Raw genomic sequence first — 128,455 nt, forward strand, 5'->3', positions numbered from 1 at the left:
CGTAATGTTCCTTCGTTATTAATGAGTTGTGCTTTCAAGAAACAAGAAACACAAAGAACAAGTTCTTTGTTCACTATAAAACTGGTTGAAGTGCTGGCGATTGACCGTAAGACGCGTTTTTTATTAGACATTTCAACCCCGAACGTATTTTGCCTTACTTTAAGGCGAGGTTAAGGAAAGGTATGGTTAAATAATAAACCTAAGTTCTAGTGTTTTTTGGGTGAAATATTAATTTGATAGTAGTTTAAAACTGTATGACTGGATCTATATAAACTTAATTTAAAAATAAATTGATATTTTATTGCTTCTTGATTTTTTTATTCTATTAATGATTTACAGTATATAAGGCAAATATTAAGTATGTTTATTTTTATACTTCTAAAGAAGCACATATTATTAAATAAATAAAAAAGTCAACTTTGAAAGGTGGTATAGGCTTGTTAATATTGTGATAACTGTTTGATGATGATTTTCAAAACCTTTATATATATTAACGAATTAAAAAAATTAGAAATTAACTTAATACTCACTATAACTACACTGTATGAAATTAATGTCAAAATGTCTCTAGAAGTTTCACAGTAGGTTAATCTATTAGCTCGAACAATTGGTCCTCCCATAGACCGTATAAAGCTTACTTTAGAAATTTTAATAGACACTAAAATTGGATACAAAATAACTGTTTATTCAAAATTTGTGTAGATAAAATACAATTTAAAAGTCAAAAATTATACACGTATGTGTTTAAGTAAGTATGTACATAATATTTTTTTTTAATAGCCTTGACATAAAGAAATACTAATTTATTTAAATTCTTATTAGCAGTTGATTCTTATAAAATAATATATTAGTTTATTCTGTTTCTATATAAAATACTAAAGTAGGAAAAATACCCCAAAGTTCACGTGGTATATGATAGCATATTATAAGTGAAGCGATAAATGAAGATGTTTCTAAGGCATCAATAATAATAATTAAAGTTGCTTTGTGAACAAAATAACATGCTCAAGGAAATAAAAACACATCCACATAAACAGAAAGTTTTTGTCAACTTTCTCAAGAATATAAGAGCAAACCAGGTTTTTTATGAGACATCAAGCACCAATTTCACTAATTTTATATATAGATCCTCTGACGACATCGGAGGTAAAACGAAAAGCAAACAGAAATACAGAAAAAATATACATTAGCGACGTACTAAATTTTACTTACGCTTTACCCTGTAATATCCCACTGCTGGGCATAGGCCTCTTTCCCCATGTCAGAGAAGGACCAGAGTTAATCCACCACGCTGCTCCAATGCGGGTTGACGGATATTATAAATATTATATAATAATAATATTATAATATTATATATAAAAAAATATACAATAATAGAGTCTTTAATTAGTCTTATTATAGAAAATAATGTGTGAACTAAACAGCTTTAAACCGATATTGTATATTTATACCTATATATATAAATCGCCTTAGGATAAGTCGATATATAAAAAAGCCACTGGCAACTTTCTATTTAATGTAACCTGTAAAAGTATTTTTATTAACTATATTTTCATTAAATCATTGTATGTTTACAGCATGGAACAAAATACCAGACGATGTTATTATATAACACTGGCGGGCAAAACAAAACATTCTTGAGTCGTTGTAATCAACAAAGGCCATTGTTGAGTTTGTCACTAACTTTCATTCTGATCCCCTTTTTAACAGAACTTAAGACGTTTCTCTCAATTTCAAGACGGATAAAACGTATTTTTCACGTAAATAAGAAAATTACGAGTGCAAAATTTCAAATTTTGTGTTTTACCTCTTCACTCGTGGAACTTCGTTCCAAAAATTCTTACTTTAGAATTTGTATTAATTAACGTTTAATTATTAAAAGTAAAACTTATTTCATTAAACGCGTGAGCTAATTGTAGCTAAATCACGTAGATAAACTGTTAAAAGTTGCTTAATTACATTTTGTTGAATTCCCTTTTAACTTTACAACATCAAAGGGAAAACTAAGTAGGTATAATTGTAACTTTGATCGCAGGAAACAGTGTGTATATAACAATTAACGTAATGTGCTGTATCTCCGTTATAAAACTACTCAGTTCGTACTTTTCGGTTGTTTTCGCTGTATTGTTTTGTTGTAAACAACACACACACGCACACACTCACACACACACACACACACACACACACACAAACGTAATACGCTTATTCTTTTGCTGTTGATACAACAAAACACATTGATATTCAGATAATTTGATACAGAAACATATACGCACACAAACGTATTGCTACTTGTATAAAATACATCAGTATACAAAAGGTAAGATGATACAACTTGTACAAAGAGTTGGTAATGCTATTTATGGTTTTATTAAAAATATACTAATTTCAATTTACCTCGATCAGAAACTCGATGTGCGATGTGCAAATGATTGTATGTGGTATATATAATCCTACTAATCCTTCTCAATTTCGTCCTATTTCTATTCTTCCTCTACTCTCCAAAGTCCTAGAATCCGTCGTGCATAGTCAAATTTACAGCCATCTTTCCTCTCACAACCTCATATGTCCTTTTCAATCCGGTTTCCGTCCATCCCACAGCACTGTGGGAGCGCTGCTGAATGTTTCGGAGGATGTGCGGTGTGCGATGGATCAAACCAAGCTCACTGCCATGATTCTGCTGGACTTCAGCAGTGCCTTTAACTCTGTTGACTATGACATTCTTCTTGGTACCTTGCGAGCTGTTAATATTTCACCCACAGCTATTGATTGGTTTCACTCTTATCTTTCTGGACGCCAGCAGTGTGTGACTCTCGATGATAGCTCGTCGTATTGGATGGACCTCACTACTGGCGTTCCACAAGTTGGCGTATTATCTCCTTTACTGTTTTCTGTCTTTATTAATAATGTTTCCCGTGTTATCACTTCTCACTTCCATCTGTATGCAGATGATCTACAAATATACCGACACTTCAGCTTGACGGAGTTGGATGAGGCTGTTGGAATTTTAAATAATGATCTTGCTGCTGTTCAGGTCTGGGCTGAGTCTTTTGGTCTGCTAGTAAATCCTGCAAAATCACAAGCCATCATTATTGGTAGCAGTCGGTTAAGAGGCAGACTTTACTGGGAGTTGGTACCTAAAATCTGTTACTCTGGGGTCCCAATCCCTTACTCTGATAAGGTTAAAAATTTGGGCCTTATTATGGACTGCAACCTGTCTTGGAAAGCTCATATTAACGAAATCAGCAAGAGAATACATTACTCGATTCACTCTCTCAAGCGTCTCCAGTATTTTCTTCCCTTCAAAACCAAATATATGCTCGCGCAATCCCTTCTACTACCTATCCTTGACTATGCCGATGTATGCTATCTGGATGTGACAGAGGAGCTGCTTAGAAAGTTGGAGCGACTTCAGAATCTCGCAGTACGCTTCATTTTTGGCTTGCGAAAGTTTGATCGTATTTCTCACTTCCGTGCTCAGATCAAATGGCTCCCTATTCGCCTTCGCCGTGATATGCATATCCTATCTACTCTCTTTAATATCCTACGTGATCCAAACTCTCCTTCTTATCTTCGATCCCGTTTTCACTTCCTACCCTCTCCTAATCGTTCCAGGCGCCCTGGCATTACAACAAAGCTGGATGTACCAAAGTGCAATACAAAATTCAAACTTAATTCATTTACGGTACGCGCCTCTATACTGTGGAACAAACTCCCAGAAAGTATCCAAAAAAGTCCTTCCCTTGTCTCCTTCAAACGAAAATTAAAGGAGCACTTTATTTCTCAAGTCAATTTACAATCATAAGTATATAATTACCTTTCTATTATGTTATGTATTTGTATGTATTTATGTGTGTATGTATGTATGTGTGTATGTATATATATGTATATGTATGTATGTATAAATGTAAGGTATGTATATATATGTATGATATGTCTGTGTGTATGTATTTATACTTATAAGTTTGTAATATATTACAGTTATTCAACTATTTTCTCAATATTGTTATTTCTTGCACTGTGTCCCCCGCTATATGACACTCTCTCTCATGACCATTGGTTGACTGGAAGAGATCTCTTCTAGGGATAAGTCCACCTTTGCCATCAACTATATATGTAATTTTCTGTACTTTCTGTTCTTAAGTGCAATAAAGTATATAATTATATTATTTTTTATACATAATATATTCTTTTGTAATGATATTATTTGTAATAAAAAAAAATCTGTAGACAACGATCACTATAAGGATATACGTCGAACACTGATTCATAATTCCGACTCCATTGTAATAGCATTATCGTATTAATTTAAGATGTCATCACCACTGACGTAATACACCTATAATGCTAAAAACTATTTCTTTTATAATTCCACCGAATATAACCCATATATTTTATTTATTTTATTAATATATCTATTCATATCCCAATGCTGAGTCCCGGAGCACTACCTTTCATCGATATATGGATGTTTAAATGGAGTTTTTATTAAGCCTAATGGAGCCTTTGAAGCTTTTATTATTATATCTGTTATCGTATTTAACATTACTTAGCTTAACATAGAAAATAGCGATATAAAAAAATAAAGCATTGGAAATAACAAAACCATATTAATTATTATTTGTATATATTTTTGTAATAATAAATAATACATCCAAGTCGTAGCATCTATATTTACTCTATGTTCGTATTTTGATGCCTTTAAATAAATAAGACAGTACAAAATAAATATTGGTCATTTGATATATAAATCAGAGGTTGTATTTGTTTTCGTTTTTTGCTTCATATTTTATAGAAAATAAGCGGTAACGCTTAGTAGAAAACAGAGTAACCTACCTTCCGTTGACAACGGGGAATAACATTTTAAGTTATTTTTAGTTCAGAGAATTCAATGGATAGCGGGTTGTATTGAAAGCCTTAGGATCGCTCTAATGTTCCCTTTATTCTTTTGAATCAACTTCATATCAAACGATTTTAGATTTTGGCATCGTGCCAGAATAATGTCATTCTTTAGGTTTCATGTGACAGGTGACAATTTTATAGTTTCTAATCAGTTATTTAGTGACTTTTATTAACAAGCCCATCCTAGAAAGTTTGTCCAAAAATTGTTTAAAAAAATGCCTTAAATTTATAGCAAATATATGAAACTACGTAGTCACATGACAATGAATTATAAAAATAAAAATATTTATATATATATTGAATGAAATTGAAGGATAAGTCAAATCATTCTCTCTTTGTGCATGTCTCCGACTGCATGTTATGTACGACGTTGCATAAAGTTTCGAAGGACTACCGTATTAATATATTTTAAATGTACAGCACAAAATATTTGATATTGTTTCTATTTATTTCGCTGACTTTGTGTGTATATTGAATTTTTATCTTGTTCCAGCTTTTTTAGTTGATTTTCTATTAGTTGTTCTTCACGCAGGCGGGTTTTTTGTTTTTTTTTTTAATTATTATTTTATTTTATTATTTCGTCGTATCAACTCAGAAACCTTTGTGGGCTCATGCACAACACTTTGTTAAAGATCATGACATTATCAAATGCATAGCTTATAATTCTATAAGGACATACAGACAAACATTCATTTTTATATACATAGAAGAACACTAAATTTATACGCTATATTTTGTTCTATCAAGATTATGACATCTAATATACTAATAATACTCGTGTCGCGGTGTTTGTAGTTAAAATCCTCAGAAACGGCTTAACCGATTCTCATGGAATTTTGTGTGCATATTGGGTAAGTCTAAAAATCGAACAACATCTATTTTTCATTCCCCTAAATGTTAAGGGTAATCCACCCTTATTTTTTTTTAATTTTTAGGTAAATTATTTTTTATTTTATTATGATTTGGCGTTGAAAAATACATACAACCCTAAATTTTCACCCTTCTACCACCAACCCCTATTTTTAAATAGCGTTTAGCGGCAATACAACGTTTGCCGAGTCAGCTAGTTTTATTATATTATGTCTCTCTAGAAGCATTTTTTAATTTTAAAATCGTTCTATAATTGTTGTTCTTGAATTTATCGTTTACAAAAAATGAAATCTTATCTGTTTTTAATATTAGTACAGAAGTATAAATACTGATATAGATATTTTACGTTTAAATATATATTCTTAAGGCACGCTTAGCGTTTAAGGTAAAATATTACACAGAGACATCTGACAGCCCGTCTCCTTTGATATTCCTACAATGATAAACAACAAGAATTATACCTATATTTTCTTGTGTCAGAATTAATTTAAAAAGTAAATAAGAGACTAAAATAATAATTTACACGTATAAAGATTTAATAAGCGGTAATCATGTTACTCTTGTTTTCACTCGTGTATAAATGCCATATAGGTAGGTATATATGCCATAAACCTTACTATTATTTTATGTTTCTATATGTATTTTTGAGTGTAATAACGTATATAATAAGTTGGTGGCTTAGCTACTGTCATCGATTGTATGATGTCTTATAACCTATATTTCGTCTGGATAATGTAGGTTTATTTATTGAATTAGTATCTCAGTCTGTAGGTTTTCTCACTTGCTATTTACTTGTACAACAATGATAAATAAAATAGCTACATGAGACAAAATAAATGTGTTTTTGTTATGTTTAATAAATAAATAAATATTTTTTTTCACTTGTTTTGAATTCAATTAAGTCTAGGAGTAATGCGGTTTGAATTAAGTTGTTTGATTTCTGCAACAGGAAAAAGAGTGAAACAAAATGAAAACACCAAATGCAGAAAAATGGAGTGGGTAAAAGAAATGATGAATAAATAATCAAAATTTAAAAATCTACTAAGGATATAGAAATGAAATAAACGAACAAAAATATTTTAAATATATAATTAATATACTTTGAAAAAAATCAAAATAAAAAATTTCTTTATCCAAGTACACTTCTGTAGCACTTCTCGTTATTTATTTATTTTTTATTTTTTTATTTATACTTTATTGTACACCACAATATATATACATATATATAACATTAAACATATTTAAAGACATTTACAGACTGTAAAGTAAAATGGGCGGACTTATGACTATTTAGCCATTTCTTCCAGACAATTAAAGGAAGGATAAATCTCGAGACAGGGTAGGTGGTGCAGTTATATGATAAACTTATACGCTAATATATGTATACGTACTAATACTTATACATTCATTCTGTAATGCATACTAAAATTTTTCAATAATTTTATTATTAAACTTCCGATACCGATACCCGATAGCGATATGAAACTCAAGAATATACATACACAATCATAATAAATTCATCTGACAGTACCATTAAACCGTCAAATTTTAGATTTTTATATAATCTAGTGTGGAGTGATATGCTTAAGTTATAAAAAAATACTACGGCAAACTTCGTACTGTAATTTTTTTTCTCGTTAATAATAATGGTTAATTTTTTAATTAAATTTAAAAATGAACACACAAAAAAGAGCTATTGATTTTGATGCAATCGCTCTAAAGCTATGCGCGTATTCGGCGATAATTTTTTATACAGATACGTGTATTAACTATAATAAGAATGTAGCTATTGTCTGTACCAGATATGGACGTGGGTGGCGTAAGCACATCTGTCTCAAACAATAAATATTGATATGTAAATTGAATACAAAAAATAACGTCGCATTAGTGTTTATGACCACCATCAACGTTGTACATTAATGTATGCCGTACACCGTAGTTCTATTATCTTCACAGATTAACTTAAGATAGAACTGTTTAAATGAATCGAATTTTAAAAGCTTTCAAGCGAGAAGTCCTTATGAATGAATTACGGTGGGTTTTGTTATGAGATACTGTTTAATTTGATACCTGAGAAAACGTTGTTTTCGTAAATCGTTATCGGATAGTCAAATAAAATTTTACATATTGTTTATTTTTGGAGTTTATTCGTTAAGAAACGATATAAGGCTCGTGAGATAAAAAAAAAAAATTGAGGACGAAAATTTATTATTTACCGTACAACTTCTCTTGCGGGAAAGAGATAAAAAATATTTATAAATGTCATTGGAATCGTTCTTAAAGAGTAATTTTAAGAACGATTAATCCGAATAATCCAATCATGAGTTGGAACTGAATACACACTTTTTAACCGACTTCAAAAAAGGAGGAGGTTACTCAATTTGACCGGGGATCCCGGAGAAATCGAGTGAAACTCGAAAATCCGCATAACTTTTTACTGGGTGCACCGATTTTGATCATTTTTAATTTAATCGAAAGCCGATGTTTATCATGTGGTCACATTTAAATTTCATCAAGATCTGATTACAACTTTTGGAGTAATCTTTGATAATTCGTATTTACTTGACTAATTTTTCGTCTACCTACGTTGTCGATATAATTGAAGTCGAATTTTTTTCGTTTGCCTGCAAACACAATTATTTTCTTTCACTTATACCGCGATTGTCATTTTGTATTACCGATATTACGGTTTCGGTTTTCGATATATATTTTAATAAATTAGTGATGTGGATACACACTCAAACTATTTTGCAGAGATAAGACGCTCTTTCTCAAGAGATTCGTCTTCGATCGAGACGGTAGAATGTGTACCTATGTACTTACTTGTTACTGTACGGTATGGGCACGTGTAAAAGCGTCTGCACTATTTACAAAACAATGAGAAGTTGCAAGTAATGTTTGTGTGTGCAATCTTGACGAATTTCTCTTTTAACTTTGTGTAAATACTTCTACCGAATTACTGCCTTGAGCAAAATCTTCACTAAACCAATGCTACAATAAAGTTTTAAAGAGTGATATTTCTTTAATCTCTTAACAACGTCAAATTTAGAACTTTGAATAAAGACAAGGATGTTAAATTTTAAATTGTACAGATTTAAAAGCTAAAGATTAATTAAAATTTTACAAACTTTCACGTTAAATACAAAAAACTAAAGTATACATTGTAATTTTAATGAAATGTATATCGAAATTAATATACAAAAACTCAATAAAGTCGTTTATAATTCAATTTATATCTATAAATTGGTTTTTATAAATTATTTTTCAATTAATGTAATTGCGCTGATCGATATCTAGAATGAACGCTTATTAGTTTTTCCCAAAGCTAACGAAACTGGGTCGAGTTATCTCAAATTATATTCTCAAGCACAATTCAATTTAAATTCTGATTTATGGATCTGATTTATAAAATCAAAAACTATGAATAGTTAGCGTGATAAAAACCTGGTTGCGGTCTGGTCTCGGTCTGATCTTTGTCTGGTTAAGTGTTACCAGACTGAGGTCTGGAAAAGTAGTTCACACTAAAAGGTCTATAATGGATCTCGGTCTGGTAGTGTGAAATCTTTAATAAAACGGCCTGCACCGGTTTCGAGAGAGAGTGAGAGTGTGTCACCGAATATAATAGACACGTTCTTATTGTTACTGATTTATACGAACCTTGATCGGCTTTGTAATGCTTATCAGTCTTAAGTCGTGTTGTCATTATAAAAAGGTAACGTCAGTGCAAAGGATTACAACAGATTAGGCGTACCTATAAGAATTGGATTCATTTAGATTATTCAATTTTGTATTCTCTATTATTTATTTATTTATGAAGAAATGAATATTATTATTGTTTTTATTGTACACCACATTTAAGAGATTTACGTATCAATAATTTAAAATACAAATATTAATGTACAAACGCGGTTTAATTGATAAGTAGCTCTTTCGGCAATCTTTGGATAGAGGAGATATATTATTATTCGTATTGTATTAAAATTAACGTCAATCAGTACCTACAAAGGGTAACATACAAAAAAATAAGACGGCTTGCAGTTTTTGTAGTAAGGTTCAACCTATAATCTACATGACAGCGCACTCAGCAGATTTCTAATACACTCATATTTAATTGTGTTTGTTAAACTTGATAGTGGATGATTCAATCTTTGTTTAATATTCAGGTGTATTACCTGTTTACCAATCTTTTTATGTGTAAATATATTGAAAGTTCTGAAGATCATAGATATGATGGAAACCTCCATAGAATTAAAATAAAGAAATCATACAATTGCTAATAAAAACAAAAATAATTGAAAGGAATTGTTGTGATCTATACTATTTTATAGTTTTTTAATAAATTCGAAAATTAAATATTTTAAAAACATTTCAGTGCTACAAATTACAAGCTAATAAATATATTTCTATTTATGAATCGTAGAAATGCTATTAATAACCCAACATCAAAGCAACCTTAGCTAAAAGAGACCATTTGCCAAGACAAATCCACACTGGATTTGTCATGAAAAGCCCATTTAATCACCAAATACTCCGAAGGTACGGTGTACCTCGGAGAAATAGCTTAATGAACCTTAAGTTTTAAGTCACAAAGATCAAATTGCAGTGTAAATATAAATATTCAATTGACTAACCGTACAATGGTTTGCAGAATATAGCTTTGATAAATTGCGGTGTGGGTTGAAACGACGTACGATTCAGTTAAAATTTAGAGTTCAGGATTATGTTACTGATAATTTTATATAATATAATAGTATGAACTTATATCAAACTTAAATAAATTATTAAGCGGAAAATACATTAAACCAAAAACAAAGAAAAAATCATCGAAAAATTATTTTAAGTTGAAAATAAAATAACATAATGTACATGTATTAAAATACAAAATATATAACCTAGGTAAATAAGAACACTATTACGTGTGAGTATACAGAAGATTTAAACCCTAAGAATACACAACCTATTTTACTTACTCTTCTGCTGAATGTAATATGGTACTAAATAATACAGAATAATAGTTTACTGTACAAAAAAACTAATACTTATACTTCAGTAAAAACTGGGATGGGATTTATCGATATTTTCATTTTGAAAGTTGTAAGTTCCGTGTAAGTAGTGCGTTGACATTGAGTTTAAAAACTTATAAACATATTAAACAAATACTGTTTTACTACAATAACACATACATATGAAATCTAATTAATCATCATTGTTAAAGACAGTGTGGGTAAGTTAATAATGAGGAATAAATACGGAAGAGAATAACTCGACCATACAAATCGTATTCTGATTCCCATGCTTGACTACTTTCTATTCATTCAATGGGGTCTTTGTCAATGTATGATATCATTGAATTGTTCTCGAAAGGGCTTTGTCACCTTCGTTCTTAAATACCATTTTGGTTTTTAATCCCATACTAATTTCTATATGTTAAAATATTATAAGGTGAAAGCGAGTTAAGGTGAAGGAGAGAGAGTTGATATTTGTATTTACATACTATTAAAATGTTTTGTATGCTTAAAATTTGTATGTAAATTTTTTTCGAAAAAAATTCGCGTCTCTTGCAACTGTTGCCTATAATACGGCCATTCAGCTTACCTTAAAACAATAGATTGTGTGTCTACGTTAAACATGTTCATTTAATTATATGTTTGTTACTTTGTCTTATCGTTAGCTTTTCTCTATATTATTATAAAATCTTGCTCATGGTGTAACTAAATTGTGATGATGAATGAATATAGGTATACCTACTATATGGGTGTGGATGAATGTTAGGTATATTTAATGTAATGTAATCTATATAATTCTTTGTTTGTGTTTGAAATTATTATTATTTTTTTTTGTTGTATTTTCTTTCTTTCATGTAAACTGATTTGTATGCTTTTCTTTGTATGGAACTTTGTCCGAAATAAACTTATATTTCTTTTATTATTATTAGTATTATTATAATTATAAAAACGTTTAACTAAAACAATATGGAATTATTTTAAATATATAATGGCATTGGTAAAATTATTTATGTAATTAAATTTCTAGGTAAGAAAACGTAAATAACAGTAATGGCGGTCTATAAAGAACGGAATGACCGACAAATTGAATTAGTAAAATTGGTGGTCGCGTGATTCCATACTGTCGAAGACTAATAAAGTTGGATAGGAAACTCAACGTTCTAAATCTAGTTTGCGTCTAGGTGGAAAACTTTAGTACCTACGGTCCTGTGTAAAAAAAAAGTATCTATGTATATTATTTTTTTATGTTTATACTTTGTTTTTCATTAAGGAAGATGGTGTAAATATCAATCATATCATGACATTGGATATTTTTAAAATTAATAATATATTTTTTTTTACATATTTGTGGACAATATTAAACTGTTTTTTTTTTGTTATTATTAATAGTTGATAGACTAAAATAAAAGATTTTTTAAACAAAGGTTTTAAGTTCATTGAATATAATGTATCTGGAGATGAGTAGGTACTTCGTTACATTATTAAATAACATTTCACTCACTACGTATTATTTATTGAATTGTTTTTGCTTTGGAAATCAAATGAATAGGTACGGCGAAGAAATGGTTGCATCATAACAACAACTCTGGCAGTGTTTGCACTCTCTTTTGGATTATATCTTTACTAATACACTGATACAGTGGGTTAGGTTAGGCTACTAAAGGTCAAAATTATACAAATTAAGAATGATATTTTGCGAAATATTTAATTTATATTAATTTTGTGTTAGGTTTTTTAATGTATGTGAAAACAAAAAAGAATGAATAAAATAATTTATTAAACAATTACAAAAATAGTTTATATTATCGCAAAATAAAAATAGTAAAAAAAGTGCGTGCCTACAAAGTACACATGTCAGAAGTGAAACTTCTTTGAAAAACTAATTTTTAAGTCTCGCTTATAATTAAACAAAAGCTTTAGATTTCCGTTCCAGCGCCATCTAGTTAGTTTGCAATGTAATACATCGATATTAATGTAACAACCTTTGTAGTTTCAATACTACAGGTGGCTTTGTTGTTCGACAAAGACGTTGCGCATCTTCGTGACGCTAATATTATTATTATTGCGTTTCACCCGTAAAAAATACCCTTCGATTTTTGTTGGTAGATACGTAAATAGCTTTTAAGAAAGTATATATTGTTATTCTTAATAAATTTGATGCTTCTCGCTTGTATCATTCATAATGATACCTCTTTTAGCTTCATCTTATATAAAAATAAATCATATTAAAACACAGAACAACAGGGTAGACAGTACTGTAATTTTTTTATGCACGAATATCTAATAATTTTACAAAATACCCATTGCCTTTATAGCTATTATTAATTTTGGAACATTTCAGTGCGCAATTAATTAACGCAAAATATATAAAGGCCAATATCGCACACAAAGTTTATACCGTCAATTATTATACTTCGAATAGCTTTACACTTATCGTTATTTAATTACTGAAAATTTATTTGTTTACAATAGATGTACGTTTTGCTGTTTCAATTGTTTTCTAATAATTTATTTGTGACTTGATGATAATAAAATTACGCGAGAATATTGATAACTTTTTTTATTGGTACATCATTGAGTAATCTGTATTGATCTTGCAGCCGTACAAATTCTAGTTGATATATAGGTTATAAGAATTTGTTTATTGTAATCGAATGTGTTCTTTATTCTCTTACAACTACCTATATAATTTAAATATGTACCTAATACGTATAAGCAGATACTATGTGATTCTGGAAAACACTATTGATAAAACAAATCAAATTAAATTAAATATTGTTATGCCTAATTTTACTTCGGACATGGTTAAGTACTTTTTTAAACCTGGTTATTAATCTTAGGCTATTTTCTAATCGACACACCACCACACACACATGACACATACACACTAACACACACATACACACAAACAAATACACACGCACACACACACACACACACACACACACACAGCTTTTTAGACGTATAAGAGGAGTAACAACTTGCAACACACTTTTATCAAATGCGAAGCCATGCTCTAAAAGTGTATATAAAATTATTACATTGTAATTTACAGCATCCATAAAATAATAATCCATAGATAAAAGAGATGCTACCTGAAACGACGGACATAAACCCAGGGTATGTTTCAAGGTTTAATATTTTTCCCGTTTTCTCAACTAGACACATGTGTACGTAGGCAGCACACATTTTAACGATTGTAACGAAATTGTGTGTGGGCGTTATTACGTATAGTAGCGCATTTTTTATAGAAAAAAATTGTGTACAGAATTTTATTTATTCCAACGTTGAATTTTTCTTAAAAAACTTACATATAAAAATTTATACGGATTGATTGATACATTATGTAACATCCCACTGCTTGGCAAAGGTCTCTTTCCTAATATAGTAAACTAACTGTGTTCGGCGGTTTTAAACGCGTTAATATGAGGAAAAAATAGCCTATACCCTTCTTCAATAAATGGACTGTCCAACATAAAAAAAATTCGATTCAAACCAGCTGTTCCTGAGATAAGCGCGTTTAAACAAACAAATAATCTGTTCAGCTTTATAATGTTAGTATAGATAGATAAGAGCTTAGTCAATTACATTTAGAAGAAATGATAAAATACAGTCTTAAATAATATTTTTATAATATTAAAGAAAAATGAAAATGTTTGAACACGAACGCTTACGAAGTTTCTTTTTACTTACTAACAAAATGGACTTTAACTTCTCGGAACACCTGCACTTGTTATAGTTTTATTTCAATAGAACTTGTGAGAATTCTAAACAAAGGAAATTCTAATTAAGTACTTACTTCTAACGGCGGTTTAAGTGGTGTTTTTAACGATGACTTTTTTAATTACAGTTGCACCTTCTGAAATTTTCATTCTTTATACGTTTTAATGAAAATCCTTTATAATAAAGACATATTGCTTATCACCAAAATCTTTGACACCTTCAAATACAATTCAGTCGTTCGTGTGCACACACATATTTACCATTTTTGTAAAATCGTTTAATATTAAAATTAATCTATATAAATAAAAATGAATGTTGCTAAGCGCATAACTCGAGTACGGCTCGACCAATTTGGCTAATAATTTTTTTGTATATTCCTTAAGGCCCACGGAAGGATTTAATATAAAAAAATAACCACAGAAAAATTACTATGAACTTTTGACAGAACGAAGTCTGTCCGGGCAGCTAGTATATATATATATATATTGCTTTTTGGCTACGCTTTTCCGTTTTTCACGTTTTTGGAACTGTAAAATAGATGGTCCCATAAAATAATTTTAAAATAATAGAATATTCTATCGTGATGATATTATTATGATCACACAATAAAATAGAAATAAAAATTTATAAAAGAAAGGGAAATATTTACACTAAAAGCTTAATAAGTAAATTCTCTGTTTCTTTCTGAAGGTCGCAATAAATTTATATAAGCATTAATTCGTTCACTATCGCGTGATACTTAAACATGAATCCATGATGTGTACTCGTCGTAAAGTAACCATGATTTTTTTCATGGTTTGTAAGGCAATTTTTTTTTTGTTAAATATTCAGATATAAATATATTTTTTAATCTGAATTTTTATAATAAACTAGTTTTTATTTGAGGGAAGCTATTATATAACAATTTTATAAGCTGCAAAGTCAGTGTATAAATTGTTTCCGAACGACTCTTTACATAAAACAAGCAGGTATATAGACGTCAATGCGTGTGAAACTATTTATTATACATATACCGCATATCACAGATTAAAATTAAATGTCGAATGAAACGTTGACTTACTTCGAGAACGAAGTAAAAAATTAATTTGATAATTTCTTTGTCTGGAATAATTGTGAACTAAAAAAAAAATAATTAATTTATTTATTATTTTTATATATTATTTTGAGGTTCCCAATATGTTTGATGCCGGTAGAGCAAGCAGTTATCTATAAAATGATATATAATTTATGTGGAGTAATTGTGAGGTTTTTTCTAAAAAGAGAGGCAAATATCTTAAATCTTAGCATATTAATATATATATACTTATGATAACTTTCTTTAGTAATATAACAGGTACACGTACAAAGAGAGGTACATATACGTACACATACATATTATTATTACGTGAACACATTTTGCATACATTGTTGTTTTGGGTCGCTTGTAAATAATAAAATAGATATTTTATTTTAACTGCCACTTAAAATGTTCTCTTGTTACGGTGTTTTGTGTGTGGCTTCAGATAGCTTCCCTTTGGAAGCCATTCAAGTACTAACAAACATGTAAAACCTTTTATATTTTATTGGTCGTGAAAATTATTATTTATTTTTTTGTCTAAGAATATGCCAGTTTATTTACCATCATGCTTATATTAAACGGATGGCACAAGTTGAAAAGGATGCTGGTAAAATCGTATTTTATAAATCACTTTTAAAATGTTAAAATATCAATTCAACTTTCGTTATAGCGTTCGAATTTTAATGTGGAATAATTTTTACCACAATTGATTCATTGCACCGCTAGTATATTAAGTGAAAGATTTTTTCGATAAAAATTACGAGAATTGAAAGAAATAATTACTTTCATAGTAATTGCATCGCATCGCATTCATCCTGTAACATCCACTGCTGGACATGGGTCTTTTCTCCGTGTAGGAGAAGGATTGGAGCGTAATCCACTAATGTTTTACGCATATTTTTCCCTTGCCTCCCCTTACAATTGATAAAAAGTAATGTTACTCAAAACTAATGGACATTTTATTTAAATACAAAGCACATTATCTGATAAACATATAAAGGCAATAATATTTAAAATCTATTTATAATCAATGCGTAACTGTAAGCAGTAATGGAAGTTAATTAATTAGCGCCTATTGGAAGTTATCGAAGCACTAAAAATACGCATCATTGATTATCGATTGGATCTCAACCCCGACTCAAAACCACCTAGAAGTTGTAGTCGCTCGATTTAACAAGCAAGATGGTATTAAATGGGAAAAATTCACGTTTCATTTACGCTTTCCATTTATACGCCATTTTGTACGAAATTTTTCCTTTGTAGTAATGATATTTATTGAACTCGCTATGATGTTTCATGTTATAGCGTAATAAAGGCATAAAACAAAAACTGATTATATAAGTATAAAGACATTTTAGAATTTTATTTAATTCATGTCCTTTTGAGGGAATTTATTGATGTACTTAATAAATTTACATACAAAAAAAGGTAATGAACAAAAGAGGTCTTATCGCTAAATACTTGTAGCATTTGTCTTCCAGGCAGCTTTATATACATTTTTTTATACAACTCTGTCGACAAACAAGCGTACGACTCACCTGAGGTAAGCGGTTACCGTAGCTAATATACGCCTGCAAAACTAGAAGCGCTTTGCCGACCCTATTCGCAATTCACCCCAGGAGCTCTGGTCAACTCTCAACAGGAAAACAATACTGCTTGAAAGCAGTGTTATTTAACTGTGATCTTCTGTAAGATCGAGGTACTTACCGAGGTACTGCTCCAGATTATAAGTAGAAAATTTGCTGCTGTGCCCTACTATATTTCGATAAAAATAAGACAAATACGAAAATACAAATGTCAAATATAAAGCATCGTAATAATCTTTACGAGATTTATTGAGTTTAGTTTCTCGTTATTTTGGTATCGTACGAAGACAATAATTTAAAAAAATACCATGACGCGTTGGTTACTGTTAAAAAAAAGCTAATTAAAACTTATACTGAAAATAGAATGCTAAACTATTGTTTAGTAATTTTTAAGCAATTACAAGCTGAAACTTTTTACTATGTATGACAACTCAGAGATGACACCGTTAAGTAACGATTATTAGATGAATGGTAAAAGATGAAAAAAAGCAATGAATCAGAAAAATGGGTCGCATTGCCTATAAGCCTTTCAAACCAGCGCCTATTCATACGCGATGTTTTAGCTTACCGGTTGATTTACCAAGTAAAATTATCAGAAACGTTCGTGTCTTGTTTACTGTACATTTAAATTTCTCTAACATTTGCTGTGAGTTTTTTTTTCACATTCCTTTAATGATATAATTATGTATGTATATCACTTTCGTTTTAATCACGGTGAATGGATTATGACTTTTAACATTTTCATTGCGAGATGTAACTCTGTGGATTTACAAATGTCCCGCTGCCAAGGCAAATAGTCAATAAATAATAAATTTCTCGTTCATCAACTTTTATATTTGTATGAGTAATGAAGCAAATTGGAAGTATAAAATATATCAATAAAAAGAGACTTGTCGGCTTGTTCGTGATAATTTTGAAATTACTATCGCTCTGATTTTTGACTATATTTTTATATTGCTACTGCCAGATAAGTTATATATATTGATGCCTAAAACATATTATAAAGATTGATTGTTGAATTGAAAAACAAACTAAAATTCGTACACTTAACTTAGACAAATAATCGTATTTTCAATAGGCACATAACAATTTAAATCACCTTAATCGTTTTCTAAAATTAATTTATGAGTTCTAATTATAATATGTACATTATACTCCTAAAATGAATTGAACCAGTCTGTATACATCCCACAGCTGGGCGGAGCCTCCTACAAAGCTAAATCAATTGCGCTACTTCTCTAGGAGCTAACTGACAACTTTGCTATCTAGAGCAATTAAGGAGCAAGTTTTACAGTAAGAGTAATAACGATCGTTATGTCTTAGTAAAGTTTCAAATAGATATCCGGTATTAATGATACATAATGTTTTAAATGAACACAATATTCTGATTTTCTTTATTTTATGTAACCTCCTTATTCGTTTTTAAGAACTAAGATGTCGTAAGTTGTCGAGTATCGACACGTAAAGTGTACAATTTTCTAACCTGCGAAACAAAAGGCAAAATGACTTAAAGGTTTTTAGTAATTCCCAAAGTGCACAGGTAATTTCGTAAATGTAACTCACAAGAATACATACACGAAGGAGATTGGCTGTTAAATGAAAAAATAAAATCAGAACAATTTGTAATTAACTTTAATACTTCTTACAACACAGTATTGTATTTTTATAAATTACGTCAACTGTATCTGGCAGGGAATTACCGCAATAAATTTAATCGTTTTCACACTTTTCATTGTTTAAAACCAACGCCAAAGCGATACAACCGAAATGGCGTCATCACATTTCTGCTTCAATGCATTTCAGTCAAGCATGATTTATATAAGACATTGGTTAAATAATTATATGCAATTATGTAGATATCGTTTTGAAACATTCAAACTTATTTTTTTGTACATTATTGTACACATTTCGATATATATATATTTGTTTGGACAGCTAACAGCTTATAATAGTTATTAACTCCATTTAATACTAAATAGAATACTTAAAAACTAATAACAAGCTATCGTATATTGGATTTAGGAATGTATCAGATGTATGACTTAATTAAAATAGTCAAACATGGCGCCTACAACTTTCAAAATATTAATCGCGGAGAGTACTGTAGAACTCAAAGTGTTAAAATACTAAAACATAATAACTAAAACATTAAATTAACATATTTATTAAATTTGCTCAACTATTGTGTATATAAGAAGTAATGATGCGTATTACAGTAAAGAGTTAAGGCGGGTTACACCGTAAGAACAAGTTTATCTATCACGCAACCAATTCGACGTTGATGAATGCGTTAAAAACGATAAATCCCTAATAATACATTAAATGTGAATGTGTCTTTGTTACGTTTTCACATGAAAACTACTTAACCGATCATCATAAAACTTTGTACACATATTCTTTTCGAGGTATTAGAAGTAACATACGATACTTTAAAAATAATTCAATTCGAGCGAAGCCGCGGGTAAAAGCTAGTGAAAATATACATTACATTGTCTAATCTAAAACCTTAGACATTTCATTTATCTTATTTTCATTATAAGTATTCTATAGATTTATTTCGTAACATTTGACTAGACATCGCTCTGGTGTAGTTGTGCGTGTACTGTGTCATATACCGGCGATTAGGGGTTCGTTTCCCGCTATGGTTAGATATTTGTTTTTGTATATATCATTCCAGTTTAGATGTCTGTCCTTGTGTGTCTCCCTACCATGCCTCGGAGAGCATGATTAGCTGTCAGTTCCGGTTGTTATCATATATATCTTATAACGATCGTTACTCATAGTAGAGAATATATCCGCCAACTTGCAGTGGAGCAGCGTGGCGGTTTAAGCTCAGATCCTTCTCCTACACGGAGACAGAGGCCTATGTCCAGCAGTGGAATGTTACCGGCTGAATCGAATCGTCATATCTTTTGTATACAAATAGCCGTACATACATTTGACGATTCGTGTTTATTTATGAAGATTAAATATTTAACTAACTAAATCAGTATGTGTTACTCGTTAATGAACGAATTTGGATTTATATATATATATATATATATATATATATATATATATATATATATATATATTTTAATTTAGGCCTTTTGTAAAATGTTATAGTATATTGTTACTATTACTTCGAAACTCAAAATATTAATTCTATTAATATTTTCGAAAACAGTTTTATCGTTACCTACAAGCTCGTGTAATTAATTAACAATATGCTCTGGGCGTATCAAAGGGAAATTAATTTGAAAGTACAAAATTAAGTACAAATAATGTTAGTAGGTACATATTACTTACCCAAAGGTATTTATATAATTATTTATATTTTTCAGTACAAGATGTATAGTATAAAAAAATATGTTTTTTTAAAAGTTCGACTAATAACTCGTGATGTTTAGTAAATTTAACTGAATAAATTCTTCAGTTAAATTCACCGATATGTCTGTTTAATTAGTGCGTACTCTTTTTATATATAACTAGATAGGCAAACAAGCCTAAGTCTCACCCTGATGGTAAGCGATTACTAGCTTTTAGACGTCTACACACCAGAAAACGCTTACTTGGATCACGGAATTCCTTCTAAACTACTTAAACGTTTTTGATATTACATGATTGTTGTGACTGCCAGAAAAGTAAATCTTTTACGATTACGCATCTGAAGAGTCTCCTTCTATTTATTTAAGTTGATTGGTTACGCCTGCTTATTATTGTAGATTATTTTAACATTAAGCTGTGTAACTTATATCTGCATATTTACTCAAAATATACAAATAAAGTATAGGAGATATTGGAAACTCAAAATAACCGACAAAAATATGGTAAATTCCTCGTTTTTTAAGTATAAATTTCAATCTATACTTGTTTATACACGAATGCTCATTCAGTAGGTAGGTTTCGGTGAAAGGCTCGAGTCAGGAGAAACTCCGGTGGTTTCTAAGGCACAATCATAAGTTAGTATTAGCGGACTGATTTCCTCGTATCCGCCTGCCCCACTGACCTCAACCAAACGAGCTTGCATATCAGATTATTGGTATCCAGTTTATTGGTATCCAGTTTATAGAAACATAAAATGCTATTTATATTACACTTAAGACAATTTTATTTATAGGTTTCTTATCATTTTGAGCTTTCTGCAAATTAATATTGAGATAAATAAAATTAGAATAGCTTTGTCTTACTGTCCACAGGTACGCTATATTACTTGAAGGCAGTAATATTTATTCCTATCTTAATAGATCAGGCTTTCCCACGGGTTTTCTTCAAAGCTGAACACGAAATTAATTTTAAACAATTTAGTAATTGGAAATTCAGCAAGTAGCTAGAAATAAATTAACTCAGCCTGTAACATCCTAATGCTGCGTATAATCCTATTTCTCCATGTAGGAGAAAAGTTAGAGCTTAATCCAATATGCAGCTTGACTGCGGACTGGCGAATATATTCCTTATTACGAGTAAGTAGTAAAAATATTAATATTTAAGTGTACAAAAGTTAAAAGTTCTCAATAAAAAGAGACAAACAAACCTGAGTAAAAATTTCAATAGTTTCGTATACGGATAATGTATTCACTGGCCGACGTCCAAGGATTTCTTTGTCTGGATGCCGGCAGTGGGGTTATGGTAAAGAGATTTTTATAATAATTTTAAAATTAAATATATGTATAAATATATTTATGTGCGTTTTATATTTCTTTAGTTTATTTTTTATTTCTGAGACTGAAAACAAGAAAAGAAAATTTAAACATGTCGGAAAACATATTTACGTTCTTCCTTTAAAAAAGTTGGGCTGCTATTTCATTTTTTTATTGGTTTTCCAAAACGCAAGCCTACTAGAACAAAAAGTAAAAAACCTAAACTGTCTAATCATACTGTGATGATGATACATACAACTTTACCTAATGTGTTATAGTTACTAAAACCAGCAAGTAAACGTGTTTCCCTATTTTCATTAAAATAATAATTTAATACATTGGTGTCATATGGACACGAATAAAATGTTACATATTCAAGGCAAGCACTTTTACCACACCTCCCATATAATGCGTATAGTTAAATGAACTCATTACCTTGACCTTGAACTACCGCCACTCATCTAAGTACAGTCGTCACGAGATTTCTTCGACCGTAGACATAATGATGTCAAACAAGTTTTTACTTCTCTTTGTAGTAACGCAAAAAGTGGTTAGGATTCTCAAAGACTTTCAATTGTTGTGATGATCATACCTATAATCCTTTTTAGTTCAAAAAGTTAGTCACCACTGTCCCTTAGCTTAACCTTTTTAAGCACCTTGATTCATTAAATCGTAGTAAATCAGAATACCATATTAAAAATGAAAAAAAGTAAGCTTAATAAAAATATTAAACACTATGTAAAAATTGTACAAACATTCAAGCTAAATACGGAAATTTTGGTATGAATGGAGGAATCACGCTTCGCAATGGAAAAAGCTTGCGATATCATAAAAATAGTTTCGACTAGCTGTAGTCGAAACTATTATTACGTCAAGTCGTATACAAGAACAAACACCTTGCGATATTCGACACTAGAAAGAAGTTTGATAGGTAATTGAAAATTCTATAAACAATACAGTCCCTTGAGAGCAAAGTTCTGAAATAGTAAAACCAATTTGCACAGCGCAGCATTAATATAGTCACTAAGTTAAGTCAACTAGTTGTAAGTTAGTAAGTTGTAAGTGCATCGGAGAGCATCTTATGGTGTCGGTCCCGGTTACTGTCATAGACACCTGATAGCAATCGTTACTCATAGTACGGAATATATACACCAACCCGCAGTGGAGCAGCGTTGTGGATTAAGCTCCAGTTCTTCTCCTAAACTCCTAAAGGCCTATGCTCAGCAGTGGGATGTTACAGACTGAATCGTGAAGATAGTGAAGTAAGTTGAGAAAAAAAAGTTGGGAAGCATTTGTAGACCTATATTCATAATTTTCTATTGGCGCTTCAGCCTATCGCAGTCCAGTGCCGAACGTAGGCCTATAAGTTTGCGCCAAGCATCCCGGTAGCATCCGCAGTTCTCATCCAGCCTCCACCACTGGCGATTTTATGTAGATCATAGGTCCAGCGGGCCGGAGTGCGTCCCACACTGTTTGGCAACACACGGTCCGCTCCAGGCAACGTCTGCTCCAACTGCCATCGGTCCTCCGACAAAAGTGAACAGCCCATTGCCATTTTAATTTGCTTATTCTACAGGCTTCTTTCTATGGGCAGCCTATGACAAAATGTACAAATAATTTTTAAGAAGCTATTATCATGGATAATTTACTCTTCAATAATAACAGTAAATAAATTAAGTTGACATTAAATTTTACACGATTTACAGAGGATTTATAAAATACCCATGTAACTGTAATAATAAAAACAAGATCAAAAAATCAAAGAAAAAGATAATTTAAAATAACGGTTTATTCAGAATAAACAAAAACAAAATTCTGTTTTAATTAATTTAATTTACGTTTAAGCTTTTTATTTTGTAAAACAACGGCAATTTTAGTATTTTCAAGAATTTGCTTTCACCTACAGAGATTGGCGTTTTAAACCTCTCGTAATTTTACATACAAATATTTTAAATAAAATAGCGGAATTAAATACTCCAGTTTTATATCTATCATGAAACTTGGAATTTATATTCAAAATACAAGTAACGTTTTAATTTTAACGGCTTGTGTTACACTGAAAGGCATAATTAAAAATTTATACCTCAAAATATCGCATTGTTTTTTAAATCTAATATATAAAATTCTCGTGTCGCGGTGTTTGTAGTTAAATTCCTCCGAAACGGCTTGACGATTCTTATGAAATTTTGTTTGCATATTGGGTAGGTCTGAGAATCGAACAACATCTATTTTTCATCCCCCTAAATGTTAAGGGATTTTTAGATTAATTAGTTATTTATTATTTTATTATGATTTGGCGTTGGAAAGTACATACAACTCTAAATTTTCACCCTTCTAACACCAACCCCTGTTTTTAAATAGCGTTTAGCGACAACACAACGTTTGCCGACTCAGTTAGCAAAGTATAATTTTCCCATAAATGTGTCGTAGGCATTATGAAATTTCAAATTTTTTTTAATGAAAATAGTAAACGAACATAATATCAAAATAAACTTGAGCATATACTATATTGACTATATTGAGAATATATATATATACTTGCGACTTTGTTCGCGATTGGTATATTTTGTGATGAATTTCGGATTAAAAAGCATCCTGTGTCCTAATACGTTTGCTGTGTGGTTACGTCAGCTAAGAATATAGTCACCCGGTCGTAAGAGGCGGCTATATAAGGGATAACACAGTTCCACTACCACTTTGGAACTTAAAAAGCCGACCGATGGCGGGATAACCATCCAACTGCTGGCTTTCAAGTATACAGGCTGAAGATGGGCAGCAGCGTTTTCGGTGCAACAAAACCAGCCCTGCGGTCACCAACCTGCCTGCCTAGCGTGATGACTATGGGCAAAACACACGAGTTTGCGCCATTTTTGGCCTTTGTCCAGTAGTGGACTGTGATAGGCTGAAGTGATGATCCTAATACGTAGTATAAACTTATATTATTTATAATTTTATTTGAATTTATTTATTAAATTTTACGATATATGTCCAAGACTACATTTAGGATTACGGTATCGGTAAGTGTAGTTAAGGTAGTACATTAATGAAGTTTAACCATAAGTATCCTCACAATTGAAAGATGATCTAACATCTTTTTATTTACTTTAACAAAAAGGGAGTTAGTGATAAAATTTCTAGCATATATTAGTGTTAAAAAACTTCGACATTCATTTTAGAACGACTTTAAGTATGCTTAATGACTACATAGTATAAAACAAAGTCACTTCCCGCTGTATGTATGCTTAGATCTTTAAAACTACGCAACGGACATTGATGCGGTTTTCTTTAGTAAATAAAGTGATTCCAGGTGAAGGTTTATATGTATAATACATGCATAATATAGTTGAGGAAACCTGATAGTTTTTGCAACCATGCGAAGCCAGGGCGAGTCGCTAGTCTTTTATAAAATAACAATAACTAGTAGGTACTGGAATTGTAAATATACATATGTGTAATATATATATATATATATATATGTGTGTGTGTGTGTGTGTGTGTGTGTGTGTGTGTGTGTGTGTGTGTGTGTGTGTGTGCGAAACGTAAACGTGCGAAACCTAATCAAAAAAAAAAAACTCGACTGCAACGCTATGTTTATGCGGTCTAGATGAGTCATAGGTAATTTATTTCTGTTAATTTATTTATTTCGAAATTGTTTTTTTTTATGAAGAAAGAAACAAAAAACAAACGTACATACGATTGTGGTATCTTGTATCATAGTGCAGACAAGAGACATTAGACAGTGGTGTATTTTGATATTTATAATTGTAATTTTGTACAAATTGTATTTATTTGATAATAAAATAATGAAATAAACATATTCGGTTACGTTTCTTTGTGTTCAGTATTTTACGTGGAGTACTGCAATGTTTTGCAGTTATATAGAATTTATCATTCATGGTTTATTTTTTTACTGTAAAAGTAGCACTTTCAATCAGACTACACATTGTTGTTTACATTTTCTTACGAAAATACTGTCCTATGCTTTGAATTTTCCGGTGGATTCTTAAAAATTGTTTGCAAAAAAATAATAAAATAAAAGTTAGCCAAATCGGTGAAGGCGTTCTTAGTTTTAATTATATTATTTTGAGCAAGCAACATATTACCGCACACGTGCATTTATTGTTAAGGCTTTGCATATTTACATATTTTATAGGTAAATCAAGGCTCTATTGTAATAAAAGTCTTTAACTGGTAACAGACAAAACAACATTATTAACGCGATGATATTGTGTTAAATTAATACCCGTCCATACGTTTCCCACATTTATTCCAATTGCATTACAAATGACGTCACTGCAGGACTGCCATTGCTTTGATAAATAAATTTGCACAACTAATACGATAGCCCCACAGAGCTGCACCAGTTTATTTACATGTGATTTATGCACATCCGCAACATGTTTTATATTTATGTGCTTTATTTACTATATTCATAAAATACAAAGAACCATTATACAATATTAGAGAACCGCAAGGCTCTGTTACTGTCCTCTAATAAGTAATAATGTGATTTCATATATCCTTTATAGCTTTTTTCATTTAGAACATAATGTTTTTTTTTTTATACAACTAGATTATAAACGTACGGCTCCTAGCTTATACACGCCTGCAACACCAGAAGCATCGCAAATGCGGTGCAGACCTTAAACCTAGCCAGCATACCAACCAGAACTGGACACCTTACTCACCGCAGAGACACAACACTGCTTGAAAGAAGTATTATTTTCCCTGTGGATTAGCGCAAGCAAAAGTGATCATCACTATCTAGCATATATGGCAACAAACACGCTCCCCGTAACACGGTAGGAAATTGCACGAAAATAGATATTCACTTTGAAAACAATCTTAAAATACAAATTTTGCAGTGCAGTGTTGTGCTCCTGTTGTAAGATGAACAGAGGTCCTGGGGGGATTGGAAGTGGGATAGGCAAAGCGTTTGGGATATTTCTGGTGTTGTTGGCGTCTATAAGCTACGGTAATATCGCTTACAATCAGGTGAGTCGTACGCTTATTCGTCGACCTAGTTATATAAAAAAAGACAATCATTTGTAGGATAATAACACAACACAGTTGTTTCGTTATATTCGAAAATGACATAAACGAGATTGCGTAATGTCAGACAAAAAGGGACACAACAAATTAGATCGTAAAACTGACAAGACATTCGAAATATTACGCTCGGCTGTTCTCCCATTTGCTTTCAATTAATTAAAGTAAATAAACGCATATTTTCCTTAACGCTTATTTTTCTAATATTTGAAATATAAGTGATTGTATAATATTTAAAAACAAACGGTAAAGTTTTTAATAAAATTAATTGTCTATAAAGTAAATATTTTTAAATAAAATCACTTCTTACTTAGTTATAAAGAATACATTTTAGATTTATTTATTTATTTATTTATTTATAAGTACATACAAGTTTACGAGCTTTGCTCCATACACAAGTAAGTCATACAAAAAACATATTTATTTATTTATTTTATTTATTAAACTTTATTGCACACACAAAAAAGAAGATACATTTTAGAACATATTATGTCAAAATAAATACAACTTAATAATATATGTATATTGTATTAATAATAATATATGGATATTTGTTACTCAATCACTCCGATAAAACTTAGTACGTTGATAGCTGAAGATCCAAAATAACATATTAGGTTAGTTTCATCTCAAATATTCCTGAAGGATGGTAAGTTCCAAAGCTAAAAGCATGAGACGAGACAACTTAAAAATTGTAATATAAAGATATGTATTACATTCGTCATCATTTAAAGCAAATATTGTGAAAGTAAATGAGCAATGTTTTAAAAACGATGCAATAAGTCTTGTTGTTACAAAACCGTTATAGTAAGCATGTACTACGTAAAAAAATGGTAAATATTTGTGTTTGATGTTGTAGAAGGTTGTTTTTAATTAATTTCATTTCTAATTGCTTCATTACATTTCAATCTTGTTAGAACAATACATTGTAAATGTCTTACAAGTTGTAATTATTCCCTAAATTATTTAATAAAGAACGTTTCTTGCTTTTAATACTAGCCATTACTTGCGGTTTCGTACGATTTTTCAAAACCGAGTGGCACTGCTAGTGCTACAACACTATATATATAACCTCACTTTATCTTTTCTTTATTGCCTTTCTTAATAAACTTGTAACCCAAATATGTAAGCCAACATTTTTTTGTTATTATTGTTAATTAAAATAAAACCTACTCACTTTTACTCACTATAACTCACAATTCACACTTAATATATACGTATACAAATGCACATTGTCTTCCCCGCTCTTATATTTAATGTTCCGATTTTATGGGTCGTATTTTACAATCGTTTTTGTATAGGCTAATGCGAAAATTAAGTCATCCAGAAAATCCTCTCTGTTTAAATTATTAAAATTTATAATATCAGTATACATAACTATTGAAGTAATTATATATCTATATATTTATCTTGGCTAAGTTGTATGTGTATAAGACAATGACGATGAGTACATATCAATTTAAAACAATATCATAAATGGAATTTCACTTTTCCGAAATGTATTCAAACGCCGCTTTCACAATCATACGTGCGACTGTATTGTCGAAATTGAGTTAATTTTTAACCTGAATTAAATAAACAACTGGAACTATTACGATAAAAAAAATCATGGTTAACAAACATAAAATGACGTATCCAGTTATTGGTTTTAATTAAATATAAAAGTTATTTATTTTTATACATCAATCGACTCATTTTTTTGAGCGACTGTCTGTGCGTAAAAAAATGAGAAAAAAAAAAATGATGTGCGTGTGTGTGGTAAATGTTTAATGTCAATTAATATATGATCACAGTAGGATATCCGAACCAGAAACAACAAGGTCGTCGGCTGTGTAATTCATGACCATGCTATAATTCATTAAAAATTGATTTTTTTTTACATTTGTAACGTGCATGAGCATATTATTATCACGTCCGGAGAGCGAGAACAAGAATCGAAGTATGTCACCCGCGATTGTACCCGCCGGCCGAAAAGTCCGCGAAGGACGTGAAGCTTAAAAACTTTTAAAGAAAATAAATACTAAACAAAAAGTGCTGTTAGGATAATCTATTCTAATATTACCTATAGGGCTGAAAAGTTTGTGTGGTCGTTTAAACACGCTAATCTCAGAACTATTAGTTCGAGTTGAAAAATTATTTTTGTGTTGGATAGCCCATTTACCGAGAAGGACATAGGCAATTTTTTTTCCTCAAATTAAGCACTTTTTTCAGCTAGTCATTTTTATAAGAAGGTATAGGGCACAGTTACTCGTACTAACCCCGTATCGTATATTTGGTTTACCGTTTCGGTCGCTTAATAACACGAAGTTTTAAAATCAATGCAATATTTCCTGAAGTGATATAACTATACTAACGATGTTCGATAATAACGCGATGTATCTATGTACTGGCGTGCTTAGGTAAAAGGCAATAAAAGATCGAAATCTCAGAAAATCGAGTTCAAAGTTTAGGATTTGTGAACTAGACAAATAGTATTTTAATAGTAATAATACTGCCCTCACGTAGTGTTTAGTTCTTTTGAAGAGTAAGGTGGCGCGTACTCCTACGGAGAGTCGGGGCTAGGGTCGGTAGCGCGCTTGTGATGATTCTTATTTCTTGTGTTGCAGATTGCAGACGTCTATAAATACGGTAACCACTTATCATAAGGTGATCCGTACGCTTGTTTGCCGACCAAGTCGTATAAAAAATACTTTTAATAAAATACGCTTCTTGATATATTTTACAGATTTAATTATGAAAGAAATGTAATGGCATCAAAATTTTAAAAAGCAATAAATGAAGTTTATTGTATATCATATTATATTGCCTTTTAGCTAAGCACGGCAGTCTAGATCGCGTGGATGTGCCGGGCTGTAAACGTAATCCACTATTGCGAGGTACCGTGGTAACGGACCGGTCCAGTGCTCCAGTACCGGCAAACAGTATCAGATTATTGCGAATGCAACTTTACGTTAGATTCATAACATACATTTCGCCATAATAAACTGGTTGATATTTGCAATATCTAACCCTACTCGCTAATGATTTTGCTTGTGGCAAAAACTTTAAATTCCGTCGCTTTGACGTGCAGATTTTTAAAAATGAGGTTTTATAGTTGTGTCACAGATTCCAAGCTACATTTTTGTTTATTTTGTCTGTGGTACTTCTGATGACGTCAGGATTCTAACGCAGACATCTAAATTAGTTTCAGAAGTATGATATTTTGATGAAAGTTTTATAATGCATGTTTGGATTAAATTCAACTACTTCTGCATTTCATTAATAAACCAGTGTCATGAAATACACACTTCATTGAATAAAATAATTAAATATCATTTTATGTTTAAAAATTAAAATAATGATACAATTACGACACGAAATCCTCATTTATTATCCACAAAACGGTACAGAAACTGAATTGATTAAAATATAATTAATCTAGCTGATGTCTTTAATGTGAATTTGTATTGTAATGATACGAAAGCTTAAACTGAAATGAATATTATATTACACATATTAATTTCAAATATTAACTGTTAACCTATACCTACCTACTAATGTCATAAAGAGGGAAGGTTTAATATTTTTTTGCTAGGGATAAACACTAACTGTGAGATAGATTTTATAAAACACCAGTGTAATGCTACGATATCACCAAGTGACATATGTAACGAGCGTGGCCACGGAGGGAAAGCTAGCTATATATCAATGTGCTATTTTTAAGTAGTTAAATAATACAGAACTGTTGTGCCTATTACAGTCTTTTTTGATACAAACATTAATCGACTCTAGTTCATAACCAAATAAAAAATAAATGACTCATACACAACGGACTTCTGTGGTATCCTTTGTCAGAAGTCTGAAAACTCTCAAAGTAAAAGCACGAACACCCAGGAACACGTCAAGCATCTGTGTGTAACAAGTAAAATTAAACAAAAACTTGTTGTATTAAATTAGTCTTCCTAATGTAGAAGCATTCAGATCAGTTACAAGAATAACGCAACAAAATTAAAAAAATATTCAATAAAATTATAAAGGTACTAAAGAACTCCCATACTTATGTATTTCATTAAGTACCCAACAGTCGTCTAGGGGCTTTCAACACTTAATTGACTATTTAACTATTTAACTGTGTACAGGATACTACAACACTACTTTTTTGTAACGTTTCTTTGTGGTGTGCAATAAAGAGTTTTTATTATTATTATTATTATTACTAGCTGACTCGGCAAACGTTGTCTTGCCGCTAAACGCTATTTAAAAATAGGGGTGGGTGGTAGAAGGGTGAAAATTTAGGATTGTATGTATTTTTCAACGCTAAATCATAATAAATAAGAAAAAAAATATTTATCTAAAAATTAAAAAAAATTAGGGGTGGACTACCCTTATTTAGGGAGATGAAAAATAGATGTTGTTCAATTCTCAGACCTACCCAATATGTACACAAAATTTCATGAGAATCAGTCAAGCCGTTTCGGAGGAGTTTAACTACAAACACCGCGTCACGAGAATTTTATATATTAGATTATTACATACAACAAGATCACTACAGCTACAGAACATATTAAACAAAACTACATAATATAGTACACCATATACTACTCACTGCACACGAAGAAGTGTGTCGATGTATAATAACGTTATTTCCTATCATACTACAGTTACGGAACAGCTCGACCCTCGCAACAAGTAGGTACTCGCAATTTGAAGTGACTGTATTCGCTGTATATAACGTCCGTTTAGGGTTTTTCATCTATAAAATGACCATCGCAAGCGAGAAATTTTAATGATATAGCAAGAGAGTATTCATATTTTACTTTTTGTACATTCAGTTTTATTGCTTTAAATGTTATTCAGAATTCATTAGAATATACGAAACTTTATCCAAATTAAAAAGCTACAGCGTTATGTCTTTCTATTTATTTAAATATACTGATAAAAGAACCTGGTATTTGAAAACTTATAACCAAGATTTATTAAAGCAGTAACTACGAGTATAAACGTCAAAATGGTTTGAAACTACTTGGATCCTCTGTTACAAAATATTGGAAATTGCTTACGCTTGTTATTCATTTTAATAAAAATAATACCTCTTTTTGAAAACAATGTCAAAATTAGTCAAGTTTTTCTTACTTAAAACTATCAACTAAAACTATCGACCGATTAAGATAAAATTTGTTTGATAGCTTAATTATTTATTACCACAGTGGTTTGTTACTTAAATCAATATTTGAAATAAGTATTTCTCTCTTTCTTATTTATTTGAATAAAATATATATATAAAGTCGGATATGTGTTTAAAATCGTCTTCTGCGTTGACCGCTATATGCGTACAAAGAATTCGTTTGACCCACATTCTACGAAATACCCTGCCAAAACTTTTATCACCTGATAAATCTATTTTGCAACCGTAAAACACTATGACAACCCTCTTTATATAAGTATTTATCTATTAGTATTTATGTATATATTTTTTATGTATGTTCGGGAATAACTTCGTTGCTTATGAACCGATTTTGATAATTATTTTTTTGTTTGAAAGGAGATATCCCAAGGGTGGTACCATGATAGGGAAACCATTACTCATGATGATGGAATCCCAGAGATATTGAGGGGAACCCTTGAAAATCGTAGTGACGACTAGTGTTTGTTATTTTTTTTTTTCGTCTACTTACGTTGTGTTAATTGTCGATGTATTTGAAGTCAGTTTTTATCGTTTGCGAGCAAACACAATAGGTAGACGAAAAAATACTCAAGTAAATAAGCATTATCAAAGATTACTCAAAAAGTATTCATCAGATCTTAATCCGATTTAAATGGAACCACCGCCTTTCGATTAACAAAAATAATCTAAATCGGTCCACTCAGTTAAAGGTTCTGAGATAACAAACAAAAAAAAAATACAATCAAATTAAGAACCTCCTTTTCCTATTTTGGAAGTTGGTTGAAAAGAGACATCAATATAAGGTTATTATTCTTGTTTGAACATTATATCATATTTTAAATTTAACAAACGTATAGAATTAACGCAGTAATTTTAAAACCAGGCAAAAAGTTATAATCAAGCTAAAGTTATGATAGCGAAGCGGCACTTAAAAAACGGAGACTTTTAGCGGTCATGCATCAAATTTCAAAGTCGTCCTTGGTAAAAGCTATCTTTATTATGATACTAAACTAAGCTTATAGAGATATGGTTAATTTGTCAAACACTTATCTAATTACATACCTATTAAGGCCATTTTAATTAGCATACATGACTAACTTAGCGAGAGTAATCTAGGCTATTAGCACGATTTGCTTAAACTGCCAATGACCTTAAACCTTTACATCATATTAATATAAACATTTATTACATCATATATAACCATTTAATTATAAATCAATTCCTTTACTCATTCATGATATTCTTTCATTAATTTTACAAAATTGAAAAAAAAAAAACCTTGTTATTAAACCTGATTATTTAAATAAAAAATTAGGAGTGCGATTATAAAAAAAGTGACATGAGGATTTGAACCGGGGTCTTCTCAGTCGATCCCAGCCGGCCGATTTCCCACCTTTACCTTCGTATTCTGTTGATATTGTAGCAATTTTTTCATTGCCTAAAAACAGGGATAAAACGACATTTTTTTAAATGAATCCTAGCTAGATTGATTTATCGCCACCCATACATGACCACAAATCGTTGGAGCCTTTTCCGAGATTCATATATATATATATATAATTGTACAAGAATTGCTCGTTTAAAGGTATCAGGGTAATTTTGATTTGTTTCTTAATGGTTTACAATAAAGTATTATATTGCTGTGAAACATGTTTTAACAGTTTCGTAGGCTTTATACTAGACTTTAACTGAGGTAGGGTACAGCAGGAATGTCCTGCTCAAAATATGGAGCAGCCCTACTGGGGAGTAAGTACCACGACCTTACAGAAGATCACAGATAAATAATACTGTTTTCAAGCAGTATTGTGTTCCTGTTGGTGAGTAAGGTGACTAGAGCTCCTGGGGGGGATTGGGGATTGGGTCGGCAACGCGCTTGCGATGCCTCTGGTGTTGCAGGCGTCTATAAGCTACGGTAATCTCTTACCATCAGGTGAGCCGTACGCTTGTTTTCCGACCTAGTGATATAAAAAAATATTTATTACAAAAAAATATGAAAAAATAATCGTATTACGCAAAGAACCTAGCTTTTTTTATTTCGAAATGTTTTATATATACTACATTATAAATATACTCATAGCGATATCTGATATTTTAAATGCATCAATTTTATGCAAACTAAGAAAAAATATATAATTGTACACATGTTATATATTTCAGTTGTTATATTTTTTCTTTGATTTTTTTTTTAAATATACAATAGGTAGACTAGCGCTTAATTACTATCTTACCTGATGGTAAGTGAAGATGCAGCCTAAGATGGTGCGCGCTTGCCTAGATAATGCCTGTTTACTCTTGATTTAAAAACAACCAAGTTATAGTTAATTGGAAAAACGGAAGCTGAAAGGGCATTCCAAATTTTAGTAGTGCGTATTAAGAACGAGGAAGCAAAGCGCTTAGTGTGAGATCGTGGAATTTCAACCACTTAGCGGTGCAGATTCATGCGATGCCTTGCGGTTCGGCAGTAGAAAGGTGATTTATTTTTCCAGCTTACAAAGCTGAACAGGCAGAAATTATCTTGTCTTGCGACCTGTGAGTGTTCACAAACACGTGAAATTTAAGTAATCCTTACGTTTTCTTAAAAGTAGTTGTAGTTTTCTAAGCATTTTTTCATATGAGAATCTTCTAAATAAATGGAATGAAATTTTGTTATATTATATTAGGAATGTAATAAATGAAAATTTATTATGAAAAAATATCCTAATTGGTACAGCCTTTTTTAGTTTTGCGCTTAGCACCACATTGAGATATTCATTTTGGTATATAGAAAGGTTAGACAAACAACAAAATTCTAATTTAAGCTTATTCGTCAGAAAGAATGAGTAATGCCTAAACTCTCTCGATAGAAAACGCTTGATTATCTAGAAAAAGACGAGCTATTTTCAATAGCTGAACTGGTATTGGTGTTAGCCGCTATATCAAGCGACGTAGTGCGCGCGCGCATCCGCGTGTAGGTCAGTGAACGCATCGATCGTAACGGATGTGCAACCAATGAAATCATACTTGCATCTAAGCCTAATTTGTGCATCCAACTTTTTTAACCCGATTGTGGATGTTAAAATATTTTAACTTTTCATAGAAATATATTTTACTTATCATAACACAATATCTTAGTGGATGGTTTTAAAACTTACTCTGAAAGATTTTTGCCAATTCTGACAGTCATACTAAAATAATTTTTATCTCTTAATTTCAGTGAATTTCTTTAAAGAAACAATAACACATTCATGTGCTCTACTGTGTTATTTACATTTTTAATATATATATATATATTATATATTTTTTTTTTTTGGATAATTTGAATTATATTTTAGCTTCACTTTTGAACCTAATAAAGAATGTGCATGTTTTCACCGTATGTATAAACATAACAACAGTAAAAACAAGAAATGTTCTAGAAAATTAAATGAGTATCTGTATGTTTTTGAGATATGTAAATAATATAATAACCGACCAGTTCACATACTTCACAAAAGAAATTGTTATTTTCATAAGTAAAAATTTCACGGTCAAGATGTCATGGTCCCACGCTTCAATACACAATGGAAGAGTTATAAAAATAGAGTCGAAGAGGTTGGAAGGGGGTTATATGAAGCTTGATGCGAGATACCAGTGGAATCGGGTCAAGAACTGCAGCTAAAGAAGTTGGATTGTTACCTCGAGAGCCTCGCCTGAGGAGCATATCACTGAGAGGTTGACTTTTAAGTTTTTTGGTTTAATGAGTTTTCTTAATGTTTATCCATATTAGATGTTTGATGTTGTAGTGAATGAAACCTTATTATTTATAGCTTCGGGTTCATTTATCTTTGAATAACATAACATGTTAATACTCTTATTTCACTAATTATTTTATTAGTATCGTTGGTCGATGTCTGAAACATGAAGTATATTAAAGAAAAATGAAAACGGAATCCTTATGAGACCGGTAGAGGCCAAACCTGTTACTCTTAGAATTTTTATCGGACTTTTATTTGTTTCGCCAACACAAAAAGTTCTCTGTACGAAATGGGATGTACTCGTAGTTTCAGAACTCTTAAGTTACTTTCGATAGAGAGAGCTGGAGGTCAAGTTTGTCATCTGGTGCGGGTTTAATTTTAAGACATCGTCTAAAAGGGCTATTACTTTACAAAAAATAGTAGTAAAATTGTGACAAAGTAAATTCCACGCGTTCAAAGTCGGGAGAAAAGATAGATCAATATTTCAAGAACTGATATGATAAACGAAAATGGCTCAAGAGTAGCTATGAATATTATTTCGAATAAAATGTATTCTGAATTTATAACAGTGCAATCTAGTTGTTTAAGCAGAGTATCTTCCTATGGCGATCGTACCACAACTTCAAGCAATAATAGTATAAAACTAGATAATCCAAGTCACGTTGAACAGAGATGTTATTTATACAAACAACAGTATGACGTAGCGTCTATCTGTGCTTGTAATATCAACAATCTTGAAATAAACTATCATTATTTATATGTACTTGATGTCTGTCATCTGTGACTTCATCTTTGATTTTGAATACTTTTTTTTTAGTTACGTAATAATGTTATTGATTTATTTATCATGACTCTTCACCTTTCAATTATGTTGGTAACCTTATTTATACAGCCACGCAGTGTGCCTGGTGATGTGTTTTTGTTGTTGAAGAAGTTTCGGTGTATAAACTTTTTTATTTCGATTTTTTATCAAAAATCATAGACCACTTAAAGTTATTTATATAAAAATTTAAAACATCAAATATAAAAATAACTGAAGTAAAAAAACCTTATCACAATAACACAATAAACAATTACGTGATCAAAAAACATGAGATTTATGTTAAAAAATAAAGGTTATGACTGATGTTTCAGGTCTATTAAGCGCGATCGGTTTCTGGATAGATAGGCATAAATGAGATGGAAGGACTCGAATATATATAAGGGTAACACTGTCAGCCTGTTCGGAAGTGTAAACGGTGGCGAAAACTTGATTATAATTTTAGAAATAAAATTACATAATACCAAAAAAAAAAACGAAAGTACAATATCTTTTTGTTAATTAAATTTCTGGATTCGTTTTGCACGATTATTAGCTTATAATTATTCTTTTTATTCGATGCTAGTAAAAATTCATGTAAATAATAGTTTTCAAATCGATAGAAACATTACTCAATGTCGAACAAAACTCAATACAGTTAACAAGTACTGTAATTGCTATATGTATTAACTCATTAATTTGAATAAAATGATTTTCCCAATGTCATTTAGAATGGAGAAGACAGGAAGAAGTTGGTGCCATTAATTAATGTAATTATTATATCTTACAGATCACAAAAATCAGACAACAAAGAGTTTTGTGGCGATAGCACTTTTCTGTAGCTAATCTGTCAAAGTTAAGATAAGAATTTATAGTCATTACTGATTACGTTTTTCACCTACCCTTTTGATTATATCCAAAGAATTGCTACTCACAAAGCGAGTGATTTCTGGCTGCGGTTGTGTGTAAATGGTAAACTCTCTTTTGCATTTAAATATTATTTTATTGTTTCTATTTAAATAATAAACATTTACATCATAACTATTAAATGTTTGTTTGGTAGGAGGTTTTTGAAACATCAATTCAAATTTGTAGAAAAAAGAATTTCAATTAAATTATCGTGACGTAGATTTTAATATATTTCGACAAGTTAATTTTCTTATAACCATGAAAAATTCAAAATTACAGAAAAAACAAGGGCAAGCTTTAACCACTACATACCTCTGAAAAATTTAAATGATAATTTTTAAATTAAAATAGACTGTATTCTACACATATTTTTTGTATCTTAACATAATTATATTTAACTTTATTTCTTTTAATTTATTATGACTAACCAAATTTAAGTAGGCTTTCACAATTCGTCATTTAAAAGTCATCTCAACGGCTGTTCTGGAACATGAATTTTAATAAAAAAGAGACAGTAATATAAATTACAATACCTTATTGTATATAAGCTCTTATAAGTAATGGGCAAAATTTCTCAAGTTTCAAAATTTACAGTAAATAATAAAACTGAATTTGTCTAAATCGTAGGATAGTTTCAAAAACTAACCGTAAATGATGAAATAGAAATAATTAGATATATGCTTAGGTATGTTGCCATATAAAAAATAAATTCTATTTTCTGTATACATACGTCATATAGTTTTAGCTAAATTAACAGGAATGACAACCTTATCTCTTCAACCACATTACTTATAACACAAATATCATGTAATGATTAACGCATGCTAACGTTAGTGACACGTTCTCTATTGAACGAAATAAATAAATTAAACTTTTTAGTTTTTTTTTAATGTGAAATATATTTTATGTTATTTTCTACGGTAATTGTACCATCTGCTAACTATTTCGAAATTTCGATAAAGCCATTAAAACTTATCGTAGTATGATTATGTACCCGTGATGGTAAATAAATATTCGAAATTAATTATAAAATAATAAAATATTTACTTTTACAATCTTCTTAATTCTATTAAAGTTAGATGTCGTAATCATTTGTGTTATTCTACGATATATTAGCAACATCGCAAAACTATAATTGAAAGCAGATTAAATATTCTTATAGCTATCAAAGACGGCCAAAATAAATATAAAACCACGATATCTCTTTAGCCTTTGGTAGAGTATCGTGTAATTTTCTCAACGGCTCCCAAAGGTTCCAAAAGATATGAAAAAGCGTTTAAAATATTAATAAAAAATAATAATAAACGTCGTTCTGTATGTAAGTATACGCTCAGCCTAATCGAAAACTCTCTAAAGCGTTGAATTTTCACTCGCGCGCCGCATGAGTCAGGTGAAAGTGGTCGCTCGGACAGAACGATTATTGTTGATTATATTCTATCTTTTTATCTTTTTATAACAGTATTATGTGTTAAAGACGGAATTCATAATAATTACGACTTAGGTGATGATAATTAGGCAAATTAATTAGTATTGCTTCGGGCTACTTGAGAACTAAGGTGTTAACTTGAAAACTAGGTTGTTAACTTCAGGTTTAAAAACATTGTAATATAGTATATTTTGAAAGATATTTTGAATTATTGCACGCCTTCAAGGAGGCTGTGCTTTCACAAAATTAAAAGTACGGGAAGCACTTACTCTTAAACCGCATATTTTTTATAACTATAAAATACAAACTTTTATACAGAATACTCATCAAGCTATAAATTAAATTATATCATTTGAAGTATTTTTTTGAGTACTATTGCAGTAAAAACAAACGATTAAGTAAAAATTAATTATTAAATAATTTGGACGTCAACTTTTGGATGTATGAAAAAAAAAAATAACACGAGAATAATAGTAGAACACCGCCTATACGAAATTAAATTAATAATTCCATTATTATGAGTGCTAAATTCGATAATTAGCTGTCTAAAAAATAAAACTTTGAGTGCTCTTTTGAATTTTTCAAACATTTTGTGATTGTTTGTAATATACGTCGCAGTTTGAACACTTTAATTTGTTTTTTGTAATACAAGAAGCTAAGCAATTAATTATCTTTGAAAATCTTGAAATAATTTTCTTTTTTTAAGCTAAATTGTCTTTTGACTTTTGGTCGTAACTGAATACTTAACTTTGACAGTTTGTCAGCTCGTTACTTTCGGTCCAGAATCTAAAGTTTCCATTTATTTTTCAGTATTTTCTGTTATTTAAGTCTGCTATGTTAAAGTAGTTATGACTTATGTTACGCTCAAATATGCAATTGAGAAAATGTAAAAACAGGCTTAACGAATAAAGAACGTAGGTTTTGTTTTTTTTTTTATTATTCTATCACCACATTATATAACTCATGACGAGTAAAACTTCATATTGTGTAGAAGAAGTAAAATAATTTACGAAAGATATAAAAAAAAATATTATGAGTCTGGGAGAAGGCTTAAAATGGTTAGTTTAACTCTCTAGAACAAATAAACTGATCCAGTTATCAGTCAATTAAAGAGCATGTTTATTGAGCTTCGACCAGTCAGTTGAATATAAATAATAACGCTATCTACTGAAATAAAAAAATACATGTGATTAAATGCTCATATTATGTCAAAAATAATATCCTAATTATTTATATTTAAAACTTTCGTTACATATCTCGTTATTTTTACTGTACCTTTTATATAATGATGCCTAATTAAGTTGTAACATTAATATAATTCTCATCAACTTTCAGTATAAGAACTCCTGAACTTTCACGCTCATAATTTACCAATTGTTAATATATCTAGAAGTTATAAACATCAAATTTAACTTTATTACAATATAATTACGTATAAACTTGTTCGAGTCTATTTTAGGAATGCGAATTATTCGCTACACGAAGCACACGTCGCTCGTAAATTTTATTATAGTGGTAAATGTCATTTATTGGTGTAAACCTTTTACAGTTAAGCGTTATATATCCTACGACCATTTCGTTATACCGAGAGATCGAGTTCGTGCTGCATCGTGAGCTGAGAGAAAATGTAAACACATGAAATAAATAATAAAATAAAAACGGAATATTTTTATTATCTGTTGAGCTGTTGTGTTGCCAGTCAAAAAAGATTATCTGATAATTTGTGTAGTTGGGTATACACAATACGTCTTACCTCATTACTTTTTATTTATAGAATATTAGATTATTAATAGACTATCAATTTCTATAGGTACTGACAGAATGAAAAAATGTCTGTTAACTTGTCCAGTCAATAAAAGTATATCTGATAGCTTGCGTATTAAGGTAGGTTATAAATAATTATAAAACGCTATCGCACACGGTAAATCGGAGCAAATAATTGTTAATGATCGAAAATGCCTTTACTCAATAGTAGAGTAGCTTAACATTTGTGACTGTAACCCGTAAACCAATAATAAGCTACATTTATAAATCATCATGATCATCATCATTACTTCAGCCTATCGCGGTCTACTGCTGGACATAGGCCCCCACAAGTCCGCGCTAAAAATGCTGTGAACTCATGTATGTTGCCCATTGTCACCACGCTGGGCATTTCAAAATATGTAATATAATCATTCCGAAACAGTGCTAAATTTCGATTCCTTGTAGCGACTTGACGACGCGTTGGCACAGCGGTCACACCAGTGACTGTTGCGCTGGTAGTCGCGTGTTCGATCCCCGCTCAAGACCGACATTTGTATTGGCCATATAGATGTCATTCTACGTGACATTGGCGAAATCACCTGTGCTAATTTGGCACTAATGAAAGCCATTAACTCTAAAGAAGAAGAAGAAGATGTCTGTCGTGGTCTGGGCGTTTGTGCTTGTCTATTGTGTGTGTTTCCGGATCCCGACACATGAAAAAATACTACTAAGGGCCGTTGTGTGTGAAGCGTTTATTTATTATTTATCAGTAAATTTTAAAGCTTATCGTAAAATATGACTTTATTTTAATGTTTCATCATAGCTATTTTTGTATTAATTAAGTGTTCTACTTACTATATTTATAAATACCTAGTTATAATATATTTTTAAATAAAGTTCCATTTGTAACATTTTTTACGTTTTCAGTCAAATTAAATTAAGTGTTAAATGCACTTTTTTTAATAGTCTTCATTGTCGTCGTAATTAGCATGTAACTTCCTATAACATAATTAAAGTCGACATAATTATTCATAATGTTTCACTATATTACGGTGGTAAAATAATGATGATATCCTATATCGCTAACATAATTATACTGAAATGTAGGAAAAATAAAATGACTCGAAAATTTTAAAGTTATCGAACCAAAAAACAAGTTGCTTATTTTAAAATCGACACACTTTTTGTAACAAAACTCCGGTAATAAGTAAGATAAAAGGAAGTACATGTGATATTAAAACGGTTATGCCACTTTTTGAAACAAAAAAAAAAAATGCAATATTTTAAAATATTCACCGATTAATAATTAGAAGGTTGTGTGGAGAAATGGTGAAAGCGCATGAGCAAACTCAATGACCCCCGTGTCCACGTCGGTTTGTTTGTCACGAGCAGCTTTCCTTTCAATAATTACTAGCGTTTCGCCGGCGGCGATGTTTAGTGTCGACTTGACAGAGTCAAGAAAACACAACAACATAGCAGAAAAGACCTTAATTTCTAGCCGTACAAATTTAATTAGGCTAAGAGGTTTTTTTTGTACTTTCTAATCTCAACATTTATCAGACTAACTCTAAAAAATCTTTTTTTAAATAAGTCTGTTTATATACAATAAGCAACACATACCAAAAATAATTATAATATCTGAAATTTATTTAGAAATACTAGTAACAATACCTTATTTATTACCTTTCGAAAACATATTTGTTTTGTGTACGACACAAAAAAACACCAAATTTACGATTAACATATATGCAAATATTATTTAAAAATTTACAGCTAACGTTTCGTATCTTCTTGGCAAAAGAATTATACGTTCATTACGTAATTTCGACTATTATTATAAACGAACGAAAGTCGCAAAAAGTAAGGCTTAGACAGAGAAACGATAAAAAAGGATAAAAAAATTCTACAATACCGTTGCTCAAAGTTTCAACGCAAGATCTCAATCTACAAGGATAAATGTCTTGATGAAAATATCGATTTTGTGTGAACTCTTTAAAACTTTATAACATTTAAATTATGAGATTTCAGACGTTTTCATATACAGAGTATTCGAAATAAATCGTTTGAACATAACTTGTCTGAAAACAATGAATTTTTTTTTGTCAACTGCGCTAATACATTTTAGTATTAATTGCAATTTACATTTTGACGTTTTTTATAGTTCATAAAGATGTCATTGATAAAATTTCATAACATATAAACACAAACTTACATTTCTGAACTAGGTATGCCCGCGATTTCGTCCGCGTGGAATTTACAATAAAATTATTGTTCAGTTCGCAGAGTTATAAAATAAAAGTAGCCTAAGTTAGTCCTTATTATATCAACTATGTACCAGTGAAAGTCCCGTCAAAATCGGTCTAGCCGTTTCAGGGATTAGTCGGAACAAACACACAGAGACGAAAATTTAAAAAAATATTATTTTGGTATATGTACCGTGTATAACATCCATATGCATTTAGTAAAAAACGGTTATTTTCATATTACAAACAGACACTCCAATTTTATTTATTTGTATAGAGAGTACGACATAGAAAATTAGTTTGTATAGGAATTTTAACATAGGTATAGGTATTATTATATATATAATATAATCTTGTCCAGATTTTTTAAATTGTTGATTTACGGCATTTACTTGCGGTTGCTTTAACAAAACAATCCTAGTGACTTTTAAACTGAAGTTAATGTTCAAATTTGAGCACTTTACATTGATCATATTACGTATAAACATTCGATAACACAGGCCCAAAAAATGCGCAGCACCTTTGACCAGACCCATGTAGGGTTTATTTTACGGTTACTAACATAATTACGATGACGCAAACAGGGTATAAGTACTTATCAACGCTGGTCTCATCTCTTTTCTCTTGGAAACAATTTACTTTATAATAGCTAAAATAAAGTTAGCATTAATTTACGATTTCATTATCCATTAAAAGAATCCCACCGTCAGATTTTTCTTATAAATTAAATTTTATTTGTACCGAATTATGTAAATACCTGTAAATCATTATCAATATCCCACACCAACATATATTTATATAAAAAAAAAACCTGTTGTTTCCGAGTTCAATTAAACTAATAGAAAATGTACCTATGTGACTAGAAGACTAAATATTTTTACTAATATTGTCACGAGATATTTTTTTTTTAGTTTATATATTAGTGAGACCCTCTCCAGATCTTATCTGTATTTATAAGTTTATTTATTCATAAGTTCGTTAATTCTAGCTTTGCAGTTGAAAAATCAAAATACAACTGTCAAAGTTATCGATTATAGCATAAAATTTAAATAATCGACTTAATCGAAAACTGATAACCGCATAATTTAGTACTAAAATAATTTCACAGTCAGTCCCTTAAGAGTTGAAGTTTAGCATAAAGACCTTTATCCCTGTTTAAACTTCAAATAATTTGAATGAAGAGAGTACCGTTGACCTTAAGCCCATAGAGATTAAGTTAAATATGCAATATGTATACAAAATATCCCAACGTCTTAAACAAAAATTAATTCTGGAGATTAAATTAATGTAAATTAGTAGATTTCATTATGACTATTAAATTATAACTTTATATTTGTCTTGTTCATTATGTTAATAAATTTAAATGTATCTTTAGAGTCTTATACTGTAATTAGTAATTTCGTGGAATTGAATTTGCGTTGCCCCCGAATTTGCGTGGTAGCAAACAATATGATATGAGTGGATAGAGGGAGACGCGCGGTGCATTTAAGCAATCCTATGCTAAGTATATTTAAATAATTGTGTTTGCTCGCAAACAAAAAATCCGAGTTCAATGACATCGACAAATAACACCACGTAGGTAGATGAAAAAATAGTTAACTTAAATGTACCTACTAATCAGATCTTAGTCTTTAAATAAGACTTTCGATTTTTAAAAAAAATCATCGAAATCGGTTCACCCAGAAAAAAGTTACGAGGTAGTATACAGAGTCAGGTTAGAGGTACAGAGATAGAACATAATAAAGTACAGTCAAGTTGAGAACGTTTCCCTTTTTTTGAAGTCGGTTAAAAAGTAAAAAAAAATACTTAGCACAAGTAATCTTCAAAAGCAATTTTGAATCATCATTTTCAAAATTAAAATTTTATTCGTTTTTAATAAATTAACTATTGCTAATATGATTCGGAAATTAGAATCTATAAAGAAGAGTCGGCAAGAAACTTGGGAGTTAGATACTCTATCAAGAAACCTGTCTATCATTATAATTTAAGTCACGTTTACACACACATTTAAACAGCGCTACCTTAGTAGCTTACCCACATATTTTATTATTATTATTTATTATTATTTTATTTATTAACTAGCTTCTACCCGCGACTTTTCCCGCGTGGAACAGTTTCCTTGGGGGGCTAACTGGGGAAGCTCTCAAAAAACCCGATTTTGAAACATTCTTCATTGGTGCTCCTCTTCTATTGGTTTTAGCCCCATAATATATAGCCTATAACCTTCCTTGATAAATGAGCTATCTAAAACTAAAAGAATTTTTCAAATCGGACCAGTAATTTCTGAGATTAGCGCGTTCAAAAAAACAAACAAACTCTTCAGCTTTATAATATTAGTATAGATTAATACAATTTTGAACTACGCTTAAATTTAAAACTCTGATAGGTATCTCTTTATATCGTGAGATTATTTATCTCAATGAATTAAATATGCATAAAATAATTAATCTGCATTAAATGTCTAAAGTATCTCGTTTTATTAAGATTGGTGTTTAAAATTAACATATAAAAATAACATTTTTATTTAGTCTTTTTTGTACATAACAATGGTTATTATTTAATATTTAAAAGATAAAAGATGATAATTACATGACATCGCAGACTTTTCTTAAGATCTTTTTAGCATTAACAATTTTTTGCTATTATATTTACATATTTTATATTCCTCGGTACCTACATTATTTTTTGCGATCTAATTTGACTTTTAGATGACGTATATAACGAACATTGAATTTTCTCTTTTATATCCAAACATAAAAATAAAATAATTGGTATAGATATAAATATATTTTTTGTAATATTTTCTTAAGTTATATTATAGTTATATATATATATTAATAAAAGTACATTATGAATGTGTTGCATAGATGATAAAGAAAAATTGTGTTTGCTCGCCAATGAAAAAAAAGTATAGTCAGATATAAAGGTTATTTGACTCCTAATTACGTTCCTTGAAATGGGGGGTTCTAGAGGTATTATAGAACATGTTCTACGTGAAAAACACATTTCGTAGTCCTTTTTTAAATTTCGCTTTGTTTTAATATACGAGCTATTCTGGTTAACCTATATCTGCATAACCATCATCATCACTAGACGTTTTAGGTACAACAATTGACGTGTACCTAATATGTAAACAATCCAATAACTCATCTGCCAACAATAATCAAATAATTTATCGGCCAACCCACATTGCATCAGCGTGGTGGATTAAGCTCTGATCCTTCTCCTACATGGGGAAAGAGGCCTATGCTCATCAGTGGGATATTACCGGCCGCAATTAAACAAGTAACTTTTTTTTTTTAAAAAATTGCGTTATGACCTTGATATAATACTACCATTGAATTGAAAAAAAGAACAAAACAAAGACGAAATAAACGCGTACCCGTTTTAATTTTCTTGCACGTAAATAAGTCCACATCACACTGTGAAACTGGATTTCACCAAAGGTCACATGTGTCGACGACGCATTGTCGCATTGTGAATAAAAACGAAAGCCGAAAACGTAGCAGTGAAACTCAAACCAACCGGTTATGGATTAATTCTAAGAACAGATGAGGCGGAAGTGGCACGTGATATCTTATTTATTAACTAGACTGTCTTTCAAAGTTTTACTTGGTGCTGATTGTTTAAGTTCTAATGTCCACTAAACTAGAGCCTTCTACCAGTAGCGAGACTTCAATAGACTGTTTCGGTTCTGTTCAATTCAGTTCTCCTTTTTTTTCAATAAAAAACAATTGTGTGTAGAGCACGACTGAGAATGCTCAACGAAACATTTATTTCTCACTTCAAATCTATAATTATTCATTAACAATACACACTTTTAGCTACATTGAATACGTTATCACACTAATCACTTGTACGCCACTTATCGAGCAGCAACGCTAGCCGCACAATAATTAAACGATAACTGCCTCTTTACTTACAAATTATTATATTTATAGGACAACTACATTTAACTTCGTTTGATATATATAATTTTTTTTCTTCTTTTACGTATACACACGGTTGTCTGTTCCTACGGTAAGTAACTTGCTCGTGCTATAGGTAACAGCCGACTTGTATAGCCACATACCTATATATTTTGTTTCGATAAACATAGATACAAATATGTAATACATATATAAATAAATACATGTATTATAAATGCATAAATAAATATATGTATTACACCCAGACTCGGGGTGGGAACCGAACCCACAACCCCCGGACCCTGAGCAGAAAGCACTACAAACTGTGTCAACGGGCTAGTCATAATATATTTCAATTCAGTATAATATATTTTTTAAATACAAAGAGGATTTAATTGTAGTCGACTTCTTTTTTGGTTTTAAATTCAAAATTCGAAGGGGTTGTATTATCAGTTGATTTTTTGAAGTGAAACTCCTTTAGGCGTTGAGGGAATTTTTTTTAAAGATGAAACAGCAGCGTTTTGATGAAACGGCAACGTTTTTGTCGATGGCACTGGAAGAGAAATCTAAAGCTTTAGATTTGTATAAATATAAACGAGATTTAAAAATTAGTTTGTCAAATAAGTGTCACTTCTGACATGTGTACTTTGTACGCACGCAACTTTTTTATTGCTCTTTGTTTAACAGTGTTTATACGACGTTTCACAATAATTACAAACGTATTTAAGTGAAAAAAATAAGATATGTAAATGTCTACAACACCTTAAACTTTAAGAAGTAAGTACACCTGAATATTAATAACTTTACTTTTTGTATTATATAATCATTATCTCATAAACGCTATAAGTTTTTTTTTTTCGATATTACTAGCAGATTTTTTTTTGTTTTTTTTTTTTAGACACAATTTATCTCATATAATATTTTATACTCATGCGACAGTTACACGAAGTATGTACACTTTAAGATCACTCTCTAAAGTGTCACAAACATAATAGAGTTGTCACGATATTCTATTACAATAAAAATTTACATACAATACTGAATAAGGAACCACATTCAATCGAGAATATGGTCTTTTATTTATTAACATAAGTTACTTTTGAAATTACTTTTTAAATAGTTTATATACTTAAGTTTATTTAAGCTGCTTTTACGCACATGATCTGGGGGCACGGTAGTGCCCCCGCCAAGACGAAAAAAAAAAAAAAAAAAAAAAAAAAAAAAAACGAAAAGCACTACCTATCTTTTCTCGAAGTGCTTCGTCGTTTTTTTGAACCCTCATAACTTGGGTTTGGATTATACTAGATAAACAAAATTCTGGGGATATGATGTCAATAGTAAATTTATTAAACATATAAAGTTTCAATTGCATACTTCTTATACTTTAGATTTTATTAATATCTAAAAAACCCCGATTTCGTCACTCACTGATGATCATCAAAATTCTTAGAGTACTTCCTGAAGTCCCAGAAAGCTGAAATTTGGTATGTAAGCTAATATTAATACACAAACAACAAAAAAATTCTAAAACTTGTAACTTTTACCCCCCAACCCCTTAAACTAGGGGATGGAAGTTTGTATGAGACTTCCGCAAATTTTGATGCTAGAGGTCTGAAAATTGATATAGGGACTCCTTGTTATTAATAATAATAATAAAATACATAAAAAATAAAAATCGGTTATTAGTTTATGTCGAAAATTTACATTTTGTAATTTTGGTATTTAAGTTTTGGCGGAGATCACCGTTTGCATATCAGTTCAACATAAAATCAAAAACAGCGTGCTTAAACTGAACATGGTGAAGATTGGATGATATTTATGGTATAAAATGTGTCGGAGGTAAAATGCAACTATAATATTGTCATAAGCAACTTACAAAAAGAAGTGAAATCCCACCAAAAACATTTTCATGTAAAATGTTGCCAAGACGAAATCATATGGCTCGCACTGTCAAAAAGTTATCAGATCTCATGTAGAGCCAAGCTTCTAACTCTACACGCCCTAACTCTACAAGCCCTAACTTCACAAACTCTACACCTTAGTCAAAATATGTGGCTTGGCCGTTTCGTTACTACCGGCTGCCGATGTTGTAGATGACGACTTTCCTGTCTCATTTATATAAATATATTTTCTCTTTTTATTTTTATTTGTATTATATGTATATCAATTATTCTTCTTCTTTTTATTTTTTCTTTAATAGAACTATTGTATGACAGAAAAGTAAATAACAGTGACAAGAATTTTCACCTTACGCCCACGTGACGGTAGCGAAACGGCCAAGCCACATATTTTGACTAAGGTGTAGAGTTTGTGAAGTTAGGGCTTGTAGAGTTAGGGCGTGTAGAGTTAGAAGCTTGGCTCTACATGAGATCTGATAACTTTTTGACAGTGCGAGCCATATGATTTCGTCTTGGCAACATTTTACATGAAAATGTTTTTGGTGGGATTCTATTACAATAAAAATTTACATACAATACTGAATAAGGAACCACATTCAATCGAGAATATGGTCTTTTATTTATTAACATAAGTTACTTTTGAAATTACTTTTTAAATAGTTTATATACTTAAGTTTATTTAAGCTGCTTTTACGCACATGAATGTTGTTCTTTATGTGTGTAAAAGTCTCATACTTTCATAATCTTAAATCTTTGACTGTCTCAACATAAAAAATAATTAATCCCTAAACTGTGTGTACGCATACTTTTTCTAAACGACTGTAATAAGGTTTGTATGAAAAAAAAAAAACTAGTAAAATCGATACATTGACGAGAAAAAAATGCGTTCCGATTTTTGTCGGATAAGCTAGTAAATAATAAAAATTAAAAGGAACATTTTGTTAAATCAACAAACTTTTAATGAATTGGCAGAATAATATTATAAAACTGCCTTTCAGAATTATATAAAAAAGTGTTTATATAGAAGGTCAATGATCCTTTTGCCATTTTTTACAGGAGTCGAAGTGAAACCGCTCACGAGTCATTTCGAAGTCGTGTCTGGTCTGATTCGTCATCGTTCGTATTCCATAAATGTAGCGATTCACTTTCTAATTTAGAATAATTGTTTATTTATAAAAACGATTCGAAAAAAAAGGAAACTATATGATCTAGTATTTTTTAAGAGAGATGAGATTATACTGTATTGTCTGTCGCGTTCCAGATAGTAAATTTCGTTAAGCTTTTGATTCATAAATGCACTATTAACATTAAGGGAATAGGCACGTGATGTCACCTTCGCGCGTCATTCTAATTACTACTAGTTGACACGAAAAACGTAATTCTGTCGTATATACTTATTACTACCACGTAGCGATATGAAATATACTTTGCGCCTAATACGTACAAAATATCATATAAAATCGATCATAGAAAATTGAAGTGTCTGTTTGTAATATTAAAATAACCGCTTTTTACTAAATTCATATGGATGTATCATCACTATCATCATCATTTCAGCCTATTGCAGTCCACTACTGGACACAGGCCTCCACAAGTTCGCGCCCAAAGTTCTAAGGTGGTAGTGGAACTGTGTTATCCCTTAGTCGTTTCTTACGACTAAGGGATACCCACGGGAAGAGAGGGGGTGGCTATATTCTTTAGTACCGTAGCCACACAGCCAATGCCTATGGATGTATACACCGTACATATACCAAAATAATATTTTTTACAATTTTTGTCTGTCTGTATGTCTGTTTTTTCCAGCTAATCTCTGAAACGGCTAGGCTGATTTTGACGGGACTCTCACTGGCAGATAGCTGATGTAATAAGGAGTAACTTAGGCTACTTTTATTTTAGGAAATAACAAATACTATACAACATTAACATTACAATATTACATAAATAATTTAAAAAAAAGTTTACTAGTAATATTTTAGTTTTACAAACGTCATATTATACAGTCGTGTGACTGATATTACGTCACTTTCGTTATATATTTTTCTTACGGTTTTAGTATCACATTTTTTTCAGTTCGCTCGCCCAGCCAAATGTCAAGCCTGCCGTAAGAAACTTCGTTCCAAAAGTCAAAAGTATCATATCCTATCTGCCCTGATCGCGATAAAAGAGGCTTTATATAACATTTAAATCCAGCTAACATTACAATTGTTTTTATCATTTTAGGATTAATAGCAGTTTCCTTGAACTTAAATGCTTAGCTGTAATAATAACTGACAAAGTTTTGAACTATCGTTTTGAAAGCATTATCTCAAATAACACGTTAAACATTATTACAAGTAATTTAACTAAATTCTCCAAGTAGAAGCTGTATTGTTGAATGTGTTTGTCTGCGAAATAAAATTTTCATGTTGGTAAGTCTATTTTTTTTTTTGTTTGTAAACAAGAATTAAAACGATTCGACAAAAAATGTTATTGTTCACGTAGGTTTTAAAAACACTTTTAATCGTTATTATACATATAATACTTTCTCCCTTTGTGTTAATATATTTATACTCTTACCTTCTTGAACGAACGATTTTAATGAAACATTTACATATAATATATATTTAGGTCGTAAGAACCTTAAACTAAGCTTTGGCACCGTCCTTGCGATGCTACTAATGCGGCAAACGACTAGAAGCCGTAACCGCGTACCATTAGGCGGACTAAACGCTTTTTGTAAACCTAGTGGATTTAAAAAAATATGAAAATTATTCGAGTTCCTAAGCATCTATATCACTTTTTTTAACAAAGTTTGTTGCTTTGCTCCGGTAATTGGATAAATAATCCAAAAAATAACTTTATTCTTCTATCATATTTTTTTATTCTTACGAAATAATATAATCTCAAAACAGTCGAGCCAAGTTTATATTTACTATTACGGAAATTGTTAATTTCTTATTGTTTTTATTATTATAATAGTATGAAAGTTTCGTAAGGAAACGCATCTTTCGCCTTTCACTGAATACGCCTAGTCTTACGTTATTCGAAGTACTCCGTTATTACGCTAGAGTTCACTCACTTTAAAACTTAGTCGTAAGACTAGATGATCACTGGAGACACCAAGATATTTGGTAGGAAACTTTTTCATGTGTGCTTTTTGTGAACTATTTTTGTCTTTGAAACGCAACTTTTTTTTCTCTCTCTACTTTTTATTTTTACTAGTAGATTTATCTTTACTAGTGATCGCCCAATGGTCGAAATTCAACCATAATTTAACCACAGACTTTAACAATAAACAAAAGAGTATATATAGTAGCGTATGCGTCTGTGTCAAGTACATAGTAGTGTGTGTAATGTTTTTTTTTTTACTAATTTATGCATAATTTAAAAGAAAATATTAGCATTCTACAGTCCTTTTCTCTTCATGAACTATAAGTGTGTGAAATTTCATACTCCTCCGTCTGCGCAAATTTCGTAAAAAGGGGGTACAAAATTTTGCTTCGCGTATTAATATATAGCGCGTAGCGCGTCTTGGCAAACGCAGTGTGGGACGTCCTCCGGCCCGTTGGACCGACGATCTACGTAAGATTGCCGGTGTAGGCTGGATGAGGATTGCGGAAGACCGGGATGCGTGGCGCGAACTTGGGGAGGCCTATGTCCAGCAGTGGACTGCGATAGGCTGAAGTGATGTGTGAGTGATTAATATATAGATAAACGTGTCAATCCTATTATACCGTAGTGACTATACATAAGAAATTAGTTTTTCTAATTAGTGTCTGTTGTAATTTATTTTTTTATATCTGCAATCAATGTAATATATCCCGACGGCGCATTGGCGCAAACAGTCACAGCGCTGGTTTGTGGCTGTTGCGCTGGCGTTTGCGGGTTCTTCGGGCGCTTATGGCAAATATCCGTATGGCCAATACAAATGTTTGCCATGGTCTGGGCGTTTGTACTTGGGTATTTGCGGACCTCTGACACAGGAGATAATCCTAGTGGGGGGCGTTGAGTGTAAGGCGTTTATTTATTTATATGGAAATAAGTAGAAAGTCAAAATTTTTAATTACAGGATTGAAATTATAGCACAAAATTAATTTATTACACTATATTATATAACTTTATGTACGTACGCATATATAATTTAATGATGTATACAAAACTTAATGGTGAGACAGTATGATTATTTCAGTTCCAAAGCTTCTACTTCATTAGAGAACAGATTTTGAATCATAGTGACTTGCATACGCTAGTACTGTAGTGCAACCATTTAACAAACTAAACCGCTAAAATTAATGAAAAAAGCTGTACACATTTATGTTCACTGGAAATTCAACCTAACGGCATACAATGTCGACGCAAACAACTTTTATGTTGTAGTTTTCGTTGAGTTTCGGAACTGCGTCGTACTTGTTGGTTTTGCTGACGTGTTTGGATAACAGTAGGTAATTTAATTTTTAGTTTTCATTTTATCGATTCTACTTTTATGGAAAAAGTTTGAAATTGATATCTGTACCTAAACATGCAATGAAAGTTGAAGTTACTCAATTTTGTAAAATATATTATCGAATGATTAAAAAATACTAAACTACATACATTGCATTAATGTTCATGTCTAACTGTCTAGGTTTATGACATCATCGTCAATTTAATTACCATATCGCAAATCTTTAAAAACAGTTGTTTTTTCTTCGTTTTTCTAAAATCAATTAACTACATCAAAACGCATCACACGCCAGAAACACACAAAACACAAGCACAAACCAGTTCACGACAAACATCTGTGTGGTCAACACAAATTTATGCTATATGCGGGGATCGAACCCCCAACAGCCGCAATCAACGTTGTAACCCGTTGCGCTAAACGCGTCGTCAAATCTATGTTGACGTCAATTTATTGTGTCTTATATTCCTTTACTTCGTTAGTTGGATAAAAAGAGAAACATAAATTAATACAGTCAAACAGATGCATTGAATTTAAGGACATTGTATTTGTTCAGATGTACGAATTTATCAAATATATAATGTATTGTATTTTTAACCGACTTCCAAAAAAGGAGGAGGTTCTCAATTCGACTGTATTTTTTTTTTTAATGTATGTTACATCAGAACTTTTGACTGGGTGGAGCGATTTCGACAAATTTTCTTTTAATCGAAAGGTGGTGTGTGCCAATTGGTCCCATTTAAATTTATTTGAGATCTAACAACTACTTTTCGAGCTATATCTAATAATGCGTTTTTACTTGACGCTTTTTTCGTCGACCTACGTTGTATTATACCTCATAACTTTCTACTGCATGTACCGACTTTGATAATTCTTTCTTTGTTGATAAGGAGATATCCCTAGTTTAGTACCATGGTAAGGAAACCAGGATCTGATGATGGGATTCCAGAGAAATCGAGGGAAACTCCTGAAAATCCGCAATAACTTTTTACTGGGTGTACTGATTTTGATAATTCTTTTTTTGTTGGAAAGAAGATATCCCTAGTTTAGTACCATGATAAGGAAACCAGTATCTGATGATGGGATCCTAGAGAAATCGAGGGAACTTCTTGAAAATCCGCAATAACTTTTTTCTGGGTGTACCGATTTTAATAATTTTTAATTTAATCGAAAGCTGATGTTTGTCATGTGGTCACATATAAATTTTATTGAGATCTGATAACTACTTTTTGAGTAATCTTTGATAACGCGTAGTTACTTGACTATTTTTTCGTCGATCTACGTTGTATTACTCGTCGATGTAATTGAAGTCGGTTTTTTTTTTTCGTTTGCGGGCAAACACAATTATGTCCTACAAATTCACAATTTCTACGTTTCGCATTACGATTTATAAGTATCCTATTTTAAGTCGAATTAAACAGAGATTTAATTGAATAATTCGATTATAATCAATTATAACAGAGGAAACCCTATCAGTAAAACCTAATGTAAAAATTCTGTGTCTGATTTTTATAAAACCAATAGACAATAAAAACAATCAGAGGTAAAAAAACCAAAATGTAGTAAAGTGGTTTGTATTGAATTTGTATGTTTTAGAATTAAGGTAGATTGCATCTAACGTAGATATAGCCTTAGCTTCTCAAATAATTAAATTTATATTTCTGTATTCGGTAAGCAAATTTAGCTGATGTTCGCAATCGATTTATACATACACGACTGAATTTATAACAACGCGAAATATGGGAATAGGAAGCTTCCGCCTCGAGCACTTAAGTGAAACTGTAATTTACATTTAAATTTAACTATTTCTCGCAGTGTTTTCTTTGATGTTGTAATGTTGTATTTGTGTATGTTATTTTATATCGACAAGGAGTAGTAATAGTAGGTAGGTAGTAGGTAGTATGTAGGTGTGTATGCCTACCTACCTACCTACCTAGGCAGGGCAAAATCGAGAAACACGAAATAATTATAATTAAATAACTTTATTGCACATACAAATTAACATAATAAATAATCTACAAAGCACAGCTTAAGATTAAATATAGAACGTGCAATATGCGGTACTATCATTATCAATAAATAGATACCTCGTCTGACTACCTAACAGAAAGAAGCACGCAACATAACTGACCTTTGCATTGTAAATAATATAATTTGTACAAACATATGTAGATATACAAACACATATACTTCTACATACAAACACAGATTCCATAATTTTAATTTAAGTACAATGACCAAGTACAATGACTCATAAATTCCGTTTGTACATACGAGTACACAAACACACGCTGAAATACAGAAAATAGATACTAGTACGGAGATAAATTTCCATTTAATAAATATAAAAGTATAATATAAATTTTAATACACTTTCAAGTATAAATTAATTGCGTTTTTTAAAAAATAATTTTATCTATTAGTACGAACTGTGTCACCCCATTTTAATAAAGGTATGGATAAATTTTTAAATTACAGAAGTTAAGCTAACCTCGTAGGAATATATTATGCAGACAGATTCTACGCATTTGCATACAAGTATTAACAAAAAAAAAAAAAAAACTAACGATCATATTTCGGCGTCATTTTGTTTTGAAAAATAAGTGTTTGTTTTTGATGAAGCTTGTATTTTTTTTTTTTTGTTAGTATGTAGTGTCAATAAAAGAGTTTATTACAGATATTAAAGTTAATGAAAAAAAAACAATTGACCAAAGTAAGTGAAACGATAGAATTATGTGCTTTTTTTACTTTTTTGCAATATGAAGTGAATATGTAGGCGAAATTTATATATAAATACATACGAAACATACTTAGGCTATTTAAAAAAAAATCATTTACATAAATCCATTTTTAGCCATTTTGTGGCGGTTTTTTGGAATTTATTTGAAAAAAGCCCCCTAACGGCTTAGGGACTAAACGGACTCTAAATTCGAATTCAGCTCATCGAAATACATAACTCTTAGATGGGTTTGGTCAAAAGTACAGAGCACTTTGTTTAAGGGCCAGTATAATTAAAATTCGATGTTATCTCAATCGTTATGTACGTAAGTACTATATTTGTATATGATCAAAAAGAATGAAGCGTAAATTGCACAAAAAATGTACAATGCTAAAACATTGGTACACCTTCCATTTTTAAACTTAACAGATTAAAGCGTTCTGTTTTACTATCTTATTTTAATTTGTGCAAAAATAATTTGGAGTTAGACATTAGAGTTTTCAGCTAAAATGTAAAATATAATCTAGAGTTCAGTGACCTACAAAATATTATTGAGTGCAGGCAGGAGAAAGCAGAATTAGCATGATAATGCTCTACTTAACATTACGTAAGCGTTCTTCGTTGATAAGCAAAACAATGGCTGCCCTCGAAACGTGATACCGTATATCGTAATATAGTAAATATCATTCAAAGCTGCATCACACAGCAAAAAGCACGTACACAATATATTGAGACAAGTATTAACATTTTATGTTGTTGATAACATTTGTTTTATCTTTGCCGTCTTTATCCTATTGCGGTTTAGGATAATAGTCCTTTGGACAAGTACTGAGAAATATTTTATTTTAAAGGAGTCCCTTATTATAATATATCTAATGACGTAAATATCGCTTAAATTAAATTTCATCCTTTTTATTCCGATCTCATTTTTTTTAAAATTGTTTTTATGTATTATTATAAGACTAAATACATTACACAACCGATGTTTGATATTACTCTGATAAAATAGCAATCCATTAATCCGTATACAAATAATTATTAAAGTTAGGAGTTTTGGAAATATAAAGGATAGACAGTATTTAATCTAGACAGACAGAATTCTTTTATAGTCGATTGAATTTGAAGTTTGTTTATTGGTATATGTATATACCTAATATAGAGGTTTATTCCTTATCACCATAAATATGCCATTCGAGTATAACAGATACATTTCCTAACATAGCCGTTAAGTTGTATAACACAAGAATTTGCTAGAACAAAGTTGTACAATAATTACATAAAGAACTAACAAAACGTTTCAACTTCATAATCGTAGGGTGCTAGTTATATTGTGTAATTAGAAAAATCATATTTGATTGCTCAACCGTGATGCAGTAAGTTTACAGACTAGAAGGCCGTCTCTGCATTCGGTTGAAGGTACTCGAGTGTAATATATAATGACTCAGGCTTTGAACTCGCGATGAATTTTAAGTATGATCTCCTTGTTAGGAAAGTTAAGTACATTGTCGATAAGGTTACGATACGCATACATACGTATTATTAATGAGATTTCGACCGTAATTCGTTACGGTCTTATTCACAAACACCAAATACCACATAATTATAAAAAACCACGAAAACTTAATGTACTAATACATACATATATACTCTTGTACATAATTATAAAACTTAGCGAAATATTTTTTTATATGTAACAATTCAAAAATAAATAAATAAATGTCTTTCTTATACCGTACACACTACACACACGGTCGTCTGTTACTATGGTAAGCAACTTAATGCTTGTGTTTATAGGTTACAGCCGGCTGATATAGCTAAATACTTTCTTTTTTATAAATATACATAGAAATATAACATATAAATAAGAGAGAAAGCAGGGCCACTACAAACTGCGCCACCGAGCTAGTCAAAAGCCTTATAAAAGGTTCACGTGTTTCCATTTAAAGGTTCAGGGTATGAAATAAGGGACGAAAGGTTAGAAAGAAATGTAAAACTTGTTACTCATGTGAACTTTTAATTCAAAAAGTAACTCCAGGCGTTATGCAGATTTACAATAAATCACAAGAACTTAAACTTTATTTTCAGACTTAGCATCTGATTTTTGAAACAAAAGCTTTTATAATATGATCATATTTCTAAACACAGTTTTGGGCTATAAATAAAATGTATTTAAAAGCTTTCATTAAGAAATTTAAACATGTCAGTTAGTAAATATACTATTTTGCAAGAAGACATGCATACTGCATAGAACTGAAATTTCATAAGTGATGTTCTTGTTGCAGCGGTCGCCAGTGTAATGCAACGATGGCGACACGCGCGGTGAGGGCGGCGCTGCTCTGCGCGTGCCTGTTATTCTTACAACAAGGTATATAACTTCGCTTAATATTTCGTGGTCAAAGTTTGTAACAACTAATTATATTATGCATTCAGACATCGTTCTATTCACTTTCCTTATACTACAAGTGTCCAAGGTCTGCGGTGATCACTTTCTATCCAGTAGACCATTAGTTTTGCTACTTTATATAAAAGGATAGTTTTCTTTTTCTTTTGTTTCTTAATAGTATCCTTAATTTATTAGTTACTTAAATAATGGATGTCTGATCATCCCTCAATTTACTTTAGTTTTATATACAACAATACATTGTCTATGTACTTCTTAAAAGACCATTTCATCTTTATCCCAATATTCATCAAATAGTTTATTATACATAAAGTCAATATTAATAAAACTTTGATTTCTTAAAATTTAGCAAGCGCCGAGCTTAGAGGTCGTTGTCCGGCCGAAGATGGGGCTTGTCCTCCTCGAGCGAAACCGTGCAACGAGGATGATGAGTGTGGGGAACAAATCTGCTGCAACACCTCCTGTGGACGATCATGTGTAGAACCTTTATATACAGGTACGTTGAAGACTATCAAAGCACATCTTGATTACATTTAAAATACTGTAAGGCAGCAATTAATTCGATCGCTTATAATATGTTTGAGCACTAAACAAGCAAAATGAAGAAGCTCGAACGTAACAATTATTTTATTCATTTATATTAATATGACCCAGTACTGGACCAAGCTTTTTTTCGTATATAACTGGCTCATAATTTCTAATATGCTTCTTGTATGCTTACAAAATAAGACTACCAACCATAAATGTTCCGAAAACGTAAATTCTCTGTACAAACAAGCCTGTCTATATTAAGTATTCTCTTTTCGGTTTTCCTTAAAGCAAAGCATCAATAATTAATTTTTCAATCCTTGATAGAGTAAAGTTTGTTAGTAAACAGATATAAAATATAAAGATAAAATACTGGATGCTTTGAACTCAAAGTTGGGCTACATTTGAAATTGTTTTGATAATAATATTTCTACCCTTTAACAGGATGTGAGAACATTAAGTTGTCATCAGAAAGGATATCCCGAGCTCTTGCAGCTGAAAACAGTCGCAGCGGACGAGGCATTGTGCATTCTTTACGATCACCGCGTTGTAGGATATCTGATGGAGAGTTTGAGGAGATCCAGTGCGACAATGAGATCGTTAGTTCCTGCTGGTGTGTGGATTCAGCAGGTTTTGAAGTACGTTATTATTAGAAAGAATTTTACTATTCATTTATACCTATAAGTGATAAAATATAAGTAATATATCAGTAACGTAGAAGTTTTCGTGGACAGATTAATGAACCGGTATAAAAACGTGTGGATGTATATTTGTCACTCTTGCACTCCAAAATAATTTACACGTTTTCGACACTATATGCTAATTAAAATTAAATTGTCGACAATCCGTCAACATAAATAATAAACAGAATCGTAACTTGGATTAGCACGTGACATTGGCGAAATCATGTGCTAGTTTGGTACTGTTGGAAGCTATTAATCTGAATGAATGAATATAAAGGTACTATGGCTAAACTAAAATAAGTGTGATTGAAAAGACCTGGAGAAATATACGCAAATAAATTATAGGACTATAATTTCAAATCGTTAAGACTCGTTTTGATATGGTGTACAATTTTATTGTCATTTAAATTCTTACGTTCTTCTAGATTACGTAAAATGTAGCTTACACTACTTTACTATTATTAGTAATTAGTAGTTGTTTAACAAGCCATAAACATTAATGATACGATTCCTAATTGTTTTGTTATTACTATTTAAATTTTATTCACAGGAAGAACATAAGAAACTTATTAACGTCTAAGCTATTATACGTAACTAGCTGTACCCACGACTTTGTCCACATGGAATTTACCAAAAATTTATTATTTAGCTCGCAGAGTTATAAAATAAACAAATTTCTAAAATAAAAGTAGCCTATGTTACTCCTTACTACATCAGCAATCTGCCAGTGAAAGTCCTATCAAAATCGGCCCAGTCGTTTCTGAGATTAGCCGGAACAAACAGATAGACAGACAAAAATTGTAAAAAAAAATGTTATTTTGGTATATGCACTGTGTATACATCCATATGCATTTATTATAAAGCGGTTATTTTAATATTACAAACAGACACTTCAATTTTATTTATTTGTATGTATAGATATAGATGTACTTAATTGACGTTGTTGTTATATATGTTGCAGTCAGAACTCTTAACCAGTCAAAAGTACTATTGACTAGCGAAATCAGTCAAAAGTACTTTTGACTGGACAAGTTGGTCAAAAGTGGTTTTAACTGAAAATTATTGGTTATTAGTACTTCTGACTGCAAATTCGCGGTTAAAAATACTTTTGACTGATGCTCTCCGTCAAAAGTAGTTTTAACTGCAAAAAAGCGTCAGTCAAAAGCACTATTAACTCGTTAGATGTAAATAAATTTAGTCAAACGATCCTGATTAATAAATTTATGCCCGCGATCTTCTTGCGACTGCATGTCAATCAGATCGACTTGGCAGCGGCTGTTCATTTCAGTGTGCAGGATCGGTTTCTAAACCTGACCCATCCTTTTCTTGCTTTTCTTCCTTTGGCATACTTCGCACATTGATAAATATATATTAATCATTTCTTTTGTAACATTAGCGTACTTTTTTGCCGTTTCATTCTTAAGTCTATCGCGACCACCATGCCCTATAGAAATATGAGCAGCATCAATAATGTCGTAGATTTCCTCAGCCGGCAAAAATATTTGACAGGTTCTGTGTTTGTAACTAATTTTTTTTATACCACAAACTTCAATGTGTTAAAGCGTTGTAGTCTACTGTACTGTAATGGTGTTTCCTTTTCATTAAGTTTCGCGTCTTCCACATCCATTGCAAACTTTTCTAATTTTTCTTTTGTCATCTTTCATCGCTAATTTTTTTTTTTTTGCAAAAAGCCTTCTTTCTTTTCGTAGTCACTCATTTTTGTTCTAATATCAGCACGTTCTCCACTAATAATGAGTAATATAAAAGTTTATATGTGCGTTTGTCGTTATTTTTATCGACCACCTTAACTTTTTAAGAGTTTTGATTTTTTTTTTTTTTGATATCGCAGGGTAACCCATTTACGGGTGATATCCAGGATGCCCGGGTAGGCATTCCTAGACCGTATGTCAGCTTAGCACTTGGGGGTGCACTACCGACCAAAACCCCTGCGGGAGCCTTCAGCCGCTTTAATTGGAGGGTCCCGGAACTGCAGGCAACAGGATCCCTCCAGCGACAGGCTGGCCTCGGCGAAAAGACCAGACTTCTCCTCCATGGGACTGTCCGGCTCACCTCTGAACAATCCCGACGACGCCATGTCTAGCAGGACCGGGTTCCCATCCCGGCCCGACATGGGCACAGGGGCGTTACTGGAGACGCATTAAGTAGGGCCTCCTACGCACCCCCGTTCGTCGCCTGCGGACGGAGGCCTCGTCGGCGGCCCCCTCTCTCATCCGCTCGTCGTTCTCCTTCTGGGACATTACTGTCTCGCAGAAGGAGACCATCGCCTTCCAGGACTCGTCGTCACCGAGCATCGCGGTGATAACGCTCGGCAGTGACAAGTCCCCTCCGAGGACTGTCGTCAGATCGCGACGTAGCGCCGCCCATCTCGGGCACACCTCGAGGGTGTGCTGGGCAGAGTCCACCGCCGCGCCACAATCGTGACATTCAGTCGTCGGCTCCCTTTGGGCCGTCCGACACAAGTATTCACCAAAGCAGCCGTGCCCGGTGAGAACCTGCGTCAGACGGAAGGTGAGGGGTTTGCGCTTACGGCGCATCCACCGCTCAAGGACCGGGCGCAAGGCAGTCGTTACGCGTGTGCCATACGGCTGCTCCACCAGGTCCTCCCCCCACCTCCGCATTAATGCTTCTTGCCCCATCCGGCGCACCCGTAGGATCCCGTCCAACGTGAGGTTCTCACCGAGAGCCCTCCTACCCGAGACGTATGAGTAGGTCTCGGCAAGGACCTCCGCCACGAGCTCCCACGGGGGGTCGCCAGCTAGAGCAGTAGCTGCAGCCCACGATACCGTACGATACCCCCGAATCACCCTCACCGCGATGATCTTCTGCGCCGACCGCAGTGCGGCCTTATTCTTCGCAGTGAGGCGATCCGCCCAAACTGGGGCACCGTACGTCGCCGTACTCCGGCAGACTCCGGAATATAGCTGCCTGCAGGCGGCGCTGGGTCCTCCGAGGTTCGGGAGGAGTCTGCCCAGTGCACTCGCCACCTTCACGACCTTCGGTCCCACCATAGCGAAGTGTGGACCGAAGGTCCACCCTCCGTCAAGGATGAGCCCCAAATATTTCATTTGGGAGCTCATCCTGACCCTCCCCTCTCCGATCTGCAGAGTAGCCCCCGGTGGGGGTCCCTTGCGTCCGGTCCCACGAAAGAGGAGGGCTTCGGTCTTTTCAATTCTGACACGAAGCCCCAAACTCTTTATGCGGCTGATCACGAGGTCGAGTCCGACCTCAGCCAGCCGCGCCGCCTCCTTATAGTCTCGTCCCCGGGAGTAAACGAGAGTGTCATCCGCGTAGCAAATGACACCCATCCCGGGAGGAGACGGCCTCGCAGGACCCAATCGTATCCGATGTCCCACAGGATCGGGCCCAGCACCGATCCCTGTGGGACACCGCAGCCGACCCGCCGCCACTCCACGGACCCCGACCGATTTTCGAGGCCTACTTTGCGATCGGAGAGGTACGCCTCCAGCAGCCTCCCTAGATACGGGGGTACTCCGAAGAATTTGAGTGCCTCCCGAAAAGAGTTTTGACTTATACAACCAGTCAAAACCACTTTTAACGGAATCATTTAGTCAAAAGTACTTTTAACCAACTCCATTGGGCAAAAGTACTTTTAACTGTGATTTTAGTCAAAAGTATTATTGACTAAAGCAAACGGTCAAAAGTACTTCTGACTGATTTTGCTAGTCAATAGTGCTTTTGACTGGTTAAGAGTTTTGACTGCAACATATACATCACTTATAAATTTTTATCAGTAATATCACTGCTGTTAATGATCGAAATGAACGACTGAGTTAACACAATTACAGCTTAGTTTACTATCTCAATTACTTTTAATTGTTGTCGAGATCTCAAAACTGAAGAATGTCATTACTTTCAACTTCAATCACGAATTCGCACTCGAAGCATTTATGACTCAGAAACAGATTGAAACAATCGTTTGCTTGCGTTATAAGAAACAAGCTACTGCCCGCGACTTCGTCCGCGTTTATTAGTTATTTGAAAAAAAAAAACCTGATTTTGAAACATTATTCATTAGTGCTCCGCTCCTATTGATCTTAGCGTAATGATATATAGCCTATAGCCTTCCTCGATAAATGGGCTATCTAACACTGAAAGAATTTTTCAAATCGGACCAGTAATTTCTGAGATTAGCGCGTTCAAACAAACAAACAAACTCTTCAGCTTTATAATATTAGCATAGATTATAAAGATTAAATACAGCTCGCGACACATTACTTTAGAACGGATGTAGCAATGTTGGTGTACATTTAAGGTTTTTAGACATTAATATAAAGTTGTTTGTAATGTTAGAAAGTTGCCGGACTAATGAATTATCCAAGAAACATAAACGTTAATACAGATTTTTATTTGCCAGGATTTATTTATTATATTGAATAATGTTTTTAGAATAAGAAGTTTAACCGTTAATATTCCCTGCTAAGGCTAACGATCGCTATCGGGTGTCTATGATAACAACCAAGAGCGACATTTTTAGGTGCCTTCCGTGGAACGAGTATAATATACTACAACTAAATTTTCTGCTACATTTTAGGTCCCAGGAACTCGAGCTCCAGCAGCAGGGTTAGTCAACTGTACACGAACCGCTCCATGCGCCGCCCACACTTGTCGAATGCTATGTCCTTTGGGCTTTGACCTAGATAAGCAAGGTTGTCCACTGTGCAAGTGCAGAGATCCATGTTCTGCTGTAACTTGTCCTGGCCAACTGTCATGCCAGCTGGAGGAGACTCCTTGTTTGAGACCGCCTTGCCCTCCTGTGCCTACTTGTGAGTACATGTGCTTTGATTGACATCATTACTTCACCGTTTATAATCATTAGATTTACATTACACACTAGATTACTTTTATGGTTTTTAGACAACGAAATCGACGTGTGATTATTGTAATGTTACAGAAATAGGAAGTTGATATGAAACCTCTTTTTTGTAGTCATTGTAGACTTAATATTTATAGTACAACTAAAGAAATTAAAAAAAATAACAAGTGGTTTTACTTTTTTATTCGTGTTTGGTATACTAACATAGAAGTAGAATAGAAGAGAAATAGTAGAAGTAGAAGTAACAGTAGAATACTACCTTGTTACAATATAGATTTCATCATATATAATTGTTTCCTTCAATATCTTTTTGATCAAATAAATTTAAAATATCTCATTTATAGGTAAAAGAGGACGTAGTCTACAAAATATCTGTCCTGTTGGTGAACCACTCCTAATAACGGAGACAACGCGGCCGTTCCTTTGCGGTACAGACCCTGGGAAACCAAACTGTCCCCCTCTTTATAGATGTCTAGTCGAAACAGGTATGTGATATTAGTATTGAATTCCTTTTATCGACTATATACACATTGTTTTCTTTAAGTACTTGACTTGCAAAACTCTATATGGACAGACAATGACATAAACGCAAACACAACTTCAAACGACATTCATTCTTAATGTTGTTATTATAACTTGTGTGATATCAGCGGTTTCATATTCATAAAATACTATAATCTATATTACAAAGATCATTTTACCTTAATACACTGACGTGACTTCCTGTGGTCACATTGCCATTAAATATAACATAAAAAAGATTATTATACTATATAATTTAAAGTCCAACACTCTTATATCTTTAGTAGAAGTTAGTAAATCCAGACAAATAAAGATCAGTAATATACATAAATATTCATGTACATTTTCTTTACAGGAAACGATTACGGGGTTTGCTGTCCCGCTTCCTTAGAACTGCAAAAAGCCGGTACTTGCCCTGAACCAAGTAAATCTTCCGAATTGGATTGTGGAACACCTTGTGCCCATGATCTTGAATGTCCATCGATGCAGAAGTGTTGTGATGGTGGAGAATGTGGCAAACATTGTACGTTGCCACATAACGTTACAATATGCACACAGCAGAAAATGTTGGCAGAATTATTGGTTGTAAGTGAAAAAGAAGGAAGAGGCTATGTACCACAATGCAATGCTGAAGGTGCCTTTATACCAAAACAGTGTTCGAGAAATGGACTCGTTTGTTGGTGAGAATCTCTCTTATAAAATTGTAAACAATGAATAATTTATTTAGACTTTCTTCAATTTAAATATGTTATAAATTCAGTTGTTGTAATTTTCGTGTTTTGCACTTTCACATACATAATATTAAATCTAGTTTAATATGATTTATGAATACGTATATAATTTTATTTGATTCACGTCATCGCGTGTATTTAAAAGAAATAATTATTAAATATTCTAGGTGTGTTGACACCGATGGTAATAAACTCCGCGGTTCAATGGGACCTTCAGCTTCAGTACAATGTTCAATAACCCCTCGACCAGCCAGAACTGGTGGCAGAAGTCTCAGTGCTTGTGCAAGAGCGCTCTGTGCTGGAGTCTGCGAGTATGGTTACAAGACTGGCAGCGATGGATGCCCGACTTGTGAGTGTGACGATCCCTGTGCTGGGTATCCTTGTGCGGATGGGGAAGAGTGCGTGAGAGTAAAAGATTCGGATTGTTCCGGAGAACTTTGTACAGGATACCCCGTTTGTAAGTATTATTTTATTATTATTATTATTATACATTTTTAAACTTTTATCGTATCTTATTATAAAGGAAATGTTTTTAATTAGCATACATCAGAAATGAAAACTACCCAGTTTCTTTCTTTAGTAAACCAACAACTAATGACTATATTTGCTATATTACCCATTACATTTTAAGTTTATCTAATCAATTCGTAACTTAAATTTGATCATAATCTACTCAACTTACCATCATAGTTTTCTTACCCGTCTTATCTAACTATCTTTTTTAACCTTCACAGGTCGACCAAAAATCTCGTACGAGAATCCTTGCGAAGTAGGCGTACCAACTACTGAAGAAGATGGCTCGGTGCTGTCCTGTGGCAACTCGGAAGAGTGTCCGGAATCACACGTATGTTCGCACACGCGACGATCCGGCGCCGCTGTATGCTGCCCCGACCCCATCGCTGACAACTCTACTGAGTCTGAGGTTTCAGAGGTCAGATTTTTTAGTCAGTCTTATTGTAACACTAGTTTAGATATTTTCTTAAAACTCTACTGAGCCTGAAGTTTGTAATACACTCGCTCCAGCTTATCTCGCTACAGTCCACAGCTGGACATAGGCTCCCAAGCTCACCCAAAATATTCCGGTTTTCCACAATCCAGGTTATCTAGGCTCTGCAGGTTGTAACCGCTGTGTCAGTTATACGCGACCCCCAAATATACCACTGATACAGCACCGTCGCCACTCTTCTCTGTTTAATATCCAACAATACTAATAATTATTATTAAATCATTACAGATCAACTTTGAATCGTGCGGTCCTGAAGCTGAAGCAGTTTGCAATCTAAATAGTACGAGCACCTGCTCAGATGGTGTGTGTGAAGATAGCCTTGTGTGTTGTTCCACTGCGACCTGCGGGCCTGTGTGTGTAGACGCTGCTAAGATGCGTCTCCAAACAGACAGAGTTGACGATACACCTACTAGTAAGTGTGACTGCTAAGTGCCGTCAGAACAACACATATGTTCACGTCCTTACACGAATATACGTATTTGTCTTTTTGAAGGCAGGCACTAAGTCTAACATCAAAATTTTTAAAATCATAATCTATATCTATATAAATAAAAATGAATGTTGCTAAGCGCATAACTCGAGAATGGCTCGACCAATTCAGCTAATTTATTTTTTTGTATGTTTCTTAAGGCCCACGGTAGGCTTTTATGATTAAAAAAAAAAAAAAAAGTCTATGTATAAATAAAAATCCTAAATTTTGACAGAACAAAGTCTGTCCGGGCAGCTATTTATATATGTATCTAACCAAATAAATGCCTTACATTAACTACGCAAAATATAAATGTCAAATTTAATTACTTTAACAGTAGTTTTTGATCATTAACTTATTTTACATGATCTATATCATTGGACTCATAATTTTTCTATCGTACCAGAAGCATTGTATTATGTTCGTATAATTTTCCGCAGTGTGCGAATACCTTCGGGATTTCGATGAAAAGATGGAAGGCACAGTAGACGGTATGAAGCTGGCTCTCCCCGCGCCCACCTGCAGGCCGGACGGCTCCTTCACGAGCCAGCAGTGCGCGGGCGGGCGCTGCTGGTGCGTCGACTCCTTCGGCACCGAGATACCTGATACCAGTACTAGGAATGCTTCAGCTGTGGACTGTGACAAGTAATTGTTTTAAATTCAAATTTAACTTACCTGAGCCTATTGCAGTCCACTGCTGGACATAGGTCTCCACAAGTTCGCGCCAAAAATGCGTGAACTCATGTGTGTTACCCATAGTCACCACGCTGGGCAGGTGGGTTGGTGACCGCAGGGCTGGCTTTGTCGCACCGAAGACGCTGCTGCCCGTCTTCGGCCTGTATGTTTCAAATGCAGCGGTTAGATGGTTATCCCGCCATCGGTCGGCTTCTTTAGTTCCAAGGTGGTAGTGGTACCTTCTTATCCCTTAGTCGCCTCTTACGAGACCCACGGGAAGAGAGGGGGTGGCTATATTCTTTGGTGCCGTAGCCACACAGCACACCTGACCTTAACAGTGACTTAAATTAGACCTCCACTTACCTCCGTTTCAAAATTTTCATGAGAATGAGGATGCATTTTACCATTTCATTTTCTAGAAAACGTCTATTTTTATTGATTACAGACTATTGATACATATGGTAAAGCTATGGCATTTTTGTAATTAGTCGCACAAGACAGTCGTACATTTTTATAACGCTTTGATTTTTTAAAAAATAATTAACTCATTAAATAATGCACATCGCTGTTTAAAATTATTGATCGTCCAAAATACATTGAGCCGCCTTAAATTTTGGATCATTTCAAAATCAACATTTACAAATGAAGTCACAATTACATTACATACGTATCAGGATATCATTGTTTTTCTGAGACTTTTTAAATTTCTTTGAGAAACAAACATACACACGCCACATACAATTAAATTCCTCGCATAACACATTCATACAAACATATCGACACCAGCAATTTATACTAAGCTAACTCATAAAAGTGAACTTTACGATAGAGGCTTATAAAAGGAAAAAACGTGATACCTTTTATATTAATTAAGAAACTTATTTGAAATTTGGTATCTTTAATAGTTAATTTAATCAGTGCAATTTCACAATTTTTATTATTACAAAAAAAAAACACATTTATTCAAGTTGCATTAAGAAAACTAACTTATCGAAAATTCGAGTTGGCGTAGTATAAATTCGCTTAAACCGAAAGTAAAAATCATCATATCAAAAAATTTCGCTCTAGCGGGTACATCGTTCCATAGCTTAATTGGCTAGAGCGCCGACACGGTCAGTCGGAGACGCGGGTTCGAATCCCGCTGGAGCGGTCAATTTTTGATATGATATTCAAAAATGTGTAGTATAAATTGTTGGTGTCGATATATAGTAACTGAGGTTAACTGAGGTAGGGCACAGCAGGAATTTCCTGCTCAAAATATGGAGTAGCCCGACTGGGGTAGTACCTCGACCTTACAGAAGATCACAGCAAAATAATACTGTTTTCAAGCAGTATTGTGTTCCTGTTGGTGAGTAAGGTGACCAGAGCTCCCGGGGGGATTGGGGATTGGGTCGGCAACGCGCTTGCGATGCTTCTGGTGTTGCAGCCGTCTATAAGCTACGGTAATCGCTTACCATCAGGTGAGCCGTACGCTTGTTTGCCGAATTAGTGACATAAAAAAAAAAACAGTAAAATTTCCACTAACAATAGAGTTCGCTCGGACCTCTCCTGCTTGGAGCTGACGTGCCGCATGGGCTGCGACTACGGGTTCGAACTAGGCGCGGGGCGCTGCCCGACGTGCCGCTGCCGCGACCCGTGCGCGCGCGTCGCCTGCCCCGCCGGCCGCGCCTGCGCGCTCGTCGACGTCGCCTGCGACGCGGACTACTGCCCGCCCGTGCCGGCTTGTGAGCATTGCAATTATTTATACTAGATTCACTCGAGGTAGTTATTTTGTAACATCGTATTCACTATTTGTCACCATATGCGAATACCTGTAAATGGCTTAGTCGAAATGTACAATTTGTACTCATTTCATTAAATGAGTCTTATGTGCTGTTGGTGTTCCAAATAAAAAAAAAATTAAATAAAAATAAAACAAATTATTTACAACCAAGGGCCTGTTTCACCAGTTGTCGATTAAGTTATCTTGCAAATAAGTTACGGTTAGGCTTTAACAGCAGGAGGTAAAATAGGTTAATAGGTTCGAATTTTTTCGCCTCAATAAACTACAGCATTTAGATTCATTTTTGGAAATAAAAATATCATATTAATATAGTAGAATTCGATAGTAAAAAAGACTAATGAATCAAAAACTTTTAACTGTCGGATACCAACATCCGTCAAAAAGCGAACAGCTGCCAAAAAACTGGGCGTCCTTTCAAAGGTGAGATACTCGTAGTACTTCACTCCGGAAAAGCTTTTAAATTTATACCAAGCTCAAGTTCGTTCATGCATGGAGTACTGCTCATCTTTGGGATGGTTCTGCCAAGTACCAGCTGGAGTTTCTCGAGTCAATCGAGAGGCGAGCCAAGAGGCTCATTGGTGATGATACTCTGGTCGTTGCAAAGCTGCAAAGCTTGGATCATCGGCATAGGGTGTCTGCCCTGTCGATTTTTTATCGGGTACACTTCAGAGAGTGTGCGCAGGAACTCCACGACCTGATTCCTCCCTGCCCCTTCGAAGTGAATAGGCTACTTTTAGGTAAGCGTGCTCCATTCTAGACCACATTCTCACTTAACATCAGGTGAAATAGTGGTCAAACGCAAGCCCATCTAATTATAAAAAAAGCATTTTCTACCACTGGTGAAACAGGCCCTAAATGTATTACCTGTTAAGGTGATTTGAGATACCCTAGTCAAGATAGTACTGATTTTAGTCATTACATCGTAGTAGTAGTAGTTGAAAAATAAATTAACTTTGTATAAATTCGATATATTGTAATGAAAAAAGTATTTAGTATGCTTGACATTTTATTACTAAAAATTGAACCTCTAATGTTTATACAACATAGGAAAGGGTTGACAAATAAAATTATCAACAAAACTATTGATTCCATTTCGCATTTTAATTGCAAACAAAAATTTTGCAATTTAAAACTCAGATCAACCCTAAGGTAAATACAATGGGATGAAATAAGAAAAGAAAAAGAGGACATTACGTTTTAGCATACTTTTAAACATGCGATATAATACTGCAATTATTTAATAAATAAAATTCTCGTGTCGCGGTGTTCGTAGTTAAAATCCTCCGAAACGGCTTGACCGATTCTCATGAAATTTTGTGTACATATTGTGTAGTTCTGAGAATCGAACATCTATTTTTCATCCCCCTAAATGTTAAGGGTAGTCCAACCCAATTTTTAGATTAATTATTTATTTTTTATTTTATTATGATTTGGCGTTGGAAAATACATACAACCCTAAATTTTCACCCTTCTACCACCAACCCGTATTTTTAAATAGCGTTTAGCGGTAAGACATCGTTTGCCGAGTCAGCTAGTAACAGTATAAAATGTATCGAATCTCGTGTCTCAGGTCTTCCACGCAAGAGCGGCCAGTGCCCGTACCTGGTGCCGTGGACGGGCGCGTGCGAGTGGGCGTGTCGCGCGGACGCGGAGTGCGGCGCTGGACAGCGCTGCTGCGCTACCGGCTGCGGCACGGCCTGTACTGCCGCTGTCCATCAGACTGCCTGTCAACAGCGCAGGTACACTATTATTAAGTTCTTCTCTACTAATAATCGAGACTCTTATTCAATCAACTTCTTTCTCAATGTTGGCTATACCTTGAAACAATTCTGCTTTATCAGTATTTTAAGCACTTCGTGAAACATTTTTTACGCGATAATGGCCTTAGCTTAGAAGTGATTTCTCACGTAGACAAGCAGTACAAGTAGCAAAAAAAAATCCATTATTAAATTTATTAAAGTAGATTTATTTGGCCTGCCCTTTCCTAATAGCTCTGTAATCTAAGTTAGAGCTTAAGGAATTCCTTTTCCTCAGTATCAGTCCACACCACAGAGTCCATAGGCTGTTTTCTCTTATGTGAGCAAATAAAAACACTAGATAAATATGTGCGTATTTGATGGAGACACAAATGAATATGTAGTCGCTGTCTTCGAAAGATCGTAACTCTGCAGAACCCTCTGTCATTGCAGTGGAAGATAATTCTCACCTGACTACTGTGCATAATGAGTTAGCAGATATAAACACAAGCAACGTAATTTGTTACAGAGCTCTTGCTCTACACACTGCTGTAGAGACTGGTAATCGCCCATCATGGACTTGGGTACCGGAATGCAAGGAAGATGGAACATATGAGAGTATTCAATGTCGCGGATCGAACAAGATGTGTTGGTGTGTGGATGCTGCTGGTAATGAGGTAAGTGATTGATGAAAAAAGCAGAAAAAAGCTTAAAAATATAAATTTTAATAAAATTAGTCCTTTTTAACGTAACGTTGACTTCAGCCTATCTCAGTCTTCTCTAAAACAATTACACAACATAACACGATTGCTTTCAATTTTCGTCCAGTTTCCACCGGCGATCTTGTGCAAATAACGCGCTTATAAAAATGTTCATGAAGTTAATAAATTTAGTTTCCTTACTTTGATATTTTTGAAATTGCATTTTATACAATAATTATTATTTAAAGTATAATCTTTTAACAGATCCCTGGCACTCGATCGACAAACTCCACCCCATCTTGCGAAAGTCCCATCCAGTGTCCAGAACCTGGTTGTGATGTGGAGGAGATCTGTACCCATGGGCGAGAGCTGGACAGCAAGGGTTGTCCAACTTGCACTTGCAGGGATCCTTGTGCTGAAGCGAAGTGTAGGGACGATGAGACTTGTGAACTTGTTCCCTTGGATTGTGAGGTAAGTGGCATACGGGTAAAGATGTGGAATTATTTAAATGGAAGATTAAATAAAAATGCATTATCCAGTTGGAGCAGCAATCTTGGGCATACAATGTCGAGCAAGTGTGTTTCGATACAGTATGTACCGCAACATAAAAATTAAAATATATTGAGCACTGTACACATTAAAAAAACTGAAAACGTTACTTACGTTACACACTGGTGACAGTACTTTTCGTATCTAAATTTGCCTATTTGACAATTTAAAAAAGTGTTAATACGCTCAATTTGTATGTTTTCTTAAACAATATGATATTTTTTGTTTTAGGGTGAATTTTGTCCTCCACTAGCTCGTTGTTCGCCATCTCCTCAATGTCCTGAGGGCGAGCCTCTTCAAGCACCGGACGGTTCCGGAGCTCTGCTGTGTGGACCGAGCGCTGCGGCGTGTCCCTCCACACACGCGTGTCGCTTCGCCCCTCACGACTCTAGACCGTCGGTCTGCTGTGCGAAACCACGTGAGTTTTGCATAACTACCAAGGCACAATGACTGTTGTTATTGTTGTTGTATCGTAAAAATGTTTGGTATTTTATTAGATCCACCTAATAGCTTAAAGACGTTACTTTTAAACAAAAATATAATCATAAATCTAAAATGAATAATTTTTTCGTACATCAACAATAAAATTTCTTACAGAGCGCCACAAGGCCATGCGACTAACTAAAGCAAAAACAATTACAATCACTAATCATGCAAGCATCTTACTTTTCTACAATCTGACAAATCGTTACCACAGGCACAGTCTGTTTCGAAAGCAAAGACGAAGGCGAATGTGCGAACGGTGAGGGACTGAACACGACACGTTGGCACTTCAATAACGAGCGCAACCGCTGCGAGCGATTCCGTTACCACGGCTGTTCCGGGAACCATAATAACTTCCGGACCAAGGAAGAATGTAACACCGTGTGCCCTGGTAAGAACTACTTAATAACTAAAACACATGTACTTATTTCTTACAAGATTCCAACAAATTTTCCTTAATTGTTTCCAATAGTTTATAGAATGGTACTCTTAGAATATAGTTAAGTCCTACTCACACGTATAGGATGCATCTGTTTAGTAGCTGTACTATTGTCACAGAAATTGTATTTTACTTCGACTTACAAAAATGTAATATTCAATTGTAACTGTAATATATGAACATTTCAATTATAGCATTAGTTCATTTAATATACAAATAAAATAATCAGGCTAAGTCTATAAAGTAACTACTAACTAAACGACTTGCTGATTTACTAGTTTTATTATTGATTATAAATGTATTTTTAACAGTCAATGAAACGGCGAAATTAAGGAAACAGAAGCCGGAACGAAAATTGAAAATTTCAGAAGGCACGTTTTGTTTATTTTAAGTATATGTTTGATACTATTGGTAACATATTGAAAGTATGGTGTACCGATTTGTGGATAATAGCATTAATAATACATTAAACGTAGTGTTGAAATTCATTGCGGTTTCTGACATCGACTTGAGTCTTTTGTTGCACTTTTGTTTCTTTATTTTATCTGCATGTTGTTACACACTGGTGTTAATATCACAATATCATTTATTATTTTTTTCACTCCATATATATATCATTTTATTATTAATCTATCATTTCCATTTGTTATTATCATCATCCATCATTTGTTTATCATTTGTTCGGATTAGCTTCAAATTAACAAATTATGATTTGCATATTTAAGATCATATTCATCCTTTATTTCAAAACAGTTGTTTTGAAATAGTTGTTACATTTGCCTGTCTAGAAAAAAGTTTTTATAATATCTCATACATCATTCATTGTTCTACAGTTCTTAGTCCTTGTGAGAGACTGCGTGAGAAGAATGAAGCAGCTGCGCAGAAATATGGCAAAGGCACTTTTGTACCGAAGTGTGATGCAAGCGGAGCTTGGGAAACCGTGCAGTGCATGTCTCACATTGGTAAGACCCACTGTGTCCTAATACTTAATTGCTGTTTTCTTTACCCTGTAAAATAAAGGCATAGTAAAAATAAGAAAGATAGAATAGCTTAGGAAGCAAATAGTTTGGGAACCTACCCTGAGTATAAAAGATGATGGACGCGAGAAAGAAATTAATATGAGGAATGAAAGTACGAGAGGCATAAATGATAGAACTGGAATGAAATAGTACAACGTAGATACAGGCTCCGACCATATACCGATATATCGGAGGTTTAGGGGTAAAAAAAAACTTAATTGCAGGATACTTTGTAGTACATGTTACCCCCACCTAAATATACTTTGAATATTGCTGTTTAGCTTCTAAAAAGATCAAGACATCATTTCTCACTCTATCTTTGGACTTTATAATTGACAAAACTGATGCCAATTTAAAATAGGCTTAGTTTACTTATGATTGTAATGTGTTATTAATATTACCCTTGTCACTAACAGATGTGTGCTGGTGTGTAAGCGCTCGCGGAGAACCTCAGAAAGGATCACTCGTACGTGGAGCCAAACCAACATGCAACTTTAGACAAGCTCGAAAGTGGGTGCGAAGGGATCCGCTCGATGAGAAGGCAAGAGCTGATGAAGGTAAGAATAAATTATCTACTTTACTATTTTAGATGTCGTTAAAGTTTTAATATAGGAAAAACAACATGAAGAACACACATTAAAAGTTATCCTAAGATTCCTCTATATTACTTAGTATGTATCTTATTAGTATGTACGCTTCTAGTAAATATTTTAAAAAATACCAGCGCAAATACACAATTTATAATTTTGATTTACATTTTTAGTATTAGAAGAATTGATCAGGCAGATGACAGCATATAGAGTAGATGATTTTGAAGAAGAAGAAGATTTCGACAGTTCTGAACTCGAACCAGAACATCGTGGTATCAGTGATACCGATTCAGCTGAAATATCGTCAAGCGAAGATAGATCCTTGTTATCAGAAGTAGTAGAACCGAAGTTAGCTGAGACTACTAGGAGAAAATCAATTCCAATTGAAGTGATTACCGAAAAAACTAATTTCAAAACCAAATGTCAGCTGATGCAAGAAGAAATCGATAATGGTATGTGTGTGTTCCATTTTTTTTCTTTTGTCAAAAAAATAAGTTTATAGTGACAACATTTAAACTATTCAAAGAGTTACTTATAAGGTCTTATAAAAATCTACGACTAATTTTCAATAAATGCAGCAAACCTAACTTTAATGTCATAAAGTACATGAAAAATTAAACCACCATACAATAAAAGGGCAAGCTCCTGGGGGGATTGGGGATTGGGTCGGTAACGCGCTTGCGATGCTTCTGGTGTTGCAGGCGTCTATAAGCTACGGTAATCGCTTACCATCAGGTGAGCCGTACGCTTGTTTGCCGACCTAGTGACATTAAAAAAAAAAATCCTTTACTTTCCACACTGTATCTAATATGGTTGCTATATTTGAAACATTGCCTAAATATGGCGATGTGAAAAGACGTTGTTACAATAAACGATTGACACGAAATGACGCTCAGGAGCCGAAGGCTGGCGACCGCGGTGTCTCCCGGACGGGTCGTTCTCTGCGCGCCAGTGTGGTCGCGCTCGGTGCTGGTGCGTGGACGCCGCGGGACAGGCGCGAGCGGGCCCGCACAGCGACCCTTGCGGTAACTTTCACTGTTTTTTTTTTAATTATGTGATATATCCACAGGCTTATTATGCCCGGGCTTTTGTTATTCCATATATTATTACTAGCTGACCCGGCAATCGTTGTCTTGCCGCTAAACGCTATTAAAAATAGGGGTTGATGGTAGAGGGTTGAAAATTTAGGGTTGTATGTATTTTTTAATGTTGTATCATAAAAAATAGAAATTAAAAATTTTGTCTAAAAAATAAAAAAAAAAATTTAGGGATGGACTACTCCTAACATTTAGGGGGATGAAAAATAGATGTTGGCCGATTCTCATAGATACCGGATAAGCACAAAAAATTTCATCAAAATCGGTCAAGCCGTTTCGGAGGAGTATGACAACGAAAACTGTGACACGAGAATTTTATATATTAGATTATTTTTTAACATCCATCAGTACTTCACCGCAACTTTAGAATCCTAGAAGCCTTAATAACTAGTCTACTTTCACTGATTATAACACTATACTACTATATATTATCACATATTATTATATATTATTGCAGTATATATATCTATATACATACTAGCTGACCTGGCAAACTTCGTATCGCCTTATTTTTTTTCTTAAATATAATAATTACATATATCAAAACAAAATATACCCTATCTTTCAAGTTGGATCAAACTGCACACGGTGTGCAAATTTGATTAAAATCGGTTAAGTAGTTTAAGAGTTCATCGCGGACAAACATTGTGACACGAGATTTATATATATTAAGATAATAAAATGGTAGGAAAGTCAAAACTGTACATTGAATATTTTTTTTTTAAGAATACTTGGGGTGTGATCTACACTCGATACCGAAGCCAAAAATATAGTTTTTAGAATTTTTGTCTGTTTGTCTGTATGTATGTCCGGGATAAGCTCAAAAAGTACTGCATGGATTTACTTCAAATTTGGCACGAATATCATTAAGAAGTCGGGTCAACATATAGGCTACATATTATCATGCTATCACCTACGGGGAACGAGCAATGAACCTTTATTTCTTCCACGCATTCTGTAACAACGTGTAATCTAACGACGCATATTTGAATGTTGTTGTTATTATGTTAATAACCACGCTATAAGCTAGCTTCACACTATAAATAAAGACATTTTGTAGTATATTTAGTATATATTTGATATAGCTTTATTTAAACACATATATATATATACACATATATTATATATATATATATATATATAGTACTAGCTGACCTGGCGAACTTTGTACCGCCTTCTTTATTTTTTTCTTAAATATAATAATTAATATATCAAAATAAAATATAGCCTATCTTTCAAGTTGGATCGAACTGCACATGGTGTGCGAATTTTATTATAACCGGTTAAGTGGTTTAGGAGTCCATTGAGGACAAACATTGTGACACGAGATTTAAATATATTAAGATTACAGTTCAAAACTTTTAAGTTAACATTTAGCAAAGTTACTGAGTGTATGACTGCTCTTTTAATAAACAAAGCTTGCCGGTAATTATGCCTATTCGAAACCAACGGTGACGTTGAAATGAGCTTTATTTAAGAATTCATGACCACAATTCTTTTAAATAACCTCTCAACATACGTTCTTAGATATGCTGATAGCGATTAATAATTTATTTCAGTCACTCATTTACGAGTACACCATTTTAGCCTATTGCAATCCACTGCTAGACATAGGCCTCCACAAGTTCGCGCCAAAAATGTGTAATGCCCATAGTCACCACGCTGGGCAAGCGGTTTGGTGCTACGAGTACATCAGATCATAATTTTATTATAAACAGTATTATGTGTTAAATGTAATGGAGTGGTTGTAACGATTAAATATGAAGATTACGGTTATGATTTTTAATCGTCTTTTTATAGGGTATCTTTTTTTTTTTTTTTTTTTTTTATGCATAGATAGGCTGGCGTTTGACCGCTATTTCACCTGATGATAAGTGAAAATGCGGTCTAAGATGGAGCACGCTTACCTAGAAGTAACCTATTCACTCGCGACTTAAAGATCCCCAGGTCATAGCTTTCAGGAAACACAGACGCTGGTAGAGAGTTCCATTCTTTGGCCGTACGGATCAAGAATGTACTAGCGAATCGCTTAGTGCGTATAGGGGGAATGTCAACCATATAAGGGTGACGTAACGCAGAGCGTCTGGTTGTACGATGATGGAAGGGGGAGGGCGGAATCAGGTCATGGAGTTCTTGCGCACACTCTCCGAAGTGTATCCGATAAAAAACCGACAGGCCGGCCACCCTACGCCGATGATGTAAGCTTTGCAGCTTTGTGGCGACCAGTGCATCGTCACCGATGAGCCTCCTGGCTCGTCTCTCAATTGATTCAAGAAGCTCCAGCTGGTACTTGGCTGAGCCATCCCAAAGATGAGAGCAGTACTCCATGCATGATCGAACTTGTGCTTGATATAAATTCAGAAGCTGTTCCGGAGTGAAGTACTGTCTCACCTTCGAGAGGACGCCCAGTTTTTTGGCAGCTGTTTGAGCCTTTGCCTCTATGTACGAGCCAAAATTGAGGGTGGATGTTAGAGTAACGCCAAGAAGCTCCAGGTGGCCGGATATGGGCACGGGCACACCTCGGAAAGAGGGAGTCAGTTGGAAAGGACTCCGTTTTGCCGAGAAGAGACACGCCTGGGTCTTAGAGGCGTTGAACTTGACCAGATTTGCGTCACCCCAATCAGAGACGGCTTTAAGGGACAAGTTCAGACGCTGAATCATGGCTTCCCTCAGCGACTGGATCTCAGACCCACTCGCTCGTGCGTCGGACATGTAACGCTCGACAACGGTGCTGTCATCTGCATACCCAAAGGTCCCGGGTTTGAGCAGGTCGTTGATGTGCAGCAAGAATAGCGTTGCCGAGAGTACAGACCCCTGAGGGACCCCGGCATTGATGACCAAACGATCGGACTCGCAACCGTCTATAACCACGCGAATTGATCGATCCCTCAGGAAGTCAGATATCCAAACACAGAGAGAAGCGGGTAGGCCGTATGAGGGAAGTTTGCTAATAAGGCCATCGTGCCAGACCCTGTCAAATGCCTTCGAGATGTCGAGCGAGACCGCTATGGCTTCCCCGTGTTTCTCGATAGCCTCACTCCAAATGTGTGTGGCATACGCGAGAAGATCACCAGTGGACCGCTTGCGACGAAAACCGAACTGTCGGTCGCTAAGAAGATCGTTCTCCTCAAGGTGTGCCAGAAGCCGATTATTCAGTATACGTTCCATACTCTTACAGAGTATGGACGTTATGGAAATTGGTCTGTAATTGACAGGGTCAGCTCGACTGCCCTTTTTGGGCACAGGCTGCACGTTAGCTTGCTTCCAGGCTTTCGGCACTTGTCCTGTCGCTAGAGAGAGACGAAACAGACGTGTCAGGATTGGAGACAACTCAGGTGCGCAAGTTTTGAGTACTATGGCAGGTATTCCGTCAGGACCACTAGCTTTATTCACGTCCAGATTGCGCAAGGTTTTAAGGACCTCTTTTTGACGAATTCGGACTTCAGACATGGACGTCTCGCATCGAATCGAAGAAATTGGAGGTGTGGCGCTGCCTGAGTCTAAACAAGAGGATTCCGCAAAGATTTTTGCAAATAGGTTTGCCTTCTCCTCTGCGGTGTGGGCTAGTGATCCATCGGGTTTTAGCAGTGGAGGTAGTGAGGGGCGACAGAAGTTCGACTCAACCGACTTAGCCAGGGACCAAAAGGCCTTACTACCAGGTGGGTATGACGAAAGCCTAGTCCCAATTCTGCCAATGTGGTCAAATCGAGCCTTCCGGAGAGCCTTCTTGCAGGACTTGGCAGCTCTATTATAGGCTTTCTTCCTCTGGCTCACGTCTGTTGTCTTGTGGTTACGAGCATCGACCCAGGCCAGGTAAGCAGTGTTCTTTTCTGCTTCAGCACGAGAACAGTCAGAGTTGAACCAGGGTCGAGCTGCCACGGAGGCTGAAGCGTCAGTGAATGGAATGTAATACTCCATTCCCTGACGCAGCACATCAGCCACAGCATTCGCACATGATGAAGGATCATCAGAGGAGAAGCAAATCTGCCGCCACGGGTACGATGCAAAGAAAGAACGCATCTCATCCCAATCTGCTGACTTGTATCGCCATATTCGCCGGGTGCCTTTGGGGCAGGGAAAGGGCGGCGAATAAACGGATACAGACTTCACCAGACAGTGGTCGGAGCTGCCTAAAGGCGATGAGACCGAAACCGAATAGCGGTCAGGATCTGTTGTCAGCAGTAGGTCCAAACAGTTGGCAATATGGGAGTCAACATCGGGTACCCTAGTTGCTTCTCGGACTAGCTGGGTGAGATTGAGCGTTGAAGCGAGGTTACGAATCTCTCTACCAGCGTGGTCAGTGTGCTGGTATGGGAATAGCCACTCTTGATGGTGGGCGTTAAAGTCTCCCAGCATTACCAATTGAGCAGTAGGATACCGCTGCTGAGCCGCGTCAGCCGCCTCACTAAGGTGTTGCATAAGCCTGGTTGTCTCCACATCTCCGCTGTGTGAACGGTAAACACAGACGTAAAGAATTTTCGCCACTCCTGTATCCACCAAAACCCATAAGTTGGAGAAGTTGGGGTCTTCAAGATTACGGAGACGCCGGCAGCATATGTCGTCGCGGGTATATAAGCAAACGCCCGCGCGTGGTTTAAAATTATGCTCCAAGGTATATCCCGGGTAACATAAGTATGCCGTGTCAGACGGACTGCCGATCTGCGTCTCCGAGAGGAACAATAGGGCCGGTTTCTCAGTCTCGAGATGGTGGTGGACTGCAACGAGATTGGAGTGCAAACCTCGAATGTTGGAGAGGTGCACTGATAGTGAGAGGGAGTGCAACCGCTGTGCTGCCTTGTTTTTGTACCTCTTAGCCATATAAAAACGAGTGAAGGAAGGCGAGAAGAAGGCAGTGAAATGAGGCTCCACGCAACTAACCCCCAGACTACCACCGGATCACCGCGCCGGAAAGGGGATTGGACTGGAGACTGCGGGGACGCCCGAGCCCCCCCGGAGATGTCCACCGGGCCCTCTCGTCCGGTCGCCAACCGGCACGATGGCGCATCCCGGGATTTTTCGACAGTTGGCGGGGCAGCCTTTCGTGTGTGGCTAGCACATTAATTGGGCCCCCAACTACCTGCGGTCGGCCAGCGGTGCACCGTGCCTCGGATCCCGCTACCCTCCAATTCCAATCACCACAGCGCAGCGGCACCAGTGCAAGTCAGTCCGGTCAATTCGCGCAGAACAACTATTTCGACCCAACTTCTCAGTCGGCTACACTGATCAACGTACCGAAACACGAAACCGCTTGACGGTACGACTTTGTTCAGTGGGTGGTCGCGAGCCGTTGGCCAGAGCCTACCACCAGTATGTCACCTGATTAGCACCACCCGGGGACCACGTGTAGGGTTTCGCAACGGGGTATACACCTACGGACGAGGGCGACTCAGTCCCCTACAATAGTATCCTAGTATCTATACAAATAAATAAAATTGGAGTGTCTGTTTCTAATATTAAAATAACCGCTTTTTACTAAATGTATGTAGATATACACGGTCCATATACCAAAATAACATTTTTTACAATTATTGTCTGCCTGTCTGTTTATTCCGGCTAATCACTAATTAAAGATATTTTACTTTATTACACAGAGGTCACCCAAGTTGAATCCGCAGTTCTGGAATTGGAACTGATAGGTGCTGAAGAAGAAGCAGGAAACAAGGCACAGGCACTGCTTAAATCAAGATTATCAGCTCTGGGAGCCCATGTGCCAGTAACACTAGCCATAGACAAAGGAGTTGTGAAATTACGTGCTGTGTTATCAGGACCCAGAGCAGCTGACTTGGTGTACCATCTTGAGTTACAGGTATTTATTACGTGTTTTTATACTTTCTGTTATAAAAATATCACAAAAGTGAAAGTTGTATGGGGCATGTCCAAAAAGTTTTGTCATTAAGTTCTTCAAAAACTTCGAAATGTATAACATTTTTTTTTTATTAAAGTTTTATTGCGTATTCAAATCTGACTATCAAATAAGTAAGTCGAATCATAATTTTATAAGGTACAACATGGTCAATAATGTAAATAGATAAGTTTTTGAGAATAACTATAGATTATTTCTCATTCTTTATTTCATTATTCCACGGAATTGTGACTCTTGTAGGTAAAGTCACGGGTATATTGGAACCATAGTACCAATAATATGTTCTTATACATTCATGGCTATTAAAACCCATACGTATTACCCCACATATAAACAGGTCAAAAAGGAGAAGATGTCCGGTGCAAGCAAGTCTGCTGAAGGCATGTTAGGCGCTGATGTCATCCGCAGCGAGTACCGACTTGTTGCGCCAAGTCCTGCCATGCAGAGGGAAATATTAAGCGAGTCGACAGTGAGTTTATGCTTCCCAATATACTCGTAATGTACTGCCCAAAGATTTTGAGCAAAAATTCCTAAATACTACTGATAATTTTTAATAATTAATACTTAATTAAATTATTTCTTTTTATACTAGCTAAGTAGCTACATACAGTACATAGTTAACACATTTTCCGAATTTCGTAAAAAAAATAATATTGGAGTATTTTGCTTCCAGTTTTCAACCCCTGAATGCTATGTCCTAAGCACTGCACTCACTTACATTTTTTAAATTTCAGGTCTCCGCTGCAACATCATATCACACAGCTTTAATCGTCCTAGCAGCAACATCAGCCTTTATCATCAGCGTACTCTGCGTCCTTGTTATGTTGTACAGGGCTCGGTTACAGAGGGAACCCCATAAGGCTGAAAGATTTCTACCTGCGGCGCCCCCTGTATATGTCCTCTCTGCTGATGAGAAAGCGGAACTAGCAAGAGTTCTCCACGCTCCTCCTGCGCCCGTTCCACCCTCAAATGACGATCACTCGAGAGTATAAAGTTAAAAATTTCGAATCATTAATTCGACAATGTTAATAGTAACATTATGAAATAAATTTATATCACGGTAATATTGCCAAATTAAAGATGCGATACGTGTCTACTTGAGAATTTAATATTCAGTGATAATACTTCTGTAAAGTAGTTTGTGATGTCTTCAATGTACATGGATTTTCTATTTGAAGAATAAAGCTTCCACAATTCAAATATTAATATTATAGTCCGAGTGTAAAATTTTAAGCATAATATGCTTTATATATATTTATTTACATATATATACGAGTATATATTAAAGGGTATAAGCATTAAGGGTACGTAAAAGTTCGTAACTACTTTTCTTTATTTTTATTCCTCACATAACGTTATATTTTAATGTCATGCCCTACTGCCGCTCTTAACAAGCCCCCCCCCCCCCCCCACGCGGCTTGACGCGCTCCGGGGATTCCCACGCGTCGAGTTAAGAATTTTTGCACGGAGCGGCAACGTCTAAGAAGTGTTGGTAAAAACATCTTGATTTAGAGACATCAGAGGTAGCGTTATCGCTATCGTTACCCTGGTTGCGCTAGGACATTATGGCTTTACGTTATTACCCTTGCTTCAAACGCTTATGTCAGTTTAACTACGTTGTCTTCATATAATAGAATTTATTACTGAAATATGTCTTCATCACAGAGCGCTAATGCGCAGTAATTGAAAGTCTAAGGAAGGCATAAGGATAAGACATCAGAAATTATAGATACGTGTCTTAAAGACATCTATGTCGGCTCGGAAAAATTCCCGTCGAGTGGAATGTCACCAAAATCATAATTTGCTATGAAAGAGTTTATTACAAAATATTTAAAAAGTATTACCATATTGTAAAATGTAAAATATGTATACTATCAATACTATAAGCAAAATTTAAAAAAAATATATATATATATATATATATATATATTAACTTATTGTAAGCTAACGAAATTATTCAGAATCATTGATTTAAACAAGACCTATGAATTATGATTAAAATTGGCATCAATATATTTACCAATAATATAAAATCATGTACCATCCAGTTGTTATTTTAATTTTTTATTTAAGTTATTATATTTAAACAAAATATTATATACTTATTGTAAAATATTTTTTTTTATCTCAGAGTATTGTAAAAAACTTAATAATAGAATTACGATTATATATATTACCTAAGATTATTTATGAACAATTGAATCAAAAGAAACAGACTAAGTTTGTCTAATTTTTGCGTTGCAATAATTTAGTTTTAAAGAGGCTCTTACAATATTTTGTTCACTATAATTTATTTTACAAAATATTATTTTTATAATATACTGGATCGCAAAGACTCTTGATTTTTAGTTTCAGTACTGACGAGAGAGTTTAAGAAATTAGCGCCAATATTCGTACCGGCTGTTTAAACCAGCGATATGATTACGCGCTAAAACGATAAGCTAAAATATGCAGAGATGACACTAAACATGAGACAAAGGGTCCGGATATGCGTTTATAAAATATTTTACAAGTCTTTTAATGTGTAAATAATTTTAGGGTCCAATTGGCTATAAACTCGTGATGATAGACATTTAACCATTCTATTTTAAATGTATAATAAGATATAATATACACTTTGTTAGATGACTTGGCCTATATCTAATTTTATATTTCAGTACATTAATATATATTATTTATAATTAATTACACGATTCGAGCGCACAACAATATCTTAATAGTCTTAACACGCAGATTAAATTATAAAAGACACATTTTAAAATTAGAAATATTATGGTGACTCTTAAGTTGAATAAATTTTTATTAGTTTTTTATACACTTCATAGTATTAATTCACATTACTTTTTAAGTAAGTATATTTTAGCTTTTAAGTACTAATAAGATAGCGAAGCGGCGTGCGTCGATAAAAACGACGAACGCCTATACGCACTTTAAGTATCTTTCTTCGAGTCTCGCTCTAAGAAAAGTAGATAGTATGTATAGATGAAATTGAATCCCTCATAGATCGTGACTCGACGAAGAACTAATCTAGTCTTTTTTATTCAGTTGACACTTTCTTATTACCAACAAAATAATTGTTCTTATTACTTTACGTATATAATATATTTATCCATAAATGATTCCCTGTAATTTTTTCTTTGTTTAGTTTTATTTTGTTTTAATTTAAAAATAACGACAGAACTTAATATTTAAATACTTAGAAGTATGTATTACAAGTTTGTCAAATAAAATTAAACCTAATTTTTTAAATTTGTTTTTTCTTACTCTTCCCTTGTAAAATAATATATTGAATCATCATTACTAGTATAGGTATATTAATACGCTAAGATTAAGATGTTTGCTGCCCTTTAAAAAAAAAAAACCTCTCAATTACTCCTTAAAACATATATAATTTTATAGATAATGGATTGCTCCACCGGCATCCACCTCAAAAAAAAAATATTATTGCTTTTGTTTTTGTAAATTCAAAACATTTTTTGAATATCATATCAAAAATTGACCGCTCCAGCGGGATTCGAACCCGCGTCTCCGACTGACCGTGTCGGCGCTCTAGCCAATTAAGCTATGGAACGATGTACCCGCTAGAGCGAAATTTTTGATATGATGATTTTTTATTTTCGGTTTAAGCGAACCGTGGCGCCGTCTATAGTGAGTTCTTTACAGAGACCCGTAACTATTCAAAGTTTCATATTACAATGAAAATCTTTGACAGGAGACGACACCATGCTATTTTTAATATGTACGATTTTTATTTTTGTGTTACCCACACATTAGGAATTCTAAACATTTTTAAAAATAATAATTATAAATAAATTTGTAAATTCACTTCAGCCTACCGCAGTCCACTGTTCGACATAGGCCTTCCCAAGTTCGCGCTTGACATTATAGCGCGAGCTCATGTATTTTGCCCATAGTCACCACGCAAGGCTTTGTCGCAATGATGACGCCGCTGTCCGTCTTTGTCCTGTGTATTTAAAAACCAGAAGTTGGATGGTTACATATCCCGCCATCGGTCGCCTTTTTAAGTTTCAATGTGGCAGTGTAAAATAAAAGTGTAAAAATAGACAATAGCGGTTGTGTACAAACTGAACTACAATCTTTTATAATATATGGTGGTATACCATCCGGACCCGGAGAGCGATTTGCTTTGAGCTTCCTGAATGCTTGTACAACATCATTTAATGTCAAAATTCCTATTTGTATATGCCTACTAGAAAATTCAGAAAACTCATAGTATCCTGCGGGTCAAGATCCAGCGGGTGTTAAGAATACATCGAGCTAAAATAATCCGCCAACTTCTGGGCACCTTCATTATTATATCTTTATGTCCAAAATTTTACTGTATCTGAAGATTAAAGTTCACAAATCTGCCCTGTGATTCTAATACATAGACCTTGTAAAAACGCTTATGATTGTACAGCTTATATTCGAATTAAAAATTTAAGTAAAATTTGTAGTTGGTAAGACAACCCGATTTCTTGTCCGACCAATAATAAATTTTAATGTTTACGCGAATTTCATTAATTATAATGTAACAACTTTTTCAGATTTTCTTGCGGCTTATTAAGTTTTTTAGATGGCCGACGTTTCGAATACTTTACAGCAACCGTGGTCACGGGAAGAGGTAAGCCACGATAAAATCCGAAAAAGTTGTTTGATTATAATATAAAATCATAATACATTGCAACGACTATGTCGTAAAGAATTAAAAGGAAAGCACAATTAGATATTTTTTGAATTTTTTTTAGTGTAAAATATGAAGCAAAACTTAAAACCCAGACAATATTTAATATTGTCGTTCTACTTCCAGCAATACAGGTATTTCGTTACTAGAATACTATTAAAAAACTAACTACCGGTGTCTGTTTATTTTAACACTACGAATACGCTATACTTATCTGCTTGTGATATTTTTTTGAATAACGTAAGGATCCACCCAGCCAACACCTTTTTACTTTAAGGCTTAAGCAAGTATCCGAACAAATTATGACTCTAAAATGGTAGAATCCAGATCATGTATAAAAAAAAGATAACTTTAAAAAAGTGCGCTGACGTTAAAGTTGACAGTTTGACAGTCGTAATCGTAAGGGCAAGAGCACGAAATAAAAATATTTCAGAATGAATCAAGAAGGCGTACTCGCTTGTTGCGCCGTTTGTAATCAGCAAACGCATCGAAGATGTGGTCGGTGTCTTAATACTTATTATTGTAACACGGAACATCAAAGACAGGACTGGCGAAGGCATAAAACTGTATGTGCACCAAAGTTACAATCTTCTCAAAAAAATGAAGGTATTCAAACATTTTCTCATAAGGATAGCGAATCAAACTTAGAAGACAGAAAAGAATTAAAAATTAGAACTTCAGGCGATAGCAATTATAAAAAAGAAATCTTAAAAGAGGGTAGTGAAGTAAGACGGTTAAAAAAATCTAAAAAGAAAACCGTTAAAAAAGAGAGTAGTGACATTTTAAATAAAAATAAATCCTTAACTGTAGAAAAAAGTACTGTTGATAAAACTAACGTAAAGGATAAAAGTGTGATTTCAAGTGTTGTGTATAGTAATAAAGATATTGTTAAAATTAGTGCCATAACCCATGAGGGATCATCAGAACAGGAGATACTGAGTGAAAATGCTCAACAGCTGAGTGGAGTTGACTTTTCTGGTGCAAGTACATCAAGTATTTTGAAGGAAAAAAGTGAAACTGATGTCAAAATGCCAGTACTACCAAGTGTGCAGCCTGCTAGGATGAAAGAATACCCTGAGGCTACACTCAGAAGTAACGGATCACCCTTTAGCAGTTACTACATGGACCCGAGTGATCCAAACTATGTAGTTTGTCAGAGAGTTATAAGAGACATGACGCAGTATGGTGTGTGTGTGTTGAACAATTTCCTCGGAAAGGAACGTGGACTGTTAGTTTTAAATGAAGTTTTAGAAATGTATAGATCGGGTATATTCACAGTAAGTACATACATATTAATTAATTTACTTATTTATAGTTCATTTTTTAGTTAACATTAGTGCTTACTTTTAATTGATTAATTTAGCCTGTAACATCTCACTTCTGGGCAAAGGTATCTTCCTGCATATAGAAGAAAAGTGAACACTTAATCCACCACGCCACTCTACTACCAGTCCATTCCATGATTTCCCTACTAAACTAGGCTGACAATTCCACAATAAGTGTATATTTATGCCAAGACAGTAAGCAAATTTGCTTACATCAATTTTATTGCGTATCACATAATTTTGGCTAGTTACTTTCCTCTCAATTAAATATAGCTTTTATCACTCCTTGATTATGTAGCACTTTGGTGAAAGAATACTTAAAATCGGTCCAATAATTTTTCAGTTTATCCACTAAAAACTTATATCCACGAATATAAGTACTTAAAATGTTGGTAATAATGTACAATCGAGGAATTTTGTCTAACTTAAGAAGTACAACGTTTAACGACAGTTTCGTTTAACAAAAAAATAAAATAAAACAATAATAACCCTAACCTATCTAACTTAAAAGTACAACGTTTAATGACAGTTTCATTTAACCATAAATTACACTCCTCGATTGTACATAATATCAAAAATATTTAGTAAATATTTGTATTTCTACAAATATTTCTTTCTAGATTAGATGTGTCCTCCCCACCGCGCCTCATCGAGCATGTTAAGCTGTCTATCCTGGTGGTTATCATAAATACTTGATACCAAATGTTACACGCAGTACGGAATATATCCACTAACTCCAATCCTTCTCTAACATCAAAAAGACGCCAGCAGTGGAAAGATACAAGCTAAATAGTAATAAGTAGTTATGTGTAAAAACAAATACATAAACAACCACTATATCTGTAATTGTGTTTACATATTTGTTGGGTTTTTTCACATAACAATATATCGCCTGTTTACTCTCTAATACTAACGCTGACTGGGAGATAAAGCTGAATAGGCCCATATTAATAACAATAAGTGATTCAATTTTCATTAGAATAGTTTTACATTCTAATATTTGATAATACTTAAATTTTGTTTACATAGACATCTTCCTGTCCCTTACTCTACAACTCCTATATTGTCATCTGTTCTTAGCTGATTTAAAACAGGAGCTACTCAATTTTTTACTTTATAACTTTCAACTGTGTCAACCGATTTTAAATATATTTTTAAATCCAGACAAGCACTTTTTGAGTCATTTCTAACAATGCGTATTTAATTGATTATTATTTCTACTAGCTACATTGTATTACTCATCTATGTCAATTGAAGTTGTTTTTTGAGCACACACAGTTAACATACATATCTTTAGTAAACTTTTGTATTGTATAATTATTGTGTTTACTGGCAAACGAAAAAAACCGAATTCAGTTACATTGACAAGCAATACAACATAGGTAGACAAAAAATAGTCAAGTAAATATGCAATATCAAAGATTACTCTAAAAGTTGTAATCAGATCTCGATGAAATTTAAATGTGACCACATGATAAACATCGGCTTTTGATTAAATTGAAAATCATCATCAGATCCGGGTTTCCTTATCATGGCACTTAGGATATCTCCTTTTCAATAAAAAAAGAATTATCAAAATCGGTTCATAATAGACAAAATTATCCCCGAACATACATAAAAAACCCAAAAAAAAATAATATATATATATATATATATATATATATACTCTATTTAACCATATATATATATATATGGTTAAATAGAGTAACCTCCTCTCTCCTTTTTGAAATCTGTTAAAAAAAAATTGGACTAAAATATTAGAAATACTAGTTTAGGAAGTGATATAGTACTTATAGTGGTATAATATTGAATGAGTTTAACAATCGCAGCTCTGAATAATAAATAGAAATATGTGTATTGATTATGCATTCTTTGTTTTGAATCAAGAACCAAAATATAACATTAATATTACGTAGTGTTGCTCTAAATATTGTTACAGAGAAAAAAACTTTTTTTCTATTGTACGTAACATATTTTATTACCATTACAGTGTGTTAGTTTAATACATTAATATAAAATCATTAAAAAAACCTAATTCAAAGTGGTCTCCATTGGCTGCAATACAGTCCTCTAAACACTGAGGCCAGCTGTCAATAGAAGCACGCACTCTTTCCATGAGAAAATTCTTCACTGCCAATCGTATGGATTCTTTTAGGGACTAGGGACTCCAAATTATCATGGCATTTAGAGCAAGCGATACTTTCTAAACCTGACCATCGGAACTAGATGACAGCCAGTTTTCAGCTCTGATGAAGTCCAAAAGGTTGGTTTCTAACCAAGATTGCATCGAACTTTATGACCCTGGTCTGTCTTGCTGAAAGGATCATTCTTGGTTATTAAACAGGGTTAAGGGGCTTAACTAACTTTTTAAAAATGGTATAGTTATATATAGTTGATGATAATAAGAGAATGATACACTTGTAGATAATGTAAGAATGATACACTTGTGCACATATTTTGATACCTTTTTTGCAAAAATATGGCTCAGTCACTCCTTCATAGCTAACACTCCACCAAACCATCACTGCAGTCGGTTAATGCCCATGTACTCTGTTGGCTAATTGGGAAGCTTCCTTAGGCCTTTGAGTATAAATATGCTTTTTTTAATATGGCATTTTGTTTTTTAAAATACTGTGTCAAAAATTTCTCATCTGTAAACAAAAAAATTCTGTGACCTCCCTTTGCGTACTGCTTAAGTATTTGTTTTGATTTTACCACTCTATTCTTTTTTAAATTATCAGTTAAGAAATAAGTCGTCAAAAAATACTCAAATATACTGTCCATTAATTAGGTACTATGTACAAAAACTGAATGAGAATCCTAACTCTGGGGTCCAAAAACATTGCAGGAATAAATATATTATTAGACTAGCTGACCCGGCGTACTTCTTAACGCCTAACAATGACTTTTAAGTATTATCACAAATCTTTTGTATGGGAGTATAGAAAAGTGTTGTTTTTAGACTTTTTCAGGAAATTTAATTTTTTTTTTAATTTTTCTCTCCGTAAGAACCATCCTCGTACTTCAAGGAATATTTAAAAAAAAGAATTAGCGAAATCGGTCCAACCGTTCTCGAGTTTTGCGCTTAGCAACACATTCAGCGACTCATTTTTATATTATAGATATGTGGCTATGGCAGTGTAGAATATAGCCACCCTATCTTCTCCCATGGGTATCATAATACGGAACTAAGGGATAATATTCCAATATTATCTTGAACAATGAAAGCCCACCGATGACGACCATCCAACTGCTGGGTATCAAATGTGGAGACCAGCCCTGCAGTCACTGGCCTACTTGACTAGCGTCCCGAACTCATAAGCGGAAACCTAACCAATGAGTTTACATTTGAGATTTTGTCCTTCACTTCCTAGTACCCCCACTTCCGGCTATGTTCCGGTATGTTCTCGGCGGTTTGGCGACCACTTACCCACCTGCCTAGCATGGTAACTATGGGCAAAAACCAATAAGTTCAAATTTTATGACTAGTGCATTAATCAGTTGCTGTGACAGCTACTCCAATGCATCAATATGTCTGTTAATTATAGGTATTTGAATTTATGCCATCAAAAACCACAAACGTTTTAACGTCAAAACAAGTTTTTTATTTAGTAAAATGCTTAGGTATATTTTTGAGTTAGGTTAAATAATGAAAAATGATTTAAAAAGAAATATTGTAAATTTATATTTATAAATTTTTCATATTACAATAAGCATATTTTTAGAGCATAAAACTGTTCTTTAGATTTTTAGACCTTTAAATAAGACCTAATAATGGTACTTTGGTGCTATTAAATATTATGACTTTTCAAAGTTTAAATACCCTCATTTATATCTTCTCAAGTCTATTGTATACTACTCGGTGGCTTGCTTCAGCCTGTATTATCCCACTGCTGGGCATAGGCCTCTTTCCCCATGTAGGAGAAGGACCAGAGTTTAATCCACCACGCTGCTCCAATAACATGATAACAACCGGGACCGACAGCTTAACGTGCTCTCCGAGGCATGGTGGAGAGACCCACAAGGATTAACAACAAGACCGGAAATAAATATTTGTTTAAACACAAATATCAACTCGTGGGAATCGAACCCGCGACCGTCGGTGCTTAGGCGTCGCTGACACGGCACATGCCATTACGCCAGAGCGGTCGTATACTACTCGGTATTACATGTAATTGAATTTATCTTCAATTGGAAGTTCAACTAAAACTTTGTAAGTAATAAATATAGTAAATAAAACTGCAGCTATGACTGTAGCATAGTAAGTGTTTTGTTACTACATTATTAAACTTCAAATATTAGTTAAATAAGAACAATTGTCCATAAATGTATATAAATTATGTATATATGTATATACATATTCATTAATTTGTAGATTTAAATCAATTTAAGTAACTGTTGCTGAAAAAAATTTATTACTTAATTATTCAACTTTTATAAATGTAATTTAATATAAAACCTGTTCATCAGTCATTAGTCATCAGTTCAGCCTATTGCAGTCAACTGGTGGTCATAGGCCTCCCCAAGTTCGCGCCAGACATCCCGGTTTTTCGTAATCCTCAAAAAATAAATCCTGTTAATAAATAATAAATCCTGTTATTTTTAAAATATTGCTATATTCATGGGTGGTGACAGTAAGTGTCGCCCTTGTACTCTTCTGTCGGAAAAGAAAATTCTATTTACACATTTACACATGTATTCATCACCGTGTCGATTAATTTATTGTAAATTAATTATAAATAATAATAAGTAATGTGTTCTCCCCTACTCTTTTCCTGTACATAATTATATAATTTTTATTTATAATAATTATATATTAGTATGATGTTTAAATGCTGATACACCTTTCTGGTAGTAATCCTGGCGGTATTTATGCCTACATTGCTTAATTTTTATATCTTAACGATTTATTTATTCTGCTTCGTAGCTTATTACTCTAATCTTTTTGACTTAAGTTTTGTATTATGCGCTTCCCAGGCAGGTCAGCTAGTATCGAATTCAGCCAGCACGGAAGCTCAGACGATACGAAGCGATCGCATCACGTGGATCGATGGCAAGGAACCCCATTGCTTTCACATAGGACAACTCATCAGTCAAGTACGTATTCTTTTATGTCTAGTGAATAAATCAACAATATTGCCCTTAACATCGCCAAAGCTTATTTCCTAAAAAAATAAAATAAGAATAAAGTCGTCGTAAAAGACATTAGAAATTGTTTGGGGGTTATATTAGTTATATATATCGTCTTCGGTTTATCTTACAAAATGAAATGTTAGTTATTGATTGACTGGCTGACTAACCGACTGACAGACTAACTGGTTCTGGTGGTAATTATTACGGCTAAAATATTAATGCGAAGCAAGACATAATTTTTTCGTCAGACAACGCCACTTTCAATTTCATACCCTATAATGCCATAGACCCATACCTTGAATGATACCTTGTACTTTTGAGGATATAAAATAGATATTTCTGAAATAGCTATATATAATAATTATAATATATATAATAAGTAAAGTAAGTAATATATTGAAATAATAAAATTACTTCTACGCATGCAAATTTGAAGTGAGCAACACTTGTTGTAGATTAACAAAAAAAAAAAAAAGCGACAGTGGACAACTTTGCCAAACTTGTCAAAAGAAAATTTCAAAAATTCTAAAGAAATACAATAAATATGTTTACTTTCAAAAACACTGCGTTGGATGTTATAGGCCTGTAAAATAACTAGCGTAGTAACGGGATTACTAAACAATTCTTTTGACAAATGCCATCTCATTAATGCATGTGTTAATTTCCGAATACGATAAACCGTTTCCTAACAGGGTAACAGCAAGTATACCAAATACTTGTGTCTCGTGGCACCGTGACTCAGTGCTTTGGAATGTAGTGGATAAGCAAATTTTTGATCGATTTCATTCTTTTTGTATTATTTAATTTCGCATTATATTTTCGTGTGATAAAATACCGGAATGTTGATGTGATATCTTCGTAAAATACTGATAAAGTTGATAATACTTCGATTTTGTGGCGCCATACGTTGAATTGTTTCATAAGATATTGTATATTTTTGAAAATGCGCTTACTTTCTAAATTTGTAAATGAGCATTAGAAAGTTATTAGGCGCTTGAATAGTTCTGTGAAATTAAAACTGCGGCCTCTCAAATCGTTTTCGATTAAATTGTTAACAGCTATGTTTCCTAATTTATTCTCATTTAGCAAAATATGTACATAATTATATACATGTAGTTTTAATTATGTAAATTAATATTCAAATTCTGTTGGTCTAGTTTAAATTCTAAATAATTGCCGAAATTAACATATTTTAACCAAGAAACATTCCTAATTTCTTATTAATAATATTATTCTCCTATCTTGCTTACTTTTTCTAACTTATGATTATTTTATTTTTGCACGTGTCTAATATATGCCACTTGTTAAATAGAAAAAAAAAATTCTACGAAAAAAGCTGTCTCTGGAAACGGGTAGGTCCTTTTTTGCAACATCTATTTTTGGCATAGTTAATTTTTCGATCAAGTAGTGTTATTCGTCCATAAGAATAAAGGAACGCGCTTGAAAGTTTTTTACAATGTCGATCAATTCAGTGAAGTGTTAGGATCGTTTCATTTTATGGGACAAAAAATTGGGACTGCAGAAGTGTGGTAAATTGAATAAAAAAAATCTATATCTTGCGTGCGAAAGCACGCTCACTCATGCTCCGTTCCGCAGCGGCTGATTCGCAGCGGCTGAGTCGCCGAAGGCGACCAGCCTCAGCCACTCCTCTACGCATTCGTTCGCGCGCTTTCGCACGGCGGGCGAGGCTGCCCTCCCTCCGCGCCTCCGCGGCATAAAAAAACACTCTAGGGGTAGGACAGACCAAGACCACGTGGACAGTGGGGTGCTCCTAGCACGCAATGTTACTAATTTTATTAGAATATTATGTCTGACGCGTTATTTTGTTTAAAAGTGTCGATTTGTCACACAATGCAAACAGTACGAGCTCAGAGATATTATAATAGCTTTAAAATCTTCTTCTAACCTCAAAACTTTAACCATGGATATCTCCATAAGCATGGGGTTTTGAGGTGTGACAGTGTTACCTTGTATAGATTCCCCTACACCCTCCGCCCTCCACACCCAAAAACCCCATAATTCGGTTTTTCCTAGTCTAGATCTTAGCCTTCTTGGGCCAAAATCGAATGATATAAAAGTGGTATCAATTAATGCATTTAGTCTTATTGATCCCTCGCTGAAAATTATCTATATTTTGGCTATCTGACAATGGAGTTATTAGACTTTTGTAAAAGTGAGGTTATGTTACATTGTCTAAAAAAAAAACCCGATCACTAAGTTCTTGTAGAACCAATGTTTGTTATATTTAGTGAAGACTGTTTGAAAACTCATTACAAATATTGATATACACTTGAAACCATAAATAAATATCAGGAATGGACTCAGAATGCATCGGAAAACAGTAAACACGAAACGAGTGACGGACACGGTATTACTGTTAGTCAGCTGTCAAAGCTGTCATTAAAAATATGATTTATTGGAACGAAGTTCCTTACGGCAGGCTTGACTTTGGCTGGACGAGCGAACTGAAAAGAATGTGATACTAAAACCGTAAAAGAAAAAGAAAAATATATAACGGAAGTGACGTAATATCAGTTACACGACTGTGTAATATGACGTTTGTAAAACTAAAATATTACTAGTAAACTTTTTTTTAAAATTATTTATGTAATTTTATACTGTCGACAAAAATAAATAAAGCCATATGTTTTTTTTTTCACTTAATAGTTTGAATTATTATTATTATTATTATTTGGCTTGATTTATTTTATTTTAGGGTATTTGTTATTTTCTAAAATACTAAATTTCCTAAATACTTTTATGTACTTAATTAAAAACTAATCAACAAAATTAAAAAAAAAACAAGAACTAGAAAATATATATAAAATTCAACTTTTTTTTTTCAAATTGTGTTGCATCTATACTACCCGAAGGAACTTCGTTCCTACCTGATGTCCCATGACACCACATAATTTTTTAAATCAATACCAAAATCGATAATCATTTTGGTTTATCAGATATTAATTTATGTTTTTGATATTAATGTAACTTTATTTAAATGCACATTATTGTTTACAGCTTTAATTGTGCATCTTAATATCTTGAGTTAATTAACTAGTGCAAACATTTTCTTTTTGAATTCTGTAATCGATTATAGTTGAATCGATACCCAAATAATTTGATGAAAACTATCTTTCTCAATTTTCTCCGCTTCTAGATTCAGAATTGAGCTGATATTTTATATTTTAAAATAAAAAAATATGACCAATTTTTTTAAACCATATCTCTACTCATTACATTTTGGCCCAAAAGTCTCATCTTCTTTGACGCTTGAAAATTAACGCAAATTACAATTCTATTTATTAACTATAACTAATAATTAGAGTTATAAATTAATAATTAACTAATATAAATCGTGAGTCTTATAACTCTCAAGTAAGTCAAGTACAATGTAAATGATAGTTGTACCGAATAACATTGTATTGTTACGAAATGATACCTCAAATATCTGTGTCATTGGGTAACGTTTTCACGTTAGATAGACAGTAGATTATTCAATAGCAAGCTGTGGGCCCATTCCCTTCCACAAGAAGCTAACGTGACCAACATCACACTTTCAATGAGCGAGATCATAGAAAAATGCAGGAAATTATTAACACCGTGATAATTGCAAGGACATGACTAATATTACCTTATACAGTAGTGCAAGTACGTCCGATAGGGAAAGGGGCATGGTCACGTACACAAAATACTAGTACTGTTGGAGTGTAACTTTGTTAAGTTACTACGTTTGATTGTGATAATATTTTGTGATTTTCGTATTAGATTTCATTGTTATTCGATCAATAATTGTAACTAATATTTTTTTATTCCCGCGTCGTTATTGACGAAGTTCCTGCTAGTTTTATTCGACATCCATGTTAATTGAATATTTGTCTAATTGCTTGATATTTACGATTACTTTTATGATTCATAGTTACCTTAAAAAAATATTTATATTAAACAGAAAGATCGCCATTTTGCACCGGAAGATATTGTGAGCGCTTTTGATACAATCAACTTGGAGCTTGCAAACATTTTGAAATAGAGCAAATAGTACAGACTAAATGTTAACCCTGGTAAATCTCAGATCATAATTATCGGCAGCATTGGGATGGTGAGTTAAAAGTATAAATTTACCTGCCGTCATGAATAACGGTATTAGACTGCCCTACTGTTGTACGGTTAAAGACCTAGGTGTGCATTTAGATGAAACGTTATCTTGGTCGATACAAATTAAGGAAGTTAACCGGAAAACTTTTACTGCACTGAACTGGCTTTCTATAATTACCACAATAATTACGCTCTCGCCAGAACTTGCATATTCTTTCTCTACTGTATTGTGTGTTATTTAATCCAAAGGCTTCGTCTTACTTAAAAGATAAATTTGAATATTTGAGGGACGCTTCAGTATAAAGGACATCACGAAGTCATGTACTAAATTTGCTGATGTACAAAAATAAATTTTTCTGTCAGTACGTTACTGTTGAATCTATAATGTTAGGGAATGGTCTGCCGTTATATATAAAAAAGGCTGAGTCACTACAGGCATTTAAGAAGTATGTAAAAAGTCAGTAGTTCAGTACCTTAAACTGGAGACGACGTGAACGAGTTTTTGTTCCAATATGTTTTTCTCTCAGAGTTAACTTTTGTCTATTATATAGTAATAATATTTATTTATTTAGTAGTTTATAATAAGCTTATGTATTATTTATGTATGTATGTATTTATGTATTTATTTTATATAAGTATTAGTATCTATGTATTTGCATGTAAATTTATTATTAATTATTAAGCGATTCGCTAGTACATTTTTGATCCGTACGGCCAAAGAATGGAACTGTCTACCAGCGTCTGTGTTTCTGGAAAACTATAACCTGGGGATCTTTAAGTCGCGAGTGAATAGGTTACTTCTAGGTAAGCGTGCTCCATCTTAGACCGCATTTTCACTTATCATCAGGTAAAATAGTGGTCAAACGCAAGCCTATCATTGTATAAAATATATATATCGATGCCTAACAGCCAAAAAGGGTTAAACGACATTTTTTGAGAAACTGAGTTATATTTATAGTTTATATATATAGTTGTATTCGATTCTAACTATATATATAACTCAGTTTCTCAAAAAATGTCGCTTGACCCTTTTTGGCTGTTAGGCATCGATATATAACTGCACCACCTACCCTGTCTCGAGCTAATAATAAATTTATTCTTCCTTTACTTGGGTTATCTGGGAGAAATGGCTAAATAGCCATAAGTCCGCCCATTTTACTTAACAGGTTGTAACAGTCTTTAAATATGTTTAATATTAAAAATGTACTAGTGGTGTACAATCACTACATAGTATAAAACAAAGTCGCTTTCTCTGTCCCTGCACATGTATGTACGCTTAAATCTTTAAAACTACGCAACGGATTTTGATGCGGTTCTTTTTAATAGATAGATTGATTCAAGAGGAAGGTTTATATGTATAATAACATCCATTAAATAGTGGAGAAATACTGTTATTTTTGAGTTTTCTAATGTTATGTCGTAAATAATTATTTTTTTTTTCGCTTAAATTGCAAACGCAGGCTGAACCCTACGAGATTTATCAAAATAATGTACTAAGTATTGTACACATTGAAAAGGTCTACAGAAAACTCCGCGATGGTATATACCTTATCTCTTATGGATATCCCACAATAACATTTTTTTGTCATTTACTTTTTACGACAAATAATGGCTAATTTTCGAAGCGATTTTAACCAATACAGCATTAATCTTTATCCAATTAAATACCTTAAATATATTTTTTATTTAATATAGATCTATATGGCCCTTTACAGCAAATGATTTAAATGAATATTTTCGAAGATATTACAGATTTAAAAATCGCGGTACGTAGCGTTTGCGGTGGTTCCGGCCGGCTTTTACTCTAAAGTTAACGCGTGCGGGTCACGGGCAGTAATGAATAAATCAAAACTACTGGATCGATTTTAATCATTTTTTCAGTGAATGACATAGGCTATAATTATATTTTATACCCGTGCGAAGCCGGAGCGGGTCGCTAGTAAAGTATAAATAAAAATAAATAAATAAATTTTGAAATTGAAAAAGAAATTTAAAATTTTTTTTAAAACGAACAAACTGATTCAGCTGAGGTATCTATATCAATACAGATGTGTATCCAATTAAAAAAAAAAATGAGTGTCATTAAACATTTTACAGGTTGACAACATCGTCCTGACAGCGAACAAGATGGTGAATAATGGAAAAATGGGCAACTACATCATTAACGGCAGGACGAAGGTAAGGGATAGTTGTACGTTATTTACAAAAAGTTACAAGGTCCACGAGAGGCAGCAATATACTATATTTAAATCGATATAGATATGAAAGCATAAGCGCTGATTTTATACCTTGACTATAGATATGGAGGATTCGTTCTTATACTCTTAACACCCCGTTGCAATATTCAAAAAACGATTCGATTTGCTTACGAACCGTTTTCTGAATATATATATTCTTTATTGCACTTTAAAAAAAAAACATAATTACAAGTCATTTTTACAAAGAATGTTGGCAAGGGCGAACTTATCTCTGTAAGAGATCTCTACCAGTCTACCCATGGTGGTGAGAGAAGATGTTATCGCGGGACTCATAAGCGCATATGACAACCGGGAATTTATCATAGCTCACAAATTTACGCTAATTCTAATTTACACAATTTATTGGCAATAGAAATAATAGTATATCAAACAATACTCATCATACGTGTTTAAGGATTGACTCAAAAGTATACATTTTTGGTAATAATATAGTTACTGGTAATTAGTCTACTTATCTTATTGACAGAAGTTCTACTTATCTTATTGACAAAAGTTCACAATAATATAACTAGTATTTATGTATGGGTTTGACAGATAGTTTACTATTGAGTTTATTCCAAATCCTCTGGATGTCTGTATATGATTTTCTTTTGTTCCTTTTTAGTCCTCTGTATTTCATTTCTCAAGTCTCTGACAGCTCGTTTTTTGTCCGTCACTTCAAGTGTATGATTTGAAGTATACGAAAAAATCTTTAATACTTTTGAAATCATGAACTAATACGAACCAAAAATAAATCACAAACAAGCATTGAACTGAAAACAAAAAAAAAATGTACGTTTTGTAACAAAAGTCAAACATAGTCGTAATACATATCCAGGTGCTTTTAAAACTATCCTCGCACACAACTTTAAGTAAAGAATAATAGAATGACACACCATCTGCTACACCAAAAAAAGTATTTTAGACAAAATGTGTGCACATTTAACTACCCAATATTGGAGTGTAATAACTACTAATTTTTAGGGTGCAATAAAGAATATATAATTGTAATCGTAATTTATGAAACCGATTCCCTTGCGTAGAAAATGAAGAAACAAAGCGGAAATGTAAATGTTTTGTTTAATACAAATCAAACAAGCGTTGTTTTTTCGTTATGCAAAGTCACTGAAGGAAGTCAGAAGACCCAAAACGACAATTGCAGATATTATTATTTGTGACTACTTGCTTCGCCTAGTGGTTTTACCCGCCTAATTTCCAATGCCGCGGGAATGTCGAAATAAAGAGTAGTTTATGTATCTACTATTCTAAGTCTACTCTAAAATGTCTACGAAGCAAATGTTCTTTACAATCAGTTCAATATGTTTTGCGAGAAACAGAAACATTAAAATAGTCCCGCGAATACCGATATTTTAATGATCACATCATCACCATCCTAATACAGTCCACTGTTGGACATAGGCCTCCACAAGTTCGCGCCAAAAATGGCGGGTTGGTGACCGCAGGGCTGCCTATGTCGCACCAAAGACGCTGCTGCCCGTCTTCGGCCTGTGTATTTCAAAGCCAGCAGTTGGATGGTTATCCCGCCATCGGTCGGCTTTATAAGTTCCAAGGTGGTAGTGGAACTGTGTTATCCCTTACTCGCCTCTTACAACACCCACGGAAAGAGAGGGGGTGGCTATTTTCTTACTGCCGTAACCACACAGTAAAAGCGATATTTTAATATAAAAAGATATATAAAATATATATGTTTTTAATATATTTTGTTAAACAGCTTTTTAGCACATATCCAAACTTCTAACTAAATCGATTATTACGTATTCAGTTTGAAATTTTACTTTTTTATAGCTCACTTATTACGTAAAACTGTAATATAACCTTGTAACAATATACGTGTATTTAAGTAAATTCTGTTAAGTCAGGTCAGTGTAACGCTGACAGCTACTGCTACGCTAGTGAAAAGATAATCTACTTATGTAAAAATAAATATTTGGCGAATTGTATATACGCGCATAAGTTCTGAACGACTGCGCGAAATCGTTTTTTTTTTTTGTCCTCGTTATTGTCAGAACAAGGTTTGTGTAAAAGGGGAAAAAATGATATATTGATGAAACAAAATGATGGTAAGAAGTTCAGGTGTACCGGATCAGCTCGTTTGAAATGTAAAATATTTCGTGTTACGATGATTTTTTTTTTAAATAAACGCCTCACACTCAACGGCCCCCACTAGGATTATTTCCTGTGTCGGGGGTCTGGAAACACAAAGTACACAAACACAAGCGCCCAGACCACGACAAACATACGAACATATGCTTTTTAATTGCTGGAAAAGTTATTGAAGACGACTAACACTCAACACGTGTCAGTGAGATAAAATCTTGAGTCGTGGTTCTGGAAAATACTACAAAAGCATAAACTCCCAGACCACGGCAAACATTTGTATGGCCAATATAAATGTTTGCCATATGCGGGAATCGAATCCGCAACCGCCAGTGCAAAAACCACAAACCAGTGCTGTGATCGTTGTGCCAACGTGTCGTCGTTTCTGGTCGTACTCCGAAACTGCTAGACCGATTTTTTATGGTTTTTTAATGTATATTTGGTAGGTATCAGAATATAGGTCCTAAAGTATATTTCATACGGCTAAGTGAACTACGTGACTGATAACTAGATAACCAAAATATTGACTATAAATAATTCAAATGGCAAAATTTTTTTCCGGGCGACCTAATATTTGAAGATTGATTAGTAATATAAAGGTTGTGAATGTTGGAATGGATTGAAATGTTGAGATAAAAAAAACTACTACTCAATCATTACTTAGTATAAAACAAAGTCGCTTCCCGCTGTCTGTATGCTTAGATCTTTAAAACTACGCAACGGATTTTGATGCGGTTTTCTTCAGTAAATAGAGTGATTCCAGAAGAAGGTTTATACGTATGCTGATAGTTTTTGCAACCATGCGAAGGCGGGCTGGGTCGCTAGTACAAGATAAAATATTTTCTTCTCATAATCTTACTTATATTGCATATATCATACAAAATAATTATAGTTTGAGATTGTTTAAATTTTCATGTAAAGATGTTTTTTTTTTTTTAATCTAATATATTAGAATTACAACGTGGTACAATAATTATGTAAAATATATTTATTTATGTTTTGTAAACAAAATATTTCAATCGAACCCAACCTGTGATATTATGTAGATCTAGAATTTCATCTTCTGATAGCATGCAATACAAAAAAATAATTAAATTATTTATAATCAAATATGATTTTAATTATCTAATTAATAGTAATTTTATCATTATTAAATCGTATATTTCATCGATTGTTGAATTTTATCTAGCCTATAAGTTGGTGATAATCTTTATCAGCAGAGGGAAGAACATTGGGGCCTATTTCACCTCAACTAACATTATTCTTCTCAACTAACATATTTCTTCTATTATTCTTTATTGCACTTAAAAAAAAGAAACAAGTAAAAATCATATTTACAAAGAAAGTTGGCAAGGGCGAACTTATCTCTAGAAGAGATCTCTACCAGTCTACCCATGGTGACGAGAAATGATGTTACCGCGGGGCACATTAGCGCAAGAGTGATTAATAATTATTATAAATCTATTAAAGTCAACTAATCAACAACTGCTGTTTCCACATGTTCAAATGCTTAACAAATTAAGTTGTTTGATAATGAATAAGATAAATGTATAATAACATTTTGTTAGTTGGATGTCTTTATACGTCAAATAGCATTGTCAGCAACTGATGAAATTGGCCTCAAGGAAGGAAGAAATCCTTATCTTTATTAAACGTCACGTAATATTAAATAAATGGACATAAGTATTGTGATTTACCCTTGACTTTGTCGTTCTTCATAATTCTTTCTTTTCATTGTTAAAAGTAAATAATGTTTCTGAAGCATTTTTTTTTGCTGTCAATAAATAGTCCAACGGTCACGGTAAAGATTTTTTTACGGTAAGAACTTTTAATGTTAATAGGTATTGATGCTGAAAATATTTGTTTTTCAAATGTTTTTTCAAAAGTTATAAAAAAACAATTAATGGTTTACTAAAAAAAAAAAACAATTTTTGTGACCTTTAATGGTGCTATAGTAAATAGGTGTGCAAATTAATTACCCGCCTAGGCTTCAAGGGTTAGTATACATTCCTTTTTTTTGTACAAAAGTATGTCACGTGTGATTGTATGTATGTAATAAAACTATCTAGTATAAACTACCAATAGATATGAAAAGTTGAAAAAAAAATTAACTAAAGACAGATTAAAAATAGCGTACACAGATAACGTGAAACTGAAACCCACGCATCAACTAATCATAGATTGGCGCCGTGCGCTTAGCTAACGGAATTGCACGAAGCATTGCCAATGTATTTCTATTTGGCCTGTTATCAGTGGCGAATGTGTATCGTTTGGGATCACGTTTGTTATCAAGTATAGTTTCCAAGTGTTTGCTGAGGGCGGGCGACGCATGCGCGCTAGTACGGCGAGGCGTACGTGATCAGCGGCATGGCGCTTGCGGTAGGTACTGGCGGGGGGAGGACGCTGTAAACATTGGCATTGTAGCGTACGGAGTTACGAATATGCCGTGAGCCGTCCGCGTTTCCCCCGTTTGTTTACAAACGATTACGACACGCTGTAAAATACCCCTGTAATATTCATAGTACTACACTACCTTGAGTTAGGTAAAAGGCAGTGAAGTATAAATATCGAAATCAGATTTTATTTATCTAAGCTCGGCAACTATATGTGTAATAAGTTGAACTATCTAATAATATAAACGTCGATATTTTGTATCTACCTATATTTTTATCGAGGAAATTCTTTAACTAATGCTTAAGTTAATTATAACGCAATTAAAGTGCGATACGTTACTTTACGGCCTCAGCAAGACATATTAATCTTGTATCAAACTAGCAACCGCCTGTGCACCAGCCAGCAAAGATCTGATCTTTGCGCCAACTCGTCAAAAATATATTTTTAATGTCAATCCTATGTTCAATATTATTAGCAACAGCGATAAGTTATCACAAAAATAATCACAAAATAATATGTGTTTCAAGACAGTGTTCATTAGACTAAGTAAATCCAATAACTTAATATTTACTTTGCCCTCATACGTGTTGTGCAAACATTTAAATGCTTACACGTACTGACGTCCATTCTATTATCTACTTGAACTCACGCCAATTTGCAAACTCATTAGATTAGGAACTGTCTCGTTTATACACCATTGTTAAACTAACACATTAATCCCAGTTAAATTCACATATAGTAAATACGTTAATATTATATCACTTAAATAAATAAAGTGTTTGCCGTGGTCTGGGTGTTTGTGCAGTCCTTGTGGATCTCCCCACCGTGCCTCGGAGAGCACGTTAAGCCGTCGGTCCCGGTTGTTATCATGTACACCTGATAGCCATCGTTACTAATAGTAGGGGATATATCTGCCAACCCGCATTGGAGCAGCGTGGTGGATTAAGCTCTGATCCTTCTCCTACATGGGGAAAGAGGCCTATGCCCAGTAGTGGGATATTACAGGCTGAAGCGTATATAAATAATAAGACTAAGGGATAACACAGTTCCACTACCACCTTGGAACTTAAAAACCCCACCGATGGTAGGATAACCATCCAACTGCTGGCTTTCAAATACACAGCCCCAAAACAGGCAACAACATCTTCGGTTACGACAAAGCCAACTCTGCGGTCACCAAGCCGCCTGCCCAGCGTGGTGACTATGGGCAACACACATGAGTTCACGCATTTTTGGCGCGAACTTGTGGAGGCCTATGTCTAGCAGTGGACTGCGTTAGGCCGAAGTGATATAAATAATAATAAGCTTTGTCCTCTAAGTTCGTTCGTGATTACACATTTAGACTCTTAGCCCGAAGAAACTGCTTAATATTTGGAAAAAAAAATGTTGAATGTGCTCATAATGTAGACCAGATTTTCAAATTATGCTGAATATCATTCTATAATTAAAATTAATTGGGTACGACGTAATACGCGGCCAAGATACAGACATCTGTCTGACATATTGACAAAATGAGAAAAAAATATAGATTAAGCCTCAGTATCAATAAGTTTTTGTCAAAATATCTTTTATGTACAGTTGAACCTCACAAATGTCCCTCGCTGATGTCTTGCTAATAAGACAAAATTCTTGAAATATATTAAAGCTAATCCTTATAAATATAGATTCAATGGTATACGTGAGGACCGTTCTGACCGTGACACATATCCAAAACTACGCAGGTGATATCAACGAAACGCCCTCGATATTTGATAACCGTCCCTATTTCTCGTTCATTCATTCTAACTGGGTTACGACAATCGTGTCAGTATGGCGTCGAAATAGCTTAAAAGATGACAATAGTTAATATTATATTTTTCTAGGTCTTTTTTTATTTTGCAAATATCATTTTGTATCAAACGTCAAAATGACAGATTGTAAATAGTTTGCCAATAGGCCTTTGGTATATTTTCGTTGCTTCTTTTTCTTTTTTAATGTTTTCGAATACCATTGTACGTCAAACGTCAAAATGGTGATCAAATAGTTATATTATAATGCTGTAGTTGAGTGTGAAGCGTTTTTTTTTTATTATTTATTAAAAGAATACGCTTATCTCTTGAAGTAAAGGTTTCAATTGAAAAATTTCAGTGGTGGGTAACTCATTTCATCAAGAAAGGTTATAATGTTGTATAACACCACGCACGACAAATAGAAGCGAAGCATCGAAAGAAAATGTTACAAATTTGTTATTTAACATGGAAACTCCAGTTTTCTTTTGTCAGTAATTTTCGTATCAATTTAAAATACATGCGACAATAGATTTCACAATAATTTTCAAACGTTATCTTCAATTTTGTGTATAAATTACTCTTCTAATCATAAACGTGATCAATAATGCGTATAATTAACCTGTACTCATAAAATATATATTTAAAGTCATTTATAATTGATAATACAAATATTGATAAGTATTAGCTACCTCACATATTATGATGATTATGACCACTACAAAAACAGACATCGCTTGGCGGTTTAATAACGTAAAAATTTTCTCCACATGTCTAATGACTGTGCTTTATTTAACATAATTTAAACCTATAATATAGTATGTTGTAATAGTCTATTGTTAAAAAATGTCTGAGCTGTGAATAAATTATCAATAATGTATTTTTTTATACTTTTGTTTATATATTTGTATATACGATTATATTATATTTTTTACTATGTAGGCGCACGTGCTACATACAATACGGAAACGATCGCTGATACAATATATCGAGTGCATCTCCCAAGGCGAGTGCTGCGACCCTGAAAATTTAATATTCACATTAATTTGCAACCTATAGCTATGTACTTAAGATAGATTTTACAATAAAAACGTCTTGTAATGCAATGTAAATAAACTGCGGTTTGTTTACCTTTCGATTCTATAGTTATACATAGTAATTGGCGTTATTTTATGCTTTCAATTTTTGTAATTTGCAGACTAAATAGATAAGGTATTGTGCTAAAGGTTTTTTAACATAGTGACAGAAACTTATCTCTAAATAGCTTTTATCCGCGGCTTCGCTCGCCTTGATTTTTTTTTTTTTATAAAAAGTATCCTATGTTAACTTCTAATACCTCTATAAATACGTGTACAGAGTTTCATAATGATCGATTCAGTAGTTTTCGCGCGAAACCGTAACAAACAAACTTGTATCATACGTTAGAATAAGAACCGGTCGGTGGAATTTTATATATAATACTAGCTGCCCGGAGAGACTTCGTTCTTTTAAAAGTTAATAGAAAATTTTTATTTTAATATTTTTTTTTTTAGTATTTAAACCTCCCGTGGGCCTTAAGGAATATACAAATTATGTCACACACATATAACCAGTGTGACCGGAATTTTTTGCCCGTCTGATCGACAAAGTGCCGTGAAATTATAGTACTTTTGGACCAGTTATCTTTTACCCAAAAAAAAATTTAAAATACAAGTTTTTAAGTACAAATTACATTGAACAACTGTTATCAAATTTCATCGGCCAAAAAAAAGGTAGTCGTTGCTTAAAATTATCGTACAGAACAACTGTTTGTCGCCCAAATAATTGTGTTTGCAGGCAAATGAAAAAGAAAACCGACTTCAATTATATCGACAAGTAATACAACGTAGGTAGACGAAAAAATAGTCAAGTAAATATGCATTATCCGAGATTACTCCAAAAGCTGTAATCAAAAAAATAAAATGAAATAACAATAAACTTTACTAACCTGACGTTTCAACAGAATCTCCTATATAAGTACGCCAGTGCCCTCTGGCACAACTGAAAGACATTTATCCCAATAATAATAATAATAACTAACATGTGCACATACTCGTAGTACTGCATCAATAAAACTGATAAACAAAATGTAATTTTAGCATTTTACATTCATCTTTTATATATCTAGAAGATATCTTTAGAATTTAGCTTGACAAGGAAAATGTAATTTCTGTTAAAGTACTAACACCATTATGTCTCTAGAAACTTCGTTACATTTACTCTGGGAATTACCTAATGTACAGCGGTACAACGCAATATGTTACTAAAGTTTACATTTATTACTAGCTACGAGGAAAACTAATGCTTCTAATTGTGAAATACTCTCTGTGACAAATAGTATGCACATATAATTGCATTGGATAATGGTGACTTGAGTCTGGCTCACGATTAAGATCATCGCAAATGATAAAATATTTCTGTAATATGAGTCAGTTTTAATTGTGTTTGCTTTCAAACGAAAAAAAAAACCGATTTCAATTACATGAACCAGTAGTACAACGTAGGCAGACGAAAAAATAATCAAATCAATGCGCATTATCATAGATAACTTAAAAAGTACTGGTCAATTCTCGATCAAATTTAAATGAGACACGACAAACATCAACTTTTGATTAAAACAAGAATTATCGAAATCGGTCCAAGTGGTAAAAAGTTATTAGGTATTAATACAAGGTAAGTATAATACTAGGTCCACGAAAAAAATAGTCAAGTAACTACGCATATTACCGAAAACTGAAAAAGTACTTGTCAGATCTCAATTAAATTTAAATGGGGCCACAAGACACGCACCAACTTTCGATTTAAAAAATTATCAAAATCGGTCCACCCACTCAAAAGTTCTGAGGACACATAAAATAATTGCGTTTGCAAGCAAACGAAGAAAGACCGACTTCAATTGTATCAACAAGTAATACAACGTAGGTAGATGAAAAAATAGTCATGTAAATACGCATTACAAAGATTACTCCAAAAGCTGTTATCAGATCTCGATGAAATTTAAATGTGACCACTGTAGCGATAGCGAACGCAGCCTTACGCTATCCTACCGACTGCGCCATGTATTGTTGTGTATGATAAACATCGGCTTTCGATTAAATTAAAAATCATCAAAATCGGTACACCCAGTAAAAAGTTATGCGGATTTGCGAGAGTTTCCCTCGATTCCTCTGGGATCCCATCATCAGATTCTGGTTTCCTTATCATGGTACCAAACTAGGAATATCTCCTCTCTCAAAAAAAGAATTATCAAAATCGGTTCATAAACGACGGAGTTATCCCCGAACATACATTAAAAATATATATGTACATATACGGACGAATTGAGTAACATCCTCCTTTTTTCGAAGTTGGTTAAAAATAAAAACAATTTAGAATATTTAAAGCCTGTTTCAATGTTTGATGATTAAATCTATCTCGATATAGGTTTCTGATAGGATTAATACCTTATATAATGAACTACAACAACTTTTGGATTCACTGGTTACGAATAGAAATTAAACGTAACTTTGGTTAAAAAAAAAAACAATATATTCTAAAGTTTTACCTGTTAGATAATTAATTTAAGACGAAATTTCTTTTATCAGATTTAAGATATAAAATAGTCACAAGGTTTGTTTATTTAGTGCGTAGTGTTTATTTTACTAGATGTAGTGTATGCATGTGAGGAGTGTGGTCTGTCTGTAATCTAAGTTCACAAGTTTGCATGCATGTGCAATAGAACGGGCTATGCTTGGGGTCTCTCTGAAAGATAAGATCAGAAATTACTCCACGAGAGAACGAAAGTAACCGATATAGCCTGTAGAATAAGCAAGTTAAAGTGGCAGTGGGCTGGTCACGCCATTAGAGCAGACGTGAGCAGACGTGTGTTGGAGTCGAAACCGGGTGTTAGCAAACGCAGTGTGGAACGTCCTCCGGCCTATCTACGTAAGATTGCCGGTGGAGGCTGAATGAGGAACGTGGACAACCGGGATGTTTTGTGCGAACTTGAGGAGGCCTACGTCCAGCAATGGACTGCGATAGGCTGAAGCAGTAGAGGAGTGTAGTTTTTGAAGTAAAACTCCTTTATTTACGCTTGACTTGGAGAGTAGACTGGTGAATACATGACAAGAGCGTTACGAAAAGTGTGATCGGGTGAGGCGAACGGAGTAGGAGAGAGAGGTGCGAGCACACATTTTCGTTTCACTTTCTCTCATAACCAGTTACGTGTCGTATATCTAAGGCACAGTGCAGGCCTAATGGAGCTAAAGAAACTTTATTTTAGTCGTGTGATCTAAAGCACACTTGTTTTTTTTTTTAAATAGTAAACAATACAATAATAGTTTTACGAGGCTTTATTTACATCATTGCGTAGTATTAGTAATAACATATTTAGTTTGCTAATAATTTTCTTTTATTAATCTGAATAAGGAGTAACAAACTAATTTGTTAAAATGACTGATTAAATATTTAACTTGTACTTATTGTTATTTTTTATTTTGTAAAGTTCTAACTTCGTAATTCATATATTGTTCTTAAATTTTATACAAAAGCAGTTTAAACATTTAATTTCGCATCCGTCTTTATGTTAACACAAAAAAACACGACCAAAAACTATTGCATTGTTAAAGCACTTGTTATATTGACCATTCATGATATTAAAAACACTTCTAAGAATTTGGTATAAGTAATAAGGTTTGTTATTGTTTTCGGTGTTTATCTGTGGAATTTTTGTATCTTTTCGAAATCAGTGCTAAATGCAGATTCGTCATCAATTCGTCAAGGTCGTCACTTATTCACTCTTTTTGCACCGGTTTTATTCGAAGACCACATTTTTTTATAGTAAATTTTTTTTTTAATTTTTTTATTTAACATATTAACACGTAACACACACATGTACGTGACGCATATATTCAAAATGTTTTCTTGCGTTTATGTAGCCCTAACAAAAATACATAAAAATAATTTTAATATTTTTACTGCTAGCTTATTAATTGGTGAAAAAGGTATTGAAGACAAGACTAACACAACACGTGCCAGGGAGTTAAAATCTCGAGTCGTGTTTCCGGAAAATACCACAAAAGCACAAACGCCCAGACCATGGCAAACATTTGTATTGGCCATACGGATGTTTGCCACAAGCGCCCGAAGAACCCGCAAACGCCAGCGCAACAGCCACAAACCAGCGCTGTGACCGTTGCGCGAACGCGTCAATAATTATTCATGACACGAAGTCTAGTTATTCTTCTTATAATATTATCTTTTTCATTATCTATACAATTCCGTACACTTCCAAAAAAATTACTAACAATTACAACCGAACTTCACAAGGTTAAAATCTAAGCTATTTTTACAGTATATTATTGAAATGTAAATGATTGCACAAAGATTGTACGTTCTTGTAAGGCCTAGTTTATCAACGCTGGGTATTTCCCTCAATAGAATATACGTGATATACGTCATATGGTTTCAAGGCACGGACTTTTAGATGGCTTTTACCACACAAAATAATTTACCAGCCTAATCTAAAATCATTTAAGCTATTTACATAATGTTCTTAATTGTATGTATGTTATTGTAAATATACAGAATTAAGGCGTGTTTCACTGATTGTGGAAAACTGTATCCGAAAGTTTTTAATATATATTTCTTTTTTACCATCGAATTAAACTATACTTATGATTTTGTAGTGCCCTCCTTTCCTCTACTCCACGGGTTTTGTGTTTGATTCCCGCCTAAATCTTGATGTAATATTTCTATTTATTTATATATTTCTATGTATATTTATTTAAAAAAAAAATAGCTATAGCAGCCGGCTGTTACCTATGACACAAGTATTAGGTTGCTTATCGTAGGAACAGACGACCGCGTGTGTGTGTTATGAGATATTATTATAATTATATGTCAACATATTATGTCACAGCAATCAATTATTTTAGTAGACCATACTAAGACATAATCAAACAGTCAAAACAGCCATAATTAAACAGATTATGTACGTTGATAATATTAATGTAACAGTAGAACAAGACTGATACTCTAAGCTTTCCAACATTCATATATTATTTAAAAATATTGTACCTTTTATTGGTTGAACATTCGTCTAATGTCTATTCAGGTTCCAACTCACATTAGTTGTAATTAAACTATCAGTTGTAGTAACCACGTTTCTCCGTTATCTTTTCGCAGGCAATGGTGGCATGTTATCCAGGATCGGGCAGCCATTACGTGAAGCACGTCGATAACCCGAACAAAGATGGCCGCTGCATAACCGCTATATATTACCTTAATCTCGACTGGGATGTCAAACGATATGGCGGTTTACTTAGGTATTGATTTGTTATTTATGTAAAGTGATCACAGAGCAATTTTTTTTAAATAGTTGTCTACTCTCAACAACTACCGGTTTCTGATAAAATTTATCTCTTACATAACTCACTGATAATCTATCAAATTCCTGGCGTGTGTGCACTAATAAACTACAACTTCTGATTTTACCAGATGCAAATAGACATATGATAAATAAATAGTGGGTTCTGATAGTCGTTTTTTTTTTCTACTTTAACTTGTCGGATCCTGTTCTATATTAGATAACTGTCTGAAACTTTATCAGAAGCCGATGAAGTTGACCCTTAATATCCTTAATTAAAATTTACATTGATCTCTTGTATCTTGGTATTATTTAAAACTGTCATGTTAAAAGTTGGTAATATTTTTTTGGATAAATCTACTTAATGATTTTTTTATCGTTTCAGAGTGTTCCCAGAAGGTACGAATCAAGTGGCAGACATCGAGCCGATCTTCGACAGAATGTTATTCTTCTGGTCGGACAGAAGAAACCCACATGAAGTACAGCCAGCATATGCAACTAGGTAAGAATAACATATGAAATGAAATGAAATTGTATATTTATAATAAATCTCTGTCTAAAACATTGTCTTTTTGTAGCTATGTAAACTCTACAACGAGTATATTTGTATTATATGAGGTGTGAGGGATAATAACTTTAATCTGTAAACCACTATCGTAACTTATTATGTATTAATTTAATGTAAATGTTTAATTTTAAATTATTATGTATTTTAAATATATTATAATTAAATAATTAAAAAAATATCAAATCCATGTGCTATTGAAAATGTTACTATAATTTCAGGTATGCAATAACTCTGTGGTATTTCGATGCTCAAGAACGAGAAGAAGCAGTTAAAAAGTACAGTAAGTATCTTAATTTGAAATATAAAAAAAAAACAACTGTCCTCAATATTATAGGCAAAAATAGCCCAAATTCAAATTAATTATTTAGAGTAAAATGCACCAAATGTAAAAAACAAATTTCTTTTTTATACACACGAAATCTCATCCATATTATGTAAATCTAGAAAAACTTGAAAGCTTACATATTTACTAACAGACAGCTATTATTAGAATCATATAATATATCAGAAGACTTTTCTAATCTTGATTCAGCCTGCAAATTCCACTGCTGGACATAGGCCTCTTTCCCCATGTAGGAGAAAGACCAGAGTTTAATCTCCCATGCTGCTCCAATGCGGGTTCGCGGATATATTCCCTATGAGTAACGATTGCTATCAGTTGTACACGATAACAACCGGGACCGACGACTTAACGTGCTCTCCGAGGCACGGTGGGGAGACCCACAAGGACTAACAACCAGACCGGAAATAAATATTTGTGTAAATACAAATATCCACTCCGAGCGGGAATCTAAACCGCGACCGTCAGTGTTTAGGCTCCGCAGACTCGACACACGCGCCATTAAGATAGATTAAGGTAGATCAGGATCAGGGAAGAGCTGCTTTATTTATTATATGTTATAGTTAGTCATTGTTTAGGTTACAATATTTTAGTATGTACTATCGCATTAGGCAATAAGCCTGTAATGGTAGTATATTTATGGCATTAAATAAATAAATAAGACCAGAGCGGTAGTTTTTATCCGTGTTCAAAACCTACGTATAATATTTTAATTAAAATAACTGTCTTCCAGAACGCGGGCAGCCATCATCCAGCAAGTGATGTTTGGTGAGCGCCAGCGTGTGTGTCGCGTGCTGTTAGCGAACTGCAAGTACTAGATATATTATGAAATTATATAATATAAGGGTGCTCATACGTCCTGATATAGGTTGCGCTACTGTTGTAATTTTGGCATATGATAACTTTGATAAATAAATAAATAAAATAAGCTGTTAATATTGCAAGGTTGAAATGCCAGAAGCAGTACGCAAAGAAGATTAATGAAATAATATGTATTTCCTAGATAGGAATATTTTCATTTTTATAAGGTGTATAAGTTGTAATCCTATACACAATTTTTTTAAATATTATATTGTTATTTGCCCATACACACTACTAAGACTCAAACTGAGTAAATTTTCTATAAAAATAACAAAACGACAGACAAACGATTTATTTATGTACATTATTTATTTTGTACATATATATATATATATATATATTTGTATTATAACAAATTGTTTTATTTAACATGTTATAATATGTTTTGTGAACAAATATTGTGTAAAGAAGTATTATGTTTTATCTTGGTTTCATTACTATTCTAAGTTAAGCCGTTTTACTGATTTTTTAAAATTAAATTTCAAAATTTACTGAAACCTTGTTTCTATTTCCTTTAAATTTGGTCGTATTTAAACTTATATTTATTTTACAGGACTCTTTAGTGCAACAGAGCAGAGGAACGGCTTATAACTTAAGACTGAGTAAAATTTCAATTATCTAGAGATTTTCTATGTTATAAACTTAGCTATATTTATTGTTGTAATTAAATAATATTATCCATAACATATTATTTTCATAGTCAATTTTCATTTGTATAACTATGGCTGGAAGCCAGTATTCTTCTAATGTTATCGATAATTTTTTTTTTAACATAATCGGTAATAATTTAAAATACAGTCGATTCACACTTAGTATATCTGAACATTTTATAATTTTAATTAATTAATAATTATTAAATTAATGATAAATGTCACAATGAATATATGAAAATATGTAAAATTATAGTAAAATTAGATAGTATTTTAAAACGACTGTGTGTATATAAAAATTGACTTTTATATGTATTGATAATTGACATTTTTCTTCATACTAATCAAAATAAAAAAAGATTTTTTTTCATACACATAAATTCTAGAAAAATTAATTGTTATTTAGCCATCTCTTTAATTAATTTGTAAATAATGTTATATTGAAAAAAGACGATTACCATTATTATTAATTATTGTCATTTTGAAACAAAATTGATTGATATTTGTCATAATAACTTAAAATTATCCGACTCATCTTTAAGAGCCATTTCACAAGTTTAGGTAAATTTGGTCGCAGCGCGCGAGTCATACAAGCCGCGCGATCTTTGTGCTACTTATGTGCTGGTATAGTGTGACAACCAAAAAACTATCTTATTATTAAAAAATCGATTAGATATATATATATATATATATATATATATATATATATATATATATATATATATATCAAATTATTGCAATGTTTTGAGTTTACGAACGAATCGAATATTTACGATATAAATAAAATAGCTTTTTATTATGCTCCAGAAAATCTGAGTGTGAATGTGAGTAGCACAGTTTTAGATGCAACTAGACTATTAAAATATTGCCGGCTATAATTTTTTTATAAACTCAATGACATCGAAAAACAGATTTATTAACAAACAACAAGACAAACAGATTTAAATGCCTATTTGTATTGATAATGTGAGAAAAAAAAAATTAATACTACATTTGTTTACCGAGACTATCATTATATTATTTTACAGTAATTTTCGCATATTTTTAATTTTTATGAAAGTATCAAATCCGGTGTATCACACTAAAACAACTGTTGCTTAACGCGTGTGAGCGAAAGAGACAGCTGCAGAATTTGGCGAAGATCTTACCTCTAAGAGCGCAGGCGCTCGATTGATTTACTGTAAAGTTACATTAAATTTTTTTTAAAAGTTTTAAGGTAGAGGTTATTGAGAAATAGGACTTGAAAGTATACATTTCGACCGTTTACCCAGGGAGGCAGCTGATGAAAAGGTTAATAATTTTGTACACACAATATAAATCAAAATACTGATGCATTATGTTACTACAACAAAGGTATATTATTACATCCTATACTTAGATTAACGCTCTCAAAATTTTACAGTTCCGCAGATTGTTACCGATTCTTGTGAACTGGCTTTTAAGTTGGATTTAATATCGAAACACAAAAATAAAAAATTGTAGATTAAACTCATTATTTACCAACTGTATATAAAAAGATGTAGTATTGAATTTTAAACAAATATAGATTACATTTATTATTAATTATAATATTCTTAATTTTAATTTTTAAGTAACATTGCTTTGTCATAAAGCATTTTTATTATTTTGTGATTTTATAGTTTATTATGAAGATTGTATGATTCAGTGTTGTTCCTGAAGCAAATACGTTTTGTTTAATACCTTTTAAAACGAAGTAATTTTGTTCCAAGTCATAAATTAAGTTGTGGACACATGGTATTAAAATTTTCTTATAAACATGTTTTTTTAATTTTTACCTACTTAGTTATTCCTCTAAATATTGTTATCCCAACGATACTTTTAAAATAAATCAACCAAAGACAATTCGATAGACAGTGACAACCATTTTATAATCAATCATTTTGAAGTTTCATTTTATACAAGTATTTTGTATTATTTTTATTAAACTTTATTAATTTTAATGATTTCCAGACGAAATACAACAATTAGTTTGGCATCATGGGGCCGTGCTAGCGAAATAAATCCATCTTATGGACTAAGCTCAGATCTTGAAGTAAAAAAAAAATAAAATCTTAAATCAATATAGGGCATTTTATTGCCACAATACTTATCCACTACCTTCCATCTGCGGCATCGCTCGCACGAAAAATGACAAACATTGTTTATCTGTAATGGTAGCGGCCTTGCTTTTGCGACCTTTTTTATTCGTGCCCCGCATTATGATAATATATATAAAGGCTTGATCCTTTTTCGACAAACGGGCTATCCGACCCTAAAATATTTTTTTTACATCTTGATACAGTAGTTTCTGAGATTACATTAGCGCATTCAATCAGACAATCGTACTTATACCATTTCACATAGTAATATGTTGTACGTAGTTTTTCTGACGAAGCTTTTACGGTTTTAAATGTTTTTCTTTTCAATAGGTAAGGGCAATACAAGAGAAAAATGAACAGGATGTTTTCAAGTAAGTTAACAATGGAACCAAATAAATGATTATTGAAATATTTATTTTATTTTACATATAGATACGAGGCGGGGAAATAACGGCAACCATGAATTGGAAAGTAGGGGTCATTGCTAACTATGTCAACGTGCCAGTCCAATTTAAAAAATATATGTATAAAGTAACGGTTTATTTAGAGCTACAGTGCATACTTTTCTTCGACTATATGTGAACAGAAATAGTCGCAAATACCCCACATGAATTAAAGCCTTCTTTCCGTACAGTAGAAGTGTTGTTGCAACATAGTCGGCACTCTACTTCACTACTACGGCAATTTTCTTACCATAAGTAATGATATTGATCAGGGGTTTAAAATGACAAGAACAATTTAAAGATCTTTGTTAACGTAGTTTTTGCATTACTATTTAGGGTTGTCTACGATAATACATACTGGCATAGTTATATTTCATAACGTTTTTGTAATATTTTATTTTAGATTACCCTATTTCAAATCCTGCATGTTTGCTACAGTACTGGAGGATATAATCACAGAGCTCTACATTCTTGGTATAGAAACATTTTCATTTTACATTAACACTAACTCTTTTGCGTTTACAGTATATTTATATTTCTTATAAAAACTACATACTTATATTTCAAATTATGTTAAACATATCTTGGGTTGGTGTTTATAAGATTTATTGTTTATGTACTTGATATCCGCTATACATTTTACTTACCTATATTTTAATGAACGTAATGTATTTCCAAGCTAAAAGTAGAAAAGTATCTTTAGAAAGCATCAAGTGGGTCATCGCAACATTTGTTTATTTTTCATGTACCTACCTATTTTTTAATTTATTCAGACGAAAGTAACTCGGAAATGCGCATAAGGAAAACAATGATAGAAATGCCAACACTTCTTGCTCATAAATACGGTGTCGAAGAAGAAAAAATTACGGATGATCTTAAAGATATTAATCCAAAAAATCTCGACTGTTCTGAATATAAGCTGAAAAAATTACAATCTGACCGGTAATAATATACTTAATTATTCCATCTTCATGTCATAAAATGAGATTTCGTAATAAAAGATTTTGTTAAATAAATTTAGTTTTTTTTTAACATTAATTTTCTTGTCTTTATTGTTGTTAGTCAGAAAAAGATCAGTCAGAAAAAGTATTTAACTGGTAGGTACCTACATTTTATCTGTATGTTATTTTTATGTATAATACAAATTACCTATTATATTTTAGATATTTAGTTCTCAAGGGTCTACAGGATACATACTTTGATCTAGCGAGAAATCGTAATTTCGACGCATTGAATGAAAATGTCAGCAGAATGTTCCAAAACAACACTACTTTGAAAAATCTTATCGAAGTGGACTGCAAAAACAGATTGTAAAAATTTAGAACACATTTTATTGACGTACATACTTTAAAAATAGTTCAAAGAAAAAAGGAGACTAAGAGTAAAAACTTAGTATATAGATCTTAAGCACACAAACAAAGTGAATACTGCACTTGTCCATACTAATATTATAATTGTGTTTGCTCGCAAACGAAAAAAAAAACCGACTTCAATTACATCGACAAGTAATACAACGTAGATCTACGAAAAAATAGTCAAGCAACTACGCGTTATCATAGATTACTCAAAAAGTAGTTATCAGATCTCGATAAAATTTATATGTGACCACATGATAAACACCAGCTTTCGATTAAATTAAAAATTATCAAAATCGGTCCACCCAGTAAAAAGTTATTGCGGATTTTCGAGAGATTCCCTCTATTTCTCTGAGATCCCATCATCAGATCCTAGTTTCCTTATCATGGCACCAAACTAGGAATATCCCCTTTTTAAGAAAAAAAGAATTATCAAAATCGGTACATCCAGTAGAAAGTTATGCGCTATAATACAACGTAGGTCGACGAAAAAAGCGTCAAGTAAAAATGCATTATTAGATACAACTCGAAAAGTAGTTGTTAGATCTCAAATAAATTTAAATGGGACCAATTGGCACACACCACCTTTCGATTAAAACAAAATTTGTCGAAATCGGTTTACCCGGTCAAAAGTTCTGATGTAACATACATAAAAAAAAATAAAAAAATACAGTCGAATTGAGAACCTCCTCCTTTTTTGGAAGTCGGTTAATAAAGAGGAAAGATTTGATTGTTTGTTTGTTTGCATTGAATAGACTTGAAACTACTGTACCGATTTGAAAAATTCTTTCACTGTTGGGAAGCTACACTCTCCGCGGGTCACTTAGGCTAGATTATATTTTCAACAAATTAGAAAAATATTTTGAAATTTTTATAAAATAAGCGTTCGATCCGGCTGATGCTGAGTGGTCACGGTACCTTCACAGATCATAGCCGCTAGACGTTTACAATATCAAAATAATCAAACAAAATAAAAAAAAAAACAAGCATATCGACTACCCCGCATCCGCTGTCATCAGAGCGCATTTCCAGGAGATTTTATTGTCTTGCTCACCACAGGACTAATAAACTAATGAGTCCAGTCTACTTAAATTTTAAGTAGATTCGGGAAGTGTTTTTGGTATTTCCTGCTGGACCCTATCTTAATAAGATTTGGAAAAAAACTTTTCGACTAGGTTCATTGATCATTTTTGAGATAAGTTATATATTTATTTAGGAATTGTTTTAAATTGTTGGAAGACTTGTTCAACACTATTCGAGGTTAAATCTAAAACTTATATTTTTTTTAACAACTATAGAATCCGTCGAGATCTAAACCGGCAAATCCGCCAACAACGAAATCATATGAAATCGGTCACTTATGATACTGACAATGAAATTCAACATCTGAAGTCTAGTATAGAAGTAAGTTTAAATATACATATACCTTTTTTGTAATAGTTGTTTTTCTATACTAAATAATCTTTATATCTTACGTTGTTAAAACGTGACCTGAGGGAATATAAGTCATCATTGGCTTATTAGCTAAAAAAAATTCAAAGCATTCTGGTTGCAACGATTTAATCGCCCCAACTAATTGAAGAACAATGAGCAATAATACCATTATATTTCGACACCTCCATGGATTATTACAGGATGCCGAGCTAACTTCTGCAACTCGAAGTCGTTACGTTGAGGGTTGGCAAAGAGCTCGAATAGAGCAACACACTCAGACGATTTCACACAAGGAGATCGGACCGACACAGATGATTGAAGAACTTAAGAGGAAAGCCGACCAAGAACAACGCGTTCATGCTGAAATTGAACTTTTAATAAATATAAAAATTAATGTTAGTCTGATATACTTACTCTATGAATATTCTGTTTATCACTTTTTTACCACACTCGTTATTTAATATAATTTCCAAAGTAATAAAATATGTGACAAAATGTAGCAGGCGTAGACTCTTAAGAATAATTTTCTTGATGATGTATCACAAAAAATTAAAGCCTCCTTGTATAAGTACATATAAACACGTAACATATTTACATTAGATAACATAAGTAATAGTAACCAGTAAATGTTATTATTTTAGGAGCTTCACACTGAAGTTGAACAATGGAATAGTAAGTACGACAAAGACATGGAACAAATGGATCTAAAGATACAGTTGAAGAAGAATGATTATGAAAATATGCTTGATCAAAGAATAGAACATGAAGAAACGGTATGAATATTTGATTAACAGACTTTAGTCTCAACTTAGTCACAACTAGATATCTATAAATTTTATCGCAAATTGGTCAACTAATAACTACTTTTAATTGTGTAAACGTCTCACAGCTGGGTAAAGGCCACTTCTATCAAGTAGATAGGGTTAATAAAGGGGTCGGAGTCTAATCCAAAAGCTGCTTTACTATAACTTGACGAAAGTAAATGAGAACACAATATACATTTTTCCGATCGAAATTTATGCAGAACTAATAAATAACTGGGTGAATAAATAATTAACAATCGATTGATCGAGTACGATTGTAAAAAACAATTATTTATTTTTCAGATCACAAAACATGCAGAACTAATAAAGAGTTGGATAAAGTTCAAAGAGGACAGAGAAGCAGCTCGCCAGTACCGCGAGAAAATGACCAAATCCGCCATTATCGTCCAAGCGTGGTGGCGTGGTTTACTTGTTCGACAACAATTGGGACCCTATAAAGTTTTCAAGAAGAAAGGACAAACCAAAGAAGAAAAATCTAGCAAGAAAAGGAAATGAGTCCCACATACTTATTTATACTAATGATTTTATATGATTTCTTTTAAATATCTATTTGTATTTTTTTTTTTTATTAAATGTGTTTACAATTATCTGCAATGTATTTCATTTATATGTTTTGGTTCATCATCTTCGTCATCATTAGCCTATTACAGTGCATATGCAGTAGTTTGCCATAGTCGAACATTTTCTTAAAATTCAGCATCTGTCCAAGCTTTTGCTACACTGAGATAATTTTCTATTCTTTGCTTTCGACAACCTGTCATTAAATAATTTATCAATGGCTCAAATAACTCATTTCTCACTCACTGTGTCACTCATGAACTAATTGACTTACTCGATAAATCATCATCATCACTATCGTCTGGGTAAGACGATTCAATTAAAAAGTATATCATTCTTCTAGAACTCAACCAATTATTATTGTACCTATATCCCCAGTGGCGTAGCTACAAAGGATCAAGGCGGAGCAGTGCTCCGGAGCTCCAAGCTCTGGGGGCCCCTCGGACTCCGACTTACAAACTATAAATTGAACTAATGAAAAATTTTCCCACATTCGGAATACTTATAAATAAACAAGATTCCATGAACGCGAATTTAATAATGTTAAGTTATCTGAAACATTATAAAAGAATTCCCTACAAGTCTCGAACATCTTTGTTTGAAACTTGGAGGTAACTCACCTGTCCCCAGCATGTTTCAACAGCACGACCTTGATGCAAGGCGGACACACGGACAGAGTCTTCAGATTGTCGATTTTAAAACAGGAAAGATATATATATATATATTTAAAATTACTTTTTTCAATAATGTACTAGACACAATAATAACTCAGTGAAATGCACGTTTTGCAGTTAAATATTCAACTTTCCAACAACGACTTCCAAAAAGGAGGAGATTCTCAATTCGACTTCGATGATTTTTGTTCTAATCGAAAGGTGGTGCGTGTCATGTAGTCCTTTTTTTACTACATGAAATTAAAATGAATTACGATTTAACGAGCATTTTTCGTTGACGCAGTGGTCACAGCCATGGATTGTACCTGTTGCGCTGGCGGTTGCGGGTTCGATCCCCGCACATGACAAACATTTGTATTGGCCATACAGGTGTTTGCCGTGGAATGGGTGTTTGTGCAGTCCTAGTAGGTCTCCCCACAGTGCCTCGGAGAGCACGTTAAGTCGTCGGTCCCAGTTGTTATCATGTACCCCTGATAGCGGTCGTTACTCATAGTAGGGAATATATCCGCCAACCTGCATTGGAGCAGCGTGGTGGATTAAGCTCAGATCCTTCTCCTACATGGGGAAAGAGACCAGTAGTGGGATATTACAGGCTGAAGCGAGCATTTTTCGGCTTAAACCTACGTAATATGACTATTTTTTCGTCGACCTAGGTTATAACTTTTAACTGAGTATACCAATTTTTGATGATTCTTGTTTTATTCGAAAACTGATACTTGTCTTGTATTCCAATTTAAATTTTATTGAAATCACTACTTTTTGAGTAATCTTTGATAACGCGCATTTACTCAACTTTTTTTCGACTAGTTGTTTTACTTGTCGTTGTAATTGAAGGAGTTTTACTGTGTGGCTACGGCAGTCTAGAATTTAGCCACCTCTCTTCCCGTGGATGTCGTAAGAGGCAAATAAGGGATAACAAAGCTCCACTACCACCTTGGAACTATTGAAGCCGACTGATGACTGACTTTGGGGTATATCTGTTAAAACTATTGGTACAATTGTTGATATCATAGCATCCCACTTAGCGATTATATTTAATGAATGTATCATAAGTGGTGAATTTCCTGATCTTATGAAGCATAGTAAAGTTATACCTTTGTTTAAGTCCAGTTGTCATACAGATCCAACAAATTACAGGCCCATTTCTATCCTACCTGCCTGTAGTAAAATATTTGAAAAAGTGATTCTCGGTCAGTTTTTAAGCCATTTCACAAGAAATAATCTTTTACATAACAAGCAGTTCGGTTTCACTAAAGAACGCTCAACAACTGATGCCGGTGTTGAGCTTTTTACTTCGATGGATGATGCTTGGTAGGAGTCGCGTGATACTTTAGGTGTATTTTGTGATTTATCTAAGGCATTCGACTATGTTCATCATAACACATTAATCAGGAAACTCAGTAACTATGGCATTAAAAATACCACTGAAGTAAATGGTACTAAGCCGTCTGGGTCTCATATACAGATGGGGGTCCCACAAGGCTTAATGCTTGATCCATTCTTGTTTTTAATATACATAAACGATCTACCGTATTTAGTAGAGAAGAAGCATGAGATTGTATTGTTTGCTGATAATACTTCATTAATATTTAAATTACGTAGACAAGAAACCAACTATGACGATGTAAACAATACTCAATCTGAACTGGTGCACTGGTTTAGTGTGAATAACTTACTCCTCAATAGTAAAAAAACTAATTGTATCAAATTTTCTGCTCCAAATGTAAAACACATTAATATGCATCCAAAACTCAATATAGATAAATAGTCTAGTCTAGTCTAAAATCAATTTAATTAAGTGTCCTTATGCGTATTGGCATATATTATCGTATGTATTATATTATGTATCGTATATATGTATGCGTGTATGTATAAGTATAAGTATCGTATTATTTGTATCTACGTGTGTATAAATTATTATGTATGTGTGCATTTATATATTGTATAATTATGTATTTATATTATATTTTTAATATCTATATGTTTAGATTGTACACGCTAATTTTGCGACTGTTTTATAAGTTTCCTGTAGCAGGACTAATGGAAGAGATTCCATCATGGGATAAGTAGTGCCTTTTGCTGTAATGCTGGTAGCATTGTTTATAAGAGCTATTTCCTTTTGCTATCCTAGTGTACATAAAATGTAAAATAAAAAATAAAAATAATAAATTGAACTTAGTTAACTCAACCGTTTTTCTAGGAATCACCATTGATTCAAAGTTGCAGTGGGGGCTCCATATCTGTCAATTGACGGAGAAACTGAGTTCTGCAGCGTACTTTACAGATGTCGATACAGCTAGATTAGTTTACTTCAGCTACTTCCATAGTATAATGTCCTATGCATTTTGCTATGGGGCAATGCGACTGTTATTAATGTCATTTTTATTTTGCAAAAAGGGCTATCCGCTATATTTACAAAATGGGAGAATCTCTGAAAGAGAAATTTAAAGAGATCAACATCCTGACCTTTGCATCGCAGTATATTTATGAAAATATAATGTACATACGGAAAAATAGGCATTTATTTGTTTGTCGTAATGATCGACATGCCTCACATGTTGTAACACTCAGGAACGACTACAAATTAATATTTCCTAAATACCGGTTCAGGAAAAAAGTAGTTCCTTTATAGAAATGTCTATCTTGTTATACAATAAGATTCCGGCTGCGCTTCAATCTCTGCCTTTACTGAAGTCTAAAAAAAAATATCAAGCGAACTTTATGTAGTAAAGCCTATTATAACATCAATAAATATCTTAATGATGAAAACGCATGGGATTGAATAAAGCTCGACCAGGCTATGTCTTTGATTTCAATCTGTAAATAGATATAGTTAAAATATTGTGAGCAGGGGATGTGTGGTGGTTTCGACACACACGATTGGCTGTCCCGTGTTTGTCTTGACTTTGACTTTAAATTTTTAAGAGTACCGAAAGTTTGTTTCCTCCGGCTTTTTTTCTCTCTCGGCCTACACTAGGGACATTAGTTTATCGTATTTATTGTAATATTTATTAAAGCCGAGGACATAATAGGAAGGTAATGTCTACCGAGACTTTAGAAATTTAAAGTAGCTTAATATTTTGATTATTTTGACTAAGTTAAGGTTGCTCATAACACTGGGTATATTACCATATACCCAGTATATATATAAGTTTGTAATGTACCCAATGTTAAGATATAAAAAAAAAATTTTATTGTTTTTTTGCTACCTTAACTTTCTTTTATTATTGTCGAGTTTTTTTTTTTAATTAATTTGTATTATTATTTTTATAAATGACATTATTTCGACTTTCGTTAAGTGTGTATATCACGTTATGACGAAATAAATGTTTTCATTTCATTTCGTTTCATTTCGTTTCATTCCGTTTCATTTCGTTTCATTTCGTTTCGTTTCGTTTCATTTCGTTTCGTTTCGTTTCGTTTCGTTTCGTTTCGTTTCGTTTCGTTTCGTTTCGTTTCATTTCATTTCATTTCATTTCATTTCACTTCATCAACTTCCTCGAAGCGGAGGGGCTTTTCTTGATTAATTAATTTTTCGAGAAGAAGCCTCAAAGGCGGTAGATATTTCAAAAGCCGAGTCGGCTGTATTACGAGAATTCTGTAGTATGTCGAATTTGGACTAGGACGACTACGGAACAAACGAGTTTAAATAGTTTAGTTGGGGCCCTCGTTTACATTTTGCCTCAGGGCCTTTGGTTACCTAGCTACTCCATTGTCAACTGCTATAAAATTCTTGGACATATTATTTTAAGATGTAGATACTGATATCATAACAATGCCCTCATAGGGATGGAGATTCTCAGGGTTGCAGCCACATCTACCATTTACGTTTTCGTATAACGGATAGAGTATTCAACTTCCTATTATACGATCTACAAGATTAGAGAAATCTGATTAGGATTGATTATATATAACGCCGAAGGTATAAGGCACATACGAAGCGACCTATTAAAAACTAACTACATTTTTCAACTTCAATTACATCGACATTTTAGGTAGATGAATAAATAGTCATGTTAATTTACATTATGAGGAATATGTAAAAATAAAAAAGTACTCGTCCAATTTCGGTCTTTAAATATGACTACAAGACAGGCACCACTTCTCGATTAAAAAAAGATCATCAAAATCGTCCCACATAGTAATGAAAAACGTAGTAGTGAAAAGTTATGAATTAACTCACATAAAAATACAGTCGGATTGGAATATCGTCCTTTTTTTAGTTGTAACAGTTATAACGACAAAATGAAACCTATTTTAATACCTACTTATAGAACTTGGACAATACGATAGCGCTGTACATATATTTGCACCAAACTCCATTCCTATTCAAGTGCTAAGAATAAGAGTTATCTAATTTTTAACCATGTGAGTAGTTTTTGTCATTTGAATGCGAGTTGGTAAAACCAGTTATAAATAGACGAAAAACTAAGAGGACAACATTTAAATTTTTTCACACAAAAATCAAATCAATCCTCTTTGAATTCAATCACAAAACTACTGGCAACATTAAAAAGATATTATTTCAATGATTCTCGCAATGAATAGTTGTTTTGTTTAATTTATTAGGATGTCGTGCTTACAAGTTACAAGAAATATAAAAAATGATATAACGGGTATTGCTTCCGAAGAAAGATCTAGTGAAGTAATTATTTTTCTCTGCAATTTAAAATACTACATAATGATATATATTGCTTTTCTTCTTTTAATAAAAATATGCTGTTTGCAATAACTAATTAACAAACAAATTTTTCTAACATATACATTAATATTTTAAGGAAAACAGTATCTTGTCTTTGCCATTAAAAATGAAACATTTATTATTTAATTTGTTATTTCGTAGTGTTGTGTCTAGCGTATATTTGTAACTTTTATCGATACAACAAGAGATTTTTACTTATTTTACAGTATGATAATATAAAATGCTGGAAAAAGAAAAGTGCACATCATCAATGGTTAGTTTAAAATTTTAAGGGTAATTCTTTAAAAAAAAAATCTTCAACGTATTTCAATTTTAGCTTGCCATATCTACAAGCTGCGCTGTTTGCTACTACTTTAGAAGACACTATTACTGAAATGCGCATACTTGGTAATTTCACACATTTTCATTTATAAAGTACTATTATTTGTTTACTTATTTCTTTACATTTAATTTATTTTAGTTGAGTGTAACAACGAAATAAGAGTTACTAAGACAATGACAGATATGCCACTTCTCCTTTCCTTAAAATTCCAAATTGCTCAACCAGAAGTAAATGATGAATTGGAAAATATTGATCAACAAAATTTAAACTGCAATGAATACAAACTTTGCAAACTTGATAGTGATAGGTGAGGGTACAATGTTGTGCAAATACGCAGAAAGATTATTTACATTTTAAGAGCGAAAAAAAAATAATGAAACGCTGTACAATTATTTACAGAAAGTTATTAATCAACGCAGTCACGGCTACGTATATAGATTTAATAGAGACGAAAACTTTTAATGCTTTAAAAAATCATGTTGAAGCGATATTAAATCTAGATAATTACCGACTACAGTTATCTGATGAAGAAACAAAAAATAAGACGTAAGCTTATACTACTGTTTCAAAGAATATAAATAATAGTAAATATCTTATAAATAAATCTAATATATAAAATTCTCGTGTCGCGGTGTTTGTAGTTAAACTCCTCCGAAACGGCTTGACCGATTCTCATGAAATTTTTTGTGCATATTGGGTAGCTCTGAGAATCGAACAACATCTATTTTTCATCCCCCTAAATGTTAAGGGTAGTCCCACCCCGATTTTTTTTAATTTTTAGATAAATTATTAATTTTTTATTTTATTATGATTTGGCGTTGAAAAATACATACAACTTACTCTACCACCAAGCCCTATTTTTAAATAGCATTTGGCGGTAAGACAACGTTTACCGAGTCAGCCAGTCTATATATATTAAAATGAATGTTTGTCTGTATGTCCTTTATAGAATCGTAAAGTATGTATTTGATCCTGTTATGATCTTTATCAAAGTGTTGTGCATGAGCCTACAAAGGTTTCTGAGTTGGTACGACCAAAAAAAGTAAAAAAAGCATAGCAACGGGCGCAGAGTACGGCTTAAATCTTATAAAATATATACATTGTCGTTTGTTACTACGGTTAGCAATTTATGCTTGTGTTACTAGTAACAGCCGACTGCTACAGCTATTTTTTTATAAATACAAATATTACACTAAGACTTAAGCAGGATTCGAACCCGCAACCCACGCAAAAGAAAACAGGGCCACTGCAAACTGCGCCAACGGGCTAGTCACAATGAATTGAAATTACATGGTTAAATCATATTTAAAAATGTAATTAAACATTTCAATGTATTTGTTTCAGTTTCCGTCGAGAAATAAACAAGCAAGTGAGACAGCAACATAATCATATCAAGTCGGTTATTTACGATGCTAATGCTACAATTGACAATCTTAGAAGTGAAGTTGAAGTTAGTGAAGACTTACAAATTATAAATACTTATTGTTATTCCTATATTAACCTTATTTTTGTCATTAAATCTTCTTTTAAAGGATGCAAATCTTAATGCTGAAATTCGAAGTCGTTACGTAGAACACTGGCAACTAGCTCGCACAGAACAAAATAATCAGACAATACATGATAAAGAAATTTTACCAATAAGCGTAATT

At 33.2% G+C, this 128,455-nt stretch overlaps 4 protein-coding genes across 4 annotated transcripts in view; all 4 read left to right on the forward strand.

Annotated features, from left to right (window-relative positions):
* Positions 1-58,012: 58,012 nt before the first annotated feature.
* LOC123662195 (kielin/chordin-like protein) lies at positions 58,013-83,902 on the forward strand. Its single transcript, XM_045597075.1, has 23 exons — positions 58,013-58,098; positions 58,484-58,630; positions 59,107-59,300; positions 63,919-64,150; positions 64,545-64,685; positions 65,078-65,402; positions 65,621-65,910; positions 66,188-66,384; positions 66,688-66,871; positions 67,369-67,573; positions 69,134-69,327; positions 70,957-71,125; positions 71,652-71,799; positions 72,088-72,294; positions 72,604-72,790; positions 73,070-73,246; positions 74,128-74,256; positions 74,730-74,870; positions 75,077-75,355; positions 75,800-75,928; positions 81,592-81,806; positions 82,201-82,332; positions 82,598-83,902. Exons 1-23 carry the CDS (start codon positions 58,038-58,040, stop codon positions 82,853-82,855), a joined length of 4,341 nt encoding a protein of 1,446 aa, XP_045453031.1. The 5' UTR covers positions 58,013-58,037; the 3' UTR covers positions 82,856-83,902.
* A 3,025-nt stretch (positions 83,903-86,927) lies between these two features.
* On the forward strand, positions 86,928-113,696 carry LOC123662016 (egl nine homolog 1). Its single transcript, XM_045596911.1, has 7 exons — positions 86,928-87,824; positions 92,850-92,969; positions 99,195-99,275; positions 111,796-111,935; positions 112,362-112,478; positions 112,763-112,824; positions 113,618-113,696. The coding sequence occupies exons 1-7, from the start codon at positions 86,982-86,984 to the stop codon at positions 113,644-113,646; spliced, it is 1,392 nt and encodes a 463-aa protein (XP_045452867.1). The 5' UTR covers positions 86,928-86,981; the 3' UTR covers positions 113,647-113,696.
* Positions 113,697-117,754: 4,058 nt separating this feature from the next.
* On the forward strand, positions 117,755-121,139 carry LOC123662399 (dynein regulatory complex protein 9-like). Its single transcript, XM_045597242.1, has 4 exons — positions 117,755-117,879; positions 119,591-119,696; positions 119,927-120,121; positions 120,833-121,139. Exons 1-4 carry the CDS (start codon positions 117,755-117,757, stop codon positions 121,043-121,045), a joined length of 639 nt encoding a protein of 212 aa, XP_045453198.1. The 3' UTR covers positions 121,046-121,139.
* Positions 121,140-126,795: 5,656 nt separating this feature from the next.
* The window catches only part of LOC123662122 (dynein regulatory complex protein 9-like), a gene marked incomplete at its 5' end in the record, with an annotated part of 2,318 nt that continues 658 nt past the window's right edge, over positions 126,796-128,455 (forward strand). The window contains 5 exons of the mRNA XM_045597007.1: positions 126,796-126,871; positions 126,945-127,113; positions 127,206-127,352; positions 128,151-128,256; positions 128,339-128,455. The exon at positions 128,339-128,455 is cut by the window's right edge and continues 78 nt beyond it. Coding sequence (XP_045452963.1) covers positions 126,796-126,871; positions 126,945-127,113; positions 127,206-127,352; positions 128,151-128,256; positions 128,339-128,455 — 615 coding nt within the window. The remainder of the gene's footprint in view (positions 126,872-126,944; positions 127,114-127,205; positions 127,353-128,150; positions 128,257-128,338) is intronic.

Source organism: Melitaea cinxia, chromosome 18, assembly GCF_905220565.1.
Source record: "Melitaea cinxia chromosome 18, ilMelCinx1.1, whole genome shotgun sequence".
In the NCBI taxonomy this organism is placed as follows: Eukaryota; Metazoa; Arthropoda; class Insecta; order Lepidoptera; family Nymphalidae; genus Melitaea; species Melitaea cinxia.

Excerpts from the sequence above, each read along its gene's own strand:
- LOC123662195 (XM_045597075.1), top strand. The coding sequence starts at position 58,038 with ATGGCGACACGCGCGGTGAGGGCGGCGCTGCTCTGCGCGTGCCTGTTA. Across the intron at positions 59,301-63,918 it reads TGGATTCAGCAGGTTTTGAA|GTCCCAGGAACTCGAGCTCC; the intron begins GTACGTTATTAT and ends GCTACATTTTAG. Across the intron at positions 75,356-75,799 it reads GCAAGAAGAAATCGATAATG|GAGCCGAAGGCTGGCGACCG; the intron begins GTATGTGTGTGT and ends AATGACGCTCAG.
- LOC123662016 (XM_045596911.1), top strand. The coding sequence starts at position 86,982 with ATGAATCAAGAAGGCGTACTCGCTTGTTGCGCCGTTTGTAATCAGCAA. Across the intron at positions 92,970-99,194 it reads TAGGACAACTCATCAGTCAA|GTTGACAACATCGTCCTGAC; the intron begins GTACGTATTCTT and ends AACATTTTACAG. Across the intron at positions 112,479-112,762 it reads CAGCCAGCATATGCAACTAG|GTATGCAATAACTCTGTGGT; the intron begins GTAAGAATAACA and ends CTATAATTTCAG.
- LOC123662399 (XM_045597242.1), top strand. The coding sequence starts at position 117,755 with ATGCCAACACTTCTTGCTCATAAATACGGTGTCGAAGAAGAAAAAATT. Across the intron at positions 119,697-119,926 it reads ATCTGAAGTCTAGTATAGAA|GATGCCGAGCTAACTTCTGC; the intron begins GTAAGTTTAAAT and ends GGATTATTACAG. Across the intron at positions 120,122-120,832 it reads TAATAAATATAAAAATTAAT|ATCACAAAACATGCAGAACT; the intron begins GTTAGTCTGATA and ends TTTATTTTTCAG.